The sequence below is a fragment of the Oryx dammah genome, unplaced genomic scaffold (assembly GCF_014754425.2).
Source record: "Oryx dammah isolate SB20612 unplaced genomic scaffold, SCBI_Odam_1.1 HiC_scaffold_25, whole genome shotgun sequence".
NCBI lineage: Eukaryota > Metazoa > Chordata > Mammalia > Artiodactyla > Bovidae > Oryx > Oryx dammah.
The window spans coordinates 49,927,956-50,072,134 of NW_024070209.1; the positions used below are offsets into that span (position 1 = coordinate 49,927,956).

The following is a 144,179-nucleotide window of genomic DNA, read 5'->3' on the forward strand; positions in this document are numbered from 1 at the left end:
TGCTGACTTTTTAAGGGAGGGGTACATACTTTTTCCAATACAGTTTTACAATTACAAGATACAAAGATCTTGGTTTCATTTGTCTTGAAAGGGGGATAGGAAGAGATTCATTTTGCAGAAATGTTTTATGACTTCAGTTTTCCCAACTACTATTCCATTTTAACTTGACTTTTATTAGAGTGTAATTGCTTTATAATGTGTTAGTTTCTACTGTATGGTAAAGTGAATCAGCTATATGTATACATATATATATATCTCCTCTTTTTGGATTTCCTTCCCATTTAAGTCACCACAGAGCACTGAATTCCCTGAGGCATACAGCAGATTCTCATTAGTTACCTATTTTATCCATAGTATCCATAGTGTATTTATGTCAATCCCAATCCCCTAATTCATTCCTTTCCCCCTCCCCTCAAACCCACTGTGACGCTTTGTCTGCTAACACCTCTGGACCTTTTCTCCTTAGTTGACCATGTGCCATATTCTTACCCTAGTTGCTTAGTACAGTAGGTTGTTAAGGGCCAAGTGTAGAAATTCACATTTATCTTTGTAAAAATGTCATCTTGTAAAATTCCGTTCATCACTCTAGCCTATTAGCATATATTTGAAACTGAGTGTAGGAAAATAGTTTTCTTTTCAGCCTAACATCATCCACATGGTTGATGCGCATTGCTGGGATCTTATAAAAATGTTGAAAAAGACATAAATTAAAACGCACTGAAGTTAAGGGTTGCTGTGCAAAAGTTGATAGGAGTCCTAGGCCCGCTGAGCTTCAGCCTGCTCCCAGTGTCACCTTCCAGCACTTCCTCTCCTCCCTGAATCCTCTGCTCTCCATCCCGATCATCTCTGCTATCCTTCTCCAATCCTGTGCTCATATCACGGGCTGAAACATCTTCCTGAGCTGTAATCTTTCCTTTGTGGATGGCCATGTAACTCAAGCCCACATTAACGTCTCCGATTCCTGGACCAATTCTTTTGGCCTGGATAGATATTTCTCATTGCTAAAATAATTATTACATTAACGGGATAATGCTGCTTGAACCTTCAGTAAGTACCTAACACTACACTGAGTATACTAAATACATTATCTGATTAGCTTCATGCTACTGCTATGTACTAGTTTCCCCACTTTATAAATGAAGAATCTGAGGCTTAGTTTATATCACTGATTCAAGCTAACTTGGATGTGTTTCGGTTTGAAAATAGGTCATTTTGAGTCTTCACAAGTCTCTCACTTTGGATTGCAAAGTCTTTGAGAGTGGAGAGTAGTTTTTAATTTCTCTGTCTTCCTACCTAGCAAAGATACCTCACAGAGTACTGACATGAGCACACAGTGGTGCTAATATTTATGGGCTGAATTAAAAAGTAAATTAATCAATGAAATAAGTGTTTTACAATGTTCTTTTTCTTTCTGATAGCATCCAAACACCTGGAGACTTTTTTCAAGGTAAGAGAGATGATATTATCTATGTGTCTGGAATATTGCCTGTATTAATTTTCTAGGGCTGCCATTAAGTACCACAGACTGGGAAGCTTATAATGACATCAATTTACCTTCTCATGATTCTGGAGGCTAAAAGTCCAAAATCTGAGTGTCAGTAGGGTTGGTTTCCTCTTAGGCATCTCCCCTGATGGCCATATTCTCCCTGTGTCTCCACGTGGTCTTCCTTTTGTGTGTGTCTGTGTCCTAATCTCCTGTTTTTATAAGGAGAGTGGTCATATTGGATTAAGTTCCACATAATGACCTCCTTTAACCTAATTATTTCCTTAAAGACCTCATTTTTGGATAAAGAATATATATATATATATATATATATATATCTGACAGAATGTGGTACACTGGAGAAGGGAATGGCAAGCCACTTCAGTATTTTTGCCTTGAGAACCCCATGTACCGTATGAAAAGGCAAAATGATAGGATACCAAAAGAGGAACTCCCCAGGTCATTAGGTGCCCAACATGCTACTTGAGATCAGCGGAGAAATAACTCCAGAAAGAATGAAGGGATGGAGCCAAAGCAAAAACAATACCCAGTTGTGGATGTGACTGGTGATAGAAGCAAGATCCGATGCTGTAAAGAGCAATATTGCATAGGAACCTGGAATGTCAGGTCCATGAATAAAGGCAAATTGGAAGTGATCAAACAAGAGATGGCAAGGGTGAATGTCAACATTCTAGGAATCAGTGAACTAAAATGGACTGGGGGTGAGTTTAACTCAGATGACCATTATATCTACTACTGTGGGCAGAAATCCCTCAGAAGAAATGGGGTAGCCATCATGGTCAACAAAAGAGTCTGAAATGCAATACTCAGATGCAATCTCAAAAACGACAGAATGATCTCTGTTCATCTCCAAGGCAAACCATTCAATGTCACAGTTATCCAAGTCTATGCCCCGACCAGTAATTGCTGAAGAAGCTGAAGTTGAATGGTTCTATGAAGACCTACAAGAACTTTTAGAACTAACACCCCAAAAAGATGTCCTTTTCATTATAGGGGACTGGAATGCAAAAGTAGGAAGTCAAGAAACACCTGGAGTAACAGGCAAATTTGGCCTTGGAATGCGGAATGAAGCAGGGCAAAGATTAATAGAGTTTTGCCAAGAAAACGCACTGGTCATAGTAAACACCCTCTTCCAACATCACAAGAGAAGACTCTACACATGGACATCACCAGATGGTCAACACTGAAATCTGATTGATTATACTCTTTGCAGCCAAAGATGGAGAAGCTCTATACAGTCAACAAAAACAAGACCAGGAGTTGACTGTGGCTCAGATCATGAACTACTTATTGCCAAATACAGAAGTAAATGGAAGAAGGTAGGGAAAACTGCTAGACCATTCAGGTATGACCTAAATCAAATCCCTTATGATTATACAGTGTAAGTGAGAAATAGATTTAAGGGCCTAGATCTGATAGATAGAGTGCCTGATGAACTATGGAATGAGGTTCATGACATTGTACAGAAGACAGGGATCAAGACCATCCCCATGGAAAAGAAATGCAAAAAAGCAAAATGTCTGTCTGGGGAGGGCTTACAAATAGCTGTGAAAAGAAGAGAGGCAAAAAGCAAAGGAGAAAAGGAAAGATATAAGCATCTGAATGCAGAGTTCCAAAGAATGGCAAGAAGAGATAAGAAAGCCTTCTTCAGTGATCAATGCAAAGAAATAGAGGAAAACAACAGAATGGGAAAGACTAGAGATCTCTTCAAGAAAATTAGAGACCCCAAGGAAACATTTCATGCAAAGATGGGCTCGATAAAGGACAGAAATGGTCTGGACCTAACCGAAGCAGAAGATATTAAGAAGAGGTGGCAAGAATACATGGAAGAACTGTACAAAAAAGATCTTCATGACCCAGATAATCATGATGATGTGATCATTAATCTAGAGCCAGACATCTTGGAATGTGAAGTCAAGTGGGCTTTAGAAAGCATCACTATGAACAAAGTTAGTGGAGGTGATGGAATTCCAGTAGAGCTATTTCAAATCCTGAAAGATGATGCTGTGAAAGTGCTGCATTCAATATGCCAGCAAATTTGGAAAACTCAGCAGTGGCCACAGGCCTGGAAAAGGTCAGTTTTCATTCCAGTCCCAAAGAAAGGCAATGCCAAAGAATGCTCAAACTGCCACACAATTGCACTCATCTCACATGCTAGTAAAGTAATGCTCAAAAATTTCCAAGCCAGGCTTCAGCAATACGTGAAATGTGAACTCCCTGATCTTCAAGCTGGTTTTAGAAAAGGCAGAGGAACCAGAGATCAAATTGCCAACATCTGCTGGATCATGGAAAAAGCAAGAGAGTTCCAGAAAAACATCTATTTCTGCTTGATTGACTATGCCAAAGCCTTTGACTGTGTGGATCACAATAAACTGTGGAAAATTCTGAGAGAGATGGGAATACCAGACCACCTGACCTGCCTCTTGAGAAATCTGTATGCAGGTCAGGAAGCAACAGTTAGAACTGGACATGGAACAACAGACTGGTTCCAAATAGGAAAAGGAGTACGCCAAGGCTGTGTATTGTCACCCTGCTTCTTTAACTTATATGCAGAGTACATCATGAGAAACGCTGGACTGGAAGAAACACAAGCTGGAATCAAGATTGCCTGGAGAAATATCAATAACCTCAGATATGAAAATGACACCTCCCTTATGGCAGAAAGTGAAGAGGAGCTAAAAAGCCTCTTGATGAAAGTGAAAGAGGAGAGTGAAAAAGTTGGCTTAAAGCTCAACATTCAGAAAATGAAGATCATGGCATCCAGTCCCATCACTTCATGGCAAATAGATGGGGAAACAGTGGAAATAGTATCAGACTTTATTTTTTTAGGCTCCAAAATCACTGCAGATGGTGACTGCAGCCATGAAATTAAAAGACGCTTACTCTTTGGAAGAAAAGTCATGACCAACCTAGAGAGCATATTCAAAAGCAGAGACATTACTTTGCAGACTAAGGTCCATCTAGTCAAGGCTATGGTTTTTCCTGTAGTCATGTATGGATGTGAGAGTTGGACTGTGAAGAAGGCTGAGCGGCGAAGAATTGATGCTTTTGAACTGTGGTGTTGGAGAAGACTCTTGAGAGCCCCTTGGACTGCAAGGAGATCCAACCAGTCCATTCTGAAGGAGATCAATCCTGGGATTTCTTTGGAAGGAATGATGCTAAAGCTGAAGCTTCAGTACTTTGGCCTCCTCATGCGAAGGGTTGACTCATTGAAAAAGACTCTGATGCTGGGAGGGATTGGGGGCAGGAAGAGAAGGGGATGACAGACGATGAGATGGCTGGATGGCATCACGGACTCGATGGACATGAGTCTGAGTGAACTCCGGGAGATGGTGATGGACAGGGAGGCCTGGCATGCTGCAATTCATGGGGTTGCAGAGTCGGACACGAGTGAGCGACTGAACTGAACGGATATTTATATATACAATGGAATATTACTTAGCCATTAAAAAGAATGAAACAATGCCATTTGCACCAAGATGCATGGGCTCGTGTTTATCATGCTAAGTGAAATAAATCAGACAGAGAATGACAAATATCATATACTATTGCTGGCACATGGAATCTTAAAAAAATGGTACAAGTGAAGTTATTTACAAAAAGAAACAGACTCAGACAGAGAAAAAACTTGTGGTTATTAGGGGGGAAGGGTTGGGAGAGATAGACTGGGAGTTTGGGACTGACATGTACACACTGCTGTATGTAAAACAGAAAACCAACAATGAGCTATTACATAGCATGGGGAACTCTGCTCAATATTCTGTAATAACTTCAATAGGAAAAGAATTTGAAAAAAAAGATACATGTATATGTATAGCTAGATCACTTTGTTGTATACCTGAAACTAACACAACATTGTTAATCAACTATGTTCCAAAATAAAACAAAAAAATTTTAAAGTGGAGGGTTTAGTAGAAGAAAAAAATTAAAATAAACCCCCTGATTTGCAAATACAGTCACATTCTGAGGTTCTAGAGACTAGGACTTCAGCATATAAATTTGGGGCGATGCAATTGAATCCATGACGTGAAACCAGAATCCAGCGAACATCATGAAGGTTTCAGAAAGTGTATCCTTCTCTGTGCTAACGGATTTGTTACAGACTAGGGGAAAAATCAATCCCCTTTGGAAATATTTTTCTCAGCAGTTTGATCTTTTCCTTTTAATAAAGTCAAAACTATTTTTGGTAGTTTTGGGTCTTTGTTTCTTTTCTAAGAGTAAAATCAACGAAGTTAATAGGGTGATATAAGGTAAGTCTATTAAATAAGAAGAATCTAATTAAGAGACTAATATTCTCCTGCATTTTGCCTTCCTCATTTGGCTCTCTCTGCATATTTTATATAAAAACATTTTAAGGTTAACATTTGACAAAACTGATATCTGAGATATTGAAAAGTGATCTTGCAATATGTGTTACCTAGGTTTTTATTATTACTGTATTATCACTGCCAGGTTGAACTTGATTTCTTCTTAATCTATCATTTGCCTATGCCACTCACATATACAGGCTCTGTCAAGGTTTTGTCATTTCAAGGCTGCCGAGGAAAATGATGGCTGTTATCCTACTCTTAAGCTCCAATCCTTATTTTAACCTTGATGCCAATTAAAGCACAGAATCCCTGGGAGAATTATACTAAGTTATTTAAGCTTTAACCTGACTGAAAGGCTCTCCAGGGGGCACAGTGGTAAAGAATCTGCTTGCAATGCAGGAGGTGCTGCAGATGCAGGTTTGATCTCTGGGTCAAAGTTCCAGGAGCTCTCAGCTGGGTTTTCTGCTTGTGGTCTCATGAAGTGCTGAAGTCAAGGTGTTGGCTGGGCTGGGGTCTTGTCTGGAGGCTCTGGGAAGGATCCACTTCCAAGTTCCATCAGATTGTTGGCAGAATCAATTCCTTGGATGTATAGTCCTGAAGTTCCTGCTTCTCTGCTGGTTGTCAGCTGAGATTTGTTCTGAGTTATTGGAGACTGTTCACACCACGCGTATGACTCCATCCATTGTCAAACCAGCAGTGGTCACAGAGTCCTTCTCAGGTTTTAGTTCAGTTCAGTTGCTCAGTCATGTCTGACTCCTTGAGTCAGTCACTCCTTGAGACTCCACAGACTGCAGCATGCCAGGCTTCCCTGTCCATCACCAACTCCCAGAGCCTGCTCAAACTCATGTCCCAGTTGGTGATGCCATCCAATCATCTCATCCTCTGTCATCCCTGTCTCCTCCCACCTTCAATCTTTCCCAGCATCAGGGTCTTTTCAAATGAGTCAGTTTTTCACATAGGTGGCCAAAGTATTGAAGTTTCAGCTTCAGCATCAGTCCTTCCAATGAACATTCAGGACTCATCTCCTTCAGGATGAACTGGTTTGATCTCCTTGCAGTCCAAGGACTCTCAAAAGTCTTATCTAACACTACAGTTCAAAAGCATCAATTCTTTGACACTCAGCTCTCACATCCATACATGACTACTGGAAAAACCATAGCTTTAACTAGACAGACCTTTGTTGGCAAAGTAATGTCTCTGCTTTTTAACATGCTATCTAGGTTTGTCATAACTTTTCTTCCAAGGATCAAGTGTCTTTTAATTTCATGGCTACAATCACCATCTGCAGTGATTTTGGAGCCCAAGAAAATAAAGTCTGTCACTATTTCCATTGTTTCCCCATCTATTTGCCATGAAGTGATGGGACTGGATGCCATGATCTTAGTTTTTTGAATGTTCTCGTGTTTGGAACCTCTGAGTTTCCCTCTGACTTCCTTTTCCCTCCATTGCTGTAAAACTCTATGCTCTCAAGGGCTAGTACAATTAAGTCAGCCCCATTCAGAAATTTTCCATATTTTAAGGTCATTTAGGGACTTTAATTACAGCTGTAAATTCTTTTCATAGCAATGCCAAGATTAGCTTGATTGAATGACCTCAGGACAGAAATTTTCTTGGCAGCACGATCTTTAGAATTTTTCCTATCACACTTCTGTTAGGCACTCCTTGACTGAGCAAACAGCCTTCTAACCTCCACTCTGTGTCTACATTCCCCAAAGGAATAGGGTGTTAATCTTAGGCAGTTCATAAGCTCCAGAACCCAGTCAATTGCCCTTCTTATGGTTTCTTCACACTAACTTTGTGAATAGTCAGTTCAGAGTCCACTAAATTTTCTCTTTTAAGACATCTACAGAGCATTTTTCATTTTTCAGTGCTTTGGGACCATCCTATTGACCAGGATGGGTGCAGTGTATGGAAGCAACTGGAATGACTTCTTGGCGTGTTCAGAGGTCTCCCTTGCATCTATCTCTCTGATTTGCATCTGGGACTGCACATCCCTGGGCTTCCCAGGTGGCTCAGTAGGTAAAGAATCTGCCTGCAGTGCAGGGAGGTGCTGGCAGATGCGGGTTTGATCCTTGGGTCAGGAAGATTCCCTGGAGGAGGAAATGGGAACCCACTCCAGTATTCTTGTCTGGAGAATCCCACGGACAGAGGAGCCTGGTAGGCCTCAGTCCTTGGGGTCACAAAGAGTCAGACATGAGTGAAGCAATTGAGCACACACTCATGCAGTGCCCATCCCCTCCCCCCCCCCGAGAATTTCTGACAAATGGCAATTCAGACTGTTTTCTTGAATTTCCCGCTTCCCACTAATCCACAAAGAAAGCCTTCCCACTCCTGTTAGCTGCAGCCAAGACAATATTCTTAAACTGAACCCAAATCTGCTTCCCACTGGTCTCAGTTCTGGCCTTATATAGGATAGACCATTCTGACAGCTCTTTTTGCAGCCTTATTCTATTTTGTGTTTTTCTATTTTCCCTTTGCTGTGAAGCAACATATGTCCCAGTCAGCTGAGATTCAGAGTCTGACCTCTCTCAAACAAAAATAAATACTGCCCTTCTTAGACTTTTTCCTCCTTCCAACCTGCCCTTGACATTCTTATAATGCATATTTCAGACTGTGGGCTGCACAGGCTGTGTGTTCTAGAAAGCGGTAGCTGATAGAGATTGCAAACACCTACAAGCCTGCTTTGTGTACCAGGGAGAGTGCATTCTGCTGAGCTGGATGGGTTTTCTGCTCACCTACTAGAATTGGAGGATGCTGTGGCTTAGGGGAGGCTGTGAGGAGTACACCTGGGGGCGTATCTGTGGTGGCTTTATGATGACCTAATATCAGAAGCATTGTGAGATGGCAGAAACCAGAGAGCTTTATCATAAAGAAGCACTTGTTGTTCAGTCACTGAGTTGTCTCTGAATCTTTGTGACCCCATGGACTGTAGCACTCCAGGCTTCCCCGTCCTTCACTGTCTCCCAGAGCTTGCACGTCCTTTGCATCCATGATGCCATCGAGCCATCTCATCCTCTGCTGCCCTCTTCTTTTGCCTTCAATCCTTCCCAGCATCAGGGTCTTTTCCAATGAGTCAGATCTTCACATCAGGTGGCCAAAATATTGGAGCTTCAGCTTTGGCATCAGTCTTTCCAGTTAATATTCAGGGTTGATTTCTTTTATGATTGATTGGTTTGATTTCCTTAGAGTCCAAGGGACTCTCAAGAGTCTTCTCCAGCACCACAACTCAAAGGCGTGTGTGCATGCTGTCACTTCAGTCATGCCCTACTCTTTACAATTGCATAAACTGTCGCCCACCAGGCTTCTCTGTCCATAGGGTTTTCCAGGCAAGAATACTAGAATGGGTTTCCATGTCCTCTTCTAGGGGATCTTCCCAACTCAGGGATCGAACCCATGTCTCTTACATCTCCTGAACTTTTTTACCACTAGTGCCACCTGGGAAGCTTCAGCTTCAGCATCAGTGCTTCCAAAGAATATTCAGAGTTGGTTTCCTTTAGAATCAATTGGTTTGATTTCCTTGCAGTCCAAGGGATTCTCAAGAATCTTCTCTAGCATCACAATGCAAAGGCATACGCTTCCTTCCATTTTGTATAGGATGAGATGAATGATTAGCAGTGAACCAGGGGATCAGGTGACCCCGGAAATTTTAGCGCTCACCTGCATCAAAAACAGGCCTTGAAGTGCATGTATACAAATCATTTCATTTACTCCAAACTCATTGTACTTGACATTCAGGAGTGAAGGGCAGGGCAAATATTTCATTCAAGGCTGTGCCACACCAAGCAGTTGCCAGCTGATGGCAACCTGAGATTTGGAGATGTGAGCAGAACTGCCTTAGCACCCCATTGAGCATCTTGGGGGAAAGTCAATGCTCACTCCATGGTTTCTGTGCATTTCCAGGAGTTTCCTTCTCATGGGCACTCCTGGATCAGAGTGCCTCTCTCCCCAACCCTCACTCTCCTTCAGTCTCATTTTTTTGTTCCACTCCTTCTGCTCTGTGTTTATCCAGCTCTAGAACTCAGCACTTCCTCTTGCTTTTACCCCAGATCAGTCACACAAAATATTTAAAAATGCCACAGTTTACAGAAGCACTGGGGAGGAGAGAAGATGATTAATAGCATCAATAAATTAAACTGATAATTAGAAATCCCTATTCTTAAAAGCCCTTTGATTACACTGTCATTGGGATTTTCTGATTGGTCACTTTTGTGTGGAGATAACTTCCTGTCTTATTTCTTTGCCTTTCTCTCTTCCCTTCCCATCCCCCACTTTTCAAGTTCCCCCATTTCTGTCCATTTCTCATATAAAAGTATTCAGCTATCAGTTTGACCCACTGTCATCTAACTGGAGAAGGCAATGGCACCCCACTCCAGTACTCTTGCCTGGAAAATCCCATGGACGGAGGAGCCTGTAGGCTGCAGTCCATGGGGTTGCGAAGAGTCAGACACGACTGAAGCAACTTAGCAGCATCAGCAGCAGCAGCAGCAGCAGCAGCAGCAGCATTTTCTAACTCATGATCTCACCTAATACACTCAAAGGTATCTACTTTCCTAAGCACAGTTTCCCATAGTATATATACATACTTTCCTAAGCACAGTTCTGATGATCTATGGAATAAATCTAAACATAGATAATTCCCTTATGAGGAACACTTTAAATTAATCTATCATCATCCACTACATATTACTTATCACCTAAAGGAAATTGATTGTAAAACTGTGTGGCTTCCAGTGCTGTGGTGGTTGATATATTCATCTCCCTCTAGACGTGGGGCTTCCCAGGTGGCACTAGTGATAAACAACCTGCCTGTCAATGGAGGAGACATAGGAGATTCGGGTTCGATCCCTGGGTTGGGAAGATTCCCTGGAGGAGGACATGGCAACCCACCCCAGTATTCTTGTCTGGAGAATTCCATGGCCAGAGAATCCTGGTGGACTACAGTCCATAGGGTCTCACAGAGTAAGACATCGCTGAAGCAGCTTAGCACGCGTGCACCAGATTGTGTCTTTTGGGTCATTTCGGCGTCATTATCTGTGCATGTGTAGACCCTGATGTCCCCCTGGCACAAAACAGATGCTCAGGGTACATTCAAACTGTTTTGGCCAATGTTCTCTTTCTGGATCTTTACGGTGGTTGTGTGTGTTCTTTCATGATGATTAGTTGAGCTGCATACTTACCACTTGTTTACTCTTCTCTGTGTTTGTGTATGTGTTATACTTCAACAAATATGCTTTGTAAATAGTGGTTAGCACAAGATGCCATAGTAATTAAGTGACAGGCTTGGATCTGGGACTCCCAGTGAGGAGCATCCCCCTCAAATCATGCTGCTTCTCCAAAGACTGTGATGGGTTCTCCAGGGACTTGGTGGGGCTCGGTATCAAAGAAATGAAGTTAATGTTGCTTGTGCCTTTTCTGTCTAGGCACCCATGTCATTGCTTGAGCTTCCCCTTCAGAGCCCCAGAATCAGGTATGTTCTTTGCTATCAGAAAATGTGTTCACATTCAATTCCCCTTCAGTGAGTAACATTCATTTGATTTCTTCTCTCTAGAGCAATTGTTTTTGGTGGGGGTGTTGCCCCACCTCTACATTATGGCAAGATGGACTTGGAGTCTCTGGTTAGGGGTTGGAGGACAGGATGTCATTTCTGGAGGCTGCTGTCTGACCCATATAAGAAAGAGGTGCTCAACCTTGTTTGCGCTTGAATCACCTGGGCAGTTTTAGAAAATACTGAGCCCTGGGCCCTACCTCTCCCTCCGCATTAGATATTCCATTGCAATTGTTCTGGGCATGCAGATTTTAAATCTCCCTAGGTGATCCTAATGTATGGCCGATGTTGGCAGCCACTGATTCTAAATTAATCTCCTAGCAGGATCTATTAAATGATGAAGGTCTCAGCTAGAAATGGGCAGCAAGATGCTGAGATGTAGCATCTGATTTTTAACTCTTCCTGGAACAATGTTCTGTGGAGCCTGCCAGAAAGTCAGAGTCTTACTGTATCATGTAATAAATTAGTTCCACCTCTGGTTGAATCCCCACCTATGGTCCAAATTAGGCTGAGTAGCTCATAGCAGAGAAGGCTTTTTTAGATGTATAAAACGATCCTGTCTGTTTCTTTTACTACTTTGGTTTAAGCAACTTTTAGCCATGTTTTGTTTAGTCACAGATGTGAGCTGGGCAGGAAACTCAGTCTCACTGAGCTGGGTGGGGAGGAAAGGATGTGGTGATTCCTGAGACAAAGATGCTGAAGGAAGGCCACTCAATTGCACAGAAATATTATGGTGAAGCTTCAAAGTGTTGTGTTTGAGACCAGTCCTGACTAGACCAGGGCCCGCCTGCCTCTCAGGGGTGCCAGTGGGGCTATAGGAGTTGGAATTGCTCCAAAAGGGGTTAGAAGTACTGGTTGAGGCTTCTAGATATGTGAGCTCAGACCAGACCCTGGACATTATCAGTTCTCCTACCTGGACTGAGTCAGCTCTTTATTTCTTCTTCTTTTTTTCTTTAAACCTGGTTTCCTATTTGTTACATGGTCCACCTGTCATCTGGAAACTTGACTGCCTCTTGGGCAGTGATGTCTTTCTCGAGTGTCAGAAGAGTAATTCTTCTGCTCATCACATGCATGGCAGGTGTCAAACTTCATCAGGGTCTATGTACCCTGAGGATCATTGCAGACCTGTCAAGGAAAGACTGAAGCTTGTCTGCAGATTTCTCCAAGTAGGGTCTTAGGCTTATCTACTGAACTTCCTGTCCCTAAATTCTTCACTCAGCCATGAGTGAAGCCTCTTTCCCACCCCCCAACTTGGCTCCTGGTAATCCATGTAGACTTTCTCTTTTCTCTGTCCCATCCCACCCTCAAATCCTCATTCATACCATGAAAACACTATGCTTCTCCTTCTAATAAGCCTATAGACACTGTTTCCAAGAAGCCATTCACTGTTTTCCCAGTGGAAATTGTTACTTTTTTTCCTATGCATTTCAGGCACTGAATGTCAGTAGCTTTATCATCCTACTTATTACAAAATGCTCTGAGGCCAGTGTTTACTAAGCATGTATAATGTTACTCATGAAACTATTAGTAGAATTAATATTACAGTGTTATTAACATTGGTTGCATTATGCTAAGCTATTTACTACCTATTTATTTCATTCATTCCCTTCAACAACATCATCAGATGGGTACTATTATTAGCCCTCAGATTTAAAAAAAACTGAGTTTTAGAGATTAAGCAGGTGCTGATATGGGGTATCCACTCATACACCATTCACTTGTCTATCTCACCAGCCTGAGAGGTCATAGAATACAGAAATATATTTTAATACGCTGCACAAGCACCTTTTAGCATTCACTAGAGTACCTAGGATTTCTACTTTTCTGCCCAGGACTATAACTTTGCTTCTGAGCATGCATAATGTTTATTGGATTGTTTTCTTTGACTTATAAATGAAAAACTTGCAGGCTTAAAGAAATGTAGTAATCAACATTTCCAGTGAAAATGTTTGCATGTTTAAATTTGAAATATACAGTTTTGCTCATTGGAAACAAGGCTGCCTTTAGGGTACAATGAAGCTAAGCAAAAAGTTTTGTCGGGGGGTTCCTGTCTAGAGAAACAATTTGAACCGCTTCAAATCAGCATGTCAGCTCCATTCTGGCAACCCAGTCTTGTGCAATTCCACTAAAGAAAAATTACCCTAGACAGCGGGAGTCCTCTGGTCGAAATGGGAACTTAAGCCCATATAGGACCAGTTGGGCTCAGAGTTTCCCAGTAGATGTCCTGATCTGGCCTTCACACTGCCAGATGCTGGAAAGAGACCAAAAATGTGGGGTGTCCTGAAGTGAGGACCAAGTAGAACCTTGCTCACCTGAGTCTAAAGTGTGGTGATGACTGGGAACATACAGTAGGCAAAGAAGGGTTAAGATAATTGCAATAGAAGGCTTGATAGTCATATGATAGTCATATACCAGACTCTGTTGTTGTTGGGTGTTCAAAAAATCTCAAGGCAGTTGGTACTGTACATATTATTCCTGATCTCTAAGCCCATAATCTGTTTCTTCCTTTCTCATTTACAAGCCCTGATTGGGCTAGCAACTAAATTCTCTGAGCGCGTTTCCTTATGCATATAATGGACAGCAATGGCCTCTTGCCAAGGTCATGTGCCAAAGTGTTGTTATAATTGTAATAGCCTGTATTTATTGAATTCTTATTGTGTGCTAGGTACTGTTCTCAATGCACTGTATGAATTATCTCATTTACACCTCACAACAGCCCTTTGATGTGGGTATTTCATTCTCTTTTTGTAGATGAAAAATTGAGGAATGGGGAGACATTCCAATATGGACTTATGATACCAATGCCAGTCTAATCATATAATCATCATGAACATGACCTGGCTCTGGTCTTCCCACCCCTGCTTTAATGGTAGAATCATTTGAGGAGCTTTTAAAAGGTACTGTCAGTGACCAGGCACCCCTCACCTTGAAATTCCAATTTAATTGGCCTGAAGTGAAGCATAGACATTGATCCTTTTTATAGCTCCCCAAGAGGTTCACGGGGCAGCCAGCACTGAGTAGTAATAGACAGCAATCATGTGGTGAACTTGCGTGGAATCTCAATCAGTGTGACTCAGCCTTAACAGTAGCAAATGAGTAAATGTGCTGAGTGCATTTCAAAATTAAAGTTCACACATTTAAGAAATTCTACTTGATATTTGTTAAGCTAGTCCTTATCTAGGGTCTTCTTTGTTAATACTACTGACTAGAGAAACAATTATGTACAGTCTCTCTTAATAAGAGAAGTGGTCTGCCATAATGGAAATGGAAGTCGTCTGCCATAGTAGGGAGGGTATTTCATCACTGACTGGTGATGCAAAAAATCAGGCTGACATCTGGTTGCTTTTATCGTTATTCTAAAATTCTCTATACTCCCACCCTGTCCTATTTGAATGCTGCCACTGGGTATGCTGCTGTTTGTTGCTGCATTTAAGTATATCACCCAAATTATAAATTAAATGTATATGTCAATAAAATTATTTATCATCAGTAAATAGAAATACTATGCATTATATAATATGTAAAATTATATTTATTTTTATATGAATAAAAATTTTATATTTGTATTTTATATGAATGTGAATTATTCATATATTTATACTAAAGATACATATATGAATAAAGTTATATAAATAAAAATGTTTCTCATGACAATCTCTTGAAAAAACATCATTATCCCATTATCCTCATTTTAGAAATGAGGAGCTTGAGACAGAGATTTTAAGTCACTTGTCCAATGCTAGGAAGCTAGTAAGAAGTAGAAAACATTTGCTGTAAATTTGCTGTGATTTACCTCTATTATTTATTTTCTTTATTTCAATAATCCTATGAAGAAGATATTTTAAAGATAAAAAGGCATGTGTATGTACTATGTAGTAAGTTGCTTCAGTTGTGTCCAACTCTTTGAGACCCCGTGGACTATAGCCTCCCAGGTTCCTCTTTCCATGAGGATTCTCCAGACAAGAATACTGGAGTACATCACCATGTCCTCCTCTAGGGGATATTCCTGACCAAGGGATTGAATGTGAGCCTCCTGTGCCTCCTGCACTGGCATGCAGATTCTTCACCACCAGGCCAAAAAGGAGTCCAAGACACAGGATGTCAAAGTAATGCATATCAGACTCAGTTTTTTAGCTTATGTCCTGTCTCTGACATAAGGAATTGAACAGTCGGAGGTACAATCCAGATATCTTTTCCTACTGCTCCCTCTTCTTTCCTCTGTGTATTTCCCCTTTGATTCTTTCTATATTGCCTCCAGCTTCCAGATCCCGATCAACTGAAGGATGATTCTAGACTATGATGCTCCAAAATATGGCACTTCCACTTTTAGGAGATATATTGAGCTGAAGACAACTGAGAACAAGCAGATACAAGAAAGGGGCTTCCCAAGTGGTACTAGTGGTAAAGAACCTGCCTGCTGATGCAATGCCGGATACATAAGAGACATGGTTGGATCCCTGGGTTAGGAAGATGCCCTGGAGAAGGAAATAGTAATCCAGCATTCTTGCCTGGAGAATCCCATGGACAGAGGAGTCTGATGGGCTACAGTCTGTGGGGTTGCAGAGTTGGACATGACTGAAGTGATTTAGCACACAGGCACACAAGATACGAGAAAAGCCCCCTGCTCTCCCCACACTTGCCTAAAAGTTCAGTCCAGTTCAGTTCAGTAGCTCAGTCATGTCTGACTCTTTGCGACCCCATGAACTGCAGCACACCAGGCCTCCCTGTCCATCACCAACTCCCGGAGTCCACCCAAACCCATGTCCACTGATTCGGTGAGGCCATCCATCTCATCCTCTGTCGTCCCTTTCTCCTCCTGCCCTCAATCTTTCCCAGCATCAGAGTCTTTTCAAATGAGTTAACTGTTTGCATCAGGTGGCCAAAGTATTGGAGTTTCAGCTTCAAAATCAGTCCTACCAATGAACACCCAGGACTGATCTCCTTTAGGATGGACTGATTGGATCTCCTTTCAGTTCAAGAGACTCTCAGGGTTCTTCTCCAACACCACAGTTCAAAAGTATCAATTCTATGGTGCTCAGCTTTCTTTATAGTCCAACTCTCACATCCATACATGACCCCTGGAAAAACCATAGTCTTGACTAGACGGACCTTTTTTGACAAAGTAATGCCTCTGCTTTTTAATATGGTGTCTATATTGGTCATAACTTTTCTTCCAAGGAGTAAGTGTCTTTTAATTTCATGGCTGCAATCACCATCTGCAGTGATTTTGGAGGCCAGAAAAATAAAGTCAGCAACTGTTTCCTCATCTATTTGCCATGAAGTAGGACATAATTTTCAAAGGTGTCCATCCTTCCCTCTCCATCAGGAAGTACAAAAGTTAATTTTCAAGGGAGACAGCTTTAGACTCTGATCAGTCTGGAGAGGATGAATTTTATTAACTAGCCTTTATCTACCATCACTTTCCCTTATGTTTATCTTCCCACAGTTTCTCGTGGAAGCCTAAAAACACCTTCCTTTGTCTTGCCTCTTCTCTACAAGTTTATTGTTTTGTTTTGTTTGTGGTTTTTTGTTTTTATTGTTGAGATGCTAATAAGCCTGAATTCTAGACCACCTCTTTGAGCTACTCTTTCCTGAGATCCTCCCAAGGATATATGATATATGTATGCTAGTAAGCTTGTTTGCTTTTCTCTTGTTAATCTTTTATTACAGAGACCCAACCAAGACCCTTGGATGGGTAGAGGAAATATTTTCAACCCTTGGGCAAAGTAATGCACACAGCTCATTGGGTTCCCCTTTAACCCTGTGACCTGAGCACTTCTTCCTAGTTCAACAATGGGTACCTTACTGTACATGCCACATGCCCTCACATCTGCATCTTCTCTCTTGCCAGGAGCTCGTTTAACTGCAGCAGTATCACCATCATTTCACACTAGGCTAGAATCCCACCTCCCACCTGAGAATTGTTCCCTCTGGCAGGCACATGACTACAAGGCATGTATAACTAGCATTCATGTTCTCTCTCACAACCCCTCTGTGTTTCCTGGTTGCTCTTTTGCTTCTATCACAAGCCTAAATTCTGTCAAAAAGGATTACAGTTCTAAAAAGAATTTGAAACTAAATTTGGTAGTTCTGTGACCTTAGAAAAGTTAGAAAACCTGTCTTCTAGATCCTTTAATCTGTAAAGTGGAGATAGTGTTAAGACTCTGAAGAAAGACCTTCCTGACCCAGCAATCGAACTGGGGTCTCCTGCATTGCAGGCAGATTCTTTACCAATTGAGCTGTGAGGGAAGTGCATCTGAAGGAGTTCATAATGTGTGAAAGTACAGCACACAAGAAGGCATCATCACACAGGATGTACTTCCTGGCTAGAGGGGGAGTGTGTGTTTATTCTGCCTGTCTTTCTTTCTAGATTCAGTTTATGATGGATGTCTGGAGTTTGGAGATCTCATTCATCTGTGTTTGGAATTAAAAAGTAATAAAAGGCTTCTCTGATAGCTCAGAACTAAAGAATTTACCTGCCAATGCAGGAGACACAGTGGGTTCCATCCCTGATCTGGGAAGATCTTATTTATTGCAGGGCAACTAAGCCCATGAGCCGCAATACTGAGCCTGTGCTTTAGAGCCTGGGAGCTGCAACTATTGACGCCAGACTGCCCTAGAGGCCGTGCTCCACAGGAGAAGCCATGGCAGTGGGAGGCCCGCACACCACAACCAGGGAGCAGCCCTTGGTTGCCACACCTAGAGAAAAGCCTGCAGAGCAAGGAAGGCCCAGCAGAGCCAAAATGAAATCCATAAATACTTTCAAAAAAAGTAATATAATCACTACTCTGATCTGAACTGTGTCTCCAAAATTTATATGCGGAAACCCTAAACCTTCAATGCAACTGTACATGTAGACAGAGTCACTAAAGTGGTTAATAAGGTTAAATGAAGTTATAAAAATGGAGATCTAGTCTAATATGACTGGTCTTCTTAAGACAATGGTGAGACATCAGGGATGCTTGTACAGGGAACAGGCCACGTGGGGACATATCCAGAAGATGACCATCTGCAAAACCTCAGGAGAAAGCAAACCTGCTGATCCCTTGATCTTGAACTTCCAGCCCCTAGAACTGTGAAAAACTAAACCCCTGTTTTGTAAGCCACCCCATTTGTGGCATTTTGTTATGGCAGCCCTAGCAAACAAATTCACTCACTTTTGTACTATAAACCTATTCAGAGGTGATTACTTTTCAATGTGTTCATTCCATCATGGCCTGGTGGAAGCATGTAAATAAAGAACATTCAAGGCTGGACTGGACCATCCCCAAAGTGACTCTCATCTCTTTATTACAGGGAGAAAATGATCACTTTAATTTGCATGCAAAGAATTTTATTGCTAATCACCCAAGCTGCATAAACAACTTTTATCTTTCTAGAAGGAAAAAAAAAAATCAGTGTTTTTTTTTTTTTTGGTACAGTACCTCTGGTCTTTTTTGTATTTTAAGAGACCTGATCCTTTAAACAGACTTTGAGATTCATCCCAATTTATTTTTATTATTAAACCTCTCTGCCTGGCAGAGATACTCAGTGGAGTCTCATGCCAGCCTCTTTTTCTTAATTGGACCTGGTATTGAGTGACTGGTGAAATGATCTTGAATTAATAACAATGACAAATTGCCCTCAGATGGTGCTTGTTCATAAAAGGAAATACTTCCATTAAACAAATGTTATGTCATCAAGAAACCCATTAATAGCTCTGCCAGTGATCATAGCTGTGTAATTTTTCTCATCACTGTTAATAAGCAGCAAAGTTATAATTGCATATGGAGCTTAATTAAAATCTTCTTTCCCAGTAATGAGTGTCCATGCTTCAGATCTCCCATCAAATGGTCTGCAAAATTTAGACCATATTTCTTGAGGTCCAGGTTCTTGGAAGACATGAGAAGGCATAGACAGAAATGAGGCTGGATGATAAAATCTCAATATGTTGCAATTACTGGTCATTGGGTATTAGAGACAGAATTAGCCTTGTGTATCATTTAACCTAACACCAGTGTTTTAGGCTAATCTTTTATTTAATCATATTTGTAGCTCTTAAATGCAAGATAATATAAAAAAGAAAAATTGCCTATCTCTTAAACAAATAAATAAACCTTTTATTAGCAAGTAAACCTAGCTCTATAGTAAATCTACCCCTTTTCTGTCTACATTCTCTTACTGTTAACTTATATACATATCATAACACATTTATTGGAAGGATTGATGCTGAAGCTGAAACTCCAATATTTTGGCCACCTGATGAAAAGACCCTAATGCTGGGAAAGATTGAAGGCGGGAGGAGAAGGGGATGACAGAGGATGAGATGGTTGCATGGCATCACCGACTTAATGAACATGAGTTTGAGTAAACTCTGGGAGTTGGTGATGGACAGGGAGGCCTGGTGTGCTGCAGTCCATTGGGTTGCAGAGTTGGACACGACTGAGTGACTGAACTGAACTGAACTGATCGTGACACAGACTGGCCGGGTGTTCAGCAGACCTACCCTCTTTTCCTCCTGAATACTCACTACATGAGCCTTCTACTCACTTCATTCTAGGTCTGGCCAGGGGCCATGTGACTTGTTCTTGCTAATCTTCTTGAGCAGAAGCCATGCTTGTCACTCTCAAGAAGAGGTAGTTAAGAGCAGGTAAGCCTTCTTCACGTCTCATTTTCTAACCCTTCCCTCCAGATGAAAATGATCCAGGGGAGGAGACACTAGAAAGTGGCCCAATCATTACTTATAAGAGTCATGTGTCCCTGATTAACTGCACAGAGTAGAGACCACACATCATTCCCTGCTGACCTAAGTCAGACTGTGATGTGAGTGAGAAATGAAGCTTTATTAGTTTTAATTACTGAGGTTTGGGGATTATTTTTAATAGCACTTAGCCTACCCTAGGAGAAGGCAATGGCACCCCACTCCAGTACTCTTGCCTGTAAAATCCCATGGACAGAGGAGCCTGGTAGGCTGCAGTCCATGGGGTTACTACTAGTTGGACACGACTGAGCGACTTCACTTTCACTTTTCACTTTCATGCATTGGAGAAGGAAATGGCAACCTACTCCAGTGTTCTTGCCTGGAGAATCCCAGGATGGGGGAGCCTGGTGGGCTGCCATCCATGGGGTCACACAGAGTAGGACACTACTGAAGAGACTTAGCAGCAGCAGCAGCAGCCTACCCTAATAGGTGCATTTTACCTAATTGCAGAGGTGGTTATAATTTTTTTTGTACTTGGAAACTTGATATTACTAAACAAAGCGTTTCTACATACTATGCAGTCTTCCATGTGATACAGAGTTATGATTTTAATGCCTGAGGAATAGTCCATGTTAAGTGATGTACCAAAGTAACATCACCAGTTTTCAAATATCTCAAGGTAATTTCTTGTGTTTTTCTTCTTAGGGAATATCCTTATGCATATAGCATGTTTCCTTAGAATTTTGTTGACAAATTGCTTTTCCTAAATAGTCATATATCAGTTGTTATTGTTCCTAACTGCTACAAGAGTATAAATTTTAATCCACTTTTCTAAAATTGAGAATTTTTGTTCTTTCAGAATTTACTTGTTTTAATATGATACTTAATACATAAATACATTAATGTAAATATATATAAATATTATATTTAAACTCTTTATAAATAAATATAAAATATGCATCATATATATATATACACTCTATGTAATCACTATATGCATATACTTATACAAACATTTTAATTTGTACTTTCAATAACTGGTGAGTTTGATATCTTCCATATATGTTTGCTTACACAAACATGTTAGCTCCTTTCACATGGAGGATTGAATTCCATCCATTAGGGAGCATGCTATCCTTCAATTTAACATATGACACAACTGAAAATTGAGGTGACTAGTGAGGGGAGGCAAAGTTAAGATAGGGACTGAGTATCAGAATACTCAGATACTCAGATTTGATCATTTAAATATAGTGATTTTTCTATTATAACAATATTTCCATGTTTATAAAACATGGCCTGTCATTCTGTTCCTTATGACTGTCATCTTAGAAAGAATGATCATGACATAAATAAAGCATGCATCTCTCCCTATGTCATTCCTTGTCACTTAACAGACAAGGTGAATTCAAGAAAGGCCTGTGGGCACCCAATGGTGAATAGCCTTGGAAGCTCAGATCTCATGGCTAAACAGCCCTGACATGGACAGACCAAGCACAACACTGTTTCCCAGTCTAGCTTCCTAGGTTTTGTCTATATGACATAGAGATGAATGAATTCTAGATGAGCGACTTTGTTAGTGAATGACTATTAGAAATGGTAGGAAAGAGGGACAGAGGTGCATGATATTTGAGGCCATCCTGAGCAGAGTTTTCCTAGGTGGCACTAGAGGTAAAGAATCTGCCTACCAATGCAGGAGACATAAGAGATGATGGTTCAATCCCTGGGATGGGAAGATCCCCTGCAAGAGAGAGTGGCAACCCACTCTAGTATTCTTGCCTGGAGAATCCCAGGGACAGAGAAGCCTGGTGGGCTACAGTCCATGGGATCACAAAGAGTCAGACACGACTGAAGTGACTTAGCACGCATGCACACACAGCTTGATCACTTAGGAATATAACAGGATCATTAGAGAGCACCTGTGCAGTCCTTCTTCTCAGGGAAACTGAGCCTCAGAGAGGGAGAATGATTTGCCTAAAGATGCAGAGTTTAAAAAAAAAAAAAAGATGCAGAGTTCTTGGAGGAGGAAATGGCAACCCACTCCAGTATTCTTGCCTGGGAAATCTCATGGACAGAAGAGTCTGATGGGCTACAGTCCGTGAGATCACAAAATAGCTGGACAGGACTGAGCAACTAAACAGCAACAAGATTGTAGCCTGCAAGTCAAGTGTCTGTGTCCTCAGTCACTCAGTCATGTCTGACTCTTTGTGATCCCATGGGCTGTACAGGCTCCTCTGTCCATGGGATTTCTCAGGCAAGAATACTGGAGTAGGTTGCCATTTCCTCTTCCAGGGGTCTTCATGACCCAGGGATTGAGCCCACATCTCCTTCTTCTCTTGCACTGGTAAGCAGATTCTTCACCACTGAGACACCTGGGAATCCCAGAGTCCTGAGTAGTAGGGAGAAAATGCCAAACTCCTGCCATCACCTGTCCAAATCTCTGTGTTTTTTTCCCCGCTCTGGTTGCCCTTTAAACTTTCATTCTCCAGCCTGGAAAATGATCATCTCATTTACCTTGCCTACCACGTGAGGTTATCAAGAGTTAAGTAGAGACCTTAGGATAGCATTTTGTAAATTAAGCAATAAATGGAAAAGGTGACAAGGTAACTTACTAGTTTAAATTACTAATTAGCTGGGTCACTTCACTCTTTTTACAAAAGAGGAATTTAGATTAAATAAACTCTAAGGAATTTTCCAGTTGTAACATCCCATGATTTGACAAAATAGTAGCCTTAAATCCTTAGAAAAGTATCCTCTACAACTTTCTTTTTCACTGTGGGGTTTGCCACTGGCAATCTAATAAATCCTATGCTTTTGGAGGGAAGTTTCGTTACTAGAAATTTGCTAGTCTTACTTCACACATATGTGAAACTCTAACAGCATTTGAGTTGAAGTGGTATTTGACCTCACGGCATTCTTTTCTGGAGTTGGTTGATCTAGAACCACAGTTTTTCAAGTTTATGCTAGAAAAAGCAGCGAATCAGATATCTCTCTGATGCCTCTTGCTAGAGTTTTAAATAATCACTTGAATTACAAATATAGCTGGATTTACACTGCAGGAGTAGAATCCTTTATGAATCCATGGTCCCAGATAACCTATTGTCATTCGGTTCTCAGGGCAGTATTCTGAAAGTGACTGGATTGGATAGTTGCTCCTTAAAAAGTAAACTCATTAAGAGTCCATTAGAAATTAACTCTAATTTTGAAGTCGAAGATGAACTGGTCAATTCTTAGATATTTCTGAAAATAACGGGTACTCTCAGTTCAGTTCAGTCACTCAGTAGTGTCTGACTCTTTGTGACCCCATGGACTGCAGCACGCCAGGCTTCCCTGTCCATCACCAACGCCTGGAGTTTACTCAAACTCATGTCCATTGAGCTGGTGATGCAATCCAACCATATCATCCTCTGTTGTCCCCTTCGCCTCTAGCCTTCAATCTTTCCCAGCATCAGGGTCTTTTCAAATGAGTCAGTTTGTTGCATCAGGTGGCCTTCAGCATCAGTCTTTCCAATGAACATTCAGGACTGATTTCCTTTAGGATGGACTGGTTGGATCTCCTTGCAGTCCAAGGGACTCTCAAGAGTCTTCTCCAACACCACAGTTCAAAAGCATCAATTCTTCTGCATTCAGCTTTCTTTATAGTCCAACTCTCACATCCATACATGACTACTGGAAAAACCATAGCCTTGACTAGATGGACCTTTGTTGGCAAAGTAATGTCTCTGCTTTTTAATGTGATGTCTAGGTTGGTCATAGCTTTTCTTCCAAGGAGTAAGCATCTTTTAATTTCATGGCTGCAATCACCATCTGCAGTGATTTTGGAGCCCCCCAAAATAAAGTCTGTCACTCCACTGTCTCCCCATCTATTTCCCATGAAGTGATGGGACCAGATGTCATGATCTTCATTTTCTGAATGTTGAGTTTTAAGCCAACTTTTTCACTCTCTTCTTTCAATTTCATCAAGAGGCTTTTTAGTTCTTCTTCGCTCTCTGCTGTAAGGGTGATGTGATCTGCATATCTGAGGTTATTGATATTTCTCCCAGCAATCTTGATTCCAGCTTGTGGTTCTTCTAGCCCCACGTTTCTCTTGATGCACTCTGCATATAAGTTAAAAAAGCAGGGTGACAATATACAGCCTTGACATACTCCTTTTCCTATTTGGAACCAGTCTGTTGTTCCATGTCTAGTTCTAACTTGTTGCTTCTTGACCTGCATACAGATTTCTCAGGAGGCAGATCAGGTGGCCTGGTATTCCCATTGCTTGAAGAATTTTCCACAGTTTGTTGTGATCCACATAGTTAAAGGCTTTGGTATAGTCAATAAAGCTGAAGTAGATGTTTTTCTGGAAATCTCTTGCTTTTGTGATGATCCAACTGATGTTGGCAATTTGATCTCTGGTTCCTTTGCCTTTTCTAAATCCAGCTTGAACATCTGGAAGTTCATGGTTCACGTATTGTTGAAGCCTGGCTTGGAGGATTTTGAGCACTACTTTGCTAATATGTGAGATGAGTGCAATTGTGCAGTAGTTTGAGCATGCTTTGGCATTGCCTTTCTTTGGGATTGGAATGAAAATTGAACTTTTCCAGTCCTGTGGCCACTGCTGATACTGTGGGTATCCTGTTGGCCAGCATCTCTCAAACATTTTGTTTGAGACTTTCACATTTGCTACATGAAAGTGAAAGTGTTCACTTTCACGCTCAGTCGTGTCTGACTCTTTGGGGCCACATGGACTGTAGCCTACCAGGGTCCTCTGTCCATGGGATTCAACAGGCAAGAACACTCGAGTGGGTTGCCGTTCCATCTTCCAGGGGATCTTCCTATCAGAGGGATAGAACCCTGGTCTGCTGCATTGCAGGCAGATTCTTTACCATCTGATCCACTAGGGAAGCCCTTGCTACATGACGCAAAGCCCACACACAGAAAACACTTTTCTCATTTGTTCTGCTTCAAAAGGAGGAAAAAATATCATCTTTGTTTAACTACAGAAGAAATGTAAATGTACAAGCAGAATTGGGAAAATGCATATCTATCTCTTAGCCGTGGAGCCTGGTGATACATAATCTACTTGCAAATATAAAGTAAACCCTGATTATTTGAAAATTATCAATCAAAAATCCTGATAGTAAATATATATACCACTCTGTATGGTAGGTTTAAAAAATATCTAAAGCCAACCTCAGTTGATAATAAAACTCATAACATTTCAATACTGATAAGTAGGAATGTCAGCAAATGGAAACTGTGATCTATGGAAGACAACACCGATAAGACATGGATAACTATTTTACTACATTATTGATGATCTTCCCATATAAAACCCACAGGATTGCGGAGAATCCCAAGTACTGTAGAGTAGAAAGACTTGGCAGAAAGCTGAATTATAGTCTCCAATAAACTCCTGTAAAGCTCTAGTTGTCATTTGCATATCAAGTTCTATTAACCCTTGATAACTACCATAGCAGGTCAGTAGTTATGGCATCCTCACTATTGTAAACCCGAGGCTGCTACGGAACAGCTTATCATTCACCTTAGAACTGAAGAAAATTTGTAGATCAGGAGAGAGATGTCAGGGTTCCTGTTGTGACTAACTGCCTGATACTTAGTAATATTTAGATGCCTTTTATGTGGAAGTTTTGTTGTTCTGAATGAGATTACATTTTAGTTTAAAATGAATCATATTCTCTTTCAGTGGGTCACTTAATTCCAAGAACTGGATACTTAAGTACTCACTAAAGTACTTAAATACTCACTAAGTTTTAAACTTAGTAATTACCTGAGAGAGAGATGGGAGGGAATATTATTATAATTTCTCACTAAATATTAGGAATTTTGCTTGTTGTTTTACATATGCTATATTGTTTAATCTCTTAAGCAATCTCATGAGATATTTATTATTTGTCTTCATTTATAGACTAGGAATAAAAAACTCAGACAGTTACTTAATTTGCTTGAGCTTATACAACTAGTAAGTCATGGACCTGGAATTTGAACCAGTATCTTTCAGTTTCAAAAGCCTGTTCTTTTCACATGATTGATCCTACAGAGGTGACAGATATCTTTACCCAACGTTTAGGACACATACTTTTCAACACTCTTACCATTGTTAGAATAGAATTATCCATAACCTTGCTCACAGTCTGGAGACTTCTGCAACTATGAATGACTATCCCTCAGGTTTAGCACATGGTATGAGTTCCTTAAGAACTTTTTTAAGAAACAGAATATACCCAATCCAGACTTTCCATATGACACCACAAGGAAAAAAAAATTTTTCTGACTTCTTTATAGTAATTAAGAGAATGGAGAACTTGGTAAGTGCTATCAGCGAATCCTTTGAAAAGAAGACCAGCAAGAGGAACATTTAGTTTCCTGGGTATGTGATAAAATTTCAAAATCAGCAATATCACATTTCATCTCCCCTAACCTTGTAGATCTACTCCACCCCAAAATATCACTGGAAGATTCAGATGCTTTTGAGAGAACATGCAATGTTCTTATCAAAGAACATGCAATGAAAACATTACAAAAGTGGGGAGAGACTTTAGCTGCTTTGCTTTTGGAGTATGGTGCTCTGGAGAGAGCTCTGCAGTGAAGACAAGCATCTCACTCTTATGAGTGCAGCACCAGGAGCCCTGCCAGATAATTTATGTGCGTAAGTGTCTATAATTACACATGTTCATACATATTCATTCCCATGCTCCTAATTTTAGAGAACAGAGAAGTGAATAAATTGATTAGTAATTTGATTATATTTGATTCAGCTGGCTCTCTAAGTGCCTTATAAAGGTCCCAGAGTAAGTTTCCACTAACAGAGAATTCAGTTCAGCCTGGGACTGTGGGGAGTAGTAGATTGACTGATGATGGAGTGATTGAGCCATTCATTTATTCAAATATTTTATTTATTTATTCACTCATTCAACAATTATACCCAACTCTGCCCAGGCCCTGTGCTGGGTATAGAGGCCACCCAGCCTGAAAAGTGATCAGACCAGAACATGTCTATTCTGGGGAAGCTAGTCTGGTCATAAAGGCATTGATTACAGGACAATGCAGCCAAATGCAAAAGGCATTCAACATGGGCTGTAGTTTCAGGAATGATTTCCTAGAGATGGAGAAATCTGAGCTGCTTTTTGAAGGAGGGTTAAGAGCTATCTAGATAATGAAGCATGTAAGGCATTCTATGAAGTCACAGTGGTGAGAAGATCCTTTCAATTTCCTGCAATTTTGTACCATGAGAAGAAAATAGGAAGAATGCTTGAAAGACAGGTCAGATGGTTACCTTGCCTAAAAATTAGGATGAGGCCTGGAAGCGTTTTAAACTAAGAGTAATACATTAGATTTTCATCTCCAAAAGGTCATTCAGGCTTCTGTGTAGAGGGAGGATTGGATTTGGTACAAACTTGGGGCAGAGATTTGAGTAAGAAGGGAAAGATAGGGAAAATCACATAAGAAATGATGAAACTCAGTGCTTAATTTATGAGAGTAGATGTTACTGAGTCCAAACTCACTCTGCTCACCTCACAACAGGCCAGTGAATCAGAGATGAGGTACTGAGGCAAGGAATAAGGCTATTTGGAAAGCTGGCTGACTGAGAAGGTGGAAGACTACTACCTCAAAAGAGTCATCTTATTGGGGTCTGGATGCCAGGTCCTTTTATAGAACAGAGAAGGGGAGAATTTAAGAAGTAAAGTAAAGAGGACATTAGTCTTGCAAGTATCTCCTGGAATGGCCAGGCTGGAGGAGGGGATGTGTCAATTTCTTCCTCTGGTAGCCATCCACAGGTGGACACAGTCCTGAAAAAAAGGGATTTTGATTTAACATTCAGACAGAGAGGCAGGGTTCCCAAGGCAAGTCATTATGTACACACAGTATCCTTTTGTGAATGAAAGCAGCAGGAAGGAAAGTTAGAACAAAAACAAATCCAACATGGAGTCAGTTCTTCACTGTAACATAGAGACTTCCCTGAAGGAAGGGAAATTTTGATAAATAGAAGAAAGGTAGAAATTGTGTAACTTGAGATATTATGGTAAATGAGAGAAATAGGAGGGTAAACCATGTTTCTATTTAGGTGATTAGAGGATTAGGTGATTATTCTTGAGAACACAATGGAAAAACAGTTTTGGGAGGAATGTACATCAAATTAGTTTAAGAACATAGAAAGTTAAGGAAGTCACAGAATTCATGCTGAGCTTAGGCTTAGCCACAATATCAAACTAATCTCAGAATATTTTCAGACCCCTGTGAAGCCTAGTGTGTGTTACTTGCTCAGTCATGTCCAACTCTCTGTGACACTTTGGACTGTAGCCTGCCAGGCTCCTCTGCCTATGGGATTCTCCAGGCAAGAATACTGGAGTGGGTTGCCATTCCCTTCTCCAGGGGATCTTTCTGACCCAGGGATCAAACCCTGGTCTCCTGCATTGCAGGCAGATTCTTTACCATCTGAGCCCAGCAGGGAAGCCCAATGAAACTTAAAACATCAGCTAGCACTGTCTGTCAATTTAACCTAGAAGAGATGCCATCATGGGACTTAATTGTGATTCTCAACCTATTTACCAGGTGATTTTCCAATATGCCTACTTCTTTTTGTACCATGGCCTCATGGCTATGATTTGCATCTTATAATCCATCATCTTACACTCAACACAGTGACCTTATTTTCTCGTATTGCAATAACTGCTTCAGCCTGGTACTGTTGATGTACTTTTCACCTTCCTCTCTTTGCCCAGATGTCCTTAAGATTCTCACCCTTTCCTAGACTATAAAGTTGCCCTTGGAACTCTACTCTTCAGCATGAGTGCCTTCTATCTTCCTGCTCCTAAGTTGTCTCATTTTCCCCTAGTCACACCCTGGAGAGGGCTGTTCCTGGGGCTCTGTCAGATTACAATGGCCTCTATTTCACTGGTATGATTCCTCTGCTTATTTCCTTTCTACCCCTGCAGGAGCCTCCAGCAGACTGAGAAGCCAGTGTCAACACTGGGCTCTTTCCCTTAGATATACAATGGCCATCATTTGTTGCTGACTCATTTACTACCCCAGAGTTTGTGGAATGGAGGGATAAAGAGAGATCACAAGGATTTGTTCTGAGAGGGAGCCAGGGAAGGCAGTTCTATCACTTCCTTCTTCCGAAGTCATACTTGGCAGAAGCCAGAAGCCAGGACATTTAGTTTAGGGGAGAAATAGAGAACATCCAAATGACTAGCGAAGGCTCTACAGTTGTATTGCCAAGACCCAGTGGTCTGGGCTTCAGGAATAGAAAGTGTGCTAAGACAGTGGGGAAGTGGAGAAATCAGCTGAGCCTGAAACAGCATAGAGGTGGACATATCCAGAGGGACAGACGTGTGGGTTAACCTTACTTGAGATGCATTTGCCAAGACTACACTGGGAATCAGAGCATCACAAAGTCACAGACCCTTGGATCAGGAAAGATTGTGAGATCATGTTAGAAAAGCCCATGGAGGAAAGGTAAGTGACCTAAATGAGTAAGTAAGAATGATGGCAGATGGTGAGTGATAACCCTCCACATGGATGATAGACAATATGTAGCAACTTGGCTCAGTGTTGAAAGACCTTCACATTTTCAAAGAGAAGCCAGAATTCTGGATTTTATGTAAGTTTTCATGACTTCTAAATGCTGTCAAAAAAATTAAAATTGTTTTCAAATCCAGTAAAAACAAAACACATCTGTGAACTGGATGCAGCTTCCAGTTTAAATGATTCCAGTATTTTTAAGGTGATCATAGCTGAGGCCCAGGAAAGTGGTTTTCTCCAAGGTCCAATCATTGTAGAAGGGTAAGCAATTGATGGCTTAGCAAATTGTTTTCCTTCCCTCCCTCTCATCTTCTCTCATAAAGTATTCTACTTTCTTCACAACCAGAAGTGATGGGATGGGGAAAAGACTCTGCTTCTCGACTTTCTGTTGGCTTGGGTCCTCCTCTGTGAGGATCACTGCTGTTCAGTGCAGTGAGAATGGAAAGGAATCTGGATTGTATTCTAGCCCAGGTTTAGCTACTAACCTTGCAACCGTGGAAAATTCTCCTTTCCACTTTGGAATTGATACAATGAAACTGTCAGCCTCATAACTTCCAAGTTTCTTAATAAATTTAAATCAAATAAGCCTGTTACCAAATGCAAGTTCATGTACCTGATGCACAGGTGAGGCCAAACAAACTGAAATACCAGCCTTGGGAGTAGAGAAAGGTTTATTTCAGGGCCATGCAAGGCAGTTGGTGGCTCATGCTCAAAAATTCTGAACTTCTCAAAGGGTTTCAGCAAAGCATTTTTAAAGGTAAAGTGTGGAAGGGGCATGGTTAGTTGTCACAAGCTTCTTGGTGTTGGAATTCTTTGTTTTAGCAGCTGTCCATGTAGGTCAGGTCACAATGTTTCTATAAACCTCCAAGACAAATGTTATTCTCTGTTCTGCAACTTTTCATCTCTAGATCAATGAACTTTTAAAGGTCAGAGCTCTGAGAATAGGCAATCCCCTATATTTCAGACTATAGGCAAAATTCTTTTCCAAAAGGTGCAGACTCAGCATGATTTAGCACTGGCAACAAAGCACAAGGATTAAAATTAAAGGAACAGATTTAATATGGAGTCAGATTTGTTCTTTCCTGTTACAATTACAAGCTTGCTTTAAATATCTTAAGTCTTCATTTCAGTACCTTTGTGAGAATTTCCTTCTGCTGAATTCTTCCCTTCCTTCATTCCCAACTCCACTCTAATCTTGGTGTTCCCTTGCTGCTCCCTAAATCCTGGAGTTCCACTGGTATGTACCACCAGGATCCACCTTTCCTTGCCTATAAAATAAATTTCAAATCCTTTTTTACCACCATAACTCACCTACCCAGGTAGAGAACTAGCATGCCTAAATAATGGAAATAGGTAATTAAACTTCTTGGCATATGAGCATACAGCTGAAAAAATATGAGGGCTAATGAGAGCTGAGTAAAATAGCCAGTTAAAAAATAAATACACAAAAGTCTGTATTTTTCTCTAAGTCAGTCATAGCCTGTTAGACACATATACACACACCCCCCTCCCATACAAAAGATCTTAAAAAGAAATTTACAGACCTACCTACATGAGGAAAACTGCAAACCTTTACTATAGTCATAAAAGAAGATGGGAATAAATGTCCATGCAGGAGAAACCATATTGGGGCAGATGTCCTCCAAATTAATATATAAATTCAGTGAATCCCTTCCAATTCAGTACATTTAGTAGAATATCAATAAAATCTCAATCACATTTTGGATGCAGACTAAAAGAAGATATAAAATGATTCTCAGCTTTATTAGAGAAATTAAGTACTACCTTCCAAATATATTCAGACTCCAATCATGTTTCTTTCCATCTCTTTTGGTCCAAGCCATCAGCATTCCTCATGTTGAGCACTGTCATAGCCTGTAACAAGCCTGTGCTCCAATCCCTTCCCCTTTCAGTCTGCTCTAAACACAACTTCCAGGAAAGTCCTGCTAAAATGTTACTTAGATCACACGACCCTTGTGATCAAAATTTTCTGATGGCTTTGAACCTTTCTGAGAGTAAAAATAAAAATTTCCCAATAGCCTGTAGTGACCTGTTTGATGACCCCTGTTATGGATTTCTTTTCAAATTCTACTCCTCCCACTGCCCACTCTGTTCAGGACTACTGGTCTTCTGGGCATTCCTCAAAGGAATTGTAAATGTAAAATTGTAAAATGGTGCAAATGCTTGGAAAAGAAGCTTGCTGTTCCTCAAAATGTCAAACATAGAGTTACCACAGGGCCCAGCCATTCCATTTCTAGGTATGCACTCAAGATAAATGAAAGCATAAGTCTATACAAAAACTGGTGACAGATTTTCATAGCACATTATTCATAATAGCAAAAGCAAGAGCAACCCAAATATTCATCAGCTCATGAGTGGTCAGACAATGTGGTATATCCTTGAAAGGAATATTATTAGTTGATAAATCAGCTATGAATGAAGTAGTGATTCATGCTAAAATGTGACTGAACCTTGAAAATGATCCTGAGTGAAAGGATCCAGTCACAGAAGACCATTTATTGTATTAACTCACTTATATGAAATGTTCAGAAGAGGAAAATCTCTAGGCAGAAAGTACAGTAGATTAGTAGTTGCCTAGGGTTGGGGGTGGTGGTGGTGGTGGTGTGTGTGTCTGCATGTGTATATGAGATGGGAAGAATGAAATGGGAGAATGACTGCTAATAATTATAGGGTATCTTTTTCGTCTTATTTTTATTTTATTTTGATCTATTTATTTTTAATTGAGTATAGTTGCTTTACAATGTTGTTAGTTTCTGCTGTATAACAATGAGAATAGCTATATGTATACATACATCCCCTCCCTCTAGAGGCTCCCTCCCACCCCCAGTCCCTCTCCTCTAGGTCATCATAGAGCATGGAGCTGAGCTCCCTGTGCTATACAGCAGTTTCCCACTAGCTAGCTATGTTAAACAAGGGGGCTTCCCCAGTGGCTAAGTGGTAAAGAATCCACCTGCAATGCAGAAGACCCTGGTTGGATTCCTGGGTCAGGAAGATCTGCTGGAGAAGGGATAGGCTACCCACTCCAGTATTCTTGGGCTTCCCTGGTGGCTCAGCTGATAAAGAATCTGACTGCAATGTGGGAGACCTGGGTTCAATCCCTGGGTTGGGAAGATCCCTTAGAGAAAAGAACAGCTACCCACTCCAGTATTCTGGCCTGGAGAATTCCATGGACTGTATAGTTCATGTGGTTGCAGAGAATCAGATAAGACTGAGTGGCTTTCACTTTCAGTGTATATATGACAATGCTATTCTCTCAATTTGTCCCACAGGGTATCTTTTTTACGCGATGAAAATCTTCTAAAATTGATCACTGTGATGGTCATATAACTCTGTGACTAGGCTAAAAACTATTAAACTGAATACTTTAAATGGGTCAGTTGTATATGTCAATGGTGTTTTAATAAAGTGGCTAAAAAAAGGTAAAATGATGTTATTGTTATTTAGTCACTAGCCGTGTCTGACTCTTTGCATCCTCATGGATTGCAGCCCACCAGACTCCTTTGTCCATGCAATCTCCCAGGCAAGAATACTGTAATGGGTTGCTGTTTCCTTCTCCAGGGGATCTTACATGATCTCATCCTTTCCTCAAATGACCGGGAGAGTGTGTGCTAGGGACATGCATGGGTCACTTCTGCTGTGCAGAGGAGAAGCCCAAGTTTCACATTTAGCCACGTAATCCAAGGCTACTCCACCAGCACAGTGAATCATCTAAACACGAGGCTTTCTGGCTTCATATTTCACTTTAGCCCCTTCCTCACACTGCTTCTTACCTTTTTGCCCCTTTGATTTCTCCTTTTAGATCTGGCCTCTAAGCCACTTCCAACGCGCCTTTATTCTCTGTTTTCATTTTCTATGCCATGACCAGCATCCTATTCATCAATTCACATATTCATCCATTGTAAAACATGAAGACAGTTTTTTTAAGCTGACTGCCAGAAATGTGAATTATTTCACATTCAAGGTTTTGAAAATTCTGAAAGTGATGGTCCTTCATAAGAAATACCTTCTGAGCTCCTATTCATTATGGAGTCAGGCTACGGTTCTGTCAGCTGATCCATCTGCCAGGAGAGTTAACCTCATGTGGCCTTGTCTGGATGTATTCGTTTCATTTCATGGCTTCTTTCCTAAAGTTTTACCTCAATGACACTGTCTAAGCTGGTTATTCTGATCGTCTCTCATCCATGTATTTCTAATACTATAAAACTATACTTTTTTTTTCTACTTTTCTGCATTTCTTTTAATTTTTCTGATAACTATTTGAGAAGGAAAAAATAAACAAGAGCCTGGCACATAGGATTTTAAGATGTGGCAAATCCAACTTTTTCATTTAAGGGATTATCTCTAGAGGCTTGGAGGGTGATAGGGGCAGGATATACTGGGTGGAGAAGAGTTTGCGAATCCTTATTATTTTTGCCAGTCAGTTGTGTTTGTTTATTTCAATGATCAAAGGCCTTTCAAGATACAAAAGAGCCATTCAGAGCATCATAAATTGAATTAGGTTTTTTGTGGTTTAATTTCTAAGATCACTAACCTAGAAACTGGCATTGAATCACCAAGTTCCAGATAATGCTAGAATCACTAATTTACTTATTTGTTCAGCAAACCCTTGCTTAGCATCTACTCTTTTCCTGGCATTATGAAACCACTGTGCAGTAGAGAACAAAACAGGCATAGTTCTGCTACTAGTCCAGAGACAGATAACTTGTTATACAGCAAGTGAATATGAAAGTGGTTACATGGCAGCATAAAGAAGTAAAATGAGCAGCTTGTGGTTATAGAATTTCTAAGTGGCAGAGGTGGTGAGAGAATCATCTCTTGTAATTCTCTAAATAAGTGTCATTGCAATACCATTTGTCAACACAAAATCTTACCTGGAAATCCACCCTTCCCCTTGATCTATATGTACATTCCCTTCTACTCTCTTCTGCTCCCCAGGGCATGGCTGAGTAGCCAAGAAACACTTTGGAAATCCATGCTAAATGTCATTGCTCTCTGCTATGGAGACACTTCACTAGATATTGGGAAATGTATTTGTCATGTTATTCTAATAAACACATTGAATACTCTGGCCTATATTCAGCCACATATTTTCCATATAACTATTGCTAAAGAAATGTTACCTAATGAGTTGAACACTGTTTGATCCCTATTATATTGTCCTGTCAGGCCAGTCCCAAGGGAGGAGAAATCTGTGGAAACCTGTTAACACCTTTTTCTGAGCTGTCCTTACTTGCTAGAGTGACATTGTCCTTGACCAGGCTCTGGCATGAGACAGCTTTCCGACTGTGTTTGCTGATACTTCTTTTCTCTGGTTGCAGCATCTTAGCCTAGAATTCGACATTTCAAAGTAAAAGTATTTCTTCCTAAGTCCAGGGACATTTACACTATGTGACTCCTCTGAGAACTGGACTTCCCACTTCAGTCTCTGGCAGAGAGTCCCCCAGACTATTCCTCACTTCCCTACAAACAGATGGTGACTTTCTGGTTAGACTTAGAAAAGCAGTTTTTTCTATACCTCTTCAAATTTGCGTTGCCTCCTGACTCCCTCCTGTTTGACCTAGGAACACTGTCCCTTCCTGTCTTTTACAAAAGTGAAGTCACAACATCATTTCTCTTTAGACCATACTGAGACCAATTTAGATGAACTCTCACAAAGATAACAAGCTTTTTCTACCTTTCTACATTTAAAAATTCATACCAGGTCCACCCATCAACAGAAAATTGGATTAAAGATGTACTGAGTATGGCCCTACCCATCAGAACAAGACCCAGTTTCTCCCACAGTCAGTCTCTCCCATCAGGAAGCTTTCATAAGCCTCTTATCCTTATCTGTCAAAGAGCAGACAGAATGAAAACCACAATCACAGAAAACTAGTCAAACTGATCACATGAACCACAGTCTTGTCTAACTCAATGAAACAATGAGCCATGCCATGCAGGGCCACCCAAGATGGAAGGGTCATGGTGGAGAATTCTGACAAAAAGTGGTCCACTGGAGAAGGGAATGGCAAACCACTTCAGTATTCTTGACTTGAGAACCCCATGAACAGTATGAAAAGGCAAAAAGATATGACACTAAAAGGTGAACTCCTCTGCTCAGTAAGTGTCCAATATGCTACTGAAGATCAGTGGAGAAATAACTCCAAAGAGAATGAAGAGACAAAGCCAAAGTGAAAAACAAGGCCCAGTTGTGGATGTGACTGGTGATGGAAGTAAAGTTCAGTAAAGAGCAATATTGCACAGGAACCTGGAATGTTAGGTCCATGAATCAAGGTAAATTACAAGTGGTTAAACAAGAGATGGCAAGAGTGAACATCGACATTTTAGGAATCTATTAAAATGGACTAAATTTGGAGAATTTAATTCAGATGACCATTGTATCTACTATTATGGGCAAGAATCCCTTAGAAGAAATGGAGTAGACCTCATAGTCAACAAAATAGTCTGAAATGCAGTACTTGGGTGTAATCTCAAAAATGACAGGATGATCTCTGTTTGTTTCCAAGGCAAACCATTCAACATTACAGTAATCCAAGTCTATGACCCAACCAGTAATGCTGAAGAAGCTGAAGTTGAATTATTCTATGAAGACCTACAAGACCTTCTAGAACTAACACCCAGTAAAGATGTCCTTTTCATCAAAGGGGACTGGAATGCAAAAGTAGGAAGTAAAGAAATACCGGGTTCAGTTCAGTTCAGTTCAGTTGCTCAGTCGTGTCTGACTCTTTGTGACCCCATGAATTGCAGCACGCCAGGCCTCCATGTCCATCACCAACACCCGGAGTTCATTGAAACTCACGTCCATTGAGTCAGTGATGCCATCCAGCCATCTCATCCTCTGTCGTCCCCTTCTCCTCCTGCCCCCAATCCCTCCCAGGACCAAAGTCTTTTCCAATGAATCAACTCTTCGCATGAGGTGGCCAAAGTACTGGAGTTTCAGTTTTAGCATCATTTCTTCCAAAGAACACCCAGGGCTGATCTCCTTTAGAATGGACTGGTTGGATCTCCTTGCAGTCCAAGGGACTCTCAAGAGTCTTCTCCAACATCAGAGTTCAAAAGCATCAATTTTTCGGTGCTCAGCTTTCTTCACAGTACAACTGTCACATCCATAATCACTACTGGAAAAACCATAGCCTTGACTAGATGGACCTTTGTTGGCAAAGTAATATCTCTGCTTTTGAATATGCTATCTAGGTTGGTCATAACTTTCTTTCCAAGGAGTAAGCATCTTTTAATTCCATGGTTGCAATCACTATCTGCAGTGATTTTGGAGCCTCCCAAAATAAAATCTGACACTGTTTTCACTGTTTCCCCATCTATTTCCCATGAAGTGATGGGACCAGATGCCATGATCTTCGTTTTCTGAATGTTGAGCTTTAAGCCAACTTTTTCACTCTCCTCTTTCACTTTCATCAAGAGGCTTTTTAGTTCCTCTTCACTTTCTGCCATAAGGGTGGTATCATCTGAATAGCTGAGGTTATTGATATTTCTTCCAGCAATCTTTATTCCAGCTTGTGTTTCTTCCATCCCAGTGTTTCTCATGATGTACTCTGCATATAAGTGAAATAAGCAGGGTGACAATATACAGCCTTGACATACTCCTTTTCCTATTTGGAACCAGTCTGTTGTTCTATGTCCAGTTCTAGCTGTTGCTTCCTGACCTGCATACAGATTTCTCAAGAGGTAGGTCAGGTGGTCTGGTATTCCCATGTCTTTCAGAATTTTCCACAGTTTATTGTGATCCACACAGTCAAAGGCTTTGGCATAGTCAATAAAGTAGAAATAGATGTTTTTCTGGAACTCTCTTGCTTTTTCCATGATCCAGCGGATGTTGGCAATTTGATCTCTGGTTCCTCTGCTTTTTCTAAAACCAGCTTGAACATCAGGAAGTTCACATTTCACGTATTGCTGAAGCCTGGCTTGGAGAATTTTGAGCATTACTTTACTAGCATATGAGATGAGTGCAATTGTGTGGTAGTTTGAGCATTCTTTGGCATTGCCTTTCTTTGGAATTGGAATGAAAACTGACCTTTTCCAGTCCTGTGGCCACTGCTGAGTTTTCCAAATTTGCTGACATATTGAGTGCAGCACTTTCACAGCATCATCTTTCAGGATTTAAAATAGCTCAACTGGAATTCCATCACCTCCACTAACTTTGTTCGTAGTGATGCTTTCTAAGGCCAACTTAACTTCATATTCCAGGATGTCTGGCTTTAGGTGAGTGATCACACCATCGTGGTTATCTTGGTAGTGAAGATCTTTTTTGTACAGTTCTTCCGTGTATTCTTGCCACCTCTTCTTAATATCTTCTGCTTCTGTTAGGTCCATACTATTTCTGTCCTTTATCGAGCCCATCTTTGCATGAAATGTTCCCTTGGTATCTCTAATTTTCTTGAAGAGATCTCTAGTCTTTCCCATTCTGTTGTTTTCCTCTATTTCTTTGCATTGATCACAAGGAAAGCTTTCTTATCTCTTCTTGCTGTTCTTTGGAACTCTGCATTCAGATGCTTATATCTTTTCTTTTCTCCTTTGCTTTTTGCCTCTCTTCTTTTCACAGCTATTTGTAAGACCTCCCCAGACAGCCATTTTGCTTTTTTGCATTTCTTTTCCATGGGGATGGTCTTGATCCCTGTCTCTTGTACAATGTCACGAACTTCCATCCACAGTTCATCAGGCACTCTATCTATCAGATCTAGGCCCTTAAATCTATTTCTCACTTCCATTGTATAATCGTAAGGGATTTGATTTAGGTCACACCTGAATGGTCTAGTGGTTTTCCCTACTTTCATCAATTTAGGTCTGAATTTGGCAATAAGGAGTTCATGATCTGAGTCACGTCAGCTCCCAGTCTTGTTTTTGCTGACTGTAGAGAGCTTCTCCATCTTTGGCTGCAAAGAATATAATCAATCTGATTTCGGTGTTGACCATTTGGTGATGTCCATGTGTAGAGTCTTCTTTTGTGTTGTTGGAAGAGGGTGTTTACTGTGACCAGTGTGTTCTCTTGGCCAAATGTAGAACTAACACCCCAAAAAGATGTCCTTTTCATTATAGGGGACTGGAATGCAAAAGTAGGAAGTCAAGAAACACCTGGAGTAACAGGCAAATTTGGCCCTGGAATACGGAGTGAAGTAGGGCAAAGGCTAATAGAGTTTTGCCAAAAGAAATACCTGGAGTAACAGGCAACTTTGGCCTTAGTGTACAAAATGAAGGGTAAAGGCTAATAGTTTTGTCAAGAAAATGCACTGATCATAACAAACACCCTTTTCCAGGAACACAAGAGAAGACTCTATACATGGATATCACCAGATGGTCATTACCGAAATCAGATTGATTATATTCTTTGCAGCCAAAGATGGAGAAGCTCTCTACAGTCAGCAAAAATAAAACTGGGAGCTGACTGTGGCTTAGATCATGAACTCCTTATTACCAAATTCAGACTTAAATTGAAGAAAGTAGGGAAAACCACTAGATCGTTCAGGTGTGACCTAAATTAAATCCATTATGATGATACAGTAGAAGTGAGAAATAGATTCAAGGGATTTGACTTGATAGACAGAGTGTCTGAAGAATTATGGACAGAGGTTTGTGACATTGTACAGGAGGCAGTGATCAAAACCATTCCCAAGGAAAACAAATGCAAAAAGGCCAAATGGTTGTCGAGGAAGCCTTACACATTGCTGAGAAAAGAAGAGAAGCTAAAGGAAAGGAGAAAAAGAAAGATATACCCATTTGAATGCAGAGTTCCAAAGAATAGCAAGAAGAGATAAGAAAGCTTTCCTCAGTAATTAGTGCAAAGACATAGAAGAAAACAATAGAATGGGAAAGACTAGAGATCTTTTCAAGAAAATTAGAGATGCCAAGGGCACATTTCATGCAAAGATGGGCACAATAAAAGACAGAAATGGTATGGGCCTAACAGAAAGAGGAGATATTAAGAAGAGGTGAAAAGAATACACAAGAACTATACAAAAAAAAAAAAATCTTTATGACCCAGATAACCATGATGATGTGATCACTCACCTACAGCCAGACATCCTGGACTGCCAAGTCAAGTGGGCCTTAGGAAGCATCACTATGAACAAAGCTAGTGGAGGTGATGGTATTCCAGTTGAGCTATTTCAAATCCTAACAAATGATGCTGTGAAAGTGCTGCACTCAATATGCCAGCAAATTTGGAAAACTCAGGACTGGAAAAGGTCGGTTTTCATTCCAATCCCAAAGAAAGTCAATGCCAAAGAATGCTCAAACTACCACACAATTCCACTCATCTCACATGCTAGTAAAGTAATGCTCAAAATTCTCCAAGCCAAGCTTCAAAAGTATGTGAACCATGAACTTCCAGATGTTCAAGCTGGATTTGCAAAAGGCAGAGGAACCAAAGAGCAAATTGCCAACATCTGTTGGATCATCAAAAAAGCAATAGTTCCAGAAAAACATCTACTTCTGCCTTAATGAGTATGCCAAGGCCTTTGACTGTGTGTATCACAACAAACTGTGAAAAATTCTGAAAGAGATGGGAATACCAGACCACCTTACCTGCCTCTTGAGAAATCTGTTTTGTTCCAAATAGGAAAAGGAATACATCAAGGCTGTCTTATTTAACTTGTATGCAGAGTACATCATGAGAAATGCTGGGTTGGATGAAGCATAAACCGGAATCAAGATTGCTGGGAGAAATATCAATAACTTCTGATATGCAGATGACACCACCCTTATGGCAGAAAGCAAAGAAGAACTAAAGAGCCTGTTGATGAAAGTTAAAGAGGAGAGTGAAAAAGTTGGCTTAAAGCTAAACATTCAGAAAACGAAGATCATGGCATCTGGTCCCATGAGTTCATGGCAAATAGATGGGGAAACAGTGGAAATAGTGAGACTTTATTTTTGGGGGGCTCCAAAATCACTACAGATGGTGACTGTAGCCATGAAATTAAAAGACACTTGTTCTTTGGAAGAAATGCCATGCCTAATGTAGACAGCACATTAAAAAGCAGAGACATGACATTGCCAGTGAAGGTCCATGTAGTCAAAGCTATCGTTTTTCCAGTAATCATGTATGGATGTGAGAGTTGGACTATGAAGAAAGCTGGAGAATTCCTTGGACAGAGGAGCCTGGTGGATTACAGTCCACGGGGTCACAAGAGTCAGACAGGACTGAGGGACTAACACTTTCTTTCACTTTAGACACAGTCGGTCAGGTTAATATGAAGTCATGCTGGATTAGGGTGGGAAGAGAGGCAAGAAAGGATTCTTCCCTAAGAGACTTGAGAGAAAGCATGGTTCCACTGGCTTTTGACCTCCTGACCTGTGAGAGAAATAATTCTCTTGTTTTAAAGCCTGCAGTTTGTCATAATTTGTTACAGAAACCCCAAGAAACTAATACAGTCTCTTCCTCTGAGATCATTCCAAGTGGAGGCAAGAATTTTTTTCCTGGGAATTCTGTACTGATTATTTTACATCTGCCCTCATTATACTCTGCACTTCTATGCCCTGGTCCATTCCCTGAGATTATGAAATCTATGAGTGGTATCACCCAATTCCCTTGCTCTTTGGCCACCACTTGTGTTGTTTGATGGGAAACTCAGCAAGAGATCTGAGAGCAGAAGAGAAAGATGATGGGATATTTATTCCAGCTTCCTCTCTGCTATGGTGAAGTTTTGGCTACAGTTGCCACCTTTACAATGTAGCTTTTGTCAATTGGCCCTTCATTTCTAGATCTAGCTCTCAACTGGGCTGCAGTAATATTGTTTCTTTCCTCTGACTCTCTAAACCTATAATGATAACTGTTGCTTGTCCTGGGTCCTTCAACATCACTTGTAGATGTCCTTAACCATGCCCATAACTCTGTAGTAGTTCTATCATTAAAAGGTCTCTTCAAATAACATGCTACAGGAGTGTGCTGACTCAGGACTCTCCTGTGCCCCTGCTCTAGTGTCTGGAGGACCTTAGAGCACTTACCTATGCTTATGTCTTTTTTGTCTCATAGACTGTGGACCTCCGATCACAGGCATCCTTTAACTTGATAGTCTCAGCATTTCTCACAATGACTGTCCCATAGTAGGTGCTTAGTAATTGAATCAATAAATGAATACATGAGGATGGAGGCCCTTTCACATTCTGCTGTTGCTGCTGCTGCTAAGTTGCTTCAGTCGTGTCTGACTCTGTGCAACCCCGTAAACGGCAGCCCACCAGGCTCCCCCTTCCCTGGGATTCTCCAGGCAAGAACACTGGAGTGGGTTGCCATTTCCTTCTCCAATGCATGAAAGTGAAAAGTGAAAGTGAAGTCGCTCAGTCGTGTCCGACTCTTCGCTACCCCATGGACTGTAGCCTACCAGGCTCCTCCATCCATGGGATTTTCCAGGCAAGAGTACTGGAGTGGGGTGTCATTGCCTTCTCCATTCACTTTCTAAAGGTGCTTGATTTAGAAGTTCATCTCATGAACTTCTAGGAATGGCTTCTAGGAATGGCAGGCTGAGATTTGGAGATACATGTTAGAGTATATTGTCTAGATAATTAAAAATAATTATTGCAGCTCATTGCACTTACAAAGTACTTACATGTATATCATGATGTTTGACCTTTACCATAACCTTATGAAAGGTAGAAAAAAGCCAGATATTATCTCATTTCCCAAAACAGGACCAGAGAAATTAAAGATCTTTTATTAATTAATATACCTTAAACATTTTCAGGATAAAGGGAGATCCACAAACAAAAGCATTTTATCCTGAAATATATAAATATATATATATAGTCCTGTGACTGACAAAAAAAAAGGAGAACTGTCTTTAAAGGTGGCTGCTAAGGTGCCATCATCCATTTACCTTTCAGTCACTGGGCACTCAGCCTTTGGTCCTGTGCTAAGCCCATGGAAGCAGAGGTTAGGAAAACAGATACAGTTTCTGCTCTTTGGAGCTCATGCTGTTAGGGAGGGTGGGAAACAGTAATCACCTGTGTAACTGTATAGAAGTAGAACTGCGCTTACAAAGTGGGAGAAGTGTGAGGAAGGACAAGAACAAGCCATTCTGAGATGTAGAGCAGGAAGCTTGACTTAAGAACCCTCTTAGACAATGATGATGACTGAAGAAGTTATTGAGAGAGGAGATAGATACCTGGGATGAAGAACATTCTAGATGGAAGAACTAACTCATTCCAAAACTGAAACAGAGATTAGCCTATTTAAGGAACTGTAACACGCCTAGTGAGAAAAAGTTAGATGAGGGAAGTTTAAGACATGGTCTTGAGGTTCTCAAAGGTGCTATTTTACCTGAAGGCTTCTAGCCTCCCAGCATGAAGTGGAACAGAAATGATTATTCTCCTTTCTGCCTGGAGTCCATGCAATTTTCAGGTCGGTTTATTTCTCTTCCCCATTTCTTATCTTGTTGCAACAAAAATTTGGAATGATGGGCTAAAGGGTTTAAAACAACAGACAATGGAGAAGGAAATGGCAACCCACGCCAGTATTCTAAAAGCCCAAGGACAGAGGAGCCTGGGGGGCTGCAGTCCATGGGGTTATATGACTGAGCAAGCACATGTACATGAGGATGGAGAGCGATGGGTTGGTAGCAATAAACGGATAGAACTAAAACAACAACAACAACAACAACAAACAAACAAACAAACAAAAAAACCAGATAAATTACAGCTCAGCTTACCTCAAGCAGACATGTTTATTAGACAGAAACTGTCAAGACATGGGAGCAGGCTGACACCAAAGTAGTCATCCTAAAGATCCCTCTTGGCTCCCCTTTTTACACTTTCCATCTCCTCGTTTTGGTTGTGCCCGGTGCAAAACAGGGCTTGTACCCACCACCAGTCAATGAAAGGGAAGGCAAATGCGCATATGCTCAAGGCTGATTGACAATTGCAAGTTATATAACAGCAGGTTCTGTTGGGCATGTCTTCTCATAATTCAGTCTGTTATAATCAGATGTATATATGTGTAGAATATTTATGAACCCTTAATGGGCTCCTAGCTGCCTAAGGTTACTTGAGGAAGCCCCTGGGATTAGTTTGTATCCACTACATGCCTAGGGCACATGTTCAGAAGTTGGAAAAGTCTCTGTTGTTATTTCATACCATATCTCTGAACTTTCCTGGGATCAGCCTGCATCCTTTTCAGCTAGGCCAGCCTGGTTGCTCATGCCTAACTTCCCTAATGCAATGAACTATAGAGAATGAACATGTGGACATGGTGGGTGGGGCAAGTGTGACCTGGGAGACAGATTGATGTATGGGCACTGCCATGTGTAAAACAGCTAGTGGGAACCTGTCTTATAGCACAGGAAGCTCAGCTTGGTGCTTTGTGATGACATAGCTATGTGGAATGGGAAGTCCTAGATAGTGGGAGTGAAGTCCAAGGGGAAGAGGACATATTTATACATATAGCTGATTCACTTTGTTGTACAGCAGAAACTAAGACAACATTGTAAAGCAACTATATGCCAAATAAAAGCAAAAAATCAGACAGAACTAACAGTAGGGAAAAAGAAAGTCTTCAAACTCTCAATGAAAGAGCATTAGTTTTTATTATGTTGTTGACTCTGTGCTCAGAAATAAGGTCACAAGAGGTGGAGAGATGGTGACATGCCTAAGGATTAGTGGGAAATTGGTGCCACACATAGACCTTAAGAGACAGGGTATATTTACTATATTTTGTGTATTCTTTATGCTCTGGCATTCTGGGCCTTGATTCTGGAAACACTGTCCCTTCCAAAGGCTAGCTAATTTCTAGAGAAAGCAAACGACCCTACTGGAGCAGACCTTTGACATGCAAAGCAGCCTATCTGAAGCCCACACCCAACCATATCCTTTAGCATACTCTCAGACAACAGGCAAATATTTCTCCCACCCTACATCATCCCCAGTCCAGGTAATGAACAACTAGGAGCCACCTTTACAACCCAGAGCTTGCTGGATGAAATTATTTAAAATCTCCAATCTTAACTCTATTTTAATTTTATTATCCTTTCTCATCCATGAAAACCCCGAAAATGTTCTGGACTATGCTCTGTCCTCATCTTCCTCTGCCTGCTAACCAACCTTGTTCTTTTCCCCATGCAACCCTGTGTGGTAGGCAGTGCTTTCTGTCTCTAGGAATCTGAGAGTATAAACTGATACCTGATAAAGTTAAAGGCACATATAAAGGATACATCCATGCCTTTAACCTTATCATATACTGACACATTGTTTTCCAGTTATAACCATTTATGCTTTCTCTGTGAGTATGATGTAAAGAGGGGCTTCCCTGGTGGCTCAGAGGTTAAAGCATCTGCCTGGAATGCTGGAGACCCGGGTTTGATCCCTGGGTCGGGAAGATGCCCTGGAGAAGGAAATGGCAACCCACTCCAGTACTCTTGCCTGGAGAATCCCATGGACGGAGGAGCCTGGTAGGCTACAGTCCATGGGGTCGCAAAGAGTCAGATACGACATATGTCCAGTGATGAAATTTTAGATAGTGGGGAAGTAAAGGAGGAAGTCATTGATGGGCAGATGAATTTCCGTGACATGGACATTCCTCTCATCATCTTTTCTCTTACAATTAGCATCTTTTTTCATCGACTGTGGTGTGTTTACTGTCATTCTGCCAGGAGGTACCCAGCAAATTTCCCAAAGCCTGTTCCTTTTTTTTTTTTTCCAAAGCCTGTTTCTCCTTAAACCTTTATCTCTTATATTCTCCCTCTCCCATATATATGTATTTTAAATTTAATTAATTTATTAATTTTTTAGTTATGCTGGGTCCTCATTGCTGCAAGTGGGCTTTCTCTACATGCGGCAAGTGGGGGCTATTCTCTGGTTGTGCTATGCGGGCTTCTCATTGTGGAGGTTTCTCTTGTTTCATAGCATGGGCTCTAGACCTTGGGCTCAGTAGTTGTGCCACATGGGCCTAGTTGCCCCATGGCATGTGGAATCTTTCCAGACCAGGGATCAAACCCATACCTGCTGTATTTCATTGGCAGGTGGATTCTTAACCATTGAGCCAACAGGGAAATCCATGAAGTTTCTCTTTGGATTATTACAGGTAGGCTGAATTCCCCAACAACAACTCTCCCTGATGATGACTTTTGGAATAAGGTGAATGGTTAAATTCCATAGTTGCATAATCACTCATGTATGCTGCCCTAGAAACCTGTTGGTTAACCTGATATCATTCTTTCTCTGTAAACACTGTCCATGTGTCTTCTGCAGGTCTCTCCAGTCAAAGAAGCTACTGTAATAGGGAAGAAAAAATCTGACACCGTATTAGATCTGTTCCTTTTTCCATGCATAGTCATGCTGGCTTTACATCTTTTGTAAAATAATATTGCCTATAGCTTGAAATACACCAAATACCTATTCTTAGGGCTCTGACCTTTAAAGGTCCATTCATTCAGAGATTTAAAAAAAAGTTGCAGAACAGAGAACAGCATTTGTTTTGTTGGAGGTTTATAGGAACATCATGGCCTGACCTATGTAGACAGCTGCAAAACAAAGAATTTCAACACCAAGAAGTTTGCAACAGCTAACTATGCCCCTCCCTCATCTTGCCTTTAAAACTGTTTTGCTGAAAGCCTTTGGAGAGTGTGAGGTTTAGGGGGCACAAACCATCTGTCTCCTCGCATGGCCCCGGAATAAACATTACTTTGCATCAGACTCTGACATCTGACATTATTTGGCCTTACTATGTGTCAGACATGAGAACTTGCACTTGGTCACACTATCTGTATTTGTTGCTCTATGCATGAGTGCTTGCTCAGTCACTTCAGTGGCACCTCACTCTTTGTGACCTTTCTGGATTATAGCCTACCAGGCATCTCTGTCCGTGGGATTCTCTGTCAAGAATACTGGAGTGGGTTGCCATGCTCTCCTTTAGGGATTTTTTTGCTCTAATAGTGAATAATTTTTCACTCTCAGAATTGCAGGTGGATTCTTTACTGCCTGATCCACCTGGGAAGCCCACTCTCAGAATAACAAAATGCATTTAGTACTCGGAATCAGACCTGTTCCCCACTCTCCTGTCCCTGCCCCCATCTCAATTTAATGATCATACTCAAGATCTTCATGGAAACTTTGATCTTTGCTCCACATTGGTAATATTTAATCTTGACTGCAAATTAGAATCACCTTGGGAAATTTAATCAATATATACTTAAGGCCAAGACCCACTGCTGAAGATTCTGATTTAATTAGTTTCATGTATGGCCTGGATATTGGGAGTTTTAATGAGATTTCTGGGTGATTTAAGGGCTTCCCTGGTAGCTCAGTTGGTAAAGAATCCACCTGTAATGCAGGAGACCCTGTTTCAATTCCTGGGTTGGGAAGATCTACTGGAAAAGAGATAGGCTACCCACTCCAGTGTTTTGGGGCTTCCCTGGTGACTCAGCTGGTAAAGAATCAGCCTGCAATGTGGGAGACCTGGGTTCGATGCATGGGTTGGGAAGATTCCCTGGAGAAGGGAAAGGCTACCCACTCCCGTATTCTTGCCTGGAGAATTCCATGAACTGTATAGTCTCTGTGGCTGCAAAGAGTCGGACACAACTAACAGACTTTCACTTCACTGGGTGATTCAAATAGGAAGGCAGGGTTGAGAACCACTTTTTCTAGATTTTCATATTTCTCTTTCTCCTTCCATTCGCTTCTACATCCTTATCTTTCACAATATCTTCCAAAATGTTTTGATTTCTCTTACTTTGTTTCTGATAATGAAGCTTTACATTTCGTATGGGTTTCTCTACTTTTTCCAACAAAATGACAACATAACATCTGTAAATTTTCTTCATTTCCTCTCCTGGCTCTGCACATATGAGTGCATGCATGCTCAGTTGTGTGCAACTTTTTATGATCCTGTGAACTGTAGCCTATCATGCTCCTCTGTCCATGGGATTCTCTAGGCAAGAATACTGGAGTGGATTGCCATGCCCTCCTCCAGGGAATCTCCCCAACCTAGGGCTCAAACCTGGGTCTCTTACATCTCCTGCACTGCAGGCAGATTCTTTACTGCTGAGCCACCAGAAAGCCCCTCTGCACACATAGTAGGTACTTAATAAGTGTCTAGTGGCAATCTGGAGATCACAGAATGGCTTACGGTCCCTTTTCTCTCTTGGTTGGAGCCAGCCTCCCATTTCAGAGGAAGTGGCAGCCAGAAGGTCAAGAAGACAAATTGGTTTTGAAAATGTCAACATGAAAAATGAGAAAACTACTTTTAACAGTTGGAAACCTATTTAAACTCCTAATCCTTTTATTAAACCTGTTTAAAGACAGCCTGGAGAAACTGATGCTAGGAATGCTTCCATTTACCATCCAGATGCACAAAATAAATAATGGAATTTGAGTCAGCTGGAGAGGCTGTTGAGTCTTAACACCTGATGAGAGCCCGTTATTCATTTTCTCCTGGGAAAACTAATTACAGCAAACTATTTCATCAAACTGTCCCAGAGAGTGGTTTGTACTTGATAGTGCCACTCTTGGAGGGAAGCAGTTCACTTGATAAAAGGTTATCTCAATTTTACTACATTATGGTAACAGAAAACAGTTGTGTGTGCATGTGTGCGTGGCCGTGTGGGCTGTAAATAATCCCACAGGAGAAGGAAAATATAACTGAAGAACCACTGACCCAATCTTCAGAAGTATCGTGTTTATAATGGTTAGTAACAGGCATCTTTATTTATCATCTTATTCATCCTTGACACTAGGTTGGCAGGCTCAACATGCATATATATTTTTTTCTTTAATTTTCACAGTAATGTTAAAATTGGGAAATAGCCTTTTACAAATAAATAAACTAAAACTCAGAAGTTCTTGCTCAAAATTGCACAGGTGTTCAGTGTCAGAATAGACATTTAAAATTCAGTGATTCAGCTTCTATTTTCCAAGTTTTCTCTTATTACGGTGAAAAAGAAAGCCCACCACTTTCTTAGGAATATGGTACACACGTGCTTTATTCTTTTAAGACACATGGAGGTAGAGATTGTATTAAGACCTTGGAATAAAGACAAGGAATCAAAGAAGCATCAGCCTTGGGTATGGGTGAGGGAAACTCTTTTGTAACCAGTGCTTTCTTCTTCTCCTTCTTGGGACTAGGCTAAGATACCAATGGAAGCAGATCTTAACCCCTGGAGGTTGCCATGGCAAACCCACTCTAGTATTCTTGCCTGGAGAATCTCAGAGGAGCCTGGTGGGCTCTCGTCCATAGCTTGCAAAGAGTTGGACATGGCTGAAGCGACCTAGCATGCGCGCACAATGTTGATGAAAAGAATCAATAATAAGAATAGAAAAGTTTTATTTGAGCCAAATTGAGGACTAGATCCCTAAAACTAGCTTCCTAGATTACTCTGGAAAACTGGAGAAGTGTGGTTTCTAACACTGTTTTATATCTTGTCAGAATAAAGAACATTAAACAAGCCAGGGATATATTTCCTCAAGTTTTCAAAAAACAAAACAAGACAACAGACCAGCATGTACACAGTGAGTCAATAAGACTTTGGCACCTGGGAAGGGAGTCTTTTCATCAAAGAAGGACCAGCATTGACATTCCAGGAAGGGAGGCATTTAATCTTCATTTTTAACATGGACATTCTTTACTTCTTCTGATCAATATATCCTTTTCTTTAATAATTAAAGCATATGTGCAATGTATGTTTAATAGGCTACAGTCTATTTTAGTTAGCATCAAATTCAAGTTAAAACTCATGTATAAGCCAGAATGACTTCCCCTTACCTCAATATGTGAAAATTTATCTTATCAATACAAAACTGGGTACTGCACTTGATTCTACCCCTGTTATTTAAAATAACTGTAACATGACTCCAGTTTGTCCTGGTCATGACTGCTTCTAAGTGCCTGTTGCATTTTGTCACCACCTTCAGGCTGTGCTTTATTCTTGCCACTTTATGCCTGGAGTTCATAATTGGCCTTCACATAGGGACCCTTGATTTAATCTTCCCTTCTCCATCCTTATGCCAGGGTCTTTCATTAATGCCGTTATTCCTCTCTGTCATTCACCTGCTTCCAAACCTGCACTGGCTTCTGTTACTTCTAACATGGACTCACTTTCAGGTTTCTTTTAATTGCCTGATACAGTATCTCATCTTCCTCTGTCCCTCCCCTGGGTGTGCCCTCTATTTCAATCTCGGATTCACAGGATTTCTCTGCCTTCATTCATTCTTCTCTCCTCCTCCTTCATTCTAAAGACTCCTTCTCATCTCTCTCTACCCCACTTGTAAAAGTCCTACACATTTCCAAAGTCCCATTTCACAAAGGTTTCTTTGCTGGTCCAAACCTCACTGAGTCAGGCTTTCTTTTAGAGTTTGTTCCCGATGACTCTGTCTTCTGTTGTTCTTGTTTATGTTCTAGGCATGTTTCCCATGGTGCTGAGCAGTGGGTAGATAGTCATCAAACTTCTGGTACTCATTGGGAAAAGGGGAGAGGTAGAGTGAAGTAAAATGTGCTGTTAAACCTTGAGATTTCCACATTTTTTCTCCTCCTTCAACTCAGGAAGGAAGAAAAGACAAAAGGGATGATTATATCTGGAATCATTTTATTCTGCCCATCAGTGTTTCAGAAAATGGTCCTCTTCAAGGATAGCTAATCATCCCAAAGACAGATGACAGAAGATGCTGATTTATTTATTCACTTGGTCAGCCATCCATGCTCCTTTGTCTTCTGAAACATGAGGCCAATTGGCCCAACATTCCTTAAATAATTCATCATTTCCACACTGACTCGAAATAACCTCTTATCATACACTAACATCTCATTTGTTAAGTATTATCTTCCTCAGTTCAATAGCTTTCTGACTGTTTAAAATCTGATAGGGAAACATTCTTTTCATTTTTATTATTTTTAAGAATATTCTTGAGTGTATTCACCCATTAACTTTCCAGATAAAAATGTAAATTTACTATGGCAAGCTAAAAGATTCCATTATGATTTTCATTGGAATTTTATTAGAACTATATTAATTTGATGAAGAATTAATATTATCACTGCTTACCCCTTTCAAGAACTCAGTGTGTTTCAGTGTTTACTTGAGATTTCTTTTATATTTTCCGACACAAAAGGGTTTGTTTCTTCATTTGTAAATAAGATCTATTTCATAGGGTTATTCATATTAATTGAGATGACACTTATAGGGCCCTGACATGCCTGCACAGAGTAAGTGTTCAAATAGTGTGAACTTTCATGATGATTATGGGAGTGGGGCAGAGTCTTAGTAAAGAACAGTCATTTGCATCTTGGGTACTTGTTTATTTTTTGTTTACATTACATGTTTTATATTCTATTGTGAGAACACCATTCATTTTTCACACGATGATTTATATTGTTGGGTGTTGCCAGTACAGAGGGAAACATTTTACTTGATCATAAATCTGTTTTAATCTGGATATCTTTTTAAACTCTTATTGGTTCCATAAGTTTTCCATGGATGCATCTGGATTTTCTAGAAAAAGAACTGCCAACAGCAACAAAAATAAAAGAAAGCGAAAGTTATATTTTGGATAGTTATATAGCTTATCCTATCCTTTACATGTCATTTAACTGACTAGAACTAACAGATCAATGCTAAATGATTGTAGTAACAAGGGAGGGACTCTCCTGCCAAGAAACTGCTTTTTGTTCCACAAACTACTGCACACTGTACAGTGTGGGTGGAAGCTTAAGAACTTTGGATGAAGGAGGAGGAGAGTGTTACATGTTCAGGTAAGTTGTTGGCGCTCAGTCACTCAGTCATATCTGACTCTTTGCAACCCCATGAACTGTAGCCCACCAGGCTCCTCTGTCCATAGAATTCTCCAGGCAAGAAAACTGGAGGTGGTTGCCATGACTTTTTCCAGAGAATCTTCTCAACCCAGGGGCAGAACAGTGTCTTTTATGCCTTACTACATTGACAGGCGGGTTCTTTACCACTGGCGCCACCTGGGAGATAGATAAGCTTTATAATTGTTATGAAGAACCTTACTCTTAAGGCTTGAAAAAGGAATAATGTGGAACTTAAATAAATGACTGACATCTGATGAAAGTTTGCATGATGAAATGGTTAACAGTATTAATTCTGGTGTCACACAGCTTGGGCTAGAGTCCCAAGTCATCTCTTAGCAGTTGTACGACCTTGAGTAAATTACTTGACTTCTTCCATCTTCATTATCTGTAGAACAGGGACTTAATTGTACTTGCTTCATAGATTTGCAATGAGGATAAAATGAGCTAATGAGCAAAGTATGAATATGCCAAGAACTACATAATTATTTATTAAACATTATATAAAAATAAAATAATGTCTGGTTCCACTGGAGGATGTCTTTAGGTATTCTCCCATAATGATGAGTGCCTCAGAACTCTCGTGCTCTCTGTATTATCCCATCCTTCCACCGCCATCTTCATGTCAAGAGAGAAGGATCTGGAAAATGAATAATATGTTGGGTTTCTCCTAAACTCCTAGAATTGCTGTATATAATTACTTCCTTGCCTGAAATCAATGCTAGACATTCCTAATGAGGAACACTTGACAGAAATAAAACAGATTTCTGTATGATCCAAGGGCATTCTTTATGAAAGCTTTGTCTTCAGGCAACAGGTCCTACCAGAGGGAGACTTGGCATTTCTTAAAGTCATTCTGAGTCTTTGTCTTTTTCCTTCAATTTATTTGATTTAACATTCTAGAGCTTTACCTATTTGGTAGGGGGCTTGTTTTCAAGGAACTAGTCACTTCATTTATTTATTCTAGTAGCTTTCTGGGCTTTATATTTGTATTTCTGCTTGTATTCTTCTTAAATTACTTCTATTGCTTTCTTTAGGATTTTGTCCTTTTTCTTTTACTAATTTGAATTCAAGGCACAGTTTAATTTCTTCTCCTCGTTTGCAGTTTGTTAACAAAGCAATGTAAGTTTATGATATTGCCTCTGAACATGACTTTTACTGTCTGTTCCATTAGAATTGAGATATAGAGTTCTTCGTGTCTAATAACCTGTAATTTCAGTGGTGATTTCTTAAACAGTTATTATTTAGGACAGTAAAGATTTTTGTTTGTTGTATTATTAGTTTGTCCTTTAATATTCATGTAGTCATTTATTTTTATTTAAATTTCTGTTTTTATTGAATTGCTGTCAGAGAAAATGTCTTGTGCATGTTTGATTAGGAGAATTCACTGAGATTTCCTTAGTGACTGAATATATGATACAGTTTTATAAATGTTCCACCAATTATTCAATAAAATATTTCTTTTCCGTGGAGGCATTCACAAGATATTGATTCCTAACACCATTAAAATCTAATTTGTTGGCCAGAGGATCGACAAAGTGCTGAACAGAGATAAAGCCCCGAGCCTTTGGAGTGGGAGCACTGACTCTAAGACCCTAGACTACCAGAGAACTAACCCCAGGGGGTATCAAGTAGTGAGAACTCACACAAAGGAAACCACTGGAATACAAGACCTGGCCTCATCCTATCACCAGTAGCACCCTGTGCAGGACACCTCATCTAAACAACAAACAAAACAAAAATATGAACCAAATCATCAGAAGACAGGATTACCACCTCACTCAGCCTTGCCCATCAGAGGAAAAACAAACAAACAAGCAAACAAAAACTCAGCACAAATCTCACCCTATAAGAAGCTTACACAAACCACTGGACCAACCTTAGGAGGGCAGGAACCAAAAGGAAGAAAGAATTCAACCTTGAACCTGGGAAAAGGAGACCTCAAACACAGTAATTAAAAAAAAAAAAATTAAAGGCAGAGAAAGTGAAGTTGCCCAGTTGTGTCCAACTCTTTGTTATCCCATAGACTGCAGCCTACCAGGCTCCTCCATCCATGGGATTTTCCAGGCAAGAGTACTGGACTGGGTTGCCATTTCCTTCTCCAGAGGATCTTCCCAACCCAGGGATTGAACCCAGGTCTCCCACATTGTAGAGGCTTTACCACCTGAGCCACCAGGGAAGCCTGTAAATACTACACAAATGAAAGAACAAACTAGAAACACAGAAGTCCAAATAAATGAAGAGGATATAGGCAAATTACCTGAAAAATAATTCAGAATAATGATAGTAAAGATGATCAAAAACCTTGAAAGCAAAATAGAGAAAATATAGGAATCAATTAACAAAGACCTAGAAGAATTAAAGAATAAACATGCAGAGACAAACAACACAATTGTTGAAATTAAAAACACTCTAGAAGGAATGAATAGCAGACTATCTGAAGCAGAAGAATGAATCAGTGAGCTGGAAGATAAAATGGTGGAAATAACTTCTGAAGGGAAAAATAAAGTAAAAAGAATGAAAAGAATTGAAGATAGTCTCAGAGACTTCTGGGACAATATCAAATGCACCAACATTCTAATTATAGGGGTCCCAGAAGAAGAGAGAAAGAACGGGTATAAGAAAATTTTTGAAGAGATTATAGTTGAAAATTACCCCAACATGGAATAGGAAATAATCAATCAAGTCCAAGAGGCACAAAGAGTCCTATACAGGATAAACCCAAGGAGAAATATGCCAAGACACATACTAATCAAACTAACAAAGACTAAACACAAAGAAAGAATGTTAAAAGCAGCAAAGGATAAGCAACATGTAGCATACAAGGGAAACCCCATACATTTAACAGCTGATCTTTCAGCAGAAACTCTGCAGGCCAGAAGGGAATGTCAGGATATCTTTACAGTATTGAAAGGAAAAATATCTACAACCAAGATGAATGTATCCTTCAAGGATCGCAGTCAAAATTGATGGAGAAATAAAAAGCTTTTCAGACAAAAAAGTTAAGAGAATTCAGTACCATGAAATCAGCTTTACAACAAATGTTAATGAGACTTATATAGTCAAGAAATACAGGAGAAAAGATCTACAAAATCAACCCCAAACAATTAAGAAAATGGCAATAGGAACATATATATCAATAATTACTTTAAATGTAAATGGATTAAATGCTCCAGCCAAAAGACACAGACTGGCTGAATGGATGCCAAAACAAGAACCACATATATGCTGTCTACAAGAAACCCACTTCAGACCTCAAGACACATATAGACTGAAAGTGGGAGGATGGAAAAATATATTCCATGCAAATGGGAAGCAAAATAAAGCTGGAGTAGCAATCCTCATATCAGACAAAATAGACTTTAAAGGATTATGAGAGATAAGGAAGGACACTACATAATGATCAAGGGATAAATCCAAGAGGAAGACATAACAATTGTAAATATCTATGCACTCAACATAGGAGCACCTCAACACATAAGACACTCAGTTCAGTTCAGTTCAGTCGATCAGTTGTGTCCGACTCTTTGAGACCCCATGAATCGCAGCATGCCAGGCCTCTCTGTCCATCACCAACTGCCAAAGTCTACCCAAACCCATGTCCATTGAGTTGGTGATGCCATCCAACCATCTCATCCTCTGTCGTCCCCTTCTCCTTCTGCCCTCAATCTTTCCCAGCATCAGGGTCTTTTCAAATGAGTCAGCTCTTCACATCAGGTGGCCAAAATATTGGCGTTTCAGCTTCAACATTAGTCCTTCCAATGAACACTCAGGACTGATCTCCTTTAGGATGAACTGGTTGGATCTCTTTGCAGTCCAAGGGACTCTCAAGAGTTTTCTCCAATACCACAGTTCAAAGGCATCAATTTTTTGGTGCTCAGTTTTCTTTATGGTCCAACTCTCACATCCATACATCACTACTGGAAAAACCATAGCCTTGACTAGATGGACCTTTGTTGGCAAAGTAATGGCTCTGCTTTTTAATATGCTGTCTAGGTTGGTCATAACTTTCCTTCCAAAGAGTAAGCGTTTTTTAATTTCATGGCTGCAATCACCATCTGCAGTGATTTTGGAGCCCAAAACAATAAAGTCAGCCACTGTTTCCCCATCTATTTGCCATGAAGTGTTGGGACCGGATGCCATTACCTTAATCTTCTGAATGTTGAGATTTAAGCCAACTTTTTCACTCTCCTCTTTCACTTTTGTCAAGAGACTCTTTAATTCTTCTTCACTTTCTTCCATAATGGTGGTGTCATCTGCATATCTGAGGTCATTGATATTTCTCTCGGCAATCTGGATTCCAGCTTGTGCTTCCTCCAGCCCAGCATTTCTCATGATGTACTCTGCATATAAGTTAAATAAGCAGGGTGACAATATACAGCCTTGATGTACTCCTTTCCTGATTTGGAACCAGTCTGTTGTTCCATCTCCAGTTCTAATTGTTGCTTCCTGACCTGCATACAGATTTCTCAAGAGGCAGGTCAGGTGGTCTGGTATTCTCATCTCTCAGAATTTTCCACAGTTTATTGTGATCCATACAGTCAAAGGCTTTGGCATAGACAATCACTAACAGACATAAAAGGAGAAATTGACGGTAACACAATAATAGTAGGAGACTTTAACACTCCACTTACACCAATGGACAGATCATCAAAACAGAAAATTAATAAAGAAACACAAGTCTTAAGTGATACATTAGATGAGATGGATCTCATTGATATCTCCAGGACATTCCACTCAAATGCAGAAGCATATACCTTCTTCTCAAGTGCACATGAAACATTCTCCAGGATAGACCACATCTTGCTTCATAGATCAAACCTCAGTAAATTTAAGAAAATTGATACTGTATGAAGCATCTTCTCTGACCACAATGCTATGAGACTAGATATCAATTACAAGGAAAAAAAAAAAAAAACCTGTATGAAACACAAACACATGGGGACTAAACAGCATGTTTCTAAATAACCAACAGGTTACTGAAGAAATCAAAAGGGAAATAAAAAAGTTTCTAGAAACAAATGACAATGAAAACATGACAACCCAAAAACCTATGGGATGCAGCAAAAGCAGTCCAAGAGGGAAGTTTATAGCAATACACTCCTACCTCAAGAAATAAGAAAAACATCGAATAGACAGCCTAACTTTACACTTACACTGGAAAAAGAAGAAAAAAAAAACCTCCCAAAATTAGTAGAAGGAAAGAAATAATAAAGATCTGAACAGAAATAAATGAAACAGAACAGAAATGAAAGAAACAATAGTAAAGATTAATAAAACTAAAAGATGGTTCTTTGAGAAGATAAAATTGACAAGCCTTTAGCAGAATCATCAAGAAGAAAAGAGAAAGGATTCAAATCAAGAAAGTTATAAATGAAAAAGGAAAGGTTACAACAGACAATGCAGAAATACAAGGGATTATAAAGACTATTTTTAGCAACTATATGGCAACAAAATGTATAACCTGGAAGAAATGGACAGGTTCTTAGAAAAGTTTAATTTTCCAAGACTTAGCCAGGAAGAAATAGAGATTATGAACAACCCAGTTACAAGCACTGAAATTGAAGCTTTGATCAAAAATCTCCCAAAATGCAAAAGCCCAGGACCAGATGGCTTCACAGGAGAATTCTATCAAACATTTAGAGAAGAGCTAATGCCTATCCTTCTAAAACTCTTTCAAAAATTGCAAAGCAACTCTTCCAAACTCATTCTATAAGGCCACCATCACTCTGATACCAAAACCAGACAAAGACAACACAAACAAATAAAACTACAGGCCAATATCACTGATGAACATAGATGCAAAATTCTTCAACAAAATTTTAGCAAACAGAATTCAGCAACACATCAAAAAGCTCATACACCATGGTCATACTGGGTTTATTCCAGGGATACAAGGATTCTTCAATATATGCAAATCAATCAATGTGATACACCATATTAACAAAATGAAGGATAAAAACCATATGATCATCTCAATAGATGCATAAAAAGCCTTTGACAAAATTCAGCACCCATTTATGATTAACTCTTAAAAAAATGGGCATAGAAGGAAACTGCCTCGACATAGTAAAGACCATATATGATAAACCTACAGCAAACATTATTTCCAATGGTGAAAAACTGAAAGCATTCCCTCTAAGGTCAGGAAAAAGACAAGGGTATCCATTTTCACGACTATCATTCAACATAGTCCTGGAAGTCCTAGCTACAGTAATCAGAGAAGAAAAAGAAATAAAAGGAATCCAGATCAGAAAACAAGAAGTAAAGCTCTCACTATTTGCAGATGACATGATACTGTACATAGAAAACCCTAAAGATAGTATCATAAAATTACTATAACTAATCAAGTGAATTTATCAAGGTTGCAGAATACAAAATCAATACACAGAAATCACTTGCATTTCTATATATTATCAATGAAAAATCAGAAAGAGAAAATAAGGAATCAGTCCCATTCACTATTGCAACAAAAAGAATTAAAAATCTAGGATTAAACTTACCTAAGGAAACAAAAGAAGTGTACACAGAAGATTATAAGACACTGATGAAAGAAATCAAAGATGACATGAACAGATGGAGAGATATTCCATGTTCCTGGGTAGGAAGAATCAATATTGTGAAAATGACTATACTACCAAATGCAATCTACAGATTCAATGTGATCCTTATCAAATTACCAATGGCATTTTTCATAGAATAATATAAAAAAAATTTCACAATTCATATGGAAACACAAAAGATCCCAAATAGCCAAAGCAGTCTTGAGAAAGAAGAATGGAGCTGGAGGAATCAACCTTCCTGACTTCAGATTATACTACAAAGCTAAAGTCATCAAGACAGTATGGTATTGGCACAAAACCAGAAATATATACCAATGGAACAAGATATAAATCCCAGAAATAAACCCATGCACCTATGGGTACCTTATTTTTGACAAAGGAGGCAAGAATATACGATGGGGGCAAAGACAGCCTTTTCAATAAATGGTGCTAGGAAAACTGGACAGCTACATGTAAAATAATGAAATTAGAACACTTCCTAACACCATAGAAAGTGAAGTCGCTCAGTCGTGTCCAACTCTTTGTGACCTGTGGAGTGTAGCCCAGCAAGCTCCTCCGTCCATGGGACTCTCCAGGCAAGAATACTGGAGTGGGTTGCCATTTCCATCATACATGAAGATAAACTCAAAATGGATTAAAGACCTAAATGTAAGACCAGAAACCATAAAACTCTTAGAGAAAAACATAGGCAGAACACTCAATGACATAAATCAAAGCAAGATCCTCTATGACCCACCTCCTAGAGTAATAGAAATAAAGACAAAAGTAAACATGTGGATCCTGATTAAACTTAAAAGCTTTTGCACATCAAAGGAAGCTATAAGCAAGGTGAAAAGACAACCCCCAGAATGGGAGAAAATAATGGCAAATGAAACAACTGACAAAGGATTAATATCCAAAATATACAAGCAGCTCATACAACTCAATGACAGAAAAACAATCCAATCAAAAAGTGGGAAAAACACCTAAACAGACACTTCTCCAGAGAAGACATACAGATGGCTAAAAAACACATGAAAAGATGCTCAACATCACTCATTATTAGAGAAATGCAAATCAACACCATAATATCACCTCACACCAGTCAGAATGGCCATCATCAAAAAGCCTACAAACAATAAATGCTGGAGAGGGTGTGGAGAAAAGGGAACGCTCTTGCACTATTGGTGGGAATGTAAATTTATACAGCCACTATGGAAGACAGTATGGAGATTCCTTAAAAAACTAGGAATAAAACCACCATATGACCAAGCAATCCCACTCCTAGGCATATATCCTGAGGAAAGCAGGGTTGAAAAAGACACATGTATCCCATTGTTCATTTCATCACTATTTACAATAGCTATAACATGGAAGCAACCTAGATGCCCATCAACAGATGAATGGATAAAGAAGTTGCGGTACATATACACAATGGAATATTACTCAGCCATAAAAAAGGATGCATGTAAGTCAGTTCTGATGAGGTGGATACACCTAGAACCTATTATACAGAGTGAAGTCAGTCAGAAAGAGAAAGAGAAATATCATATTCTAACGCACATTTGCAGAATCTAGAAAAATGGTAGTGAACAACTTATTTACACAGCAGCAATGGAGAAACAGGCATAGAGAATAGATTTATTGACATGTGGAGAGGGGAGGAGAGAGCGAGGTGTATGGAAAGAGTAACATGGAAACTTACATTACCATATGTAAAATAGATAGCCAATGGCAATTTGCTGTATGGCTCAGGAAACTCAAACAGTATCTCTGTGTCAACCTGGGTGGGGCGGAAGGGAAGGGAGATGGGAGGGAGGTTTGGGAGGGAGGGGATATGTGTATACCTATGGCTGATTTATGTTGAGATTTGACAGAAAACAACAAAATTCTGTAGAGCAGTTATCTTTCAATAAAAAAATAAATAAAAAATCCAATTTGTTACCAAACTCTGTCAAATCTACCAAAGTCTTATTTTACATCAGCCTCTTTGTAACTCCACTGCCTCCACCACCCTCCAAGAAGTCAGCATCTCTCTGTCAGTCCCCCAGACTTGCCCTTCACTCTTGATTTGATTCCTGCTCCTTTCAAATCCATTTTCCAGCTGTTGGTCAGGTGAGTCAAATAAAATAATCTGTTTGCACCCCTCCCCCTAGCATTGTGAAATGCTCTCCCCTCACTACTTCTGCTCTCATGATAGAATCAAGAGCTGAACACATTGCAGTGCTGGCCTCCTCTCTTGCTTCTGTGGCCTAGACAGAGAAGCCCCTGTCTTTTTTTAATTCTTGAACACATCAAACTCTTTTGCATTTCAGACCCATGGCGCATGGTGCCCTTCCACCGGAAATGGTCTCTGTGCTTGCCTGGCTGACTCCATCTCCTGCCGTAGCCTTGTTCTTCTGAGAGGTCTTCCCAGGTCATCTGAGCTAAAGAAAATCTCTTTATATTCTTTCCTTGCACCCCCATACTTTTCCTTTATAGCATTTATTGCAATTTGCAGTTTGTCTGTAAAATGTAATTATAACAATTGTCTTTGCTTTATGTTCAAAGGCTGTATCTTCCGCCAGACTAAAAACTCCATAAATGCAAGATTTTTATTTATGATCCACAGAAAACCTATTGCTTAGCACAATTCCAAAGTATAATAGTCTCTCAAAAATATGCTGAATGGAAGAGCGATTTGTATGAAGTATTGAGTGTGATATGTTTCCTGAAATTTAGCCTTATTATTTTTAGTCTTCAGAACATGTATCCTTATTCATTTGTTCTTCTTCATCAGTTAACTGCAGAACAATAAATACTAAAGTTCCACCACAATAGTCTTTCTGTCAATTTCTTCTCATATTTCTGGCATATTTCGCTTTATGCATGCCAAATAAATGTTGTTCAGAGGATAAGTGGTTTTTGACTGTTGTAATTTTGTATGATTTAGAACTCTACTGGTTGTAACCAGAGAAATCCAATGTGAGCTTTCAGGCTTACCAAAAAGAGATTTATAAGGCTACAGGGGCAGGAATGTTGCAAGGCCTCTAGATGTCCAGTTTTGTGTGTGTGTGTGTGTATGTTGTGCATCTAATATTTCTTTTTGCTTGCTCACCTTTGATTGATTTTAAGTTTGTACAAGCCTAGGACTTCCTCAGAAACAATGTCTATAGATTTTCCTTTGTTTTTCTCTCTGGCTACCAAATGGCTTGGATTCTTCTTACACCGTACACAGGAACTGGTGACTATGACCATCCCAGTAGGGTGTTTGGTCTCCTCATTGTCTTTGGTGAAGCAGTCTCTCTGTGGTCTAATTCTTTATACCTAACCTCCTGTCTAGTTAGATTTCCAGATGTCACTGAGTCAAGGACCAGTGTAGCCTGACATAGTGTCCTATCTGTTATTCCTGGCTGCCATGACTGGACAAACTCCTAGTTGGCTTTCTGCAAGATGCTAGTATTCATGCCCAGTGTTGTTGAACTGCAGTAACAAATAGACACCAAAGAGCTTGACTGTCATCTGTTCCACAAGCCATTCCCACCTCTGCTCATCAACCTCAGTGTGACTGTGCAGTAATAGGAATGGATTTCTCTCCTTTACCCTAGTCATGCTCCATGCACCCTTCTGACTTTCTGCTCAATTTCTCACCTTTTCAACCCAAACCCCTCCTCTTCAAGCTGTGCCTCCATTAAAATGCTCCTTCAGAAAAAGGGTTTTATGAGAGTTATCTATACAGTCTGTATTTTCTTGCCTTCAAATAAGAATACAATACTGGATTTAGTAAAGAGAGACTATTCAGAAAGATGATTGCAACAGGAAGGCCCTGTTGTCATGGGATCTGTATGAGTCTCAAAGTTTAGGCAAAAAGGATTTTTCTGTTATAGAGAGGAGTGAAAAAGACTAGAAAGAACTAGATGTGGGAAATGGGATGAAGAGAGAGCATGGCAGAATGTTTTACACAGAGGCCAGCTTATCTTCTTGGCAAGGTCTTTAAAGACGACCTGACTGCTGGCTTAGTCTGAAGGTAGATCAAACGTCTGAGAACTAAGGAAAGGGAAGAGTCTTGATCAAAGTGTAGTTAAGAAGCATTTTGTTCTGATTAATCAGTGAGGACAAGCAGTTCAGTTAATCATTTATAAGGCCAAGAGGGGCTTCCAAGGTGGCACAATGGCAAAGAATCCACCTGCTAATGCAGATGTGAGTGATGAGGGTTTGATCCCTGGGTCAGGAAGATCCCCCAGAGAAGGAAAAGGCAACCCACTCTCGTATTTTTGCCTGGAAAATTCCATGGACAGAGGAAGCTGGTGGGCTACAGGCCATAGGGTCACAAAGAGTTGGCCACAACTGAACAAATGAGCACGCACACACACACTAGTTAACAACTGGGAATTTGGAGGAGACACACCTGGCCTTATAGATAAGCAAGGAACATCTATGAACCTTATATGGGCAAGGGTGGTTCTTTGCAAATAAGTGCTTTCTGGAGCACAAGGGTGGGAGGATTTCTTAGCCTGTGCTATTTGCCAGGATTGCAAAGCTCAGCAACATTCAGTTATGGTACCTTCCATTCATCTTCAACCCACTCCCATTTGGCTTCTGTACTGAAGCACTTCTCTTTCTATACCAGCAGTGACCTCCACATTGTTACGTTCAATGTACTTTCCCCAGTCTAATAGCCCCTTCTTCTCAGTAGCATTAGAGGCAGTTGGCCGCTTCCTCCTTTCTTCTTGGAATATTACAGTTCTTGGCCTTCATTAAACCACACTCGACTATGTTCCGTCTCCACTGGCAGTGACTTTTCTGTCTCCTTTGCTCTTTGTCCCAATGCCTAATGGTGAAATTTTGTAGTTTTGGGACCTCTTCTCATGCTTTGTACTTTCTTAAGGTAATATTCATTTCTACATCTTTAAATATTATATCTTTGTCTGTGACCCTCCAATTTTTATCATAACTGTACATATCTTTCCTGAACCCTAGATCCATGTATCTGATACATGAAATCTGTCTAAAATGAATTTTGTTTTGTCTATATGAAATGAATTTTAAACTTTAAATACTTTGGAAATGAAATAATTTGTATTTACAATGTATGTCTTCAAACGTCTCCCTGTTGTGAAATCTAAAAATCTGCATGTCCTTATTTCCTCGTCACCCTCTTCAAATCCATTGTCCAGACCTGCTTCATTTCAGGACATATCCTGAGTCTGCCTACTTTTCTCTGTCTCCATTGTCACATCCTAGTTTGTGCATGTGTGCTAAATAACTTCAGTTGTGTTTGACTCTTTGCAACCCTACGGACTGTAGCCTGCCAGGCTCCTTTGTTCATGGGGATTCTGCAGGCAAGATTACTGGAGTGGGTTGCAATTTCTTCAGACAGGGGATCTTCCTGATCCAAGGGTTGAACCCGTGTCTCTTACATCTGCATTGGCAGGCTGGTTCTTTACCACTAGTGCCATCTGGGAAACCCCACATCCTAGTTCAAACCACCGTTATTATCATGGAAACTACTGCTGTAGCCTCCAGTAGACTTTCTTGCCACGTTGCCTTCTGGTCAGTTTCTCACACAATGGCCAAAATAATCTTACAATAGCCTGTTCAAAACATGAATGCTGCTCCTTACACTTGGGTTGGAAGCCATAATCTACAGTAGAATTTTTCAGTCACACTGTTGACATTTTGGTCTGGGTAGTTCTTTGTTGTGGGGGACTAGCCTATGCATTGAGAGAAGTTTAAGAGCATCCCAGCATCTGCTCCCTAGATGCCAGGAGCATCCTTACTCTCACTCCTCCCCTCCATCCAGTAGTGACCACAAAACTTGTCTCTAGATGTTGCTGAATGTTCCCTGGGGGGCAAAATGATCCCTGACTGAAAATCACTGAGCTAGACTACCTGTAAGACTCTGAGTAATATAGCCCTGTCTTCTCTGTAGTTTCTGATATCTTTTTCTTCATGGAATGACTTGTCATTTCCTTTCACACCGTTTCATCTGTCAAAATTCTGCTCAAAGTTTATCATATGTCACCGCCTTCATGAATCCTTTCTGAGATTTCCCAGCATCCAAAACTATCTCCCAGAAAAATAAATTATTCCCTCCTCTGTCCTCCAAGAGCCTTGTGTTTATATCCCAACTGCATCATTTATCACTTTGTGTTTATCGCAATTAATTAGTTCGATACATATTTTTCTTCCTCTTTTGAGTGAAATACCAAACATACTATCTGAAACATTTGGAGCATAATAAATGTTAATGAATTGAGTCATTTCGTCATGATCTTACAAAAAAGTTGCACCCTTTGCATCAATCTTGTCATTGTCTCTTCCTGTACACAGAGAGGCACTTAATGCTATCTTTGCTTTTGAACCATCTCTTTTTCTGATAGGTCTTTCTCTTTTAACTTACTGCATCCCCCAGAGATGTTTCAATTACCAGTGTTTCTCCTTTGAACTTCAGTCCTCATAGCCATTCATCTGGCTGTTTTGCAGAGGAAAAGTCAGCAGGAAACCAAGTGGTCCAGGGTCATTTGGCTTCTTTGAGGCAAATCCAGCACTTGAATACAGTCTGCAAAGCCATGCTTTCTACACTGCATTCCTAACATATGGTCTATTGGAAAGGGCCACTGAACCAAAAATAGGCCTGTAATGGCTTATTAAGAGGTATTTATGGAGAGAGAGAGAGAGAGAGAGAGAGAGAGAGAGAACATACTTCACAATGTCCAACAATGATATAAAAGCAGTAACTTGCAGTTATGTGAAACTTTTAAAAAACACTTTATCTATATGGCTGTTGCACAAAATGTTCCTTATGGCCAAGGCTTTCCTTCTGATGGAGAAGAAATATGCCTACTGCCGTGATATCATTTCTGAGGTTTTAAGAGAGCCTCTGTTTTCAAAATTTTTCTCCTTCCTGATCTGTAGACTCTAGACAGTACTTTTCTGTCAAGCACTTTCCTGTGGTCTGTAGCTACACAGGGTCATTGGCTATACTTCAAATGTAAAAGTCCATGCAGGAGGACTTGATATACATTTGCATAATTTGAAGGAATTAATATATTTGAAGGCCCTTTTAGATGAAGTTTATTATCTATTTATTTTATTAAAAACAGGTTTTGCAAGGAAGTTTAATGGTAGAATAAGAGTAACTCAAGCCAGAATTTAGAGGAGAGGTGACAGCTAAAGAGGAGAGTGTGAGAACTCAAATGTTTCATTAACATAGATGAGGGGCCTTTGGTCTCCCTAGGGATAGTGTAACCAAATGCAGGTTAGACCACTTATTGTTTGCCAGTCAATAACATGAGGGGCAAGAGTCAGTAGAGAGAAAAGATGCTTTATTCAGGAAAGCTGGCAATCTGGGGAGAAGGTGGACTTGTATTCAGAGACCAACTCTGGAGATTCTGCTCAGCCATGGCAATTTTTAAAGGGAAAAAAGGGGGTGGGGATCTCAGTTAATCATTAAGGCAGGAGGTCAGATTCTTTGTCATTTTTCCATTGATTTCAGACCTGCTGACTTCTCCTAATGGTCCTTGGGATATTGTCTTGCTCATATGATCCACCTGAAATTAAATGTTCTCTCTTGTCTGTGTGGTCCACTTGCAAACTTACTAAGGGAAGCTAGGGGTAGGGGGCCAGTCATTTCTTAACTATTTATTTCTTCATTCTTACTCCTAATTCAGAAAAGGAATCAACAAGTTAAGCAAGGCTTTGTGTATGTTTAATAAAGCAAAAATCAAGAGCTAGATTAAATGGTGCCTAGTGATCTCATCTTTATGATTAAGGTCTAAAGAAAACAATGATGAACAAACAGACAAGGGGCAAAGGAGCTGCTTACAATAGGATGTAAGTCCCTGGGACCCAGTAAAGGTGAGAAAGGAAACCAGAAGCCACCATTCACAGTCTGGCTCGAGCTTAAACTTAGATACACAAGATGCTATGAAATGTGGAAATGCAAGTTCAACCAGAAATCTCTCCCAATCCCTTGATGAACTGTTATGGTTTCATCCATAAATAAATATCTTTTATGAATATCATGGAGTCTGGAGCCAGAAATTTATATTTGTTAAATTACACACACAAAAGAAATTGGTATTAGAAAGCACTTCATTATTTTGATACACTTATCTGTACATGTTTAGCTTCCTCTTTATTTATCATGATTTGAAAAGAAATACTGTTACTTGCCAGTGGATAGAGTTTACCATATATTTGTCACCAGTGATATTACTCAACATCTGCACATGTAATTAAAGAGATGAAAAAAGTAGGTTGCAGTTCTTCATAGATGGAAAAGATGGAGTGAGGAATGATTTTTGGAATTGATGAGATGATGTTTGTTAATGGTTTGGAAAATAAAATAGGATTAGAAATGAAGATAGCTACAAAGTTATCCTAGTCTTAGTCTATTAAATTTCTGTCAGGAAATATATGTGAAGCCAGAAATTTTATGGCTTTTTGACCTCACAGAAACTACAAAGTTAACTCATTAGCAAGTAAAAACTTTACACACACACACACACACACACACACACACACACACATGTTTCTCAGATGGTAAAGAATCTGCCTGCAATGCAGGAGACCTGGGTTCAATCCTTGTGTTGAGAAGATCCCCTGGAGAAGGAAATGGCAACTTACTCCAGTAGTCTTACCTGAAGAATTCCATGGACAGAGGAGCCTGGTGGGCTACAGTCCGTGGGGTCACAAAGAGTCAGACATGACGGAGTGACTAACACTTTCACACACACACATACACACACACTGTATCTCAATAAACATCTTAGACTACCAGAATCAGGGACTTAAAGATAATTGGAAATGGATATACTGAGAAATAAAAATACTTTTTTAAAAAGTCACACAGCACCCCCATTGATCTCTAACCTTTTCATTCCTCCCACCACTGGGGTTCTGCTCATCTCTTTAGGCTTGTGATGACTGCAGAAGGACTGAGTAATGGAAAGAGGGGAAAAGATAACCTGAGAGGTCCTGGGGTAAGCAGGAAAGCCCCCACATCCTACCATAGCCCCAAGTCAATTTCTCTGGGCTCTTCCAGTTGGATGACCTCTGATGCAGAATGATGCTCAACAATCTCTGAGCAGATCTGGGACTCAGAGGAGATGAGGTCAACCCAGAACAAAGTATTGAAAACAGTGCTGGATCTGGAAGTCATCTGGAGTTTCTGCCTTATCTAGGAAAGATACTAAGGACCAATGAAGCATCCTTTACTATAGCTACTTTCTCGGGGACAAGTCTTCTGTTATCCTGCTCAAAAGGCATCATATTATTGTGTTTCCACTTAGATCGCCTCCTGTTACTGATTCCTCTCCTAAAAGATGATGCTATGAAAATGATGCACTCAATATGCCAACAAATTTGGAAAACTCAGCAGTGGCCAGAGGACTGGAAAATGTCGGTTTTCATTCCAGTCCCAAAGGAAGGCAATGCCAAAGAATGTTCAAACTACCACAGAACTGCATTCATCTTATACGCTAGCAAAATAATGCTCAAAATTCTCCAAGCCAGACTTCAGCAGTATGTGAACCATGAACTTCCAGATGTTCAAGCTGGATTTACAAAAGGTAGAGGAACCAGAGATCAAATTGCTGACATCCACTGGATCATTGAAAAAGCAAGAGAGTTTGAGAAAAACATCTACTTCTTCTTTATTGACTATTCCAAAGCCTTTAATGGTGTGGATCAAAATAAATGGTGGAAAATCCTTCAAGAGATGGGAATACCAGACCACTTGATCTGCCTTCTGAGAAATTTGTATGCAGGTCAAGAAGCAACAGTTAGAACCAGACACAGAACAATGGACTGGTTCTAAATTAGGAAAGGAGTATATCAAGGCTGTATATTGTCACTTTGCTCATTTAACTTATATGCAGAGTACATCATGTGAAATGCTGGACTGGATGAAACATAAGCTGGAATCAAGATTGCTGGGAGAAATATCAATATCCTCATATATTCAGATGACACTACCCTTATGGCAGAAAGCTAAGAAGAACCAAAGAGACTCTTGAGGAGGGTGAAAGAAGAGAGTGAAAAAGTTGGCTTAAAACTCAGCATTCAAAAAGCAAAGATCATGGCATCTGGTCCCATTACTTCATGGCAAATAGATGAGGAAACAGTGAGAGACTTTGTTTTCCTGTGCTCCAAAATTACTGTAGATGGTGACTGTAGCCATGAAATTAAAAGACGCTTGCTCCTTGAAAGAAAAGCTATGACCAACCTAGATAGCATATTAAAAAGCAGAGAAATTACTTTGCCAACAAAGGTCCATATAGTCAAAGCTACAGTTTTTCCAGTAGTCATGTAAGGATGTGAGATTTGGACCATAAAGAAAGCTGAGTACTGAAGAATTGATGCTTTTGAACTGTGGTGGAAAGACTCTTGAGAGTCCCTTAGACGGCAAGGAGTTCAAACCAGTCAGTCATAAGGGAATCAGTCCTGAATATTCACTGAAAGACTGATGTTGAAGCTGAAGCTCCAATACTTTGGCCACCTGTGTGAAGACCTGACTCGTTTGAAAAGGCCCTGATGCTGGGAAAGATTGAAGGTGGGAGGAAAAGAGGACAAAAGAGGGACAGATGGTTGGATGGCATCACCAACTCAATGGACATGAGTTTGACCAAGATCTGAGAGTTGATGATGGACAGGGAAGCCTGATGTGCTGCAGTCCATGGGATTGGAAAGAGTTGGACACAACTGAGTGACTGAACTGAACTGAATAAATTAAAGTGATGTTATTTTATTCAATGCCTATAAAATACATCATATTCAAACCTGCTAAGGAGGCAGTAATCTAAATATGTCATAATATACTTTTGGATTATCTTTTTTGCAAATATGCTGGAGGACAATTTGTTAATATATATTATAAATCTATAAAAAAGGAAATGTCAAATATGTTCGTATCTCTAGACCCAATAGTTTTGCTTTAACCTGAAGAAATAATAGAAGACATAATCAAAGATGTAGTTATGAGACTGTTAAGGGCTGAAGTATTTCTAAGATTCTGTACTTGAAATCATAGAAACAAAGGGAGAAATAAATTATTAGAGATGTTTATCTTTAAATTTAATTTTTTATACTTATTGAAATATTCCAAATTTTCATAGGACAACGTATTGCCTTTATGGGGCTTCCCTGGTGGCTCAGATGGCAAAGAATATGCCTGCAATGTGTGAGACCTGGATTCGATCCCTGGGCTGCGAAGATACCCTGGAGGAGAGCATGGCAACCCACTCCAGTATTCTTGCCTGGAGAATCCCCATGGACAGAAGAGCCTGCCGGGCTACAGTCCATGGAGTTGCAAGGAGTCAGACACGACTGAACGACTAAGCACAGCACATTACCTTTATAACATGAAAAGACTCAACAACAAATGTATCTTAAACATTCTAATCAGAAAAACCTGCAATTGAATCCTATATAAAGTCAGGTCTCCAGATGTTCAGAAATACCTAATTAGTAGTATCCAATTTTAACTCTAGTTTATTGCAGAAGGAAGAGTGAGAAGTGAGGTTGGGGTTTGCATCCACAAACCCCCAGTGCTACTAAAGCAGTTAGGGAAATGAGCTGTTTCAAGGAGAAACCTATTAAAGGCAGCTAATGCAAACCACCTTCTATGACATGGAAGGACTTAGATCTGCTCCTTTGGCCGCAGTCACCTGAGCTGACACAGCCGACATGGGAAAGAGGGACACTTTATTTTGAGTGTGGCTGCCATGCCACAGCTGCTCTTGCCATCTGTTTTGCCTTTGATTCATATTGTTTGTCATTTCCCTTGTGCCTTTTTTGCAGGCTGCTGTCCAGTGCTCATTTTTAAGTGACTTCTCTGAGACCATGGAATTGATGGTCATAACAGCATGATTTCAATTCTATTTTACCTGGAGGGCTTCGGTTTCAGAAAAAGAAACCCAAGTAATATATCAGCAATCCATGTGGGGCACTGAAAGTTCAATTCAAGAAGTTAATCAAGTTTTTGTGATCCCTTTGTTCTGATGACCTAGTTAAGTAACACAAAGATGCTAGAGGGGATATATTTCAATTGATTGTAGACTGAAATATAGAGACATGGTTTAGATGGTACATAAACCTCAAGTGACAGCTAAGAAGTAGATATTTTCTGTTAAATGTCAACCATATTTTTTTGTGTCTTAATTTCTCTGACTCTAATGGTTTATGTGATTGGTGATTTCTGTCTTTTTCAGAGCCTCAAAGAACAAAAACAAATTTTAAATAAAATAATCAACCATTTTCATTCATTCTTTTGTTCAAACACATGGGAACCTCCTTTGAGGCTGGTTCAGCATAAGATTGGAGGTATAGAGATGAGTAAGGGGCATTTTTCCCCTTGAAACAGTAAATAGAGACAACTATGAATTTGTTTCATCACCAGGCTAAACAAACATGATGAGGAGGTTCAGCCACTACCACATTGAGGCAATAGCAGTGTAGATTCAATGGAAGAAAAGCACTGAGAGATTTGTTGTAGAAGGAGGGAGCATAAATGAAAAGGGAAAGATGGAGAACTGAGAACCTTGGAATCCTAAAATAAAAACTATATGGAGTAGAGCAGTTTTGGCATCTGTAAGGGAAATCAAGTGACCAGTCCCTTCCTTTTAGGTCATCCACAGGTAGTTTGTTTTTCATGTCCTGGAGATCCCTGTGGGAGGTGTTTTGAGACATTCTCATAACAGTCTATATCCTCTTCTGACAAAGGGAAGGACATCCTTTTTCATGTCCAACTGCACTTCTGCTATGCAAGACCCACTGCTTGCTCTGCAAAAAGTTGATAATAGCAGTATCTGCAAACACTCAGTGTGCTTTGTGAGAAGAGTGTTTCATTTTTCACCTTTTAAATTCTTACAATAAGCCTGAGAGGCTGGAGTTTTATTATCCTCATTTAATAGACGAGGCCTTCAGATCTATAGGATTAAGAAATGGGAAAAAATCACTAAGCGGTATGTGCATACTTGGTTCAGACTAATCTGACTTGAGTCATGGTTTAATTATGGAGGATTCTCAAAGAACTTAAATAGAACTATCATATGATCCAACAATTCCACTCCTGGCTATATATTCAGGAAAAAGCCAAAAATATTAATTAGAAAAGATACACACACATCAGTGTTTATAGCAGCACTTACCTACAATAGCCAAGACTTGGAAACAACCAAAGTGTCCATCAGCAGATGAATGCCAGATATTTCTGACTTTCTCCCTTTTCAAGAATCTAAAAAGATTACATTTCCTGGCTCCCTTGTGATGCAATAGGGGCCAACAACTAGTTTAGCCCTTTCGTTGAGTGTGTGTGTGTGTGTGCGCGCGTGCGCGTGCATGGGTGCATACGCTTAGTTGTATCCAACTCTTTGTAACCCCATGAACGTAGCCTGCCAGTTTCCTCCATCCATGAAAGTTTCCAGACAAGAATACTGGAGTGGGTTGAGAGTGCAAAGTAATTGTTGCCATGAGATTTTCTAGAATTTCTCCCTCTTGGATAAAATCTAGCAACATTCAGTTGACAGCTACTCTCTTAGCCTGGGTTTCTGAGTTCACTTCAGTTCAGTTCAGTAGCTCTGTCATGTCTGACTCTTTGTGACCCCATGAACCACAGCATGCCTGGCCTCCCTGTCCATCACCAACTCTTGGAGTTTACCCAGACTCACGTCCATTGAGTCGGTTATGCCATCTAACAATCTCATCCTCTGTCGTCCCCTTCTCCTCCTGCCTTCAATCTTTCCCCAAATCAGGGTCTTTTCAAATAAGTCATCTCAGGTGGACAAAATATTGGAGTTTCTGCTTCAACATAAGTCCTTTCAATGAACACCCAGGGCTGATTTCCTTTAGGATGAACTGGTTGGATCTCCTTGCAATCCAATGTTCTCTCAAGGGTCTTCTCCAACACCACAGTTCAAAAGCATCAATTCTTCTGTGCTCAGCTTTTTTTATAGTCCAACTCTCACATCCATACATCACTACTGGAAAAACCATAGCCTTGACTAGACGGACCTTTGTTGGCAAAGTAATGTCTCTGCTTTTGAATACACTGTTTAGGTTGGTCATAACTTTCCTTCCAAAGAGTAAGTGTCTTTTAATTTCATGGCTGCAATCATCATCTGCAGTGATTTTGGAGCCCAGAAAAAGAAAATCAGCCACTGTTTCCCCATCTATTTGCCATGAAGTGATGGGACCAGATGCCATGATCTTCGTTTTCTGAATGTTGAGCTTTAAGCCAACTTTTTCACTCTTCTCTTTCACTTTCATCAAGAGGCTCTTTAGTTCTTTTTCACTTTCTGCCATAAGGGTAGTGTCATCTGCATATGTGAGGTTACTGATATTTCTCTCAGCAATCTTGATTCCAGCTTGTGCTTCATCCAGCCCAGAGTTTCTCATGATGTACTCTGGGGTGACAATATACAGCCTTGACGTACTCCTTTTCCTATTTGGAATCAGTCTGTTTTAACTCTGAAAAGCAGAGTCTTTACTGCCCCATGATGGTCATGAAACAAGAGACAAACAAGAGACAAAAGCAAGAAACAAACTTTCAGTTTTAATTAACTTCATTTTAAGAATTGTCACTGCGGCATATTTTAACATATCCTGACCAGCACAAACTCTAATCTGTTGCACTTTCAGACAAGTGATTGTATTTCTTTCCCTTCTGTACTCTCTGAGCTCTGGAGTCATGATTGACTAAGTAACTTAAGCTTTGCTCTTCTGAGCTTTTATTAAGACCATAAATGTGTTAGTCTCTCAGCTGTGTCTGACTCTTTATGACCCCACGGACTGTAGCCTGCCAGGCTCCTCTGTCCATGGAATTCTCCATGCAAGAATACTGGAGTGGGTAACCATTCCCTTCTTCCCGGGATCTTTCTGACCCTGGGATCAAACCCGGGTCTCCTGAATGGCAGGCAGATTCTTTACCATCTGAGCCTCCAGAGAAGACCAAGACTATAAATAGATCATTTGAAAATTAATATTCCACATCATGAAATTAGCTATGTATATTTGTTGAACAGTTAACTTGTATACTTATTATCAGTCCCCACTGGCAAGTCTCATGGTTATTATGGAAATGTCTCTTTGATTGTATCAAGGTATAGTTGAGATAACTCTCCTTCTATATGAGCCTTGAGATTATGAAATCACTGTGGAGACTTGGGTTATTTCCTTGGACTCTTTCCTAGGCAGACTGTTGTTAAATGTCAATGGCTAAGAATGTTTTAAGATATAATTCCTAAATCTGGGCATATTCAGAATCATACAGGGAGTTTTTATAGATCCAGACACCTGGACTCCACCCCTACATTCTAAGTCAGAGTGTTTGGTAGAAGACTGGGGAAACTATACTTTAAAGGAATCAAGAAACCTCAACTCCAGAAGTCATCCTTGGATAGCGTTGACCACAGTCAAGTTTGACTGTTTTAAAATACTCTTCCCTTCATGAACCCTCACTGCAAACATACCCTTTGAGGCATTTGGGTGTGTTCTGATGAGTTGAGACAGAGTTATACCTCAAAGTCATCAAAACAGGAATTTCTTAGAATCCCAGGGAAACAAGTGTGAGCAAACTGGGCAGAAAATAAGAGCAGGAGGTAGTGTTAGCTCCACTCATCTCCTGCATACTAGAGGAACCCACCGAGTAAAAACAGCTTTCCTTACACAGCATTTTATCTTTACACTGTCAGAAGCATACAATCAAAGCCTATGTGTACCAGGCAGGAATTTGAATCAAGAAACCAGTTTTATTTTTCGGAGTAAGGAGGAGTCTATTTCATTGATTCATGTTTTTAAACACTAAGAAAGACTAGGTCTAGAGTTAGTAGGACAATCTGGAAGGCAGACTTTTTGTGGCAGGACTCATGCACATGTCTGAGTAACACATACTATATCCTTGTCATGCTCCTTGGAGACACAGGGTAGCCCCAAGGCAGATCTCAAGTTCCATTTATGGGTCATATTATACACAGACACAGTCTCCTTCCCTCTCCTCTTTTTACTTCCAAACATCTTTGCCATCACCTTGTTTTCTGATTCTCATGAAGGTCCATGGAACATCATTGGTGGCCCTGGGTTTGGAAGATTCTCCTAGAGAAAGGAATGACAACCCACTCCAGTAGTCTTGCCTGGAGAATTTCATGGGCAGAGGAGCCTGGCAGGTTACAGTCCATAGGGTTGCAAAGAGTCAGACACGACTGAGCCTCTCACTGGAAAAGCCCTTGAGGCTGAGAAAGATTGAAGGCAAAAGGAGAAGAGGGTGACAGTAGATGAAATAGTTGGATGGCATCACCGGTTCAGTGGACACAAACTTGGGCAGACTCCGGGAGACAGTGAGGGACAGGGAGGCTTGGTGTGCTGCAGTCCATGGGGTCAAAAAGAGCTGGACATGACTTAGCAACTGAACAGTGATGAAAGGTCCATAGTGTCAGAATTCTACATCCTGTTTTAGCTGAGCCTTTAGTTATGGCACTTCTTCACCATTATCCATGAAAATACTCTCTTTTCTCTCTTAAATGTTGTGGCAGTACGAACACAGGTTGGAAAAAATAATTCCAGACACAGAGTCTTGCAGAAATGACTGAGTTTATTAAGAACAAAGAGCAGGGATAATGTGGGCACTGTGAGCGCAGTGGGCCAACACCTCCTGGCAGGCCAGGGAGAGCTGACCAGACACTGTTAGAAGTGAGTCAGCACGAGGGAGAGCTGCCACTTTTCTTTGGGTTCAGTTCAATTCAGTTCAGTCGCTCAGTCATGTCCAACTCTTTGTGACCCCATGGACTGCAGCATGCCAGGCCTCCCTGTCCATCACCAACTCCTGGAGCCCACCCAAACCCATGTCCTTTGAGTCGGTGATGCCATCTGAGTTTGAATAAACTTCGGGAGTTGATGATGGACAGGGAGGCCTGGCATGCTCAGGTTCATGGAGTCACAAAGAGTCAGACATGACTGAGTGACTGAACTGAACTGAACATGTCCATTGAGTTGATGATGCCATCCAACCATCTCATCCTCTGTCGTCCCCTTCTCCTCCCACCTTCAATCTTTCCCTGCATCAGGGTCTTTTCTAATGAATCAGTTCTTTGCATCCGGTGGCCAAAGTATTGGAGTTTCAGCTTCAGCATCAGTCCTTCCAATGAATATTCAGGACTGACTTCCTTTAGGATGGACTGGTTGGGTCATGTTGCAGTCCAAGGGACTCTCAAGAGTCTTCTCCATCACAGTTCAAGAGCATCAGTTCTTCTGCACTTAGCTTTCCATGGGTTAGTAACCAATTTTTATAACCTCAAGACAAAGAAAATTCCTGCTTACAGTTGGCATTAGATAATTGGTTAGGGTGCTACAAGGTGAGCATTGAGGTGGACATTTTTGCCTAATACAGGGTCAGGAAGCCTGCTGGTAATGATAAAGGGGCTTTTGGCAAAGTTTACAAAGGGGCTAAGTCAGTTTCGAAGGTGACCTTGGTTCTGGGCTCTGCTTCTGTGGCCTTGGGGGCAGGACTCTCCATTAAAGATTCTCAGTCTTAGTTACTCATAATTTTATATACAGAATTAAATGATGATCAATGACAAATATCTTTTGAATTTATATATCCTTATATTTTTCCTTTTCTTTAGGAATTCTATGCCCAGTGAAAAGTAGTCTTTTTAAAGCTTAGTATATTTGAAAGTTTATGAGTTTAGAGGTAGAGAATGGAGGGTAGAGGGGATCATCTGTAGTTGGTGAACCAAATTAGCTCAGTGTAGATAATACAAAAACAACAACAACAACAACAACAACAACAAAGGCACCCAGAAAGGCAGTCCATTTTATTTGAAAGGAGGTAGGACAAAATATAAAAGATAAAAAGAGAAACAAAATGATTAGGGACAGAGACCTGTCCCAGGGAGGAAGTCGTGAAGGAGGAGAAGTTTCCAAACACCAGGAAACCCTCTCACCACTGGATCTGTGGGGGAGTTTTGGAATCTCAGAGGGCAACATAACTGGGAGGAAAAAATAAATAAATAAAATCCACAGATTATGGGTCTAACTGCAACTCCCAGTGGAGAAGTAGCCCAGATGCTCGCGTCTGCCTCCAGCAAGTGGGGGCTGAACAGGGAAGCGTGGCCTGCATTGCTTAGGGTAAGGACCAGGCCTGAATGCCCTGAGCACAATCTGAGGGAGCTAATGTAAGATGTCAACCCAAACTGTGAGATAGCCAGAGAGAAAAAAAGAGAGAGAGAGAGAAAAAAAAAACTTTCCCGCGAAAAGCTCTAACCTAAGGCACTGCCAACCCGCTCACAGAACAAAGGACTGAGGGAATACCAGAGGAGAGCTAGCTGGCTATGGACTGGCCCATCCCCTACCAGAGGCAGAGAGGCAGGCGGGAGACAGTCAGAGGCAGCAAGGGGCAATCTTGGCTCCAGAGACAGCATCCTCTACCAAACTGAGAGCAGGCTCCCAGTTGCTAACCAAGTCTTCCTGGGATCCTGCCTGGATGGTTGACATCTGCCAGGAGGGTCACAGCCAGAGATCAGCTCCCCAGAGGAGATACAGGGCACACCTGAGATGGTACTCCCGCTGCGCACCCAGGAAACTGAGTGGCTGGGAAGCGGGAGGTGATAAGACGCACTGCCCTACCTGGGGACAGTGCGCTCACCAAGCACCTAGTTGCCCGAGCTGTGCAGGCCTGGGAAGGGCACAAAACGCAGGCCAAACCAAATCTGTGCCTTTGTGGAATATCCAGTGACCTGAACCTGAGTGGCTTAGACCTGGGAAGTGCATGCAACCCAGGGCCCGCTTTAGACAGTTCTCCTGTAGAGCAACCTGGAGCCTGAGCAGTGTAGACGGGGAAAGCACACATGCCATGACTGGGGGCAATCTCAGTGTGGCTAGACTCCCTACACATGCCAGTGATATTTGTTTGCAGTGTTCCTCCCTCTCCACAGCACAACTGAACAAGTGAGCCTAAATAAGTGACCACCTCTGCACCCTTGTTCAGGGTGGAAATTAGACACTGAAGAGACTTGCAAACAGAAGCCAAAATAAACAGAGGAGACCGCTTTGGAAGTGACAGGTGTGACAGACTAAAACCTTGTAGTTAGCACCGACTACATTGGAAAGGGCCTATAGACCTTGAGAAGAAGTATAAGCTGGAACAAGGAACTATTTGAAACAGAACTGACCCCACATTGCCAGAGAAATTTCTAGATTTATTTTTCTATTATCATTTAAAAAAATTTTAAATTTTAAGTCCTTTATTACTCCTTTAATTTTCATTTTTATAACCTACTATTACCTTGCAAAAAAGACCCTATTTTTAAAGCAAATTTCATATATATATATAACAATTTTTATGATTTTGTTTTGCTTTTTAATATTGTAGTTTTGAGTGTCTAACCTCTACTCTAGATTTTAAATCTTTGCCTTTTGATATTTGTTACCAATTTTGTACCTTTAAGAATCCAGTCTTCAGTACTCATATTTACCTAGGGGTGTGATTACTGGCTTGATTGCCCTGTCCCCCTTTTGACTCTCCTTTTTCTCCCCCAGGTCACCTCCATCTTCTCCCTCCCCCTCTCTTCTCTACCCAATGCTGTGAATCTCTCTGGGTATTCCAGGCAATGGAGAACACTTAGGGAACTGATTACTGACTGCTAGATCTGTCTCTCTTCTTTTGACTCCCCCTCTTCTCCTCTTGGTCACCTCTATTTCCTTCCTCCCTCTTCTCTTCTCCATGTAACTCTGCGAAACTCTCTGGGTGTCCCACGCTGTGGAGAGCACATAGGGAATTGATTACTGGCTAGATTTCTCTCTCCCTTTTTGATTACCCCTCTTCTCCTCCTGGTCACCTCTATCTCCCTCCTCCCTCTTCTCTTCTCCATGTAACTCTGAGAACCTCTCTGAATGTCCCTCACTGTGGAGAATCTTTTCACCATTAACCTAGATGTTTTAACATCAGTGTGGCGTGGGTGGAGAAGTCTTGAGGCTACTGTAAGAATAAGACTGAAAACCAGAGGCAGGAGGCTTAGATCCAAAATTGAGAACACCAGAAAACTCCTGACTCCAGGGAACATTAATTGACAAGAGCCCATCCAAAAAGCCTCTGTACCTACACTGAAACCAAGCTCCACCCAAGAGCCAAGTTCCAGAGCAAAGCATACCATGCTAATTCTCCAGCAATGCAGGAACATAACCCTCAGCATTAATATACAGGCTGCTCAAAGTCACACCAAACCCATGGACACCTCAAAACTCACTACTGGACACTTCATTGCACTCCAGAGAGAAGAGATCCAGCTCCGCCCACCAGAACAATGACACAAACTTCCCTAACCAGGAAACCTTGACAAGCCACTTGTCCAACCCCACCCACCGGGAGGAACCTCCACAATAAAGAGGAACCACAAACTTCCAGCATACAGAAGGGCCACCCCAAACACAGCAGTCTAAACAAGATGAAAAGGCAGAGGAATATTTAGCAGGTAAAGGAGCATTATAAATGCCCACCAAACCAAAGAGGAGGAGATAGGGAGTCTACCTGAAAAAGAATTCAGAATAATGATAGTAAAAATGATCAAAAATCTTGAAAACAAAATGGAGTTACAGATAGTCTGGAGACAAGGATTGAGAAGATGCAAGAAATGTTTAACAAGGACCTAGAAGAAATAAAAAAGAGTTAATCAATAATGAATAATGCAATAACTGAGATAAAAAACACTCTGGAGGGAACCAACAGTAGAATAACTGAGACAGAAGATAGGATAAGTGAGGTGGAAGATAGAATGGTGGAAATAAATGAAGCAGAGAGGAAAAAATAAAAAAAAATTAAAAGAAATTAGGACAACCTCAGAGACCTCTGTGACAATGTCAAACACCCCAAGTTTTGAATCATAGGAGTCCCAGAAAAAGAAGACAAAAAGAAAGGCCATGAGAAAATAGTTGAGGAGATAATAGTTGAAAATTTCCCTAAAATGGGGAAGGAAATAGCCACCCAAGTCCAAGAAACCTAAGAGAGTCCCAAACAGGATAAACCCAAGGCAAAACACCCCAAGACACATATTAATCAAATTAACGAAGATCAAACACAAAGAACAAATATTAAAAGCAGCAAGGGAAAAACAATAAATAACACACAAGGGGATTCCCATAAGGATAACAGCTGATCTTTCAACAGAAGCACTTCAGGCCAGAAGGGAATGGCAAGACATACTTAAAGAGATGAAAGAGAAAAACCTACAACCCAGATTACTGTACCCAGAAAGGATCTCATTCAAATATGAAGGAGAAATCAAAAGCTTTACAGACAAGCAAAAGCTGAGAGAATTCAGCACCACCAAACCAGCTCTTCAACAAATGCTAAAGAATCTTCTCTAGACAAGAAACACAGAAAAGGTTTATAAACTTGAATCCAAAACAACAAGGTAAATGGCAACAGGATCATACTTATCAATAATTACCTTAAATGTAACTGGGTTGAATGCCCCAACCAAAAGACAAAGCCTGGTTTATGGATACAAAAACAAGACCCCCTGCTGCTTCAAAACAAGGGACACACACAGACTGAAAGTGAAGGGCTAGGAAAAGATATTTTATGCAAATGGAGACCAGAAGAAAGCAGGAATAGCAATACTCATATCAGATAAAATAGACTTTGTAATAAAGGCCATTAAAAGAGACAAAGAAGGACACTACATAATGATCAAAGAGTCAATCCAAGAAGAAGATACAACAACAATAAATATATATACACCCAACATAGGAGCACTGCAATAGGTAAGACAAATGCTAACGAGTATGAAAGGGGAAATTAACAGTAACACAGTATCAGTGGGAGACTTTAATACCCCACTCACACCTATGGATAGATCAACTAAACAGAAAATTGCAAGGAAACACAAACTTTAAATGATACAATGAACCAGTTGGACCTAATTGATATCTATAGAACATTTCACCCCAAAACAATGAATTTCGCATTTTTCTCAAGTGAACATGGAACCTTCTCCAGGACAGAGCACATCCTGGACCATAAATCTAGCCTTGGTAAATTCAAAAAAATTGAAAGCATTCCAAGCATCTTTTCTGATCACAGTGTGGTAAGATTAGAGGTCAACTACAGGGGAAAAACAAACAAACAACTATTAAAAATGCAAACATATAAAAACATATGGAAGCTAAACAATATGCTTCTGAATAACCAGCAAATCACAGAAGAAATCAAAAAAAGAAACCAAAATATGCATAGAAACAAATGAAAATTAAAACACAACAACCCAAATCCTATGGGATTCAGTAAAAGCAGTGCTAAGTGGAAGGGTCATAGCAATACAAGCTTACCTCAAGAAACAAGAGAAAATTCAAATAAATAACCTAACTCTACACCTCAAACAACTAGGAAAGGAAGAAATGAAGAACCTCAAGGTTAGTAGAAGGAAAAAAAAACATAGGGCAGAAACAAACATGTATATTATCATATGTGAAGTGGATTACTGGTCCAGATTTGATGTATGAGACAGGGTGCTCAGGGATGGTGCACTGGGAAGACCCTGGGGGTTGGGATGGGGAAGGAGGTTGGAAGAGGTTCTGGATAGGGAAAACATGTTCCCCCGTGGCTGATTCATGATGATGTATGGCAAAAACCACTATAATACTGTAAAACAATTATCCTACAATTAAAATGAAGAATTAATTTTTTAAAAAGAGAAAAGGATCTGCCTGTAATACAGGAGACCTGGGTTTAATCCCTGGGTTGGAAAGATCCCCTGAAGAAAGGAATGGCAACCCACTCCAGCATTCTTGCCTTGAGAATTCCACAGACAGAGGAGTCTGGAGGGCTACAGTCCATGGGGTTGCGAAGAGTCAGTGACTCTCTGTGATGACTGAGTGACTGACACAACAACAACAAACATTACAGAAAGACAAACAGCTAAAAGTTTAATGCCAGTTCTCATATTCTTAACACTACACTCCTGTTCCATAGCTCAAGGTTCAGCTTTCTCCATATTACTCCCTCCTCATCTTTTTGTTCCTCACCTTTTTTTTTCTTAGCATTCCCCCAGTTCATGTTCTTTTCCATAAGAGCAGTTTTTTTTTTTTTTTTGACTTTTTTTTTAAATTTATTTTTTATTTTACTTTACAATTCTGTATTGGTTTTGCCATACGTTGACATGAATCCACCACGGGCGTACATGCGTCTCAGCTTCTCATTTTCTGTTCTTAAGAAGGTGATCAAAGTATATTTCTTAAAAGATACAACTTATTCCTTAACAACTGAGACCACCTTTTAGGATGTGTGAAGATATATGGCCTTCTACAGAATGATGAAACAAAATTGTGAAGAAAGCCAGATGCTAAGCTTTGTCAACATGAATCTCAGAAAGAGGAACTGGTTACTGTTCAGACTGGATGGCAATATGTACTTAAAAAGCAGAAGCAAGAACTACATGATTAAAAAAGAAATGTGTCAAAGCATGACATCACAAAGGTATTAACTTCAAGTTCTTAGTAAATGATACTATGTGAGCAATTTTGGGCTTCCCTGGTGGCACAGGGGTGAAGAAACTGCCTGCAATGCAGGAGATGTGGGTTTGATTCCTGGGTTGGAAAGATCCCTCAGAGGAGGGCGTGGCAACACACTCCAGTATTCTTGCCTGGAGAATCCCATGGACATAGGAGCTTGGTGAGCTACAGTCCATATGGTCCCAAAGAGTTGGACATGGCTAAAGCAGCTGAGCACTCATGCACAAGCAATTTTAAGAAACTGATAGAAACCCTTAAGATACATATAATCTCCCATCTAACACCTGACTCACCCTAGTCTTATACACAAACTGAGATTTGAAATCTGAATTTAATCACCTTCTTTAAAACAGTGCTGTTTTTCAGTTAGAGGTCTCCTTTTCTTAAGCGTATGTCATAAGTTTCTGGGCTTGTCTGCAAAGTGAACTTGCAATGAGAAGGGGGAAGAAGCTTGGACCTCAAAGGGTCTGACCCTGATGTAGAACTAATTGGAAAGGATCATAGCCTCCTTGATCTTGACAGGAGTGAATATCCAGGGAGCTCTGATATGGTGACTGTGGCTCAGCCACAGTGGAAGTAGATGAATGTCAGTACTCAGTTTCAGGCAGATGGCAGTGTAGATCTATGTAGAGAAAGGACAAAACTAATAAATTGAAATGGAAAGGAGGTTCTGCTTTCCCCTGTCCCTCTGAGAGAAGAGCCTGGAAAGAGTTAAATTGTGAGCACTTCAGTTTTGTGTACTAGGCTTAGGGGAAGATTTCTGTACTGTAAGTTGGAGAATCAAAAGCAGAGGCAGGAAGAAGCAGCCCAGCAGAGAGGATGCTAGGTGAAGGCTGTGATTCAAGAGCTACAAATGCATGGAGCCTAGCCCCTGTACTCATTACACATGGCTCCCCCCCCCTACCAAGTCTACAGTGTTGGGACCTATGGGCTTACAAGTGGAGTGCTCGGAGATCCCATGCAGGCAGAGCTGTGGGAAGGGAAGAGGTGACAGCGTCCTCAACTTATTCAAGAAATAGTGTTGTTTGTTTGGTTGTTGTTGCTTTTCCCATTAGCCTTCCCCCACCCCCCTCCCTGCCCATTTACCTAAAGTTCAGCTTTCTTTATGGTCCAACTCTCTCATCTATACATGACTACTGGAAAAACCATATATTTGACTATATGGATGTGAGAGTTGGACCATAAAGAAAGCTGAGCACTGAAGAATTGATGCTTTCAAACTGTGGTGTTGGAGAAGACTCTTGAGAGTCCCTTGGGACAGCAAGGAGATCCAACCAGTCAATCCTAAAGGAAATCAGTCCTGAATAGTCATTGGAAGGACTGATCTGAAGCCGAAGCTCCAGTATTTTGGCCAACTGTTGCAAAGAACTGACTCATTTGAAAGGATCCTGATGCTGGGAAAGATTGAAGGTGGGAGGAGAAGGGGACGGCAGAGGATGGGATGGTTGGATGGTATCACCAACTCAATGGACATGAGTTTGAGCAAACTCTGGGAGTTGGTGATGGACAGAGAAACCTGGTGTGCTGCAGTCCATGGGGTAACAAAGAGTTGGACACAATTGAGAGACTGAACTGAATTGAGCTGAACCTAGAGTCACTGTTGCCCAGATTTCTCACAGCAAGATGATTGTATTAATCACACACCCTTGTATCTTTCCTCTAGAAGCTCAGTTCTCCAATATTTATGTTTTATTAACCCATTCTTTAGAACTGGACATGGAACAACAGACTGGTTCCAAATAGGAAAAGGAGTACGCCAAGGCTGTATATTGTCACCCTGCTTATTTACCTTATATGCAGAGTACATCATGAGAAACGCCGGGCTGGAAAAAGCACAAGCTGAAATCAAGATAGCCAGGAGAAATATCAATAACCTCAGATATGCAGATGACACCACCCTTATGGCAGAAAGTGAAGAGGAACTAAAAGCCTCTTGATGAAAGTAAAAGTGGAGAGTGAAAAGTAGGCTTAAAGCTCAACATTCAGAAAACGAAGATCATGGCATCTGGTCCCATAACGTCTTGGGAAATAGATGGGGAAACAGTAGAAACAGTGTCAGACTTTATTTTTTTGGGCTCCCAAATCACTGCAGATGGTGACTGCAGCCATGAAATTAAAAGACACTTACTCCTTGGAAGGAAAGTTATGACCAACCTAGATAGCATATGGAAAAGCAGAGACATTACTTTGTCAACAAATGTCTGTCTACTCAAGGCTATGGTTTTTCCAGTGGTCATGTATGGATGTGAGAGTTGGAGTGTGAAGAAAGCTGAGCACCGAAGAATTGATGCTTTTGAACTGTGGTGCTGGAGAAGACTCTTGAGAATCCCTTGGATTGCAAGGAGATCCAACCAGTCCATTCTGAAGGAGATCAGCCTGGGATTTCTTTGGAAAGAATGATGCTAAAGCTGAAACTCCAGTACTATGGCCACCTCGTGCAAAGAATTGACTCATTGGAAAAGTCTCTGATGCTGGAAGGGATTGGGGGAAGGAGGAGAAGGGGACAACAGAGGATGAGATGGCTGGATGGCATCACTGATTCGATGGACGTGAGTCTGAGTGAACTCCGGGATTTGGTCACGGACAGGAAGCCTGACTGCTATGATCATGAGATCGCAGAGTCGGACACGACTGAGCGTTTGAACTGAACTGAACTGAACCCATTCTATAGTTTCTTAATTTGCAGACTTTTTTTCCTCCAGTCAATTCAGTTTCTAAGAAATAGTCATCTCTAAAATTTCTCTCTAATTTGAAGACAAAACAATTAAGAGAAAATATTAAAAGTTTAGAATCATTGTGATTTTTCTTATCATGAATTTCAATTTTACATAGTACAAACTCCCTGCTATGACAGAAAAGGAAAATGACACCCTCATGTCTCCCTACTTTTTCTCCCACCACATCTGTGTTAATGTTAGTTAGTTAGTTAAGTCGCTCAGTCGTGTCTGACTCTTTGCGACCCCATGGACTGTAGCCCACCAGGCTCCTCCATCCATGGGATTCTCCAGGCAAGAATACTGGAGTGGGTTGCTATTTCCTTCTCCAGGGGATCTTCCCGACTCAGGGATTGAACCTAGGTCTCCTGCATTAGAGGCAGACACTTTAACCTCTTAGCCACCAGGGAAGAGCCTCAGTTCAGTTCAGTTCAGTCACTCAGTCGTGTCCTACCCTTTGCGACCCCATGAATCGCAGCACGCCAGGCCTCCCTGTCCTAGTCACATTTAAATTGTTATTTAAATTTGCACTGTTTTACTTAAAATGCACTATTTCTTTTTTTATTTTAATTAGTTTGTTTTAGTTGGAGGCTAATTACTGCACAATATTGTAGTGGTTTTTGCCATATATTGACATGAATCAGCCGTGGGTTTACATGCGTTTACCCATCCTTAACCCCCCTCCCACTTCCCTCCCCATCCCATCCCTCTGGGTCATCCCAGTGCACCAGCCCTGAGCACCCTGTCTCATGCATCGAACCTGGACTGACGATCTGTTTCATATATGATAATATACATGTTTCAGTGATATTCTCTCAGATCATCCCACCCTTGCCTTCTCCCACGAGTCCAAAATACTTCTATACATCTCTATCTCTTTTGCTGTCTTGCATATAGAGTTATCGTTACCATCTTTCTACATTCCATATATATGTGTTAGTATACTGTATTGCTGTTTTTCTTTCTGGCTTACTTCACTCTATAATAGGCTCCAGTTTCATCCAGCTCATTAGAACTGACTCAAATGTATTCTTTTTAATGGCTAATACTCCATTGTGTATATGTACCACAGCTTTCTTATCCATTCTTCTGATGATGGACATCTAGGTTGCTTCCATGTCCTGGTTATTATAAATAGAAAATGCACTATTTCTGTACATTTAAAATTAAACAGTGTAACCAAGAAGTGTCCTGGTGCCAGTTACTCCACAAAAGTTATTTTTTTTCTTTCAATCTGGAAGTTCAGTTTTCTTTTTTTTTCCCAAGAAAAATATTTTCCAGCATATTTCTGAATACTTCTTATTCTTTTTTGATGGTTTTACAATCCTAAGATGTCAGTTATTCTTATTTGAATAATTTTTGTTGTCCCTATTATCATCTCTTAAATCGATTTAATCTCTATTCTTTTCTCTCCACATTCACTGTCTGACAATACATCTACTTAGGAAATGTCTTTCTGGAAGAACACATCTGTGTCTTTAGATAGCCTGTGGTAGCACTTGAGCATGATAGAGTCTGTGGCTGGAGTAAAGGAATGTATGAGACTTTCAAGTATAGGGCTTGGTGGCTCAGATGATAAAAAATCTGCATGCAATGCGGGAGACCCAGGTTTGGTCCCTGGGTTAGGAAGACCCCTGGAGAAGGGAATGGCTACCCACTCCAGTATTCTTGCCTGGAGAATCCCATGGACAGAGGAGTCTGGGGGGTTACAGTCCACGGGGTTGCAGAGAGTTGGACATGACTGATTGACTAAGTATGTGCGTGCGCACGCACGCGCGCGCACACACACACACACACACATACACACACACATATAGGGGATATAGATTCAGTTCAGTTCAGTTCAGTCTCTCAGTCATGTCTGACTCTTTGTGACCCCATGAACTGCACCGCTAGGCCTTCCTGTCCATCACCAACTCCCGGAGTTCACTCAAACTCATGTCCGTAGAGTCGGCGATGCCATCCAGCCATCTCATCCTCTGTCGTCCCCTTCTCCTCCTGCCCCCAACCCCTCCCAGCATCAGAGTCTTTTCCAATGAGTCAACTCTTTGCATGAGATGGCCAAAGTACTGGAGTTTCAGCTTTAGCATCATTCCTTCCAAAGAACACCCAGGACTGATCTCCTTTAGAATGGACTGGTTGGATCTTCTTGCAATCCAAGGGGCTCTCAAGAGTCTTCTCCAATACCACAGTTCAAAAGCATTAATTCTTCAAATATAGATTACTGATTGGTTAATCACCCCAGCTGGTTCTTATCAGACAGAGGAACCATGTGAGCATCCCAATGTGATCTTGATTACAATGTTTCTTTAGTTCCGTGAAGATTCCATTTGCTTATTTGTAAACTGGAGTTCATAACACATGCTTTATTGTGCTATTATCAGCCAAATTAAGATAGTATGATTGACTGATATATAGTAGGTCTTCAATATATATTAAAATGAAACCCGCAGACTATATAAGTAAATTTGAATAGTTAAGTAGTATGGTTTACATTTATACCAGATAGTAATCTGATTTTTCTAAAAGCAAATTTTTGTGTTACATTTAAGGGTCAGTTCAGTGAAAAGCAGTAAAAACTGGGTGGAATGTATGCTTACTTTTGAAGTGAGCTAAGTGACCTACCTAAGGTAATCAGCAGGAGCTGGATAATGAAAGCGGGGTGAACAAGAGACCCTGAAAATGTCTAAATTTGTCCCAGACAGTGACATCAATAAGACAGTAAATGTAGAAGTGTTCTGTAAAGTGTGAAATTCAACAGAAATATTTGTATTCAGTCTCTCTTGTTTTGAGAAATATCACAATTCGAGAAGAACACAGGGCTTTGGAATTAAGCAGAGTGAAGTTTGTATGTCACCCTTGCCATTTAATAACTGTTAGGCCAAATATGTTGGATTTTTTAGCCTTATCTCTATCTTATTTCCTTTTAGGGTGCATTGGAAAATTAATTCCATCTTTGCAAAATGTAGAATTAGCATGTAAAATAACTTCACTAGATGCTTTTTAGTAGATGGCATTGTTTTTCTCAATTCTTTCTCTTTCTCTTTCGTTTGCTGCATGAATTAGCAGTTTATCCTTCTAGAGGTGGGTCTCTTTCCTTTGACTTGACTATGGACTTCTACCCTGATTTGGCAGAAAATACAAAATAAGTGGGGGCTTCCCAGGTGGTGCTAGTGGTAAAGAACCCACCTGCCAACACAGGAGATATAAGAGTTGCAGGTTCAATCCCTGGGTTGGGAAGATCCCCTGGAGGAGGGCATGGCAACTCACTCCAGTATTCTTGCCTGGAGAATCCCATGGACAGAGGAGCCCAGCAGGCTATAGTCCATAGGGTCACACAGAGTTGGACACGTCTGAAGCAACTTGGCATGCATGCACAAAACAAGTACAGGCTGGAACTGTGATTGCATGATCCTACTTGCCCTCTTATGCTCCTGCCATCAGCATCAGAAGAGCTTCCTGTGACCCTTGCTGGTGACCCTTTGAGCTGGGACCCAGAATGAAGACACATGTACAGACCAGAGCCTAACCCATAGTGAGGAGTTAAAGTTGGACCCGTGGTTTAAAGAGATGCCCACTTAAATCGGCTGATCCATTTGCAAGAGAAAATTCAGTTCCAGGAAGGTTGTTCCACAGTGCTATTGTGAGGACAGATGACTGATTCTTGACTCCTACCATGTGTTCTAAAGAAGTGTTTATGATAATTTATAAGATTATTAATGGCATTGCTATGACCATCTCTGAAGAATATATTGAGCAAAGCAAGGGTATAAATATCAATAGTTAAATGCAGAAAGTGTAGTCAGATTTTTTTCTAGCAGATTACCTCTGTGACATTTTTAAAGATTAGAAAGGATGAGAGACTTAGATCTTCATGTTTCTCCAGTTCTCAGAATGACTTTATAAGTTATCTAACCTGAATCACATAAGCATGGATTGTAATTAATAAAATGGATAACAAAATACAAATCAACAAGTATGACTGTCATGTGTAGCCAATTGGAAGTGCAGAGAAAGTGCTATTAGAGAATTTTGTAAATAATACAGACTTTGCTATGACTTGACTCTTGATGAATAGGAGTAGCCCATGCTAGGAAGCTACACACTGTAGAGATCCCATCCCCACTATCAATCAGGCCTGAGTTCAAATATGATTTAGCCCCTTTCCCAGCTGGGTGGCTTGGTCCAAAGATATTGATACTCTGTGTCTTATCTCAGCTATAGCATTTTAAGTGAATGTGTGAATTAGACAGGATTACAATGATGCTTGACACAGTACCTAGCTTTTTTTAATGAATAGAAGATGATCTAAGGGTGGGCAGAAAAGCATGGTCATCTACATAGTTCAGAGGACTCTAGTTTAACACCCCTTGGCAGGAGATGAGGATATAATATCTTCCTCAACCATGGGGGTCTGAAGTCACATCCGTGATCTCCTGTGGCCAACTCTTGTTTTCTTAACTGGTGTCTCCAGTGTGTTTCTCACATCAAATCTATTCCCTTTCTGTTTGAAGTCACCCCCTTTCACAATTTAAACTCAGCAGCTGCTCAGAGTATGCACAGTTTGGTGCCCCGTTGCCTTCTGCCTTGAAAATCCTCCAGAATGCATGTGGACGCCACAGGTGGCTGTCTCTGGAGTCAGTTCTTTTATTTTCACAGCTTTCTGCCCTCAGGCATTTCTTTGTTTCAGAGAAACTAGATTTTAAAAATGGATCCATGCCCAGAGAATTTACACATCATCATAACATGTATCATGTACTAAATAATGAAATGAATGTGTGAATGCCAAAAACACTGTAAGCAAATTGCATAGCAACCTGCTTCCTAATGAATCAGAGTATTTTTCTTCCATTTAAATGCATTAAGAGAGCAATTTCCTGATCCTTCAAGGGTAGGTGAAAATGCCAATCATTTATTTTTTTGAATAATTACTTAAGTCTGTCAATTGATACGCACTTAAAAAATAATTTACATGTTCTTTTGGCCACTTCTAAAAGTGGCCTGTGTATTATGGGAGAGAACAACTGAACTCTGTGGCTTTGAAAATGGAATTTGGGCAGGAGCATAGATTAAACATGGACAGAATGATGCATCAATGTGCTGGTGAGCCTGAATATGCTAAATGTTTTTTCCGTTGGATACCATTCAATCCTATCTCTTTGGCTTTAGAATTCAATAAAAGTAGAAGTATGTTAATGAAGATGCTGCCAAAAGCAATGGGATTGTATTGAGTCATTAAAAGAGAAATTGGTAAGAAATTACTGAGTATGAAGACATTATAGATATATTTTTTGAATTTTATTCCACATTTATTCTCCTTGGTGGGTATAATAGTACCTCATACTTTGTTCAGTCATTCTCAGAAAAATTCCCCCAAAAAGAGGCAGAATACATTTCTAGCACTCCCTTAAATTGAGAATATTGCCAAAGTCATACTTAACTGGAAATAGAGTGCTTTGCACCCATAAGGATATTAAAAAATGGTATTTTATGGTTTTGTTAAGGATATCATCTTCAAATGTTGAAAGGCTAAACCTTTATCCCCCAGAACTCTTAAAACCAATGATAATGCCATGAACAATATGGCTCCTTCTTTTGCTATGACTGATTTCCCGTGGAGGGACTCTCCTATCCTAGGTTCTAATTTAATTTGAACTCAGTTCTGTTCTCTTTCTGCAAGTTCCAGATCAGACTTCTTTTACATTGCCTACCTTATTTGCTAGGCAATCTTTGTAGGGCTATTTTCCACCCTGTATTTTCATTTTTATGTGTCCCTCTCCTTCTCTGTCCCCTGTGATACTGTTTATCATTCTTTGCAAACATCAAATCATGCTAGGAGTTTAATCAACAGAAAATACTAGAAAGCACACAGGGCAGATATTACAATGTCTGGATTGTGAAATGGATATCGACAGTGCAAACACAACCTTAGGCCATTTGTCTTATTTTCTTATGCTTAATTCATCTATTTTCACCTCATTTGCAAGATTTGGGAATACCTTTGGGGGTAAACTTCTTTGTCTAAGCCCACATATTTCCTGGATTCCTAGAGCTGTTCCTATTGTAATGGTTTGGGAATCCTTCTATATCCTAGTTGTATATTTCTCAGAGTTCGGTTCTTCTCCAGCGTTAGATTAGAGCCCAGATGGGAACCAACTTATTCAGATTCACATCAGAACATTCTTCTCTACGTCTAAAACTTAGGAGTTTCTTTCCAAGTATATTTCTCCTTCAGGGTGCTTCCTGTTTGTAAATATTCTCCAATTTAGCCTTCTACCCACCAGCACTGGCATCATCCAGGGATACTTTTTAGAAAATTCTAATTCTTGGGCTTCTCTCTATAAATCTACAGAGACAGGATTTTAGGAAGTGAGCCAGGGAATGGAAATAGTTAAAAACTCTCCAGTTGATTCCTGTACACATTAGAACGCGTGGACTGCCACAATAAATGGCACCATTAACCATCCAATTGTTCATGCCAAACTCTGACAGTCAATCCTGACGATTTTATGTCTTTCATCCTCTCCACATTTAATCAATAACCTAATCTACAGATTTAGTGCTTAAGGGTGTCACGATTATAAAAGATACCATCTGAGACAGTGATTTATAATCTGATTAGGTAAGACACTGAAGCATTAAATTAATTAATTTCTATGTGCATTTATACTCTCTTCACAAAACTTTAAGATAAATACTCCTTAGGGAATAAGATGCTGAGCTGTTGAACAAGACGCTAAAGCAAAGCTGGAGCGAGATCTAATTTACCAGATCCGCTCTTCCCTGCCGGGTTCCTAGCCTCTTCTTGCTTATCATTTCCCAACTACCTCTCCAAGTCTCAAAATAGACACTATAACTGTTGTTAGTTCCTGTTTTCAGTCAAAAGGCACGGTTTATTTTACTTTAGTACATTAAGGATCATAGTGTTAAGTCATGTGTTCTGCTTTCAGGTGACAGAAACTAATTTTCCAGTAACCCAAATAATCCAGACTATTTTTACTACAAAGTAAAACAGAATAGAACCTGGAGCCTGATTTTTCTTGTAACTGTGTCTTAGGTTGCCATTTGCTTGAATTACTTCCTGACAGAATCCTTTCGTAATGACCATAGTTATAACTGATCCTTCTGTACATATCTCTTGGTTTCTTTTGTATTTATTTTTTCCCTTAAAAATCTTACTTTAATACCATGTTTTTCTTTCTGTAAATGTTCAACATTTATAATTTCTTAAAATGAACACTTACCTTTTCCTGATTATAATGTAATGATGACTAATGGATATAATGAGAAACAAAGGAAAGTATAGAAACAAAAAGAAAATCAACCATAATTCTATGAAGTATGTATCTCTACATAAAATCAGGCTTCAAGAGGAGTCTATAAACCTCTACGCATTTATGAAGCTCTTATCGTCCTTTTTAGGAAAAGTGGCAATAAATGTTTATTAAACACAAACTTTGTGCCAGGCAAGTGCTGAGAGCTGAGCACTTAGCAGTGAATGACTCAGATACAGATGCTAGAATGCTCTCAAGGAGTATGCAGTTTTGAATTTTATTTTATACTTTATATTTTGGCTGAAGTTGCTGTTGACATTCCATTAAGTAAATGACATCCTATTTCTAACCCAGTTCACTCACTTAACAAGCACTTACTGAGTAGTATATTAGTCAGCATAATTAATGCTAGCTGCTCTACGGAAACACCTTAAAAAAAATCTCAGTGGCTTAAAATAAGACAATGTTCTCTCTGGTTCATGTTTCAATCCGATGGAGGTTAGGCATCTCTCCCAACTGAGGATTCTGATACCTTCTATACAATGCCACCATTTTTTGCCCAGACCTACATGTAAGGTCTTCCTTTCATGGGCTTCCCTGGTAGCTCAGATGGTAAATAATCTGCCTGCAATGCAAGAGACCCAGGTTTGATCCCTGGCTCAGGAAGATTCCCTGGAGAAAGGAATGACTATCCACACCAGTATTCTTGCCTGGAGGATTTTATGGAGAAAGGAGTCTGGCAGGCTACAGTCCATGGGGTCACAAAGAGTTGGACACAACTGAGTGACTACCACTTTCATGGAAGGAGGTGAATTATTACTGGTTTATGTTACAATATATATAGTCACATTCCTTTGGTCAGATTTAAGTCACATGGCCCCCAACCTAACTGCACATGAAGGAGAAGAAAGTGAAAAGGATTCTGTGAATACTTTGTCTCTGCCACAGCTCACCAAATATTCCTCTCGAGTAGTTTCCTACATGTACAACACTCATTTCTCCCATTCTCCCCGCTCAGGAATACAACCCCACATCCCACCTAGTCGAGGTCTAGTGTAACTGGTTAATGAACAATCCACTCTGTCACTTTTGTTGGCCCCTCATTTTGGCTTGATAATGCGGAGTACTGAAAAATAAATGCTCCACTACCCCATATTTATATACAGTTGTGGACCAGGGTCTGTCTAACAGTAGTACACAGGTAGAAGATCAGAATGGGGATACCCCACAGTCCCAGCACTGCAGCAATGTACAATCCCACTGAATAGTTACTGAGGAGGCTTCCCACCTGGGGAATGGGAGAAGGAAAAGAATGCACTAGTCAGAGGAAGAACTTATCTCTGAAAATGGTTTTCAGCAGGACACAGAAGTAAAATTGAAAAGACATAAAAAATATCAGGCTTAGGTGGGTTGTTGGAAAGGGGATATTATCTGTAAAATGTCTAAAACGATGTCTGTCATATAATAAGCATTTATTTAACATAAGTTAACAGAGTCAGTTATACACGTTTGGCTCCAGGTTGTAAAAGACTAATTCAAACTGGTTTTAAAAATCAGGAAATTTATTATCTCATAAATGCCGAAATCCAGACACACTGCAGACTTCCAAGCTGGGTTTTTTAACGGCCCTGTGGTCTTTTCTTCTTTTGCTCTGTTGCAGGGCTCCTCATAAGGAGACTGCCAGCTCCAAAAGGGTCAGCACACTTTCTTTATCATATACTGTGGAAAAATGCAAAAGAGTTTGCCTTAACTATAGGATGAGTTCCTTCCCCTCAGTGTGATTCAACCAACTTAGATCACAGTCTCTCACTGGACCAGTAACAATCCCCAGCATAATATCACATGCTGTGGGTTATGCACCCTCGGAGTCTCATGGGTCATATAAGTTTGGGTGGATACCTGGGTAGGCAGGAGTTGTGACTGGCCCAGCAACCATGAGTGTTCATGTCACTCACTGTGTCAAGTGTTATGCTAATTGCTGCACATTTTAAGATATGTGTGCCACAAGTTAAAGAAAAAAATCTTGTTTACTCTTGGCTGAAGAAAGCTCAGGGTGTTTTGGGAATGCATGAAAAGTACACAGTTTGAAGGAAGTGATTTAGGAAGGACTATAGAGGAAGGTGGTGACCATAGTGGGTTAGTCTGTGAAGAGGGTGAAGGGAATTTCAGATGTAGCAGCTTATGGAAAATTCTAGAAATGAGTAACCATGGGGAAGACTCGGGCAAATGCAAGGGTCTTAGACCTCCACTGTCTCATATGGTAGCTACTACCCATATGTAGCTATTGAACACTTGAAATGTGGATAATGCTTCATGTTTGAAAGATAATTTTTTATTGAGACATAATTGGCATACCACATTGTTAAAGTTTAAGGTGTACAGTGTGTTCATTTGATATATTTATATATTGCAATATTATGACTGTGCTGTGCTTTGCTTAGTTTCTCAGTCGTGTCCAGCTCTTTGTGACCCCATGGACTGTAGCCCCCCAGGCTCCTCTGTCCATGGGATTCTCCAGGCAAGAATACTGGGGTGGGTTGCCATGCTGTCCTCCAGGGAATCTTCCCAACCCAGGGATTGAGCCCAAGTCTCCTGTAGTGCTGGCGGATTCTTTACTGTCTGAGCCACAAGGGAAGCCCAAGAATACTGGAATCGGTAGCCTATCCCTTCACTACTGCAGTGTTATGTAACACTTTTATTATGTCACACAATTATCATTTTTTTGTAGTGTGAGCAATTAATATATATATTTCTTGGAAACTTTGAAGTCTATAATACAATATTGTTGCCTATAATCATATGCTGTACATTATATCTCCAGGACTTATTTATCTATGAACAGCAAATGTCTACCTTTAAACATCTCCCCAATTTCCCCACCCTCCAGCCCCTGGTAACCACCTCTCTACTTTGTTTTTAAGAGTTTGGATTTTTTAGATTCCACATATCAGTGAAATCAGTGTTTGTCTTTCAAATACTAAACAGTATTTGTCTTTTTCTGTGATATCTCACTTAGCATAAAATCCTCAAGCTCCAAACATGTTGTCACAAATGGCAGGATTTTCTTTTTCTCAAGGTTGAATAATGTTTCATTGTGCATATATACACCACATCTTCTTTATCTGGAATTAGAATGTTTTGGATATATTGGGTTAAATACAATATTTTATTAAAATTCACTTTACATTTCACTCCTTTATTTTTTACTTTTCTTTAAAAGGTGGCTTACATTATATTTCTATTGGGCAATGCTAGCTTAGACAGTATTGCCTGAAAAAAAAATGTACAAATGTACATATGAGTTTCCAGTTAAGTTTTATTTGGGGAAAAATGATGATTATAGCCTAGAAACAGCATTTCAGCATCTCTGAGAAACTGCTCCAAAGAGATAGGAGTACATGAGGAGTACATGCAATCAAGTACATTCCACCCCACCCACCCACAAATTTCTGCTAGTCATGAGGAGCAGTCATCACCATGAAGCATTTTAGTGCTTTTCGAGACATGAGGGGATACAAGAATTGGGCTCATAGAACTGACTTCTGATAATGTCTATCTGAAGACTTGTTCTGCCAGATTTTGCCAGAGCACAGGGTGCCTCATTTTTTCTCTCCACTGTGAACTCCTTTCAGGGATTGTCAGCACTGCAGCAGCACATGACTTAATCCTTGCAGAGGTAGATGGAAAGTGCCAATGGCAAGTGCCAATTTGTAGTTGACAACAGACTGAAATGAAAAAGATAAGAAGGAAGGTGGAAAGGGGTGAGAATGGGTCATTCTGCAGAGGTTGGCTCAAGCCAGGTCTTGAATGGTATGTGAGTGAAGTCACTCAGTTGTGTCCGACTCTTTTCGACCCCATGGACTGTAGCCTACCAGGCTCCTCCCTCCATGGGATTCTCCAGGCAAGAGTGCTGGAATGGGTTGCCATTTCCTTCTCCAGGGGATCTTCCTGACCCAGGGATCGAACCCTGGTCTCCTGCATTCCAGGCAGACACTTTAACCTCTGAGCCACCAGGGAAGTCCTGAATGGTATGCATGGCATTTAAATGTTATCCTTATATTATTGTGGAGTCACTGAAGTGGCGATGTGCATTTCAGCAAGTTCACTGTCTGCTTTTGGAGAAAGGACTGAAGAGGGTAAGCAACTGGCAGGGAGCCCAGGAGATAGTTACAGTAATTCAGGCAAGAAGTGACGATGCCTGAGAAAGCAGTATGGATGATGAATGAAGAGTATGTAAGGTGATAGAATCAGCAAAATTTCATGACTGATGAGATGCTCAGGCAGAGCAGAAGGAGAATGTAGTGAGACTCGTGGTTTTCTGGCATAGGTACCTGTGCTCTTGTTTTCATTGATATAGGAAACACATAAGACAGAGAAGGTTTAGAATAAAAGTTGACAAAAATGCCAGGTGGTGGAAGAGGGAGAAAACAAAAAAAAGAAACCAACCAACCAACAAAAGCATGACGAGGAATAGGGATTGGAGAGAATTGTTTCTGTCACACCCTCACCAATATAGCCTCTTTGATATAGGATCCATAAGGCTATTTTTGATGATTATTTTAAAAATCATTTTGTTTTAGGGTAGTATCCTTCTGAGTTATTATCTTTCCTGGTGTTAGCCATGGAGCATATTTTTATTCTCCCAGTTTCTCTTTGTTTCACTTAGGCTCTTTTATTAATGAATAAGGAATCCAAGTGTCTAAGAGTAGCTCAGTGTGTCTCATTAGTATTAATGGGCAGATAATTTGAGTTTTGCTCATGTGCCTGCATGCAATCGCGTCTGAATCTTTGTGACCCTATGGACTGTAACACTCCAGGTTCTTCTGTCCAGGGGATTCTCTAGGCAGAAATACTGGGGTGGGTTGCCATGCCCTCCTCCAAGGGATCTTCCCAACCCAGGGATTGAACCCAAGTGTCTCCTAGTGTCACCTGGGAAGCCTGAGTCTTTGCTTACATAAGGAACTAAATAATCTCTGTGACTTCCAGCACTGTCAATGTGGTTTTGGCTTGTCAAGGCAGAATATTCAGCCTGTTTCAATTTTCTTTCCAGTTGCTAGGCTCAAAATGTAAGAGGGTTGGAATATAAATTGTTTACTAGGTTTTTCCCACCATATATCCTACACTGACTCTACTATAGTTACCTGTGTTTGCATATATAAATATGATTTTATTTTCCTGGAGAGATATTGAAAGATGGAATGGTTTTTATGTCCCTTGTGGCATTTGAATTCATTGGTGAAACTGATGTGACTAAAACACCAGGAGACAGAATGCATATGCCAGGCAGGGACTGCTTTTGTTCAGACTCTTTGGAAAAACATTTGGCAGCTACTTTCGAAGTTAAAAATAAACTGATCATATAGTCAATAATTTTATTAATAGGAATCTTCTGAAGAAAAATGAAAATATTGGTTTATACAGATGTGTTACCAAATGTTCATAGCAGCATTATTCATACTGGCCCAAGCAACCTAAACATTCATTAAATGGTAAATAGATAAAGAAAAAGCAATATATTAATGTAATGGAATATTGTTCAACAACGAAAAATACTAAGACGTGTTACAACATGGATAAACTTCAAAAGACTTATGATAGATTAAAGAAGCCTGTCATGAAATACTATATTTGGTGTGATTATACGTATGTATGAAATATCCAGAAAATGCAAATTTATAGAGGTAGAAAGCACAACAGTGGTAACTGGGCCTGGGGGCATGAGTGAGTGGGCCTTGACTAAAAATAGATTCCAGGGAATTTTAGGGGGAGGTGATGTATGTAAATGTTCAAAACTGTATTCTGGTGACAGTAGTATGACTCTTTCCTGGTGGCTCAGATGAGAACCTATCTACAATGCAGGGGACCCGAGTTCGATCCCTGGGTCAGGAAGATCCCCTGGAAAAGTAAATGGCAACCCACTCCAGTATTCTTGCCTGGAGAATTCCATGGACAGAGAAGTCTGGCAGGTTACAGGCCATGGGGTCACAAAGAAGCAGACACAACTGCATGACTAACACACAGTTACTAAAAATTACTGAATTGTTAAAAGTGATGAATAAATATTTTAAATGTCTATTTTCATCTATCAGTATGTAATATATATCTATCATAAGTATATACATGAATACTTATGTATGGTACTTTTTTATAGCTTTGTCATAGATGTATGCATCTCTAACAAAATTTGATTTTAACTTTATAAAAAGATGATCATGCTGAGTGTATTCTTTTGGCATTTACTTTTGTTTTCTCAGTATCATCTTATTAAGATTATTTCTTTTGTTTGTGTAGCTTTGTATCTGTAATGCATAGAATTTAACCATTGTGTAATAATCTATTTAAAAAGTACTTAGTTATACTTCTATTAGTGATTTTTACAATTATGAAAAATAATTTCATGTACAGTTTTGCTGCTGCTACTGCTGCTAAGTCACTTCAGTCATGTCCGACTCTGCGACCCCATAGATGGCAGCCCACCAGGCTTCCCCGTCCCTGGGATTCTCCAGGCAAGAACACGAGTGGGTTGCCATTTCCTTCTCCAATGCATGAAAGTAAAAAGTGAAAGGGAAGTCGCTCAGTCCTGTCTGACTCTTTTTTTTTTTTAATTAATTTATTTATTTTTAATTTTTACTTTACAATTCTGTATTGGTTTTGGCATAGATTGACATGAATCCACCACAGGTGTACATGCATTCCCAAACATGAGCCCCCCTCCCACCCCCCTCCCCACAACATCTCTCTGGGTCATCCCCGCGCGTCAGCCCCAAGCGTGTCATATCCTGCATCAGACATAGACTGGCATTTCGATTCTTACATGATATTATACATGTTTCAATGCCATTCTCCCAAATCATCACACCCTCTCCCTCTCCCTCTGAGTCCAAAAGTCCGCTATACACATCTGTGTCTTTTTTGCTGTCCTGCATACAGGGTCATCTTTGCCATCTTCCTAAATTCCATATATATGTGTTAGTATACTGTATTGGTGTTTTTCTTTCTGGCTCACTTCACTCTGTATAATCGGCTCCAGTTTCATCCATCTCAGCAGAACTGATTCAAATGTATTCTTTTTAATGGCTGAGTAATACTCCATTGTGTATATGTACCACAGCTTTCTTATCCATTCATCTACTGATGGACATCTAGGTTGTTTCCATGTCCTGGCTATTATAAACAGTGCTGCAATGAACATTGGGGTACATGTGTCTCTTTCAATTCTGGTTTCCTCAGTGTGTATGCCCAACAGTGGGATTGCTGGGTCATAAGGCATTTCTATTTGCAATTTTTTAAGGAATCTCCACACTGTTCTCCATAGTGGCTGTACTAGTTTGCATTCCCACCAACAGTGTAGGAGGGTTCCCTTCTCTCCACATCCTCTCCAGCATTTATTCCTCGCAGATTTTTGGATCGCAGACATTCTGACTGGTGTGAAGTGGTACCTCATTGTGGTTTTGATTTGCATTTCTCTAATAATGAGTGATGTTGAGCATCTTTTCATGTGTTTGTTGGCCATCCGTATGTCTTCTTTGGAGAAATGTCTATTTAGTTCTTTGGCCCATTTTTTGATTGGGTCGTTTATTTTTCTGGAATTGAGCTGCAGGAGTTGCTTGTATATTTTTGAGATTAGTTGTTTGTCAGTTGCTTCATTTGCTATATTTTCTCCCATTCGGAAGGCTGTCTTTTCACTTTGCTTATGTTTTCCTTTGTTGTGCAGAAGCTTTTAATTTTAATTAGATCCCATTTGTTTATTTTTGCTTTTAATTCCAGAATTCTGGGAGGTGGATCATAGAGGATCCTGCTGTGGTTTATGTCGGAGAGTGTTTTGCCTATGTTCTCCTCTAAGAGTTTTATAGTTTCTGGTCTTACATTTAGATCTTTAATCCATTTTGAGTTTATCTTTGTGTGCGGTGTTAGAAAGTGATCTGGTTTCATTCTTTTACAAGTGGTTGACCAGTTTTCCCAGCACCACTTGTTAAAGAGATTGTCTTTACTCCATTGTATATTCTTGCCTCCTTTGTCAAAGATAAGGTGTCCATATGTATGTGGATTTATCTCTGGGCTTTCTATTTTGTTCCATTGATCTATATGTCTGTCTTTGTGCCAATACCATACTGTCTTGATGACTGTGGCTTTGTAGTAGAGCCTGAAGTCAGGCAAATTGATTCCTCCAGTTCCATTCTTCTTTCTCAAGATTGCTTTGGCTATTCGTGGTTTTTTGTATTTCCATACAAATCTTGAAATTATTTGTTCTAGTTCTGTGAAAAATATCGCCGGTATCTTGATAGGGATTGCATTGAATTTGTAAATTGCTTTGGGTAATATACTCATTTTCACTATATTGATTCTTCCGATCCATGAGCATGGTATATTTCTCCATCTATTAGTGTCCTCTTTGATTTCTTTCATCAGTGTTTTATAGTTTTCTGTATACAGGTCTTTAGTTTCTTTAGGTAGATATATTCCTAAGTATTTTATTCTTTTTGTTGCAACGGTGAATGGAATTGTTTCCTTAATTTCTTCTTCTACTTTCTCATTATTAGTGTATAGGAATGCAAGGGATTTCTGTGTGTTGATTTTATATCCTGCAACTTTACTATATTCATTAATTAGCTCTAGTAATTTTCTGGTAGAGTCTTTAGTGTTTTCTATGTAGAGGATCATGTCATCTGCAAACAGTGAGAGTTTTACTTCTTCTTTTCCAATTTGGATTCCTTTTATTTCTTTTTCTGCTCTGATTGCTGTGGCTAAAACTTCCAGAACTATGTTGAATAGTAGTGGTGAAAGTGGGCACCCTTGTCTTGTTCCTGACTTAAGGGGAAATGCTTTCAATTTTTCACCATTGAGGATAATGTTTGCTGTGGGTTTGTCATATATAGCTTTTATTATATTGAGGTATGTTCCTTCTATTCCTGCTTTCTGGAGAGTTTTTATCATAAATGGATGTTGAATTTTGTCAAAGGCCTTCTCTGCATCTATTGAGATAATCATATGGTTTTTATTTTTCAATTTGTTAATGTGGTGAATTATATTGATTGATTTGCGGATGTTGAAGAATCCTTGCATCCCTGGGATAAAGCCCACTTGGTCATGGTGTACGATCTTTTTAATGTGTTGTTGGATTCTGATTGCTAGGATTTTGTTGAGGATTTTTGCATCTATGTTCATCAGTGATATTGGCCTGTAGTTTTCCTTTTTTTGTAGTATCTTTGTCAGGTTTTGGTATTAGGGTGATGGTGGCCTCATAGAATGAGTTTGGAAGTTTCCCTTCCTCTGCAATTTTCTGGAAGAGTTTGAGTAGGATAGGTGTTAACTCTTCTCGAAATTTTTGGTAGAATTCAGCTGTGAAGCCGTCTGGACCTGGGCTTTTGTTTGCTGGAAGATTTCTGATTACAGTTTCAATTTCTGTGCTTGTGATGGGTCTGTTAAGATTGTCTATTTCTTCCTGGTTTAGTTTTGGAAAATTGTATTTTTCTAAGAATTTGTCCATTTCTTCCAGGTTGTCCATTTTATTGGCATATAATTGCTGATAGTAGTCTCTTATGATCCTTTGTATTTCTGTGTTGTCTGTTGTGATCTCTCCATTTTCATTTCTAATTTTATTGATTTGATTTTTCTCTCTTTGCTTCTTGATGAGTCTGGCTAATGGTCTGTCAATTTTATTTATCCTTTCAAAGAACCAGCTTTTGGCTTTGTTGATTTTTGCTATGGTCTCTTTTGTTTCTTTTGCATTTATTTCTGCCCTAATTTTTAAGATTTCTTTCCTTCTGCTAACTCTGGGGTTCTCTAATTCTTCCTTTTCTAGTTGCTTTAGGTGTAGAGTTAGGTTATTTATTTGACTTTTTTCTTGTTTCTTGAGGTATGCCTGTATTGCTATGAACTTTCCTCTTAGCACTGCTTTTATAGTGTCCCACAGGTTTTGGGTTGTTGTGTTTTCATTTTCATTAGTTTCTATGCATATTTTGATTTCTTCTGTGATTTGTTGGTTATTCAGAAGCGTGTTGTTCAGCCTCCATATGTTGGAATTTTTAATAGGTTTCCTCCTGTAATTGAGATCTAATCTTAGTGCATTATGGTCAGAAAAGATGCTTGGAATGATTTCGATTTTTTTGAATTTATCAAGGTTATATTTATGGCCCAGGATGTGATCTATCCTGGAGAAGGTTCCATGAGCACTTGAGAAAAAGGTGAAATTCATTGTTTTGGGGTGAAATGTCCTATAGATATCAATTAGGTCTAACTGGTCTAATGTATCATTTAAAGTTTGCGTTTCTTTGTTAATTTTCTGTTTAGTTGATCTGTCCATATGTGTGAGTGGGGTATTAAAGTCTCCCACTATTATTGTGTTGTTGTTAATTTCCTCTTTCATACTTGTTAGCATTTGTCCTACATATTGCAGTGCTCCTATATTGGGTGCATATATATTTATAATTGTTATATCTTCTTCTTGGATTGATCCTTTGATCATTATGTAGTGGCCTTCTTTGTCTCTTTTCACAGCCTTTGTTTTAAAGTCTATTTTATCAGATATGAGTATTGCCACTCCTGCTTTCTTTTGGTCTCTATTTGCATGGAATATCTTTTTCCAACCCTTCACTTTCAGTCTGTATGTGTCCCTTGTTTTGAGGTGGGTCTCTTGTAAGCAGCATATAGAGGGTTCTTGTTTTTGTATCCAATCAGCCAGTCTTTGCCTTTTGGTTGGGGCATTCAATCCATTTACGTTTAAGGTGATTATTGATAAGTATGATCCCGTTGCCATTTGTTTTCTTATTTTGGGTTCGGGTTTATACTCCCTTTTTGTGTTTCCTGTCTAGAGAATATCCTTTAGAATTTGTTGGAGAGCTGGTTTGGTGGTGCTGAATTCTCTCAGCTTTTGCTTGTCTGTAAAGCTTTTGATTTCCCCTTCATATTTGAATGAGATCCTTGCTGGGTATAGTAATCTGGGCTGTAGGTTATTTTCTTTCATCACTTTAAGTATGTCTTGCCATTCCCTCCTGGCCTGAAGAGTTTCTATGGAGAGATCAGCTGTTATCCTTATGGGAATCCCCTTGTGTGTTATTTGTTGTTTTTCCCTTGCTGCTTTTAATAATTGTTCTTTGTGTTTGATCTTTGTTAATTTGATTAATATGTGTCTTGGGGTGTTTCGCCTTGGGTTTATCCTATTTGGGACTCTCTGTGTTTCTTGGACTTGGGTGATTATTTCCTTCCCCATTTTAGGGAAGTTTTCAACTATTATCTCCTCAAGGATTTTCTCATGGTCTTTCTTTTTGTCTTCTTCTTCTGGGACTCCTATAATTCTAATGTTGGAGCGTTTCATATTGTCCTGGAGGTCTCTGAGATTGTCCTCATTTCTTTTAATTCATTTTTCTTTTTTCCTCTCTGATTCATTTATTTCTACCATTCTGTCTTCTATTTCACTAATCCTATCTTCTGCCTCCGTTATTCTATTATTTGTTGCCTCCAGAGTGTTTCTGATCTCATTTATTGCATTATTCATTGTATATTGACTCTTTTTTATTTCTTCTAGGTCCTTGTTGAACCTTTCTTGCATCTTCTCAATCCTTGTCTCTAGGGTATTTATCTGTGATTCCATTTTGACTTCAAGGTTTTGGATCATTTTCACTATCAATATTCGGAATTCTTTCTCAGGTAGATTCCCTATCTCTTCCTCTTTTGTCTGGTTTGGTGGGCATTTCTCCTGCTCCTTTACCTGTTGGGTATTCCTCTGTCTCTTCATCTTGGTTATATTGCTGCGTTTGGAATGGCCTTTTTATATTCTGGTAATTTGTGGAGTTCTCTTTATTGTGGAGCTTCCTCACTGTGGGTGGGGTTGTATCAGTGGCTTGCCCAGGTTTCCTGGTTAGGGAAGCTTGTGTTGGAGGTCTGGTGGGTGGAGCTGGGTTTCTTCTCTCTGTTTTTGAAGACAATGATCTGCTTTTCTGGTTGCCTGATGTCCTCTGCCTGCATTCAGAGGTTGTTTTGTGGAGTTTGCTCCGCGTTGAAATGATCTTTTGAGGAATTTGTGAGGGAGAAAGTGGTCTTCCCTTCCTATTCCTCTGCCATCTTAGGACCGCCCTCCTGTCTGACTCTTAGCGACCCCATGGACTGCAGCCTACCAGGCTCCTCTGTCCATGAATTTTCCAGGTGAGAGTACTAGAGTGGGGTGCCATTGCCTTCTCCACCATGTACTGTTTACATATATCCTAATATACATGTGTGATTTTTCTTTTGCTTATATAAGAATTTCAGAACATTTTGATGTTTATTACCAGATACTGGCCTTTCAAATTGCCACAAGGGCTTATGATGGAGCCACGAGGAAAGCCCATTACTATTCTGATATAGTGTTTCATTATTAAGAAGTTCTAGATAATTATATCTTCTCTGAGTTAATTAGATTCATTTTTAAAATGTGTGGAAAATTTTTACCTTTGGAATTTTTGGCTAATTTGTTTTATGATCAGAAATAGTCTATTTTACACCTATTCTTTGAAATTTGTAGAGGCTTGCTCTATATTCTTTTTTAAATTTTATAAAATTTTTATTTATTATTTAAAAATTTTATTGACGCATATTGATTTACAGTGTTCTGTTAGTTTCAGGTATACAGCAAAGTGAATCAGCTATAAGTATATACATACTGTTGACAAACAGTATGTTTTTATGTTGAGTATTTAAGTTCAGTATTCTACATATATCCATGTAGAGGTCAAGCTTTATAATTGTTTTTAGATGATATATATGCTTACTTATATGCTATCTGATTGAGCTACTAATATATGACAAAGTCAAATTTCCCACTCTGATGATGGATTTATCTATTTATAAATGTTGCTGTATCATTTTATTGTATAATATGCAGGAAACCATTTTTAGTTGTACATACGTTTAAAATTTTATATCTTCCATTATAGTGAATAAAAGCTTCATCAATAAGAAACTTCTCTCTTTGTAGTAAAAATTTTTTATTTGAAACTCATTTTGTCTAATGTTAATCTAATTGTACTAGCATTTCTTTTTTCTTTAGAACTTGGCTATCTCCTTTTTCACCCTTTTAATTTCAATCTGTTTTTTTTTTCTTTTTTTTAGTATAAATTTATTTATTTTAATTGGAGGTTAATTACTTTACAATATTGTACTGGTTTTGCCATACATCAATATGAATCCGCCACAGCTATACACGTGTTCCCCATCCTGAACCCCCCTCCCTCCTCCCTCCCCATACCATCCCTCTGTTAAAGTTTTTATGATGTAAGTGTGTTTCTTCTGTACAGATTAAAAATAAGAACAAATATGATAATCTCTGTCTTTTATTTGCTAAGTTTATTCTTCTTATATTCATTGAAATTCTTAATATATTTGGTTTTCTATTATCTTTGTTTATTGTTCAATTGTTCTACCTTTTCTTTGTTTCCTATTATCAGCTTCTTGTCAGAATTGATGTACATATCTTTGCCCTCAGACCTAAATTTTTGCCTGCTATTTATTTCCCCTTTTTTCAAATTCTAGACTATTAATATTATATAGAATTTTAATTATGCATTATTGCATAAGTACTTTTTTGGTATTTAACTTTTTGAGAATTATAAACAACTATTTTCTCTATATATTAAATATTCAACTTAATATAATGAAATTACATCATCTTCTTGAGTTCTCTTCTATTAACATATCCTCCAAAATGTTTATATGAAATATGTATTAAATCTTCAGAAGTCTTTATCTAAAAGGTTTATTAACCCTTTTAACACACACACAAACCCAAAACTCAAACATAGATAAACATATATGTATTCTCTCATTTCAACAGCAATTTGGCAACAATTTTACGTTTAAACTTACTTGCCTTTAGTGTGGAAGGATAAAGTAGCAATTTGGGGTTAACAGATATACACTGCTATATATGGGTTTCCCAGGTGGCCCACTGGTAACTCAGGTGGCCCAGTGGTAAAGAATCTGACTGATAATCAGAAAGCATGCATTGGGAAGATCCGTTGGAGGAAGAAATGGCAATCCACTCCAGTATTCTTGTCTGGAAAATCTCGTGGACAGAGGAGCCTGGTGGGCCACAGTCCTTGGGGTCACAAACAGTTGAACTACTGTTCAACTGAGCTACTGAGCACACATGCACTACTATATATAAAGTAGATAATTGACAAAGACTTACTGTATAGCACAGGGAAATATTAATATATTCAGGGTCATAACGTATAATGGAAAAGTGAAAAAGAATATATATATATTTATATACGAGCACTCAATCTCTCAGTCATGTCTGACTGTGACCCTATGGACTATAGCTCACCAGGCTCCTCCGTCCCTGGTGGCTCAGAAGATAAAGAGTCTGGTTTCAATCAAAGACCCTATTTCAATCCCTGGGTCAGGAAGATCCCCTGGAGAAGGAAATGGCAATCCACTCTAGTATTCTTGCCTGGAGAATTCCATGGACAGAGGAGCCTGGCGGTCTGCAGTCCATGGGATTACAAAGAGTCAGACATGATTGAGTGACTAATACATGTCCCCAGGGCTACCCTCACTTCAGACTACCTAGTTACAAATTCAAGTGTCACCATGGACTCCCTCAGATTCTGCTAGAATGACTTCCAGAACTCAGGAAAGTGTTGTATTTAAGATTACAGTTTTATTATAGCAGAAGGATAACAAATCAGAACCAGACAAAGGAAGAGCTAGAATCTGGTGTTAGGAGACTCCCATTTGCAAGACTTCTGTGTCCTTAGGGCTCATTACTTTCTAACTTTGATATGTAGCAATATGCAGAACACAGCCTAGGAAGCTCACCCCAGGCTCAGTGTTCAGAGTACATAGTAAGGCTTCATTACATAAGCGTTATCAATTGAACTATATGCCTATACAATTGAACTCGCTTTTCTCCAGCCCCTAATCCCCTGAGGTTGAGCTGATTTCACACGGCTCAAACTACAACCCTCTAATCACAAGGTTGGTCTTACTGGCCTTGGCAGCCCCCACAATGAGTCATCTTATTAGCAAAAAGATTTCAGTTTCAAGGGGCTTATAGAAATAAAAAAGACATGTCCATCAGTTGAGAAATTCCAAGTATTTGCAGGTTATTTACCAAAGTCCAAATCTCTCTTTAGGAGTACAAGTAGCAGCAGCAGTAGTAGTAGTCATCTTCGTCATCACTCAGTTGTGTCCGACTCTTTGTGACCCCATGACTGTAGCCCCAAAAGGCTCCTCTGTCCATGCAATCTTCCAGCCAAGAATACTGGAGTGGGTTTGCCTTCTCCAGAGGATCTTTCCAACCTAGGTATTGAACCCAGGTCTACCACATGGCAGGCAGATTCTTTACCATCTGAGCCACCAGAGAAGTCCAAATCTTTCTGTGGGTAAAGTTAATATTTTGAGATGCGGTACTGTGTTCACTTCAAAATTGTCTTTTCATACCCAGTATTTCCCTTTTTAAATTTGTTTCATAATATCAAAATTATATATATTATATTTACTACAAAATTCCTTGTTCTATTATTTCTGCCTCTGATGGTATCTATTATGTAGTTTATTGCTTCTTTTTTTTAAGCTTTATTAATGTATGAAATGTCATACGTTAACAAAGCTGAAAAATTATTAAGGTATACTGGTATACAAAACCTGCACACAATTCATGTATACAATTTGATGGTTTTGGACACATGTATACACTCTTGTTACCATAACCATGGTCAAGGTAACAGAAACATCTATCCCCTTCCAAGAGTTTCCTTGAATTCCTTCTTCTCCGCCCCCGCCCCCTCTTTTTGTTGGTGAAAATACTCAATATGAGATCTACATGTAATGAGTTTTTTGGGTGCAGAATACCTTATTATTAGCTGTCGGCACTGTGATGTACAGCAGATCTCTGGAACTTGCTTCTGTGTGTTCTTTTGAGGTGGTTGCACTCCTTTGTGCTCAGTGTCCACCTTAAGATAAATGGATGAACCTCAAAATCTTTTTTTTTTTTGACAACCGAGGTGAGTTCAAAGGAAGAGAGGGAAAGTTCTAAGTGAAGAGCTGCAAACAAGCTCAGTTCATCACTCTTCAGCCACACAGAACAACTCTTGCGTGAGTGTTTTATTGGCTGCTTCTCCTCACTCCCATGATGGGGAAGAGGCTTTTCTCACTGAGATTTGAAAAGGAAGGGGTAGGAGATTGAACACATGGCTATTCAGTCCCCACCTACCTTTCTCCATTCCTCTCTCTTTGAGAGCTTCCGTGCAGCTGTGCTGAGTTTTGAGAAGTGTGAACTAATGGTTCCAATGCAACAGGTGGACTCAAATGGCTTTTCCTAATGGAGCCCTTCTAATTCCACTGGCTGGACCCTGACTCAAGCTGGAAACCCTATCCCCTATCCATGGAATATTTCAAACAGCTCTCATTCTGCCCAACTACTTCCCACAGTTGTCCCTGTCATTCCTTTGTTGTTCTTCAGTCACTAAGTCATGTCAGACTCTTTGTGACCCCATGGACTGCAGCACACAAGTCTTCCCTGTCTTTCACAATCTCCCAGAATTTGCTCAAACTCATTTCCATTGAATTAGTGATGCCATCCAACCATCTCATCTTCTGTCACTCCCTTCTCCTCCTGCCCTCAGTCTTTCCCAGCATCAGGGTCTTTTCTAATGAGCCAGTTCTTCATATCAAGTGGCCAAAATATTGAAGTTTCATCATCAGCATCAGTCCTTCCAATGAATATTCAGGGTTTATGTCCTTTAGGATTGACTGATTTGATCTTCTTGCAGTCCAAGAAAATCTCAAGGGTCTTCCCCAGCACCACAATTCAAAGGTATCAGTTCTTCAGTGCTCAGCCTTCTTTATGGTCCAGCTCTCACATCCTTACATGACTACTGGAAAAACCAAACCTTTGACTATATGGATCTATGTCAGCAAAGTGATGTCTCTGCTTTTTAATATGCTGTCTAGGTTTGTCACAGCTTTTCTTTCAAGGAGCAAGATTCTTTTAATTTCATGATAATTTTGGAGCCCAAGAAAATGAAATATTTGGAGCCCAAGAAAATAAAAAGTGAAAGCTCACTGCTTCCACTTTTCCCCCATCTATTTGCCATGAAGTGATGGGACCAGATGCCATGATCTTAGTTTTGTGAATGTTGAGTTTTAAGACAGCTTTTTCACTCTCCTCTTTCACCCTTATCAAGAGGCTCCTTTGTTCCTCTTTATGTCATTAGAGTGGTATCATCTACATATCTGAGGCTGTTAAAATTTCTCCCAGAAACCTTGATTCCAGGTTGTGATTCATCCAGTCTGGCATTTTGCATGTGGTACTCTTCATGTAAGTTAAATAAGCAGGGTGACAATATACAGCCTTGACATATTCCTTTCCTGATTTTGTACCACTCAGTTCTATGTCTGGTACTAACTGTTGCTTCTTGACCTGCATATAAATTTCTTAGGAGGCAGATAAGGTGGTCTAGTATTCCCATCTCTTTAAGAATTTCCCACAGTTCATTGTGATCCATGCAGTCAGAGACTTTAGTGTAATCAATGAAGCAGATGGTTGTTGTTGTTTTAAATTCCCTTGATTTTCCTATGATACAGTGAATGTTGGCAATTTGATCTTTGGTTCCTCTGTCTTTTCTAAATCTAACTGTACATCTGGAAATTCTCAGTTTAGATACTGTTGAAGCCTAACTTTAAGCATTTTATGGGTTCCCTTGCTAGCATGTGAGATTAGGGCAATTGTCCTGTAGTTAGAACATTCTTTACCCTTCTTTGGGATTGGAATGAAAGCTGACCTTTTCCAGTCTTGTGGTCCCTGCTGAGTTTTCCAAATTTGCTGGCATATTCCTGGCAGCACTTTAACAGCATAGTCTTTTAGGATTTGAAATAGCTCAGCTGGAATTCCACCACCTCCACTAGCTTTGTTTGTAGTGATGTTTCCTAAGGTCCACTTGACTTCACACTCCAGGATGTCTTGTTCTAAGTGAGTGAGCACACCATCGTAGTTATCTGGTTATTAAATTTTTAATAGTTCCTCACCTACCATTGCTCTTATGAGAAAGAGCCAGAAATCTGTGCTAATTCTGCTTCTTGATGGGAATCAGATCAAATGCTAATTTTTGGTCCATATCACAAAGAGGAGATATAATAGCCCAAGTTAAATAAAGTGCTCAGAATCTACCCTAATGAAGAATTAAAACAGATTTCAAACTTCACTGGAATTCAAAATCTGTAATCATTTTCCTATTTCTTTGTCTCTAGAAGGGTTTAGACTAGACTGAATTTATCATTTCGTGGTTCTTTAAAAAATATTGATTTATTTTTTGCTACCTTGGGTCTTCGCTTTCTCCCCTATCAACTCCACTGCCTGTTGCAGCAGGCAGGATCTTTCATTGTTGCGTGCAGGCTCCATAGCGTAAGGACTCTGTAGTTGTGGCACATGGACTTATCTGCCCTGTGGCAGGTAAGATCTTAATTTTCTGACCAGGGATTAAATCCATGTCCCCTTCATTGGAAGACAGATTCTTAACCACTGGACTACTATGGAAATACCTTTTTTATAGTTTTGTAGAAATCAAGCCATGAAGTCTTTCTTTTTTTTTAAACTTACTTTCATTGCTACCTGAAGAAAAAGCTGTTGGTATGGGTTATGAAATGTCTGCATGATGGAAAACTCACTACAACTTTGCAAATAAGCAATTTTAATAATAGACAGCAGCATTTCCCCCTCTGTTTTTTTCCACAGAGCAACTTCATTGCTGGTTTGTTTGACCTTGAAGCCTTGTGCCACCGCTTTGCACAATTAGCAGACTCTAAATGTATATTCAGGTCACATCTGTGCTGAATTGTTTTATTTATGTTGATTGATTGTGGATTATGACACAGCATCCCTACTTATTCAGGATAAGTGGAGTGAGGAGTTTTAAGGACAAACAGTGAACCAGCTGCAGAAAGGTCGAGAAGAGAGAAGAGTATAATATCACAACTTGATAATGTAAACTTCAAGAAGGGGTTTTTATTAAACCATAAAAAAAACATCTGTGCCATCTTAAGACTGAAAGTTCAGGCTTATTAGGTGCTGACTGCATAATGTATTTTGAATACAGTTATCATAATGCTCTCCTCCGCCTGCCATGGTTCCTGAGGAGGAGCATTTAGTTTATTCCTTGCCTGGAGGCTATATAGGGAAATCTCTGTATTTTTTGCCCAACTTTTCTGTGAACCTAAAAGTCTCTGAAAGTTATATATTGTGTTGGCCAAAAAGTTCATTCAGGTTTTCCATAAGATGTTATGGAAAATCTCAAGCAAGCTTTTTGGCCAACCGTGTGCACGTGTGTGTGTGTGTGTGTGTGTGTGTGAAGAAAAAGCTCTAGATTCTGTTGATTTAGAGACTCAGCAGCAGCATCAAGGACTTCAAGAAACAAAGTATTTTTCTTGCTATCTCTACATTCTATCATCTTTCATTGCTCAGTTTCGCCTCTGGGCTGACTCTGCACAGGGCAAGGTGGCTGGTGGAATTCAAACCATTATATCCACACAAGACAATAACCAAAGGAGAAAAAGCACAATGTTCCCTGGAATCTCCTACTGAAGAGCAGAAACATTTAAGAAAACTCATCCTTTTGGTGACTGGCCAGAACTGGGTTACAAGCCCATCCTACCCCAACAGGTTTCTCCCCTATCAATACTCCACACTAGAGTGGTACATTTGTTATAGTCTATGACTCTAGTTGACACACTATTATGACCTAAAGTCTAAAGCTTACATTAAAGTTTATTCTTGGTACTGTACATGCTATGGGTTTTAACAAATGTTTTATGATCAATATCTACCATTACAGTGTCATACAAGGTATTTTTACTACCATAAAAAACTCTCTGTGTTCCAATTATTCATTACACTCTCCTCTGCAAACCCTGGCAACACTGACCTTTTTACTGTCCATAATTGTGCTTTCCTCAGAATGTCATATAGTTGGAATTATATAGGGTGTAGCCTTTTTAGACTGGCTTCTTTCATTTGGTAATATGCATTCAAGATTCCTCCATATATTTTAATGACTCAATAGCTTGTTTGTTTCTGCACTCCTTTATATGTGATATACTAAACACTTTCCTTTTAATGACATTTTCAGTTGAATCTGTCTAACTTGGAAGCCTAATACAAAATAACCCACATAGTATCTAAGTCTCTATGTGATAAGAATAGAAGTCAGGGATCTAAGCTTCAGTCCTAGGTTGGGCACTAAGTATGTGTGATTTAGGGCAAGTCATTTTCTTTCTGGAACAGAAATTGCAAACTTGCAATGGTGGACACTGAGACTAGTTTCCCCCAATTTGTTCTGCTTTCAGATGATTGGTGTAGCCTATCAGTGTGTGGCATCCTTCTGGTAGGTGTTGGAAACATATCTTAATCTGACCTGGTCTGATGGAAGAGAAGTTATTACATTTAATAAAGGAAATCTTCCTGGTTGGATATGGGCAAAGCAGCTATATTTCTACTTGTCACCTGTAGTTATATTGTGACTGTGAGGAGAGTCAACCACATGATGAAGTCAACAGGAAGAAGAGAAGATGAGAGTTATGGGAAGAATCCAGATTATTGCATCACTGATCAGGTCCTGTGTGGAGTTCACTTCATATCTGGAACTTCAAAAGACATACGTTAGAGTCCTTTGGAGTTTAATTTTTGTACTTTCCAACTCATATTTTCCAGAAGGATATCAATAATCCTTCTATAGACCAAGTGAAAGATTATAAGGGATAGGTTTTGAAATTTTAAGACACCATACACAGTCAAGGGAGTATTATTTGTCCATTACAATAAACAGGTACTTCTCCATTTTGAAGTAACATTGAGAAAATAAGAAGAAAGTATGTCTTGATATCTGCCAGGTGAAGAGAACTCTGTCTAAAATTTTAATTTTATTATCACAAAAATCCAATAAGATATTACTAATCTCATTTTATAGCTAAGGAAGCTTAGTGTTACAAACTGAATATTTATGCTCCCTCAAAAATTCATATGCTGAAATTCTAAGCTCCAGTGTGACGGTATTTGGAGATGGAGACATTTCAGATTGATTAGGTGATGATAGTGAAGCTCTCTTAATGTGATTAATGATCTAATCAGAGAGACTCCAGAAAACTCTCTTGCCCCTTCCAATATGTGAGGACAAAACAAGAAGACAGTCTTCTGGGAACCAGGAAGTGGGTCTTCACTAGACACCAAATCTGTCAGCCCCTTGATCTCAGACTTTCCAAACTTCAGAATTGTGAGAAATAAATGTTTGTTGTTGAGGTCGCCCATTCGGTGGTATTTTTGTTTTAATGGCCTGAATGGACTAAGGTATTGAAGCTCACAAAAGTTAAATAAAATAAAGGGCCCAAAGGTACTGTGGGACTTACCTGGTTGCCCAGCGGTAAAGAATCCGCCTACCAAGCAGGATACCCGAGTTCAATCTCTGGGTCAGAAAAATCCCCATTTTGGCAACTCACTCCAGTATTCTTGCCTTGGAAATCCCTTGGACAGAAGAACCTGGAGGGGTAGAGTCTATGAGGTCGCAAAAGAGTCGGGCACGATTTAGTGTTAAACAACAACAAAAAGGTACATGATTCAGTTCAGTTCAGTTCAGTCGCTCAGTCGTGTCTGACTCTTTGTGACTCCATGAACCGCAGCTCTCCAGGCCTCCCTGTCCATCACCAACTCCTGGAGTTCACCTAAACCCATGTCCACTGAGTCAGTGATGCCATCCAACCATTTCATCCTCTGTCTTCCCCTTGTCTTTCTGCCCTGCCCTCAATCTTTCCCAGCATCAGTGTCTTTTCAAATGAGTCAGCTCTTTGCATCAGGTGGCCAAAGTATTGGAGTTTCAGCTTCAACATCAGTCCTACCAATGAACACCCAGGACTGGTCTCCTTTAGGATGAACTGGTTGGATCTCCTTGCAGTCCAAGGGACTCTCAAGAGTGTTCTCCAACACCACAGTTCAAAAGCATCAATTCTTTAGCAGTCGGTTTTCTTTACAGTCCAACTCTCACATCCATACATGACCACTGGAAAAAGCATAGCCTTGTTGACAAATTAATGTTTTTGCTTTTCAATATGCTTGATATATACTAAATTTTGAATTGCCTAGATTTGGCTGTTTTCAAAGTGTGTTCTTCCTACTACCATAAGCTGCTTTCAGCTGAATTATCTTGAGAACAATGTCATAAAAATGGCATTTGAGCTAAGTCCTGAGGGAGGTAAGAGCTATTCAAAAGGGTTAATAGCTTGTGTAATGGCACAGAGTTGTGGGAAACCCTGTGGTGCTGAGGAAGTGGACTGAATATTTGCATTCTCTCACAGAGTCATATGCTGAAATTCTAGCCCCAGTGGGATGGTATTTGGAGGGAGAGACTTTTCAGATTCTGGCAGTTTTTGCTCAATTTTTAAATATTTTTATGAAAGGTTGTGTCCTTGGAGCTGACTACCCCATCAGTTTTGCTCCATTCTTTCCTCCACTTATTTTTGTGAACTTTGTTTAATCATGGTTCTCACTTCCCCTTCTATCCCAGCCTTCAAAAACAGGAGCTTTTTTTTTTTTTTTTTTACTGATTTTAGTGTTTTTGTTGCTTTGTATTATGATTGCATGTGTTATATGTGAATGTTGAGGAAATCTGAGTGATGGCAAATTTGAAGATCCAGTTAAATTATCCATAATTAGGTGTCTCTAAATATACATTTCTATCTACATTGGGAGCCATTTGATGAAAGGGACATAGTTCTCTTCTCATGAAATATTTTAAAACTGGTAATCAGAAACTGATCTATCTAATAAAAGGGACAACTAAATGTTTATTGAAGCTTATCACTGTTGAGCTCATTGTGTTCTGGTTTATAGGGAGTAAAAAAAGATAACCATTATGAGGGAATTAACACCACAAAGTATAAATCTTGAGAGTAATTAGGCCACAGTGTATTTATCACTACAGAGTGTATTTTAATTTTTAATCTGGGCTTTTGTTCCAACTGACAAAATAATGGCTTGTTTGTAGGCTTCCACTGAAACAGATTTCCCAGAGTGGGATTTGGTGCCTCAGTGAACCCCTCTGTGTTTCATTTGCCATCAAGTTGCATGCACTGTGTAATCCCTCAGTGAGAGGTCCCAAGGAAATACTGTGTTGCTTTCAAATTGTCTATGTTTTCCCCACATACGAATCACAAGGTAAATGAAAATGGTCTGTTTGAGCAATGAATCCCCATTTGCAGGGAAATGAAAGAGAAATATTATTACAAAGGTATTGAAATTATGTGAGCAGCCAGAGTGCTTTTTATGAGCCCAGAGTGAAGATTAAATCTCCTGAGAAACCTCAAAATTGAAAAACTCCAGTTGGGATACTTGGACATGTCACCCAAGGCAGAAAATTTTCCTGCTATATCCTCACCCCAGTCATAAAGAATATGTACATAATTCAGATGCAAAAGATAACAGGATTTCAGAAACATATCTCTGTACCTATAGCAATCATTTCCTAAAGGAATACTATTTGTTAAAATTAGTAGATATGGAGATGTCTTTGGGGCATTTAATAAAACAACAGAAGGAATGCTAGAATTTGTTCAGAAAACCCAAACATGAATCTTGACTTATAAGTTTACAATGTGGTTGGAGTAAGAGGTTCTGGTTCTCTGTTTCTTCACTGGTAAAATGGGATTCATTCTTCTTGACCAATAATTTCATTGGATTGACATGAAAATTTGATGATACATCAGAAGATAAAGAAGCAGCAAAATGTTGAGCAAACTATTTAAATTCTGACTTTGCCACTTACTTAATATGATCTTTGATAAGTCATCTCATCATTTAAGAGCCTCAGTTAGCTTATGTGCATCCTGGAGATGTTGCAGGAAGGCGGACTCCTTCCAGGGCCCGAAACTGGGCTCTTGTCTAACATTTGGAAATGAATTGTCCGAGGAGACACATGTGCTGACAAAGCAAGAGATTTTATTGGGAAAGGGCACCCGGGTGGAGAGCAGTAGGGTAAGGGAACCCGGGAGAACTGCTCTCAGGCTCAGGTTTTATGGTGATGGGATTCGTTTCCTGGTGATCTTTGGCCAATCATTCTAATTCAGAGTCTTTCCTGGCGGTGCAAGCATCACTCAGCCAAGATGGATGAATCCCTCAGCGAGAGGAATTCTTCAAAGTGGACGGACACGTGGTGTCTCCTTTAGACCTTTCCTGAACTCTTCTGATTGGTGGTGGCTTATTAGTTTTGTATTCCTTATCAGGATCTCCTGTCATAAAACAACTCATGCAAATAGTTACTATGTTGCCTGGCCAGGGTGGGCGGTTTCAATCAGTGTGCTTCCCCTAATAGAGAGAGAGGAATGCTCATCTTACAGTGTTCTTGTGGAGATTTCTCAAAATCCAGGTGATGGATTTTGGACATTTTAGGAGTGCAGTCATTTGTCGAATGGGTAAATATAGTAATAATTTTCTGTTTTTAAGAGCTTTACTAACAAAAGTACAATAGCATCCATTTCAAGTTGATTTGGAAAATTGGGAGAAGTTTTGCCATAAAAAATTGGAAATAATATTTGACCCATTGTGCTATGCTTAATTGCTCAGTTGTGTCTGATTCTTTGGACCCGTGGATTCTTTGGACCCATGGGCCCACCAGGTTCTTCTGTCCATGGGATTCTCCAGACAAGAATACTGGAGTGGGTAGCTTATCTCTTCTCCAGGCAGATCTTGGCTACCCAGGAACTGAACTGGAGTATCCTGTATAACACGTGGATTCTTCATCAGCTGAGCTACTAGGGAAGCTCATTTGACCCATTAATAGGTTTTAAACTCATGAAAGAATGTAATGGTCTGGATAATAAAAAGTTTATGTTGTTAGATATTACACATTGCCATCACATTTACTCAACTCTTCCAACATGGCACAAAAACTTTATTTATGTTAAAGCCCTGAGGAAGAAAGGAGCATGCTTCTTTGGAGGAGTCAGAGAACCCATGATAAGGTTCCTTCACTTCACTGGGAGTTATTTCCAGGTAGAGGAAAGGGCATTGTCATGACCTAGATCCAGGTCATCCATTTCTCTTCTCCTTTGTTAGATACAAATAAGGACAATTGTAGTGAAGATGCTTTGTAGAGTATAAAGGGCCCTGTTGTTATTTAGTGGCTAAGCCTGTTCAACTCTTTGCGACCCCATGGACTGTAGCCTGCCAGGCTCCTGTTTATGGGATTTCCCAGGCAAGAATACTGGAGTGGGTTGCGATTTCCTTTTCCAATAAAGCCCTGTGCCAGTGGCAATTATCTTTTAGTGGAAGGTAGTGAACAGACTTGAGTTAAGGAGTTAGTAAGAAGGGACTAGGTCTCTGCACTCGGGAATGTGTGAAGGATTTCAGTAAGAGTTCTACTGACCATCAATTGTTAGACCAGCTCCTTGGGGCTTGTTCATTCTTTTCAGTCTGTGCCCCAAATCTACACTCCTGCTCCTTTGTCATGGTTCACCGTGTAATGAAGGCTGCCTTTCAATCTAGCACTTGCCACTAACAGTTGTATGACCCCAGGGTCATCACCTTCCCATTTGGGGCCTGAATCTCCAACATTGTGAAAGGAATGGGCTTGACAAGACGATTGTAGGATCCTGCCATGTCTTTTTGTTGTATCTATCCCATGGGTTGTGATGGGAGGCCCTGGAACCTTTACTGTCTTTGCAGAGCAGCTGAAGGCTTAAGTTCTTTCAGACATTGAGGGATAATCTTCCTTTGAATTAAGTCCTGTGTACACAGCCCTCTCGGGGGAACCACTCTCAGCAGAGTGCTTCCCTGATGGCTCAGAGGTTAAGCATCCACCTGCAGTGCAGAGAAGGGTTCGATCCCTGGATTGGGAAGATCCCCTGGAGAAGGACATGGCAACCCAATCCGGTATTCTTGCCTAAAAAGTACCATGGACAGAGGAGCCAGGTGGGCTACAGTCCATGGGGTCGAAAGAATCAGACACGACTGAGTGACTAAACCACCACCACCACCCTCAGCAGAAAGCCCCTAAAAGGTGGCCAGGTCTCTTCCTTAGTTTCCCCTTCAATAATGTTGAGAGCAAACTGTGAACAAGGTAACATTTAGAGGGAGATCACAAGATGAGCCTGCATGCTGTGGAGGATGGCGATGATTCTCTATCTCAATGATTAACTGAGATTTTACTTCCAGTTTTTCTTTTAAAATTTTCATGGCCAGGTCAAATCTGCAGAGCTGATTTTTGCAGACACTGAGTTCACCACCTCCCCAGATGGCTGCAATGCTGATTAAAAGTGACATTTCTTTCCACCAACGTTTGTCTCTCTTGAGTATTGAGTTTTGAGTTGTGAGTAACTGGATCTGAGTTCAGGAACATTTGAACAGGCTAATTTTGTACTGAATTTCACCATGTAATGGATAATATCTGTAAAATACTTCTTTTACAGAACTTAGAAGACAAATTCCCACCCACTCTTATCCTTTGTTCCTTTTTTCCTTTGTTGTTGTTCAGTTGCTCAGTGATATTCAACTCTTTGCAACCTCATGGACTGCAGCATATCAGGTTTTCCTGTCCTTCACTGTCTCTTGGAGTTTGCTCAAACTCATTTCCATTGAGTAGGTGATGCCATCCAACCATGTCATCCTGTCATCCCCTTCTCCTCCTGCCTTCCATCTTTCCCAGCTTCAGGGTCTTTTCCAAGGGGTCGGCTCTTTGCATCAGGTGTCCAAAGTATTGGAGCTTCAGCTTTGGCATCAGTCCATCCAAAGAATATTCAGGGTTGATTTCCTTTAGGATTGACTGATTTGATCTCCTTCCTGTCCAAGGGACTCTCGAGGGTTTTTTTTTCCTTGTGTGTGCATGTGTGTGTGTGTGTGTGTTATTAGTTGTTATCTCCAACTCTTTGCCACCCCATGAACTGTAGCTCACCAGACTCCTCTGTCCATGGAATTCTCCAGGCAAGAATACTGGAGTGTGTTGCCATTACTGACACCATAATTCATATATACTTAATCCTGTTTTATTAGGATTTGCAGAACACATTTCTACTTGTCTTAACCAGATCTTTAAATGGAGTTGAGGAGGCAATGCAGTGTAGGGGTTACTGCCACAGTTTATATCTGGGACACATGAGTCCTAGTCATAGCTTTGCCGTTTACTGTCTCTGTGGCCCTCCCTTGCCTTGTGTTTTGTAACATAACCATGATGCCAGGTGGTGCGAGTGGTAAAGAACCTGCCCGCCAATGCAGGAGACATATAAGAGATGTGGGTTTTATTTCATCGGTAGCGAAGCTCTCCTAGAGAAGGGCATGGCAACCCACTCCAGCATTCTTGCCTGGAGAATCCCTATGGACAGAGGAATCTGGTGGGCTATAGTCCATAGGTTTGTAAAGAGCAGGACATGACTGAAGCAACTTAGCACACAAACATACTACTTCATGGAGAAATTTCAATGATTAAGTGTGACAACAGCAATTGAATTCTAAACTATTAGCTGCAACACAGGAAGTCTCCAAAAATAATTTTCATTATTATTATTATGTTTTATCCTTTGGCTTTCAATAAAAATTGTCTTTTCATAATATTAAGAAAACAGATTTGGAAGGCGTTTCTCTTTTCCTTCTATTTCAGATCTCATAATTGGCTGCTCTGCTGCTGTACTACCCTCCAAAGGAATACTCCATCTCTCTCATCCTTATGGAAAACAATTGTGACAAATGTGTAAACACAAACACTGTATCATGTGATATTACCTTGCGTATCTTCATTAGTTACTAATGTGTTGGTTAAGCCAAGAAGAACCATGAAGCAGAAAGTGGTATCTTTTTTTTTTTTTTTTTTAGCAAATCAAAGGCTAATTGAATGGGATTTACAGGTCTGTTTCTAATAGTATTGTGCTGTGATGCAGGGTGTCACTGGTTGTGGATACAAGTTGAAGTCCCAAGACCAAGGCATTTCAAAAATTAGCCTAGGAAATGAGACAAGAGGCTCCAACAAGGTCAGAGCAGGGAGGCCAGGTGGGGGACTTTCAAAGTAAGAAGTTCATAGAAAACAGTAGTCTAGAGCAGAAGCTGGCAGAATTCATAATGGGTGGGATGGTAAATATCTTAGGTTGTAGGGCTTTTAAAAGTCTCTCAGCCCAACTCAGTTCCGTCATTGTAGCAAAAAGGAGGTGTAGACAACTGTAAATGAAAGGTCAAGGCTGTGTTTTGATAAAATTTTGTACGCACTAAAATGTGAAATTTTCTTTTTTGTTGATGTTTTGTTTTGGGCATTTAAAAAAGTCAAAATCACTTGTAACTTCTTGTAGTATAAAAAACAGGTGGTGGCTGGTGGAGGGTCACTGACCCTTAGTCTAGAGTGGAATTGCAAAGTGCAGAGGATTGAACAAGCTAGGACATCAAAAGTACAAAAATACAGCTATTAGACAGGCCCAGGTTCCTTGGGAAGCAGCCGAGCAGACTCTTGTGTCAGCCAGCAAATGTGGCCACAGTTGACTCCTGGGCTCTGGCTAATCCTTAGGTGTGGCCTGAGGCCATTATGATTCCTAGAGGGACATACAGGAAAATGAAGAAGGCTGACAGACAGGCTCTGGCTCTGGCAGGTCCTGACCTACTTTATCCGATTATTTCTAAAATGTTTTCTCTCAAAGTTACCGTGTCTCCTTCTGCTGGTTTTTACTTCTCTCCTTTTAAAAGACTTTCCACTGTCTTCCTGATATCCATCTAAATAAATGCCCTGAGTCTTTGCTAAAGCCCATTTTGCTCTAAGGGAGATTTTGTGTAAGGTGGGTGCATCCTTGGATTTCAGACAAGGAGGTTTACTTACCCAAGAGCTAAAAGGAGTTCCTGACAAGCCAGTCACCCAGAGCGACCTACAGACCAGACTCTGGTACACACACATACCATCTATTCTTAAATATCCTCTGTTAATTAATCCCTCTCTGAAAAAAATTTGTGCTTCTTTCTCTTAGTTGCATGAAACAGCTGAAAATGTGTATCCCTGAAGACAATGTCAAGCTTGGATAAATTCAAGCTCCACCACATGCTGACCAAGTGACCTTGGATACATTATTTGAATTTTGCCTTAGATGGGTATTTGGAATGCATGTGATTTCAGGTCCAATGATGTAAGCATTTTCCAGTTTGTAAAATGTTTGGAAATAAAGGTATTGGGTAGGCTTAATAATGTGTATCATCCAATGTATTTGTATTTTCAATCATTTGGAAGCACATTTTAAATATTTCATGAGAGTCTCAAATACATTCTGGACACACACATATAAACCCTGCAGTAGATTGCATGGTGTATATATGTGTTTTTTTATCTCAAGAGTTTATCTTCAAGTGGGTATCTTGTGTAGCAAAAGAAGCACTGGCTTTAAGAAAATAGGACTTGCCTTAAAGGCCTGGTTCCACCCTTAACTGGGCTTCCCTGGTTGCTCAGATGGTAAAGAACCTGTTTGCAATGTGGGAGACCTGGGTTCCATCTCTGGGTTGGGAAGATCCCTGGAGAGCATGGCAACCCACTCCAGTATTCATGCCTGGAGAATCTCCATGGACAGAGGAGACTGGCAGGCTACAGTCAATGGGGTCTCAAAGAGTCAGACATGATGGAACTACTAAGCACAGCACAGCCACCCTTAATTAGCTATAGTGGTGGGAAAGTTGCTTAGCATCTCTGAATCTTTATTTCTTCATTAAAAAACTGGAGATATTAACCCTTGTCCTCATCACAGTATTATTTTAAAAATCAACAGAAATCAAAGTTAAAAAAAAAGTAAAGTGCTATGCAACTCTAAATCTTGCTTCATTAACATAATTTTCTCCCCTGTGGCACCTTGAAAGTCTGCTTTAAAATTCTCGGGTCCAGTTTGGAAAGCACCAGCAGAAAACAGTAGGTTATAGAAAAGCAACTTTTACAAAAAGGTAATGATTAATCAATAGGTGAAACTTATCTATTGAATTTTATATAAGGCCTGAGAACCAAATTCAATGTATGGTTTATGAAAATTCAAAAGGTACTCTCAAGGTTCAACAATTGAATTTTCAGTTTATCATGAAGCAAGATTCTTCCTGCACTGTCCACGAATGGATGATTTTCCTTTCTCTGTTTAATGAAACAAAATGTGGAGTCACTTAAGCACTAGGAGTTTGATGATCCCCTTTGATCTGGAGAAATCAGAAACAGCATCTCTGCCAGAGTCTTGGGGGGAAGAAAATTCCTTCCCAGTATCTAAAGAAGGTCAGACAACTTGCCAGTTTTGTGAGAGCAGTCAAGCAGTTAGCTAAACTAATTGCTTCCCTGAAATGGCCCTAGGGATTCAAATGCCTGGTATATTAGTTGTTTGGGTCCTGAGGGCTGATCTCATATCATATTACTTGCTTACCCATTTAGTACCCAAAGCCAAAAGCAACATAGTTTAAAACAAAACAAAAATAATTAGAAAATTGATCATTCAGTGTGTACACAGTGACCCAAGTTAAGGAGGCTGATTCCTTATGTGTGGACGTCCTCTTGTTCTTCTGTCATGGGTTTCTCAAAGAAGCAAAAGTCTCTCTGATTTTGAATATAAAGTCTGCAAAGACTGTTTGAAGCTATTAATGAAAGAAGAAAGATGTCTTTCTATATCACATATAAGGCCTCTCATTTTAACCTCTGCTTATTCATCAAAAGAAATAAGAGTGAGATAAAGGAAATAAAAATACCAAAATGTTAGGGGAAAAGAAGGACTTTTTAAAAAAATTGTTTTTTAGATTTTGCAATGTTGTGTTGTTTTCTGTCATACAACAATGTGAATCAGCCATAATTATACATATATCCCCTCTCTCTTGAGCCTCCTTCTCCTCCGCCCCCCCAACCCATGCCACCTCTCTAACATATATCCACTATCATGTGTAAAATGGATAGCTGGTAAAAAGTTGCTGTATAACACAGGGAGCCCAGTCTGGCTCTCTGTGATGACCTCAGTTCAGTTCAGTTCAGTCACTCAGTCATGTCTGACTCTGCGACCCCGTGAATTACAGCATGCCAGGCCTCCCTGTCCATCACCAACTCCCAGAGTCCACTCAAACTCATGTCCATTGAGTTGGTGATGCCATCCAGCCATCTCATCCTCTGTTGTCCCCTTCTCCTCCTGCCCCCAATCCCTCCTAGCATCAGAGTCTTTTCCAGTGAGTCAACTCTTCGCATCAGGTGGCCAAAGTACTGGAGTTTCAGCTTTAGCCTCATTCCTTCCAAAAAACACCCAGGACCGATCTCCTTTAGAATGGACTGGTTGAATCTCCTTGCAGTCCAAGGGACTCTCAAGAGTCTTCTCCAACACCACAGTTCAAAAGCATCAATTCTTCGGCGCTCAGCTTTCTTCACAGTCCAAGTCTCACATCCATACATGACCACTGGATAAACCATAGCCTTGACTAGACGGACCTTTGTTGGCAAAGTAATGTCTCTGCTTTTTGCTATCTAGGTTGGTCATAACTTTTCTTCCAAAGAGTAAGCGTCTTTTAAATTTCATGGCTGCAATCACCATCTGCAGTGATTTTGGAGACCCCCAAAATAAAGTCTGACACTGTTTCCACTGTTTCCCCATCTATTTCCCAGAGACTGTTTTGTATTGGTGCAGCTTGGTGAATAAAGTTGTATAAAAACAGTGTTGTTTCAGGGATACCTATCTGGCCAGATTTCACTGACACTGACAGTAGGCATAAGCCAATGCGTGGTGCCAGATTCTTTGGGGAAATAGAAGTTGTACAGACAATGATGTTTAAAGAGAAGACGTGCAGGTGAAATAGCTTGAAAGTCACAGGAAAGCCTTGTCAGGACATGTGCAAGCTTATCTTTGGGGCTACAACACCTGTCTTCAATTTCTGTTTGCTGCTAGCTGGTGACTCTTACATTCCTAACTCCAGTTCAGTTCTATTCTCTGTATTCCAGATCAATAAATTCAATTACCCATTTTATATCTCCACGAAAGTCTCCAAGGCATAGCTGAGTCAATGTGTCCAAAACTCATAATCTTCCACCTAAAACTGGATTTATTTTAGTGTACCCTCTCCCAGTAATTGACCAACCATCATCAGCCAAGGAACAAATCAGAAACTAAGGAATGGTTTTTGAAGCTTCATTACTCTTCACACATCACAGCTATTCCATCACTTTATTTTTTTAAAGACTATTTTTCAGAGAAATTTTAGATTAACAGCTAAATTAAGAGGAAGATAGAGATATTTTCTTGTTATCACATATAACCTCCCCCATTATCAATATCCACCACCAGAGCAGTACACTTGTTACAAATGTTGAACATATATTGAGATATCATTGTCACCCAAAGTCCATAGTTTACATTAAAATTCATGCTTGGTGTCATACATTCTATTATTTTACTACCCTAAAATTTCTTTGTACTTCATCTATTCAACTCTATTGATTTCTACCCAACAAGAACAATCACTTGTCTTTTTATAGTCTCTATAGTTTTGCCTTTTGCAGAATATTATATTGTTGAAATTATATAGTAATGTAGCCTTCTCAGATTTTCTTCTTTAACATGGCAATAGGCGTTCAAGTCTAGGCATCCTCCATGTCTTTTTGGCCATATAGCTCATTTCTTTATAACATTGAATAATATTCCTTTGCCTATCCATTCACTTACCTGGTGGCTCAGACGGTAAAGCATCTGCCTACAATGTGGGAGACCCAGGTTCAATCCCTGGGTAGGGAAGATCCTCTGGAGAAGGAAATAGCAGCCCACTGCAATACTCTTGTCTGGAAAATCCCATGGACAGAGGAGCATGGTGGGCTACAGTTCATGGGGTCGCAAAGAGTCGGACACGACTGAGCAACTTCACTTTCCTTTACTGAAAAATATTTTGGTTTCATCCAAGTGCTGGTAATTACAAATAAAGCTGGTATAAACATCCTAGGGAAGGTTTCTGTTGGACTTATTTTCAGTTCCTTTGCATAAATACCAAAGAGTGGGATTGCTAGATCTTAAAGTAAGAGTATGAGTATGTTAGGTTTCATAGGAAACCACACAAACTGTCTTCCAAAGAGACTGTACCATTTAACATTTGCACTGGCAATGAATGAGAGATCACTTTGCTCCACCTCACCATAAGTTGGTGCTGTCAGTTTTCTAGATTTTGACCATTTTAATAGGTATATCAGTTCAGTTCAGTCATTCAGTCGTGTCCGACTCTTTGCAACCCCATGAATCACAGCACACCAGGCCTCCCTGTCCATCACCAACTCCCAGAGTTCACTCAAACTCATGTCCATTGAGTCGGTGATGCCATCCAGCCATCTCATCCTCTGTCATCCCCTTCTCCTCCTGCCCCCAATCCCTCCCAGCATCAGGGTCTTTTCCAATGAGTCAACTCTTCGCATCAGGTGGCCAAAGTACTGGAGTTTCAGCTTTAGCATCAGACCTTCCAATGAAGGACTGATCTCCTTTAAGATGGACTGGCTGTATCTCCTTGCAGTCCAAGGGACTCTCAAGAGTCTTCTCCAACACCACAGTTCAAAAGCATCAATTCTTTAGTGCTCAGCTTTCTTCACAGTCCAAGTCTCACATCCATACATGACCACTGGAAAAACCATAGCCTTGACTAGACGGACTTTTGTTGGCAAAGTAATATCTCTGCTTTTCAATATGCTATCTAGGTTAGTCATAACTTTCCATTCCAAGGAGTAAGGATCTTTTAATTTCCATTGTTTCCCTGTCTATTTGCCATGAAGTTATGAGACTGGATGCCATGATCTTGGTTTTTTGAATGTTGAAATGCAGTTAAAAATGCAGGGTGACAAAATACAGCCTTGAGGTACTCCTTTTCCTATTTGGAACCAGTCTGTTGTTCCATGTCCAGTTCTAACTGTTGCTTCCTGACCTGCATATAGGTTTCTCGAATAAGTATATAGTAGTATCTTATTATTGCTTTAAGTTGCATTCCTTGATGACATATGTTGCAGAACACCTTTTCATATGCTTACTTACCATCTGTATATTCTATGTAGGGACCTAACAGAAGCAGAAGATAAAAGAACTATACCAAAAAAAATCTTCATGACCCAGATAACCACAATGGTGTGATCACTCATCTAGAGCCAGAGATCCTGGAGTGTGAAGTCAAGTGGGCCTTAGGAAGCATCACTACAAACAAAGCTGGTGGAGGTGATGGAATTCCAGCTGCTCCTAAGTTGCTTTAGTCGTGTCCGACTCTATGTGACCCCATGGACGGCAGCCCACCAGGCTCCCCGGTCCCTGGGATTCTCCAGGCAAGAACACTGGAGTGGGTTGCCATTTCCTTCTCCAATGCATGGAAGTGAAAAGTGAAAGTGAAGTCACTGAGTCGTGTCCAACTCTCAGTGACCCCATGGACTGCAGCCTACCAGGCTCCTCCATCCATGGGATTTTCCAGGCAAGAGTACTGGAGTGGGGTGCCTTTGCCTTCTCCTGGAATTCCAGCTAGCCTATTTCAAATCCTAAAAGATGATGCTGTGAAAGTACTACACTCAACATGCCAGCAAATTTGGAAAACTCAGCAGTGGCCACAGGACTGGAAAAGGTCAGTTTTCATTCAAATCCCAAAGGAAAGCAACACCCAAGATTGTTCAAACTACTGCACAATGGCTCTCATTTCACTCGCTGGCAAAGTAATGCTCAAAATCCTCCAAGATAGGCTTGAACAATACATGAACCAGGAACTTCCAGATGTTCAAGTTGGATTTAGAAAAGGAAGAGGAGCCAGAGATCAAATTGCCAACATCTGTTTGATCATCAAAAAAGTGAGAGAGTTCCAGAAAAACATCTACTTTTGCTTTATTGACTATGTCAAAGCCTTTGACTTTGTGGATCACAATAAACTGTGGAAAATTCTTCAAGAGATGGGAATACCAGACCACCTTATCTTCCTCCTGAGAAACCTGTATCCAGGACAAGAAGCAACAGTTAGCATAGATATACAAGAATGGACTGGTTCTAGATTGGAACGAGTAGGTCACGGCTGTATATTGTCACCCTACTTACACAACTTCTATGCAGAGTACATCCTATGAATGCTGGGCTAGAAGAACCACAAGCTGGAATCAAGATTGCTAGGAAAAATATCAATAACCTCAGATATGCAGATGATACCACCCTTATGACAGAAGGAGAAGAGGAACTAAAGAGTCTGTTGATGAAAGTGAAAGAGAAGAGTGAAAAAGTTGGCTTAAAACTCAACATTCAAAAAACCAAGATCATTGCTCAACATCACTCATTATTAGAGAAATGCAAATCAAAACCACAATGAGGTACCACTTCACACCAGTCAGAATGGCTGCGATCCAAAAATCTGCAAGCAATAAATGCTGGAGAGGGTGTGGAGAGAAGGGAACCCTCCTACACTGTTGGTGGGAATGCAAACTAGTACAGCCACTATGGAGAACAGTGTGGAGATTCCTTAAAAAAATTGCAAATAGAACTACCTTATGACCCAGCAATCCCACTATTGGGCATACACACTGAGGAAACCAGAATTGAAAGAGACACATGTACCCCAATGTTCATTGTAGCACTGTTTATAATAGCCAGGACATGGAAACAACCTAGATGTCCATCAGCAGATGAATGGATAAGAAAGCTGTGGTACATATACACAATGGAGTATTACTCCGCCGTTAAAAAGAATACATTTGAATTAGTTCTGATGAGATGGATGAAACTGGAGCCGATTATACAGAGTGAAGTAAGCCAGAAAGAAAAACACCAATACAGTATATTAACACGTATATATGGAATTTAGAAAGATGGCAATGAAGACCCTGTATGCAGGACAGCAAAAAAGACACAGATGTGTATAACGGACTTTTGGACTCAGTGGGAGAGGGAGAGGGTGAGATGACTTGGGAGAATGGTATTGAAACATGTATAATATCATGTAAGAATCGAATTGCCAGTCTATGTCCGATGCAGGATATGGCACGCTTGGGGCTGATACGCGGGGATGACCCAGAGAGATGTTGTAGGGTGGTGGGGTGGGAGGGGGGTTCAGGTTTGGGAATGCATGTACACCCGTGGAGGATTCATGTCAATGTATGGCAAAACCAATACAGAATTGTAAAGTAAAATAAAAAATAAATAAATTAAAACAAACAAACAAACAAACAAAAAAAACCCAAGATCATGGCATCCAGTCTCATCACTTCATGGCAAATAGACAGGGAAACAGTGGAAATGGTGACAGACTTTATTTTCTTGGGCTCCAAAATCACTGCAGATGGTGACTGCAGCCATGAAATTAAAAGATGCTTGCTTCTTGGAAGAAAAGCTATGATAAACATAGACAGAATATTAAAAAGCAGAGACAGTACTTTGCCAACAAAGGTTTGTATAGTCAAAGATATGGTCTTTCAAGTAGTCACGAATGGATGTGAGTGTTAGATCATAAAGAAGACTGAGTACCAAAGAATTGATGCCTTTGAGCTGTGGTGTTGGAGAAGATCCATGAGGGTCCCTTGGACAGCAAAGAGATCACCAATTAATCCTAAAGGAATTCAGCCCTGAATATTCATTAGAAGGACTGATGCTGAAGCTGAAGCTCCAGTAGTTTTGTCATCTGATGTGACGAGCTGACTCATTAAAAAAAACCCTGCTGGGAAATACTGAAGGCAGGAGGAGAAGGGGACAACAGAGGATGAGATGGTTGAATGGCATCATTGGCTTGATGGACATGAGTTTGAGCAAGCTCTGGGAGATGGTAAAGGGCAGGGAAGCCTGGGGTGCTGTAGTCCATGGGATCACAAAGATTTCAGATATGACTGAGTGACTGAACAACAACAAAAACATATCCTCTTTGGTGAGGTATCTGTTTAGGTCTTTGGCCTATTTTTTAATCAGGTTGTTTGTTTCCTTATCATCAAATGTTAAGAATTATTTTATATTTTGGATAACAGTTCTTTATCAGATATGTCTTTTGCAAATATTTTCTCCCAGCCTATGGCTTATTGTCTCAGTCTCCTGACATTGTATCTGGCAAAGCAGGGATTTTAATTTTATTTAAGTCCATCTTTTCAATTATTTCTTCTATGGATCATGCTTTGGTGTTCAATCTGAAAAGTCATTGCCATACCCAAGGTCATCAAGGTTTTCTCCTATGTTATATTCTAGGAATTTTATAGCTTTGCATTTTACTTTAAGGTCTGTCATTTATTTTGAGTTAATGATTGGAAATGATGTAAAGTCTGTTTCTAGACTTTATTTTTTCTAGCATTATTTGTTGAAAAGACATTCTTTGCTCCATTGTATGGCCTTTGCTCCTTTGTGAAAGATTAGTTGGCTGTATTTATGTAAGTCTATGTCTTTTCTCTCTATTCTGTTCCATTGACTTATCTATACCATCAATACCACATTGTGTTGATTGTTAAAGCTTTATTATAAGTTTTGAAGCTGAGTCGCGTTAGTCCTCCAACTTTGCTTTTCTCCTACAATATTGTGTTGGTTATTTTAGGTCTTTGACTTACTATGTAAACTTTAGAGTCAGTTTATTGTTACCTGTGACATAATTAACTGTAATTTTGTTTAAGATTGCATTGAATTTTAGATCAAGCTAAGAAGAACCGACATCTTGAAAATATTGTTTCCTACATGTGACATGGAATATCTTTCCAGTTATTTAGTTCATTTTTGATTTTAAGTATCAGTGTTTTTTAGCTTTCTTCACATAGGTCTTGTATCTGTTTTGTTATATTTTTACCTAAGTATTTCACTTTTTGGATGAATGATATATTTTTAAAAATTTAAATCTGTTCATTGCTGGTCATAGTAAAGTGATTGACTTGTAGATTAAACCTATATCTTGGAAAATTGATATTGTTGCTGTGCAATCTCTAAGTCATGTCTGACTTTTTGCAACCCCATGGACTCCAGCATGCCAGGCTTCCCTGTCCTTCACTATCTCCCTAAGTTTGCTCAAATTTACATCCATTGAATTTGAGCTGTAACTGCTTATTAATTTCAGAAACTTTTGTCAATCCTTGTGGATTTTTATATAGATGTCTGTGTCATCTTTGAATAAATATAGTTTTATTTCTTTTTAAAATCTGTACCCTCTATTTCCTTTTCTTATATTACATTGGCTAGAACTTTCAGTATGATGTTGAAAAGGATTGATGAGAAAGAATATCCAATTTCTGAATTATTTGGTTTCTCTTTAAAGAACTCCTTTAACATTTGTTGTAAGCTAGGTGTAGATGGAACAACAGACTGGTTCCAAATAGGAAAAGGAGTACATCAAGGCTGTATATTGTCACCCGGCTTATTTAACTTATATGCAGAGTACATCATGAGATACCCTGGGCTGGAAGAAGCACAAGCTGGAATCAAGATTGCCGGGAGAAATATCAATAATCTGAGATATGCAGATGACACCATCCTTATGGCAGAAAGTAAAGAAGAGCTAAAGAGTCTCTTGACGAAAGTGAAAGAAGAGAGTGAAAAAGTTGGCTTAAAGCTCAACATTCAGAAAACAAAGATCATGGCATCTGGTCCCATCACTTCATGGGAAATAGATGGGGAAACAGTGGAAACAGTGGCTGACTTTATTTTTCTGAGCTCCAAAATCACTGTAGACGGTGATTGCAGCCATGAAATTGAAAGACACTTACTCATTGGAAGGAAAATTATGACCAACCTAGACAGCATATTAAAAAGCAGAGACGTTACTTTGTCAACAAAGGTCTGTCTAGACAAGGCTATGGTTTTTCCAGTGGTCATGTATGGATGTGAGACTTGGACTATAAAGAAAGCTGAGCACTGAAGAATTGATGCTTTTGAACTGTGGTGTTGGAGAAGACTCTTGAGAGTCCCTTGGACTGCAAGGAGATCCAACCAGTCCATCTTAAAGGATATCAGTCCTGGGTGTTCATTGGAAGGGCTGATGTTGAAGCTGAAACTCCAATACTTTGGCCACCTGATGCGAAGAGCTGACTCGTTTGAAAAGACTCTGATGCTGGGAAAGATTGATGGCAGGAGGAGAAGGGGACGACAGAGGATGAGATGGTTGGATGGCATCACCGACTCAATGGATGTGCGTCTGAGTGAACTCCGGGAGTTGGTGATGGACAGGGAGGCCTGGCGTGCTGCAGTTCATGGGGTCAGAGAGTCGGACACTACTGAGTGACTGAACTGAACTGAACTGAGGTGTACTGGCAACCTGTTTTATTAATTTTTGTTTGTCTGATAAAGTCTTTATTTCTTCTTCATTTCTGAAAAATAATTTCACAGAGTAAAGCATTCTAGGTTGGTGATTTTTTCCCTCAATATTTAAATGTTTCACTCCACTTTCTAGTTGTTTGCATGATATCTGATGATAAGTCAGAAGTAATTCTTATCTTTTACCTCCTATAGGTAATTATTTTCCCCCCTCTGGATTCTTTAGAACTTTTTCTTTAAGTTTGTTTTCTGCAATTTGAAAATTATATGTCTAAGGGTAGCTTTTTACATCTATTCTGTTTGGAGTTCTCTAGGCTTCCTGGATTTTTGTTTCATGTTTGCCATTAATTTAGTAATTTTGTGGGACTCCCCCAGTGACTAACTCTCAGTCATTATTGTTTCATATATTTTCTTTTCTTCCCCTTTTCCTATCTTATTCTTCTAGTATTCTCATTACACACGTGTTACACCTCCTGCAGTCCTTAGATACTCTGTTCTGTTTTTTTCAGCCTTAGTTTTGTTTGCCTTTCTGGTTTTGAAATTTTCATTTACATATCCTCAAGCTCAGAGATTCTTTCCTCTCCCTGTCCAGTCTACTATTAAGCCCATCAAGGCATTCTTCATTTCTGTTACAGTGATTTTGGGCCTCTAGCATGTTTTTTCTCACTTTCTTGGGATTTTCATCTCTTCATTTACATTGACTATCTGTCTTTGCAATGCTATCTACTTTATCCATTAGACCTTTTTAGCTTATTAGGGTAGGGAGGAAGAATAGATTGGAGTTTGGAATGATATGTACCCACTGCTATGTTTAAAGTAGGTTACCAACCATAACCTGCTGTAAAGCACAGAGAACTCTGCTCAATATTCTGTAATAACCTAAATGGGAAAATAATTTGAAAAAGAATAGATACATGATATGTATGACTGAATCATTTTGCTTTACAACTGAAACTATATAACACTGTTAATCAACTATATATACTCCAACATAAAATAAAATGTATAAAAAGTGTTTTATCATAATTGTTTAAAAAATCTGGTCTGATGCTTGCTCTGTCTCTTCAAATTGTGTTTTTTTACCTTTTAATAAGTCTTGTAATTTTTTCTTTATAGCTGGACAATATACTAGATAAAAAGACTACTATAAATAGGCTTTTGGCAAGGTGATGGTGATGTGTGGGAGGAGGAAAAGCATTCTACTGTCCTGTGACTAGGTATCAGGTTTTTATTAAGCCCATGCCTCTGGATTGTAAACCTCACAAGTGTCTCCTAGCTTTTTCTTCTCCTTTAGGTGAGGCAGAATGGCTAACATGGGCTGGACTTGTGTATTTTATTCATCTTACATGGAAGGCTAGAGTGGGCTGGAGTTGTGTGTTTTCCTTCTGCCACGTGGAAGACTAGAGCTAACTAGTAGTTCAGGCCCTCATTAACTAGTTTCTCTCGAGGGCAGGTCTTGTTAAAAAGAATGGAGCCCTCTGTGGTATTTCAAGATGTTTCCTTTTCCCCTGTCTACCAGAATCATGTGTTTGTTACTTTCTCTGATAGTTATTGTGGGATCCTGGTCAAGCTCCTGGAAATAAATCTCACAATATTGTGGGGGCCCCTTGGTGCCTGGATCTTCCTGGATCTTCCTGGCATTTAAAACTTTCAGCCTTGTCCATAATGAGCCTCCAGCAATTTGTCAATTGCTCAGGTTTTCCTACCCTAACACCAGAATCCCCAGCAATATCTGCTCATAAGTCTCTATAAGTCATGACTTCCTGTATTCACTTGTCTGTCTCTCCAGTCTTGGGGACAGTAATTTGCTCTGTGTCATTCACAGATCCTGGAATCCTTGTGGATTTGTTTATCTTTCAGTCTGTTCAGCTTTTTTACTTGTTGCTATGACAATGCAGAAATCTCCATTACATTATTTTTCATTTTTCAAATATTTTTGAGTATTTCTATGTGCCACTATTTTGTGTCAGGGAAATGATGGTATAAAAAAACAATTCCCTGCCATCACAGAGCATTTTTAGTGGAGGGGAGAAGACAGTAAACAAGTTGAATAAACACATATTTTGGAAAATGTTAGAAAAGAGACCAACTGCACCATAGGTAGTAACTGGATGGGAATAGAGCAAGATTAATTTACATAAAGTGGTTAGGTAAAAACTCAGTGGGAGATGACTTGTGAGCAGAGAAGATACCACTAAAGAGTGAAGAAACTTCCCAGCAGAGGAAACAGTGAAATGGTCTAAAGGCAAGAAAAGATTTATTGTTTTCAAGAAATAAAAAGGAAATCAAAGTGTCTGGAATACAGTGAACAAGCAGAAAAGAGAAAATAATGAAGAAGCAAGATTTAGATTATACAGCATATCATAGGCCACTGAAGGAGTCTGGTTATGTTCCAAACTTAAAGAGAAGTTAAAGAAGGGGATTAACATGGGGAGAAACATTGTGTGTGTGTGTTTAAATCCACCCTAGCTCTAAACTGAGAAGGGGCTGTAAATTGCAGAAGCACTGATCACAGATAAGTGTTCTTTACTAACGCCACACCACTCCCTTTTAGGTGATAGTACTTAATACCTACTCTTAGCAGCTTTCAAGCGTATAACAGCATTGTTAACTAGAGTCGTCACTTGCAGATTAGATCTCAAGAATTTATTCTTCTTATAATTGGGAGTTTGTTCCCTCTGGCCAACATTTCTGATTTCTCCCAGGTCCTAGTCCATGGTAACCAATGTTCTACTCCCTATTTCTTATAAGCTAGGCTTTTTTAAATTTCACATATCTGTGAAATCATGCAATATTTGTCTTTTTTGTCTGGCTTAATTCATTTAGCATGATACCTTCAAAGTCCACTCATATTGCTGCAAATGGTAGGATTGTCTTCTATTTTTGGCTACATAATATTTTATTGTAGATATATCCCATTTTCTTGTTCCCATTCATTCATCAGTTGACACTTAGATTGTTCCCATGTCTTGGCCTTGGTGACCAATGCTTCTATGAACATGACAGTGAGGTTATCTTTTGGAGATCCTGGTCTTATCTCCTTTGGTTATACACCTAAATATTGCTAGATCATATAGTAGTTCAATTTAAATTTTTTGAGGAACTTCCATACTCTTTTTCTAGAGACTGTGCCAATTTACATCCTCACCAATAATGGACAAGGGGTACATTTTCTCAACATCCTTTCCAACACTTGTAATCTGTTCTTGTTCTTTTAATAATAGCCATTCTACCTTTTGTGAGATGGCATCTTGTTTCTGCTTTTACTTGAATTTCTCTGATAATGTGTAAGTAATATTGAGCACCCTTTCTGTATCTGTTGGCCATCCTTGTGTTTTCTTTGGATAAAGGTTTATCCAGGCCCTCTTGACATTTTTTAATCTGGTTATTAGTTTTTTTTTTTTAATTGAGTTATATGAGTTTTTAAATATTTGGATATTAAGCCCTTATCTGACAGATAGTTTGAAAATATTTTTGCCCATTCTATCTGTGTTCACTTATTGATATTTGTATCCAACTCTTATTTGATGTTCATTTTATAGTTTATGGGATGTAAAGATATAAAAATATTTTAGATGATTACAGTAAAGACAGATGATACATTAGTACTATGATGCAAGGCAACATTTGATAACAATATGAGTGGCTTATTAATGTTGTATTTAGATTTTTATCTATAAAAATGATAAATTATATTTTGCTTTGTTATTTAAAGAAGATCTCAAGGTCCTCCAGACTGAAGGAACTTAGAGGACTCATAAACTGAATCTTGATCAATGGGTTGATTTTCTATCCTCTTACCACTCATACAAATACCACCACCACCACTTACCAACCAAGGACAAAACCCATGCAACAATCTTGACTCCTCTATTTATTATTTGCAGAAGAAATTTTGCTGTGATTGGTACTAAGTGAGTAAGATTTGAATGACTGCTTCAGACCTCAAGGAATCTAGCTAATCTCCTCTTTTCCTTTGTCTTTGCAGTATCTTCTTTTTCTAACCATTCCTAGTTCTAACTAGGAGGTTTCATGTTCTACAAAAATAATATAGATTTTGCAGTTATAAATCATTTATGATAAATATTGTCTCTACCACTGATTTTGCAATTGAATGGGTGTTTTCCTTTCTTGTTTCATCCTCAAGTTTTGCTCTTTTAAATTGAAGTAATATCAGTTGGGAATAAGTTTAGTTTCAGATAACAGAAACCTAAATTATGTAGCTTAGATAAGATTAAAGTTCTTTTTATCACATAGAAAAATGTTTTGAAATGTAAGATCCAGAGACAGTATATAGCTCCACAAATATGTCAGATTCATGTCAGTTTCAATTCATTGCCCTGGCCTAGTTACCATGTGATACACGTTGTTAGGCTCTAGCTAACACATCTGCATTCCAACCAGCAACTTGAAGAAGAGCAATGAAAAAAAGATTCAAAGAACAGACTTGTTATGTATTGAGGGCACTTTAAGAAGTTGTAACACAATACTTCCACTTATGTTTCATTGGCAGAATTTAGTCACATGACAACGTCTACTTGCAAAAGAAGCTGGGAAGTGTGTTTATTTTCATACAATGTGCATAGCTAAAAACTGGGGAGTTTTGTCCTTAAGAACAATAACAAGAGAAAAAAACCTTGTAAACGATAGTGTCTAGTTCATAATATCTATTAATTTGTGTCTTTGTGATCCAGTCCTATTTTCCCTAACTCATATCTTACAGTCTTATTTTGCATTAAATTTGTTGTGATTCTGGATATCCACATTCTTTTTATGCTCCTGGAATTTTATATGTTATGTTTTTGATATAAGTGTAAAACATAACATATAAAATTCCAGGAGCAATGGCATGAAGGACTTGTCAATACCAGTTACTCCTGGGACTTATTCTTTCTGTGTCAAAGCCAGGCTTAAGAATTTGTCAAGGTAGAGAAAATTCCTCTTCCTGGGCCTGAGTTTCCACATTTACTAAATGAAAGAGTAGAACTCAATACAGTGGTCCCCCCTTATCTGCAGAGAATGCTTACCATGACCTGCAGTGGATGCCTGAAACTGCTGATAGTCCCAAACCCTACATGTACCATGTCTTTCTTATACATATACATCTATGATAAAGTTTAATTTATGAGGTAGGCACAGTAAGAGATTGGTAATAACTAATAATAAAATAGAATGATTATGACAATATACCTTCATAAAATTATGTGAATGTGGGGCACTCAATATGCCAGGAAATTTGAAAAATTCAGCAGTGGCCACAGCACTGGAAAAGGTCAGTTTTCATTCCAATCCCAAAGAAAGGCAGTGCCAAAGAATGCTCAGGGTACTGCACAATAACACTCATCTCACATGCTAGTAAATTAATGCTCAAAATTCTCCAAACCAGGCTTCAACAGTATATGAACCATGAACTTCCAGATGTTCAAGCTGGTTTTAGAAAAGGCAGAGGAACCAGAGATCAAATAGCCAACATCAGCTGGATCATTGAAAAAGCAAGAGAGTTCCAGAAGAACATCTATTTCTACTTTATTTACTATGCCAAAGCCTTTGACTGTGTGGATCACAACAAACTGTGGAAAATTCTGAAAGAGGTGGGACTACTAGACCACCCGACCTGCCTTCTGAGAAATCTGTATGCAGGTCAGGAAGTAACAGTTAGAAATGGACATGGAACAACAGATTGGTTCCAAATTGGGAAGGGAGTATGTCAAGGCTGCATATTGTCACCCTGCTTATTTAACTTATATGCAGAGTACATCATGTGAAACACTGGGCTGGATGAAGCACAAGTTGGAATCAAGATTGCCAAGAGAAATATCAATTGCTTCAGATATGCAGATGACACCACCACCTTTATGTCAGAAAGTAAAGAAGAACTGAAGAGCCTCTTGATGAAATTGAAAGAAGAGAGTGAAAAAGTTGGCTTAAAGCTCAACATTCAGAAAACTAAGGTCATGGCATCCAGTCCCATTACTTCAGGGCAAATAGATGGGGAAACAGTGGAAACAGTGACAGACTTTATTTTGGGGAGCTCCAAAATGACTACAGATTGTGACTGCAGCCATGAAATTAAAAGACACTTATTCCTTGGAAAGAAAGTTATGACCATCTTAGATAGCATATTAAAAAGGATAGATATTACTTTGTCAACAAAGGTCCATCTAGTCAAAGCTATGGTTTTTTCAGTAGCCAGGTATGGATGTGAGAGTTGGACTAGAAAGAAAGCTGAGCACCGAAAAATGGATGCTTTTGAACTGTGGTGTTGGAGAAGACTCTTGAGAGTCCCTTGGACAACAAGGAGATTTAATGAGTCCATCCTAAAAGAAATCATTGGAATATTCATTGGAAGGACTGATGTTGAAGCTGAAACTCCAATACTTTGGCCACCTGATGCAAAGAACTGACTCATTGGAAAAGACCCTGAACCTGGGAAAGATTCAAGGTGGGAGGAGAAGGGGATGACAGAGGATGAGATGGTTGGATGGCATCACCGACTCAATGCACATGAGTTTGAATAAACTTTGGGAGTTGTTGATCAACAAGGAGGCCTGGCGTGCTGCAGTCCATGGGGTGGCAAAGAGTTGGACAGGACTGAGAGACTGAACTGACTGACTGGAGGCAAACCATGGAGCAGAGTATATTATCACAGTAAAAATTTCATACTCTGGGGGCATTATTTCCATTATATTCTATGTGGCACTCAGATGTGGCAGTCATTAAAAAAATGAAATTGATAATTTCTGGAATCGGGCAATAGAGTGGCTCTAAAAAATACCTAATGTTTAATAGGTGAATGTCCTACTTTGATCAGATTATGTAAGGATCTGAATGAAAGTCACCAATTTGAGTTTTGAGTGTATTTATTTTGCTTCTAAATATTTTTCTATTGACTCTATAATTAAGTCATTTATTGTGCAAGATGTGTGTGTCTGCAGAAAAATGCTGTAACTTTAATTGAACAAAATAGTGAAGGTTTATGTTTGTCAGTGGGGTTGTAGTTTGTTCAAGGCAAAACTGAACAACTTTATTAACCATGTGCTATGTATCAACATCATCATTATTATTCTAGGTTGTGAGCAGATGATTCATGATTCCTGAGCAGTAAGTAAATATATGAACAGAGTTTACTGTTGTGATAAAATAAAACTTACAACACAGTTTATCTGACTTTTTATGGAACACATAATCTTATTGTGTTGCACAGTAAACAGACATAAATTGTAAACTATTCACTTTAAAGCTCATGATTAAAATTACTTTCACAGAGACAATGTCTTTAGTTTTCTTATTTAATTGTTTTGTGTCTTGAATTAACTCAGTGATTGGCAGTCAGAGAATGGATTCAGAACGTGGTAGCTACCACTACTTAGTAGCAATATGTATGAATCTCTAAATTCACTTTATCCTTAGCTAGGGAAATAAATGATGGTCTATTCACATTTCAGAAGCAGAAGCAGGTTGTCCAGAATTTTAGTTAATATTATTTATATAGGAGTGGATCTGAAGAAGATTAAATTTGTTTACTAGAACATGAAGTGAGAAAGATAAAATTGTAATAATTTCATTTTTTATATACTTAAAAGCCAGGATGCTTTGATAGATTAATTTGTACCTGTTCATAAGATCTGGACTGAACTGGAAAGGAGAAACCCGGTGTAGTGGGTGGACGTTATTATGTTAAAAATGTTTGCTGCTCCCATCCTGTGGAAGGAGTATGACTCTTTTCCACTGACATGGGGTTTAGTCATTGACTTGCTTAGTCCAAAGAAGAGTGAGGGAAATGCTGTATGCCACATCAGGGCGTGAGTTTTAAGACTGCCATGGAATTTCACCACATTCTCTCTTTCTTTTTGTCCGAAGTCTGGCATAGTTCGTATGTGCTTCTTAGCCTGGATCCCAGAATGAAGATAACATGGAGTAAGTCATAGCTAATCTGCTCTGGACACAGAGAGCAGGTAACACAAGCAAGAAATGAGCCTTAGTTGAGATTTGGGTGTCAAAACTCAGAGTCATATCAGCTGGTATGAGGAAATGTCTTCTGTCTTTCATCTTCATAAGGATAAACAAATGTAGAGGCAATTAAACTGTTAAACAAGGAGGATTTACGATGCATGATATTAAAGCTAAGAGTCCAAAATCAAGCACTGTAAATACAAGTGGGTAAACAGAGAAAAATATCACAACCTAAGTAGCAGTACTAAAATGCCAGAAAAATTGTAAAACAAGATAATTAAACTGTGAAGTGTGATTGACTTTTACAGAGGCATTCTTTGATTTAATGAACATTTAGGGGGCAACTTCTTCAATTGTGACACTATGCTAAATCTTTGAACAATGTTATCACAGCTGTACTCAGAGAAATTGATCCCTAGAAATAAATATTCCTAAGAGGCAGTAGGAGGGAGAAAAATCTGTGGTTCTAAAAGTTTGAGATGGTTTCCCTGGTAGTCCAGTGGTTAAGACTCTGTACGTCTGATGCAGAGGGCAGGGGTCCCATTCCTGGCCGGGAGTGAAGATCCCATATGTCATACAGTGTGGCCAAAAAATAAAATGTTGAAAAGCTATAAACTGAATCCCTTCCTTAGGAATTCATAAGACATATCAGGAAAGTAAAACTTGGAGAATTTCTACACAGGACACTTGTTTTATTTGGTTCATTTCAGTGAGTCTGAACCTTATTGGAGAATAGTGTGGGAATCATGGTCTTGAAGTTTTCAAAGATGAATAAGGCATAGTCTATTTCAACTCCTTCCCCCACTCATCCCACAATATCTAGTGGGTAATAGAAAAAATGTGCACTGATTCCACAAGGAAATTCATGAGTAAGGGTAGGAGGAAATGAGGAAGAAGGGCTGAGTGCACAAATAGCTAGTCCTGCAATTCCTATTTAGAGTGTTAGTACTATGTGGAAAGGAGCAGACACTTTTAAATTTTGATCCAGTAGCAAAGGGATTCTTCAACACATTATCTGAGTTACAACTGTCTCTTAACTGTCTATTTTGTCCCTAATCTATTCCCATATTACGCTGCCCTGCACATCTCCACTATTTAGTCTTTCAAAGGTCATCACTTAATTCCCTCCTTAAAATTTTCTGTGGTTTTTACATTCTCTTCAGGATGATATCCATGTAACGGATTGATCTGTAAGAAGTTGATATTATCATAATGCATAGCTCTACTTGAGTGACTTTTATGACATTATCATTGAATTCTTTTAGCTATTCATTTAACAAATGTCTTCTCTGTATTGAGTATGATGTTAAGTGTTGAATTTTGTACAGGAAAGAGCTTGGAGCTTGATGTGAAGTCCCCTGCTTTCAAACTCAGTCTTCTACTCTTGAGCAATTGTGTTGGTGGTGACAAAATCTGTAAAGTAAATATAATAATACATGTTATCTCAATGTCTTACATATTTGATATGGTCAGTGTACATAACAAAAATTTGACTGGATATTTAGATCCAAGTAGATGCCCAAACATTATTGTTTAAATCCAAGTCTAAGTAATATAATGTATACAAAGTGGTGAATTCAGTCTTTGAAATTCAAGGAATTTAAAGACAATTTAAGAAGAAATATATAAATAGAAATATATATATGAATATATATTTGAATGCAAAAGCGAATAAGGAAAACAAACAAAAATAGAGAAGATAATTCAGACTGTTTAAAAGTATTGAGTGCCAGGAGGAAGGGATTGGGAGTTTGGGATTAGCAAGCTATTATATATAGGAATGATAAACAACAAGATCCTACTGTATATCACAGGGAACTAGATTCACGATCCTGTGATAAACGATATAGAAAAGAATATGAAAAAGAATGCATGTGTATGTATAACTGAATCACTTTGCTGTACATCAGAAGTAAAACATTTCCAATGTACTAGAAATAAATTATACTTCAATAAGATACATTTTAGAAAGTATGGATATGACCATTTGCATATTCTAGTTTGTCATAGAAGTGACAGAATTTGTTTTTTTGTAATCAGACATCATGGTTTCAAATCCTGGCTTCATTTCTCACTAAATCTATGACTTTGGTAAAACTTCATAAACTCCCTTAGCCTCTTATTCTTTTTTACAGTAATTCAGATAAAGTCCCATAGAATTGACATAAAGATTAATTTGAGTGTCTTCATGGAAGAATTAAATCTTTGATGTGAATCTTTTAAACAGCGTAGATATGAGATATTGAAGAGCAGGCAGCGTCCTCAATGGATGAAGAGATAAGAAAGAGAAAGAAATGTGTCAGTGACTGTAGGGGGATGTACTCAGAGAAGGATGGTTGCCACTCTGTTGGGAAGTGGTGAGATCTGGGGGGCCAAGCCTAGTACAAGAAAGCATGGTCATGGAGGGAAAAGGGCAAGAATCACATACTGAAGAGTTTAGACTCACCGTGTTAAGCCAGGATTGAGAAAATCAAATGACTATCAGCTACCTGGTATAATAAATGAGAGAAATGTCCTAGGGAAGGCAAGCAAAGTGGGTAGTATGGGCTGTTACTACACTTTAATCACTACTCATCTCCAGATATTTATTCAATACATCCTGCCTGAGTGATCCCAATCTTCTAATTTTTTGAAGCTGTCAGCAATATGGACTTTTATGTGCACTTCTAGAACTTTGTATGCTCTTTTAGGCCTTCATATCTTTAGGCTTGTCTTTTCCTCTGCTACAGTAACCTGACCCTCCTTTGGCTCCTCACAAATGTTTTCTTCTTTGTGGAACCATTTCCACATATTGGCAGTGGTGGTTATTCCAGGATTTACCATGTTGGATTACAATCTGGAGCTGCCTTATCTTTGTTACAATGCTCACCAGAGCATTTGACACCAAAAGTTATTCAATGAGCATGTGCTGATGTTTGCACTGGGTTTGATTCCTGAGCAGTGGAGGATGGTTACTTCACTGTCCATCTCAGCAGCAGAGAGAAGATTGGGAGGGATTGAGTATCTTTTCAGATTAACAAATAATTGAGCTCAGTTTAGCATAAAAATCATATTTTTAAAAGTTTCTGGAAAATTATTTTTAAAAGTTCCCCATTCTCTAGACTCAATATGTCTATATTTTATTCCAAGTAAATGCTACCAATACAGTTTTGAACAAAAACAAAAACAGAACAAATCTCACACACATATACACACAGAAGGAGACATGTAGCCTCCTCATGTGTTAGGCAGCCATGTCTGTTAGCCAGAGACATATTAAGGTTTTGTTCTGGTAGACACAAACCTGGAGAGAACAGTGGACTGAGGCAGAGCTGGCATATGGTTGTAGAGAGACATGGTTTCTGTGCTAAGAAAGAAGGTTTTGAATGACCAGGGACATCGGAAGAAGATTTCTTGTGAAGGGAAAGGAGTGATATTCTGAAAATGCTCTGAAGTAATAGACAAACTTGAGACACCAAATTCAGTGTCTGATAACATCATCCACTTGCAGTAGAGTTCTCTGGTCTCTGCATCATCACACCTCCTCTTCGATTCCTTCCTCATCTCTCCCTCCCTCCTTCCCCATTCTCTCCTCCAGTTTCTCTTCTCCTGTCCTTTCCATTATTTCTTCTCCTGCTGTTACTTCCTTTTCCTTTACTCACCTCTTTCTTTTCTTCCTCTTCATTTCCTTATTTCTCTTTCTGATCCTCCTCTTCTTCCTTCTTTGTCTTATTCTTTTTCTTCCTCTTCTCATCATTTTTCCCCTTCTCTTCCTTCTCCTAAAAAATATGGCTCTGATTTTGGTAGGAAATGGGGCAGTAGAATGCACTTGAAAGCCAATTTTGATTGCTGCATTTACTCTAGAAGAGGGATAGTGATAACTGAAAATGCTATGAGATAAACTTTGGCAGATTAGTCACATTCTTATTAATCCCAGTAACTTTTGTGGTGATAACAGAGTTTCTGTATGTCCTGTGTCACATTTCCTTTGGGCATCTCATATGACTTAGATTAAGTGAGTTTACTTTCTAATTAACTTTGAGAAGCCAATGAGACAGAATTGCCATTGTCTTCTCATCTGCCTTATTTTGTCATTTGAAATAGATTTGAACAAGCAGAAAATCTATCTTGTTTGGTTTATTAATTAATATTAATTTTTAGAAGGTTTCCTTATTCCATGTATCTAGAACAAGGTTTAAAATATTTTCTAATTTCAATGATTTTGCTGAAATTCAATTATTTCCTAATTAAATCAATTCTCTCTAATCTTAGAATACTAGCATTTCTATAATATTTAATACTTTGTAGCTGTCATTTCATAACAAATCTGATTAAAATCCATGTGGGTTGTCAAAGCTGCCTGTCAGGCTTAAAATTTGACAGTACACATTTCTGTAAAGTGAAGTTGAAAGATATGTAAATAACTAGTTACCATTTCATCTATGATAAAGGGTTTATGAGTTGTTCACACTGTAATTGTAAAACTACTACTTAAAAAAAAGTAGTTAATAATAAAACAAAATTACTATGTATATGAAGATTTCAGGTTATTAAAATTGCTTTATTCTGGGGCAAACAAGGTAAAGACACTTTTTGAGACTCTAGATACTGTAAGTATCTCTAGGTATCTTTAGTCTATTTGTTTTCCAACTATAAGTCTTACAAATCATTTTAATGAATGTAAAGTGATTTACATATATATAATATGTTTAAATAGTGCTTGAACTGTTACCCCTTCCCTGATGAATTATAAACATCTTCTGTGTTCCTTCTCCCATTCTTTCTTTTTTATTGCTGACATTCCTTAACACTAGATTAAAGTTGAACTTGCTCCTCTACCATTAAGTGGGACTCCTACCCACCCAGGGTCTTTCATGCTCCATTGGTCCTGATTTACTTCCACATCGCACCAGTCACAAGGTTAGATGTTTTGATATCTTCACCACAGTTCCATCCACCATCACACCTTGTCCTGAGTAAATGTCCTCACTTCCGTGACACATTTCATCCAACCTACTGAAGAGCTGTGGTGACTTTGCTACAATGCAGATCAACTTCCCCTCTTCCAAGTTGGCAGTGACTGCTTATTGATCTTCATGTGGTTTTTCGCAAGGCAAGGCCCTATTTGTGTTATCAGCTCCTCCTCTTAATTCCACCTCCGCAGAAACTCAATCCTCTCACCTGCTGGGCTCCTTTAGATTTTCCAGCAAGCCAGGTTCACCTTCAACCTCCGGTCTTGACACATTCTGTTGCATCTGCCTTAAATGTTTCCCCTTTCTCTAGTCTCACATGTTATAAATAAAACAAATATACACCAAGTTCATGAAAATAATTTCTTTACCTAAAGTGTATTTTTATTTTTATTTATTTTTAAGTATGTATTTTTAAAATGAGAATCCAACCCATTAAAATTGATCTTCCATTTCAATGCACTCATTTGGCAGAAGAAGGTTGTGTTTACCTGAGGTGACTGAATCATGTTTATTCACTCTGACATTCTGTCTTTTAATTGGTGCACTTGGATCATCCATATTTAAAATAATTATTGATGTGGTTACACTGACATTTAGCATGTTTTTAACTGTTTCTTAAATGTTGAATTTGTTCTTTGTTTATCCCCACTGCTTTTTCTCTTTTCTAGTTTTAGTTGAGGATTTTGTGATTCTGTCCCCTCTCTTAGCATGTCATTTACAGTTCTTTAAAAAAAAAACTATTTTAGTAGTTGCCCTGGAGTTTGCAAA

The 144,179-nt window shown here is 39.6% G+C and overlaps 1 long non-coding RNA gene across 1 annotated transcript; it reads left to right on the forward strand.

Annotated features, from left to right (window-relative positions):
- Positions 1-127,645: 127,645 nt before the first annotated feature.
- LOC120851524 lies at positions 127,646-130,090 on the forward strand. Its single transcript, XR_005718344.1, has 2 exons — positions 127,646-127,680; positions 130,031-130,090. It is a non-coding gene; the product is annotated as an uncharacterized LOC120851524 (long non-coding RNA).
- The last annotated feature ends 14,089 nt before the right edge of the window (positions 130,091-144,179 follow it).